This window comes from Protopterus annectens, chromosome 9.part0 (genome assembly GCF_019279795.1).
Source record: "Protopterus annectens isolate FY-2018-M chromosome 9.part0, PAN1.0, whole genome shotgun sequence".
Classification (NCBI taxonomy): domain Eukaryota; kingdom Metazoa; phylum Chordata; order Ceratodontiformes; family Protopteridae; genus Protopterus; species Protopterus annectens.
The window spans coordinates 692788606-692922505 of record NC_056743.1 but is presented as its reverse complement, the minus strand read 5'-3'; the positions used below and the strand labels follow the sequence as shown (position 1 = coordinate 692922505).

Genomic DNA, 133900 nt, shown 5'->3' with positions numbered 1-133900 from the left:
TAAGGCTGAGACTGAACAGTGATTTATGTGGGGTTGCTCTTTTGGGGGAAGGGGAGTGTTTGCTTTGGGAGAGGGCAGCTCTCACCTGTGCATCTGTGATGTCAGGAGGCTACACTCTGTTGGGATAGACATTTGCTCTTTTGGAGGGAAGGGGAAGTTTGCACTGAACCTGTCTGCCAGGATGTTGGCAATGTCTGTGGGTTCAGTGTATTTTTGTCATTTTGCACTAACTCTGAGCATATCTGGGAGTTGCCACCCAGGTTCCTGACATAACTAAAGAAGGCCTTGTGATTATCTTTGGCGCCTTGTGCAATTTTCTTTTAGAAGCTGGCCTTAGATAATTTTATGAGGGATCGTAGTTTCTTGCTAGTACTGATCATAGATGCCTTCCCTTTTTTTGGGATTTTTGCTCTATCATGTAGTAGATTCCTCCTTCTGTTGTATAAGCTTAGCACTTATGGCTGGGGTCCACCAGACAGGTCTCCTGCCTTTGGAGGTAGTGAGTCTTGGTTTTATTTGGGATGCTTCGCGATCCGTATGCATTCCTGTAGGTGTCCATAGGAGGAATCGTTTGTAAAAGATTCTGCAGTTTGGGCGTATTTTCCACACTGGCCCTTTGGGGGGGCTTTGAAGGATTCCACCTCGGTTTTGAGAAGTGTGAAGTTTGCTTTTGAGAAGTTCTTCACCCGTGGTTTCCTTGGCTGGGGGTGGGGATGGGATATGGATGTCCAGTGAGATTAATTTATGGTCAGATCTTACCAATGAGGGTATACCTCTGGTATGGAACAAGTCCTCATGTTGGTGATGATCAGGTCAATATGTTTCCCCTCTTGTGGGAGTGGTGACAAGCTGTTCCATAGCATTTGAGTTTATAAATTCTACAAGACCGATGAACCATTTTGAGGGTGTTGGGGCTTGAGTAGTGCTCCCAGTCTATGTTTGGGTAGTTGAAGTCACCCAATATAATGGTGTTTGGAGAGACCTTCATATTCTCCACTGTTCTCAGGAAAGCTGAGTGGGGCTCCTGAGTTTGAGAGGTGGTCTGTAGCAGGCTACAAACTGAGAAGGAAACCCCAGTTTGCCCACTTTTAGTTGCACATGGATGGTCTCTGGCTTTATTGCAGTGCCACTAACCTGGAGGTGTGGGTATCTTTGATGAATATGGATACTCACCCCTCCTTTTGTGGATTCGGTCGAGGAGTTTTGGGGCCAAAAGCATGGTATGAGGTATAACCTGGTAGTGCGGGGGTGCTCTGGGGGCCTTAGAACCAGAAGTTTCTGTTACTGCACAGATATATCGATATTCTCCATACTGAGGAGAACCTCGAGTGTGTGCATCTTGAGGTTTAGACTTCTGGCGTTGAGCAGCATTACCCTTAGTTTCTTTTTCCTTGTGTTGTCTATGGAGGTGGGTTTGTCTTTTGAGCCGGGCCTAAAAAGGCACACTATAGGGAGTGGCAAGAGCCTTAGCCAATATTAAAGCCCTAGGTGTGACAGGTGCAAGCCATCCCTAGCGAAGCAACATGGCTTGTCGAGCATGTCATCCCAGGCTGACAGACACTGGATCCCCTTTGAATGACACCAGTACTTTAGCCAGTACTTTAGCCAATTGTTAAAATTGATCATTTTGTCATACTGTGGCATCATTCTTGGTCATACCAGCCTGGGCTACATGATCAGAGTGCTCCTCTATGTCTCTTTTCATGTAGTCCAGGGAGGTACGTCTCAGGACATTCACACCAACATGGACAATGACAGAGTCATATTTGTACTTGCTTTGGAGTGACCTGAGTGCTTGTGTTGGGCGGATCCTGGCACCTGACAGGCAGCTTACAGTGACCTTCTCCTTGTTCAGCCTGGTGAGTGGGACATCAGTGTGTCTGAGAATAGAGTCACCTATTACAAGTGTATAAGGTGTGTTGTTTAGCCTTAAGGGCTGTGACTGTGTGGCACACTGACTTTGTGAACTATGTGATACGTGGGTATTGTTGTGGGGTAGCGGTTGCTTGGATGTCTGCTTTGGAGGTCTCTGCTGCTTGGGCATATTTTTATTTAGGGCCCCCGAGTATGTTTGTATGTTTATGTGTTTGGTTTGCTGTTGCGATAGGTCTATGTGAGACTGGATTTGTGGTGTGTGTGATTGCCTTCTCCTCTTGACTGTCTGCGCCAGTACTGGGTTGAGAGAGCTCAGCCTCCAGTTTGGTTATATAGTTGCATCTCTCACATATATTTGAGCTTGTTGGGTGGAGGAGAGGGTGGTATGTGTACATAAGGCAGTTGTAACATTGCCTCAAGATTCCCAGATTCACCAGCTGGAATGGAGAGAGAACCCAAAACTGACTTTTGGACATGCCAGAATAGTATAAGGAACTACTTTTGACTGATCAAAAAGGACCAATAGGGAGCCAAGTACTTAAAGGGAGTATAAGATGGTGTAGTGCTTTAGTTTATTAGTGCTTACTTATAAGATTACTTATACGAGCAACTGCAGGGCTTTAGAATGAAAATAGAGTGCTTACTTTGAGATTTAGAACAGTTCTAAGGGAAAAAGTGAAGAGCAGACTTTGTGGAGCCGGGAATACTTTAAACCCATTTAAGCAGCGCTGCCCAATGCTGCGCTATGCGCAAAATCGTGCAAAACCGCGCAAATGCGGGTTTTAAAGCAGGGAAACCGAAAGAGATAGGAATTGACCCAAAACGGCCAATAAGCTACTAGTTTCAGGGCTCACACCACTCCTGCAGGGACAGATAGGCTGCTCAAAGCTCCCCACTCTCACTGGTGAACAGAGAAGCTTCCTGCTATCCACGTAAGGATATGGGCAACACAGGAAACTATACCACAGTCTGGAATTCAGCAAAACCCGAAATCTGGACTAATCTGTTTCAGCAAAGGCAAAAGCAAAATCTTGTAGATTAAAGTGTTTTACTCTCCTGTAAAGTACCGTACAGATAATGCATATTCTGTGCAGTACATTAGAGGTGGATGTGCCATCTCTGTGCTGCCATCCACCAATTGAATGGATGGTGTTAGGGAAAAGAACTGTAGAGGTTACCCAATTTTATCTGTAGTACTCCAAAGTTAAGCTGTAAGGGACTGACTGACACCAAGGACAGATCACAGCTGTTACTAAGTTTAGAACCTACAAAAGAAAAAATTCCCAATGGTACAGAACACCACTACTGTTCTGCAGTAACTGTAATCTGGTGTAATCTGGGTCACTGAACAGAAATTTGCTGGGTGAGAGGATGTCATGGACTTCACAGTACCTAGAGGCCATTAAAGACAATTAGCTGGGTTTATATTCAGATGTTAAGTACCTTGCTTAACAGGTCACTTGCATCATGGGGGGCAGTATTTCTGAGTTTTTAGTAAGCATAACAGTTACAGGAAATTTGCAGCTTGCATTTATTTTTCACTTGTTAATCAGGTGAATGAATGCACCAAAGAGGCCCTTTCACCCAGTACCTGGGCCTGCGGGTATAAACAAATGTTGCATGCTTATATTAATCTAAATTGATCCATAGACATATAAAAACATTGATCCATAGACATATAAAAACAAACACTGCATACTTTTTGTAACCTGCATTGGGATTTAGAAGAATGAAGAATACTTTTCCTTCAGTGTTTGATTCCAAATTGTATATAAGAAAATCAGTAAGCAGTATACAAAATAAACAGATTATAATTGACTTTTTAATGCTAGATTCAGTGCAGTGGTCATGTGTATTGTGTGAGTAGTATATGTGTTTGTGTGTGTTTGTATAAATAATATGCATATATATACCTATATGCACACACACACACACACACACACACACACATATCTGTATAGTGTTATTAATAACTTTTGTATGTCGTACAGCTTAACTTTCTGACTTGTACACCATAGACAAGTTGTTAAGACAGTATATCCTAATGTTATACATGAGTTAAATGTTTCATCAGAAAGTAATATTTTCATGCCCTTATTTAATTGGTCAGTGATAAAAAAAAAATTACTAATAAACTCCTGTAAAACAAAAAAAAAACAATGCTTGCATTAGACAAAACCTCACTTCTGCCTCTAGGCTTCTAAAAATCCTTGATCAACTTAATAACGCTAGTGGAAATGTCACTTCATTCATATACGTAGGGAGTTGGTTGGGCCCCTTCCTAAATTTCCATCTCTACCTGAACTACACACACACACACACACACACACACACACACACACACACACACCTATCTATTCTGGGCTAGTAGGATCTCCCCTTTACTATCCAGACCTTGTAAAAATGTCATAGGTAAAGATATCTTGCTGGCTCATCTAAGATAGTTTCTCACTAATTGCTGCAGTTTCTAAAATATATACACTATTCAGTCCATTTCAAATACCATTTACAGATTCATCACTCTCTCCCAAAGAATGAGTATCACTGCAAAACCACAGAAGAAGCTAACTGGCTACCTGTGTAACATGCTGACTTTCTACTTGCCTCTCAACTATTTAAACTTATCAAGAATGACACCTTCCCTCCACTACCTTCCATACTATTAAGAGATGCACCAAATATACAACCTTGGACATCTTTGTCATTCGTATTCTCTCACCAAACGCTGCAAACTAGGCTTTGCTGCACAGACCATGCTTTCTCAGTCCTTGGTACCACACTGTGGTAATCTCTCCCATCTTTTCTTAATGATTGTTCCTCTTACTCCCCCATCACCTGCTGGTGTGAACCTTGGCTTTAGATGATTGCCACAGTTGAAGTGACACCCTGACCCCATGTGCAAAAATGGGAAAAAGAGGTGGTAGATGAATTGATTCCTGTTACCTCGTTTTCCATTCACAAATAAGTACATTTCAGGACTCTAAGAAATGCCATGCTTCAACATGTGGGGGAGCATATGTCGTTCCCCACATACACCAGAGGAGAGAAAGCAAACACCACGTGGGTATTCTGTGATATAGCCCTTTTCCTGAAGTACAGGAAGAAATAGACTGCACCCACAATGAAATAAAGGCCCCATCTGGTGAAATGAGAAGGAGGCACATTAACCACAAATTGTATCACATCATCAGCTGCCAGGTAGTCTGTAATGCACAGGGCATCATCTATAATGTGTGTGCAAGCCAGTCAGGTAGTTTTCACAACTCCTGCATATCGCCCAAATGTGACCTTTGTCAACAGTTTGCAAGAGGTAACTTCTCACAGGGGCAGCACAGGTGCTGATGCCGGATATACCGTACTATCATTGCTTATGGCACTCATCAGAAATCCATAGAATCAAACTGACCAGGGGTACACTGACCAGGGGTACTGCCATGCACTATCACGAATAAGAAACATCACAGAGTGTTTTTGGTTTGCTGAGGTCTTAATTTTTCTGGTGGTGTCCTGCAGTGTGATTCAATCAAGTGTGCAAAATATTGACAGTGTGTGCTATGTTACTTATTGTATAGTTAGGAAGCCGTTACAGCAGGGTGGCCTCTTGCAGGCCCAGCAGTTCCCAGCAGCAAAGGCAGTGGTATCTGACACAGATGAGGAGTCAGAGGCAGAGCTAGCAGCAGGGGATGACCATGCTAGATGGAGGGGAGGCACAGTATGCCATGGCATTAACAAAGATGCTGCTTGCTCCACATAGATTTACAATATAACTAAACAAGACTTAACCAGATACACTGCAGTAAAGTGATGTATGAACAATTACCAGATTGTGCTTATCCATGCATAGGCTGGCCATGATGTGCATTATACATAGGCATCCCAAGTAACAGGGTACAGTTATCGCTATTTTCACAGGAGGGCAAGTGAGTACAGGAGAGCATGTGTGTCATTGAGAAGTGTGTGAGTGCAAGTGCTAAGGTGTACTAAAAGAAAGAGTAGTTTTTTGTGTAGTGTGATAACTGGAGTGGGTAGTGGTTAAAAGGGTCTGGGTCGCAGGATGTGTTAGGGTGTGTGTGTGTGTATGAGAGTATATGTGTGTGTGTATGACTGTGTGTGTGTACGAGTGTATGAGTGTATAAGTGTGTGTGTGTGTTTGTGCATGCGTGTGCTTAAGTGCTTGTGTGTGTGTGTGTGTGTGTGTGTGTGTGTGTGTGTGTGTGTGTGTGTGTGTGTGTGTGTGGTATCTTGGCTGTTTGTGTTCAGATTAATTAACATTTATGGATGTAGCGGATGAGCAGTTGTAAGGATAATGATAACCCCTCACCCGGGACAGATGACCCTTAGAAGACCCTGCATGGTTCAGATTGTGGTTCAGTGTATCCTACGACTCACACTTATGAGTCATGCACTCTCATTGATCAGCATTCATAGGTTGGATCCCCTCATTACCTCTGCTGTAACTGTGGTGGAATTCACCTCTACCACCATGATGGCCCCACACATATGCTTGGGTGTCAGTTACTGACACACCATCCTCAGGGGAGAGGGGTAGCTATACCTTTGGCGAGCACCATTACCAACACCTGTGTGTGGACCCTCCTGCCCATTAGTGCTAGGGGGATATACAGGCATCTCTTTACTGGGGTCCACCACTGTTCTCTGATCTGTAGTGTCCCCATTTAGTCTCAGATGGTTGTTTCTTCTCAGTATCCACAGACACAGAGACTCTATCCATACTCTGAGTAGGGGTTGTAGGGAGTCACACTCCCTGTATCCAGCGTATACTGTGCACCCCCAACTGTGCCAGCTTTTCCCCACCATGATTATCAAAGGCTACAGATCATGCAGCATCAGATGGGGAAGTTCTACAATGCTGGTGCCAGGTAAAGAATCACCTGTGAATACACCAAAGCAAAAAAATATCCATTGTAAGTAGGACCCAGCACCACAGCTTCACATACAATTGCTATCCTTACAGTTATAAAAATATGATGGCAAGTAATGACCCTGGCCATACCTTGAGCAGATGGATGTGGTACTTGAATTCTGGGTGTATCTGTGTGCTGCAAATGAAGTGGCTGTTATAAACTGTAACATGACTAAGAGATAAGGATGAGTTTCAGGTATTGATATTATGTTATAAAACTGCATACCTGTAGTATCTTCAGTTGAAAGTCTTTGGGGCCTGATCATCTCTGCACCAACATGCAGCACAGCCCTGTGGGACTCTCTGTGGTGGTGGTGCCAGTTTTAAGCGAGGCCAGGAGCACCTCCATCTCCATAAGGAGTTGTTCAGTAGATGGGCCACAACCTATTGCCCTCCGTTCCCATGCCAGAGATTCTGCTCTGTGGATCATAGCACATATCATATCTGTCATCCTGCAGGGGACCATATCATAACTCCTGATCCTGACCACCCATAGCATTAACACTGGTGATAAATTCACATCGGACATGGTCACAGAAAGGATGAATGAACTGCAAAGAGCACGTTACCATAGAGACAGAGGGCCTCTAGTATCACCTCATTTTCAACCTTGTAAACCTGGCTTTGCAGATGAACATGGAAGTACAAACAGATGCCGTAACCTTTTTCCGTGCTTGTTTCTTACGCATTGCTCTCTTGGTATAGAAAACAGTTAAATTAATAGCCATGGTCCTACATGGGCCTTACTAATTCTAATAGTAATACTACCCTAACTGGCTATCTTGTATACTGTGCCTGACAGTTATATATCTGTATCTTCAAACACTGTTTACGTGAATGTCAGGCAAGTATATGCCCTGACAACACATCCTTAGCAAAACAAGCACATAAGTGCAACCTAAGAAGCACATTGCCATTACAGTAGAAGTGGTACAAAGGTTGTTTCTAATTACACATGTGCAAGGCCACAGCAGTACAACAGTGTTGGTCAGTACTGTATCTGTAACAATCCTGCAGGCTACTGCATTCATTCCTCTTCCAATGTACCCCCTTAAGACAGGTTTGGCCAAGGAATTAGGATGCAATGACAAATCTGTTCTTGGCCTTATATTAAACAGCAGACAAAACCTACCTTTGGACAAATAAATAGATGTATACACAGCAGCACTTGCCTTATGTAGGCAATTAACTTATTTAGCAACAAAAGTTTCAGCAACCACAGGATTCAGTCTGAGATTAGCAATAATTTCTTCTGTAGCAGGATGAGAAACAAGGCTTCTCATTGTACTTATTTAGTATAAAAAAATGCTCATTAGGTGCAGTGATTATACGGAGTAGGGCTTATCTCATTATTGTTTCTGATTCACTCAATCTGCTTGATAAGCAAACCTGATAAACATCATGATAATTTCCACACAATGCTTTACACATGGGGTTGCTACTTTTGCATCATTAAATTTCCTGACAAATGAGCCACACCTCCTGCATAATGAAAACACGCCTCTTGCCTGAGGGCCACCACACCCCCCTTGAGCAAACCTTAGCTAGAAGCACTAATTTTTAAACGCCATATATACTGACTATATGCAGCTTTATATGATATGGAGCAATAAACAAAGTATTCCATGGCACTCCCCACCTTGCTGTCTACTGTCACTGTAGCACATACCCCAGTGCTGTCCTGTTTTCCTCCCATCCTTGCCTTTTAATACTACCAGACTACTTTTGATTTCTAACGCTTTGTCTTATTTGCTTTTTGCTACATGATATCAACATACATTAACTGGCCGAAAATGTACTGTGACTACTGTATAGGAAATAATTTAATTAAGCTGATGGTCTTGAGGGCACCAGAACATCCCCCCAGAAGCTTTGGGGTTTTAAATTCACTGAGATGCATTTTAGAGCTTTTTCCCCCCAACCTTTGGTCCAGTGATGGCTTGAAAAAAGCTTATTTCTAAGAAAAGAAACTTACTGTTTTTTTTCTTTGATATGGGAAATAAAATTATGTCCAGGGTTTAATGTTCAAGACCTATGACACAGTAGTTACGAGTAAACTGAGTAGTAATTACCCACAAACTGAAAAGAAAATGCTTGAACATAGGTCATAAATGGGATGACTGCCTTCCTCCTTACCACGAAATAAATAGACTTTCTTTGCACCCCCTCTGTTGTTAAATTGGGATGAAAGGAAAGGACAAATGGCCATAATCCTATATTTTAAGTTACTGTTGTCACGGCATACCTCCTCAGCCTTAGCTGAAAAGGTAGGCATCGTCTGTGTACCCTGTTGAAGTCAAAGTATGATAAATGCTTAAAAGCAAATACAGCACAACATATTCAACCTTCTGCTATTAACTGTACATATACAGCATGCCTCCTTTCCCCTACCCCCAGGATATTACCATCTGTATATAGATTGAATTTTAGTTGTGAATAAAGTGAAAAAAGACACACATATTAATTAATTCCAGCTTGTTGCTCCTATACACTACACTGGATCTAGACAAGTTCTAGTGACTTTTTTGCATACCTCTGAGGTGTGGTTTTGAGGAAACTTAAATATTTGCCACACTGCCCCAGTCAACACACAAGACAGAATAACCTTCTGTGCACACCTTTGAAGTTTTACTGTGCAGAAAATTAAACCATGTCCACGATACTCCCAACCCATACACTAACTATAGCAATCTGTGGTTCATAGGTTCACAGGTGTGTACTAGGCCAACGGCCCCGGAGCCTTTACAAGCCTAGCCAATAGAAGTGCCCTGGCATCATACCTCCTTTAGTTCCCGGTGTCTCTATCAAGTAGAGCCACTGAAGTGATCCCCAGGGTGAACTTTCTGTTATAGGTTGGTAGGTCACCTTGACTCTTGAGTGGTCAGGGTCAGCTTCAGACTAAGTGGGGCCCCATGCAGAATACTCCAGCCACTTATGTGGCCAGGGCTGACAGTCCGTAGAAGCTCTGAGGGTCTAGATGATGAGTGATGCATTTTATGTCTGTTTTTTTGCTACTGTATACACATACCAATATTATTATTTTTTTTGACACGCACACACACGCACACGTGCGCACACACAGACATACATGTGCGTGCGCACACACGCCATGTTTTCTTGTAGCAGACTGGAAGAACATTAGTTTTCCTGTGACATGCATTTGGGGTATTGGAGGAAATAAGATCACCTGAATAAATTCCACACAGAGACATAGAAAACATGCAGACTCCACATAGATGGAGCCACAGCCAAGAACTCAGACAGACAAGCTTTATTAGATGGCAACACTACATCACTGTGCCCCTGTACCAACAATATGTTCCTTTTCCACACATCCTACACAGACCACCAAACACAGACACTTATTGTGTGCAGTGCTGATTATTTGACTGTGATGGAAAGTTTAAGTAATTATGTTCAACTTGTTGCAGTTATGCACACATATACACATCAAACTCCCTGCCCCCCCCCCCACACACACACACACAAGCATGAACCACAACAGCAAATATGTTTACACAGCATCTGAATGCGGATAAGAAATCCAAATGAATCAGTTATCATTTTAGGAAACATACCTCAGGAATTTGTAACATCTTGATTCAAAATAGGTTTAAATTACTCATCATAACTGAATTTCCTGACGAGATATCCTGATTTCTGGATTTCCAGACAGGGACCCTGATTTCCTGACAGTCAGGAAACTTTTCTGACAGGTAGCAACTCCATGAGCACTTGCCTGAGTAATTGTGATAAGCTTCACACACATGATCAGCATGTTAGCTCATTGTCATCCTAATGATATTGCCATCAGTTGTGCAAATGATCTGAATCCTGATGATCATAATACTTTTACATTAAAAATTTAATGGCTCAGTGTACTCACGAAGTGATGTGTACATTGTAATTGCACTAGGCAGAGGGCTCCATTCCCCCCTGAGGGTTGTATTCTGCTTTGCAATATTCAGTTTTCAGTCAGCAACTATGTTACATCCCCCTGAAATGTGTGTGTTTTAACATCTTCAAAACAGTGTAACAAACTTCTGTGTGAGGAAGATTTTCAGTTTATATATATATATATATATACATATATATATATATATATATATATGTGTATATATATATATGTATATATATATGTATATATATATATATAGCTAATCACTGTATATTAATAAGATCAGATAAAGTAGTCGTAGTGAACTTAAACTCGTCCTAAGTCAAAAAATAATTAAAATTATAAATTGAAATATTATACAAGGAAAGAAATGAATGTTCCTACTTTTGGGATAGACAATTCAAGTGTATTAGCACATTTAAAGTTACTAAAGAAATTGAGTGTAGTACTGTTTCAAGCATTGCAAAGTGAGGAAATTTGCTAGGAAGGTTTTCACTTAAAGGAATTAAAATCCTGATTCATTGTTAATATACAGTGGGCAGTGATACTTACCTACTTACAGGGTAATCTGAAGGGAAACAGCGAAGCAGTTAATAGCATTATAACACAGTTGTTGATTTATATGAGGTTTGGTTAAGAACTAAGTTTGTAAACATGTAACATAGTTAATGATAGGACAAGATTTTTATGCAGTGTTAAGGAAGCAACTTATATTTTTATCTGTGGGTAGGTATATATCATAAAGCCTTTATAAAGAAAACAGAGTCAGCTAAAATGTGGAATTCAGGAATACATTTATAAAGTATCAGAAATAAGAGATTAACCTTATAATGCATACATCTGATGTTGTTAATCTTCTTTCCATTCATCACTGATGGATTCGGTTCTGAGCCCTCTGAACCGAGTTGGCCTATTACCAAGCTCGCACCAGCCAAAAAACTCTCACGCGAAGCTTCTACCCAGAATGCCATTCCCCTGTTACCTCAGATTTCATTTGCCGTGTAGCCATAAAGCCACGTTTCAGCCGAGCTCTCAGCTAAGTGAAAATTTTTTTTGATATTTTGTGTGAAAAACTCATTGAGATTTCTTCCTTTTTTGAACATTAGTCTTTCTTGTGTTAAATTACAGTTAGATCTTGTTCTTTTTTCTTCCTTTTTCTACCCATTGGTAAACTTTCAAGCACCATTGTTGGTACGGCCCTCTCTTCTTACCCTTGTGGTATTCCTTCAGTACCATAGTTGGTATTCCTACTTTCCTTCCTATCCTGTTAGTGCTTTCAATAGTAAGTTTCTGTCATATGTATATCTGTAATACTGTGCAGTTTTCAACTCTGTCTGAATTGCTAAAACAGACTCATTTTGATTTTGTTTTTGAAGTGCTAGCCTGTTATGTCTCTCTTCCAAGATGTTTGATAAGAAGGGTACTTTGGGGTTTAAGCATTGTACTTCTTTTAATGTCACGTTACCTATTAGTGACTCTCACGATGATTGTGTGTATTGTTTGGGGGGGTGCCCCATCTTTTGGTGCAACCTCCCTGTGGCATTTGTCAAAGCTTCAGTCAATGCACTCTGAATGAGTGCAAGAATAAATTGATACTGAAAGGGTTACTTAAGGGTTACTTACTTTTCAGATGCCATTTCTGCGATGGAGGTCTCAACCCCCTCCTACTAAAGACAAAAAGAGGTCCCAGTCGGTTCCCTCTTCACCTTCGGGTGATCAGGGTAAACCTGTGAAACCAAAAGTTCCAAAGTTGTCCTCGGAACATAAATTGGCCTCATTGGCACTGTCCTTGTTGGCTTCGATCACTTCGAAACTTATGATATTAGTGCCAGCTTTGGCTCCGATTCTGCCTCCGGCACAGACGATAGACCTCACCATGCCTGCTACGACTTTGGCACCTGCAACCACTCCAGCTGAGTGCACGTCTTTGGTGCCTACCTCTGATATGACATTGAAACCGCCCGCTTCAGCTCCAAGTGCCCCTTCAGCACCGAGCATTGTTTCGGCTAAACTGGACTTGACCCCTTTGATCCCAGTCTCGAAACTTGAGACATCGGTGCTGGCAGACCTTGCACCACGGACCCGATACTCTCCATCTGTAGATCCGTTCCTGGGTCATATGTATAGCCCGTTCATTGATCGGCCTGACTCCCCATCTGGAGTATCCACTAGATTCACCAGTAGCCTGTCAGAACTTGATGTGGTGCATCTTTTGCACCAGCTGTTAGCAGCCAGGGGGATACCCACACCTTCTAAGACCCATCCGCCTCCAGGACTTGGGTTGGTTTCTCCTCAGACTCCATCTTACTCTCTTCCTTCGACCATTCCTATTCTGAAGCTTTCTGCTCCGACGTCCTTCTCTGAAACCCACCACTTTGGTGCCTATAGTGGACCTCACTCAGGCTCCGGGTTTGCCCCTTTAGTCCTCGGTTCCCACAAAACCAGTGCTTCCTCAATCTCAGGATTGGGGGGGTGGGCTCCTCGGCTCTGGGCAGGGTTCCGGGTGTGCCTTCGGTTCCGTCCTCGGTTCAGGTTGTCTCGTCTGCACCGATCCTACTTGAGGCTCCATTCATGGTGGCTGGTTCGTCAGTGCAGGGTGTGACCCCGGTCCCGAGGTTGTCTTTCTCAGTTCCGGGCTCCCACCCCTCTTTGGGTGGACCTGCTCTCCATGTGATGGGGAGGGCTCTTGCTTCTGGAAGCACTCCCTCGACATCAGAATCCCAGTTCCCGCCCCCTGAGCTACAGCTGCCACAGACCACCTCCCAGGGGCACCAGGCAGAGATGCTGCAGGACACCCCTGTTCAAGGTACCCACTCTTCTGAGTCCTCCTCAGAGGCCCCCACTGAGGAGCCTCCTTGGAAGAGATCGTGCAAGAGAATGCACGTAGACTCGCCCGAGGAGTCTCTAATGGAAGACATGGATTACGATGATGGTGAAGGGTCCCCGCAGTCACCTCCTGATGATGTCTCCTTTGGAGACATCCTTAAAATCCTGAAATAGAGTGGCGACTGGAAGCCCTCCAACCCTTCGTCTGAGGAGTCCGTGTTCCTGAAGGCTTTTCGGACCCAGCCATCTACCTCTTGGGTGACCCTGCCTGCTGATGAGCTTATCCAGCTCGTTGTGCAGCACGCTTGGAAGAACCCTGATTCCATTGAGGCGATCCCTTGGAGACCTGACAAAATTCTTTCCCTGCCCAAGGAGAACCCGCATTGGTCAAGAGGGTTACCAGTCGATGCAATGGTGGTGGCGGTCATGACACAGGACTTGGCTGAGGAGAGTCGTGCTGTCCACCCGCCCAACAGAGAGTCCTGGGCAGTGGACAGACTTGGGAAGTGAGTTTATGCATCACCGACCTTTGCCATACGGTCTCTGAACTACTTGGCACATTTTACAAGACTCCAGAGGGACTTGAACTCCGAACTCTATGGAACATTCACAGGACAGGTGTCTGACGAGGTAAGGGACAAAGTTGCCTCACAGCTCGCAACCCTGGAATCGATTTTCAACTCGTCCATGAGGTTGCTATCACATGCAACCGAAGGGGTGGCTAGAGCGGTGGGTTCAGGCATTGTCATGAGACATCATGCCTGGAAGCGCATTTGTGACCTAGCAGATCCCTTCAAGTCTTCCTTTCTGAAAGCTTCCATCGAAGCATCGTCCCTTTTTGGCTCCAAGGTGAAAGACATGCTAGCCAGGTGCGAGTAAGACAGCAGAACCCTGTCTGCCATAGGCCTAAGGTTTTCCAACCCTCAGCGGTCCTTTTCCAGGAATCAGAGGAGTGGGAAAATATGGCACAAAAAATCTCAGGGTCCTTTCCATGCCGCACGTTTTGATGATACCCCCAGGGGCAGAGGGGGTAACAATTTTGGAAGATGCCCCTACTGGGGCAGTAGGGGTCCTCGTAACCAGGGCTCCAGTGATTCCTTCTCTGGACAGCCTTACCAGCGCTTCTGAAGGGCAGCCTGATTGCTTACCTCTGGAAGCAGTGGGGGGTCGTTTTTCACTGCACCAGGGTGGCTGCCTGGCACTCTATTACCACCGATCGTTGAGTGCAGTGTATAATCACCAGAGGTTACACCGTTCCCCCTTCTTGTCAACCAGCACTTCCAAAAGAGCTTCCTCATGTTCCACCCAGTCAAAGGGAAGACACAGCTTCAGAAATAAAAAAGCTGTCTCAAAAAAAGAGTCATCCAGCCAGTCCTACCAGACCAATGTGGATCCGGGTTCTACTCAAGATTTTTTTTTGGTGCCAAAAAAGACAGGGGACTGGAGACCCATTCTTGATCTCAGAAGCTTGAACAAGTCTGTCACCCAAACCAAATTCCGGATGGTCACAGATTAGTCCATTCTTCCTTTTTTAAGGAAAGGCGATTGGATGTGCTTGATAGATCTCTCAGGATGCGTATTACCACATCAAAATGGACAAATGCTCCAGGAGTCTGCTTTGCTTCCGGCTGGGAGCCGGTCGCTATCAGTTTTGTGCCCTGTCATTAGGTCTCTCTACAGGCCCCAGAGTGTTCACGAAGTACATGGCAGTGGTCACAGCTTATTTGAGACTACAAGGATTCCGAGTGTTTCCATATTTGGATGACTGGCTCCTCACCGCCCCCACCAAGCATCTGCTGGTAACAGCCCTGCATTACACCTGCATTACACTCTCTCTGGCAAAAACTCTGGGAATAACAGTACACTGGGAGAAATCAAACCTTGCTCCTACGCAGCAAATAGAATTCATTGGAGCAGTGTTCAACACCCAGTCCTCACTAGTGTCACTCCCAGCCCACAGACTCCAGCAATTGAGGCTTCAGCTCCAGGTGATACTCTTGTCAAATGAAAGTTTCAGCAAGGTAGGTTCTTCAGGCCCTAGGTTCCATGGCAGCTTCAATCCCAATAGTGCCCCTTGCGAAGCTGCACGTGTACAACTACTCTTGTCTTCTCACTAAATCTCTAAATCTTAATGTCTGTATAATCTACCTGCATACTTGAATCCAGAAGCATAACTTGTCTCTTAACTAATCTTGACTATCTCGTATATCTTATTATCTCTCTTATGTCACTCTAGTATCTTATGTTAACACACTTCTTTCTAGCATGTTCCTGTACTGTACTTATTTACTTACCTGTTACCCAACTTTTTATTTCAATATGTTCTTTTTTGCATAATATAGCTAAATTGTATATAGTACTTCTATTTGTTAAACTGTGAATTTTATTTACTGTTTTTATTTGATTAACGTCATACTTTGTTTTGTACTCTCGAGGAGCTTTTCTCCCCGGGCCTCTGCTGAAAATGGATATGTATCCAGCTGGACTAGCCCGGTCAACAAATGTAAAATAAAATAAATAAATAAATAAATAAATTCTGCAGTGGCTACTTCTTTCGCAGTGGTTCCCAAATTTCCAGTCTCTCAGTTCCCAGATTTATATAACCAACTCCTACAAGCAGGACCTTCTTTGGTGGATGAGGCCAGATGCAGAACTTTGGAGTCGCCCATTCCAGTCTCCTCAGCCCAAGGCCATTGTGACCACTGATGCTTCCCTGATCAGGTGGGGGGCTATTTTCAGGGAAAGACAGTCCAAGGCACATGGTCCACCCTAGAGGCCAACCTGCATATCAGCGTTCTAGAACTGAGAGCGGTGCTGTTAGCATTGCAGGCATTTCACCCGGTTCTCCCTTCTGGGATGATTGCAGTTCAGTCAGACAATATGTCAGTAGTCTGGTATATCAACAAGCAAGGAGGAACCAAGTCCTACCCCATGTCGAGAGGCCATGAGAATATGGCAGTGGGTGATAGCTTCTGACCGCTTTCCGATAGCAACGCATATCCCGGGGAGCTCCAACATAATTGTGGACAATCAGAGCAGATGCGTCCTCCTGCCTCATGAGTGGTCCCTCAATCCCGAGGTGGTGACAAATCTTCAGCCATTGGGGCTAGCCTTGCTGCAGTCTTTCTGCTTACCCATCGAACAACAAGTGCAGCAGCTATTTCGCCCTGTTCCCCCCCCGGAGGGGGAGTCCCTAAGGGACGCTCTGATCCACGATTGGCCCACGGGACTTATGCTTACTCCCCCACCCCACTTATCCCACAATTCTTAAAGAAAGCTCTTCGGTTGAGATGCAAGGTAATCCTCATAGCCCCATTCTGGCCTCGACAAGTTTGGTTCTCCTTCCTTTGGCCTCACCTAGTATACCCACGTGGATTCTGGACCCTCTTCCAGATCTGATTACTCACCTCCAAGGGTTGAGCCACCCAAATCTGTCCAGTCTCAAGCTAACATCTTGGTTTCTCCACTTCTGCTAGTTGCCAGGCAAGCTAATCTCACCTCACCTGTTTGGGACATAATTTTGGCCTCTCATAAAACATCCACCAGAAGACTATATCAAGATAAATGGAAAAGGTTCTCCACCTGGTCTAAGGATAACATGCTAGACCCATAATCGGCTCCATTGACTGCAGTGCTGTAATACCTGGCTAAGTTTTTTGATAATGGAGCCTCTGCCTCTACTGTACGAGTACACCTGGTGGCGATTTTCTAATTTCCACAGTGGTCTAGATAGCACCCCTCTCCTCTCCTTACATCTATGCAAAGCCTTTCTCAAGGGAACCTCTCACATCAGGCCTCCTCTTTTCTCAGTTCCGGGCTCCCATCCCTCTTCGGGTGGACCTGCTCTCCATGCGATGGGGAGGGCTCTTGCTTCTGGAAGCACTCCCTCGATGTCAGAATCCCAGTTCCTGCCCCCTGAGCTACAGCTGCCACAGACCACCTCCCAGGGGCACCAGGCAGAGATGCCGCAGGACACCCATGTTCAGGGTACCCAGTCTTCTGAGTCCTCCTCAGAGGCCCCCACCGAGGAGCCTCCTTGGAAGAGATCATGCAAGAGAAAGCACGTAGACTCGCCCGAGGAGTCTCTAATGGAAGACATGGATTACGATGATGGTGAAGGGTCCCCGCAGTCACCTCCTGATGATGTCTCCTTTGGAGACATCCTTGAAATCCTGAAATAGAGTGGCGACTGGAAGCCCTCCAACCCTTCATCTGAGGAGTCCGTGTTCCTGAAGGCTTTTCGGACCCGGCCATCTACCTCTTGGGTGACCCTGCCTGCCGATGAGCTCATCCAGCTCGTTGTGCAGCACGCTTGAAAGAACCCTGATTCCATTGAGGCGATCCCTTGGAGACCTGACAAAATTCTTTCCCTGCCCAAGGAGAACCCCTCTCCTCTCCTTACATCTATGCAAAGCCTTTCCCAAGGGAACCTCTCACATCAGGCCTCCTGTCAGACAGCCCGTGGAACCATGGAACCTCACTTTGTCCTTCAGTCTTTGACTCAAACCCCCTTTGAACCCGCATTGAAGTGTGACCTAAAGTTCTTGTCCTGTAAATCTTTGTTTTTAGCAGCCATTGTGTCAGCCAGACGGGTCTCGGAGCTGCTGGCATTGTGTATGAAGAGGCTCTATCTGGTCTTCCATAAAGACAGAGTATCACTCCGGACGAACCCATCCTTCCCTCCCAAAGTTGTTTCTGATTTTTCCATTAACCAGACCATTGACCTACCAGTGTTCTTTCCAAATTATACCAATAAATGAGAGTACTGCCTACATTCCCAATAAATGAGAGTACTGCCTACATTCCTTGGATGTACATAGGCAACTAAGATTCTACCTAGACAGGACCAAGCCTATCCGTAAGTCTGAACAGCTTTTCATCTCCTTTTCTGGGCCTAGAATGGGAAATTCTGTTTCCAAGCTTACATTATCAAAATGGCTAAGGGGCTGCAAACGTTTTATCTATTCCCTCACAAAAGAACCTATGCAAGAGGTTAAAGCTCACTCCACTAGATCTATGACAACATCTGTAGCTTTCCATTCCAGGGTTTCCATGGATGACATTTGCACATCAGCCACTTGGGTTAAACCTCATACCTTTATCAATCATTAAAAATTGGACTTGGTCTCCAGGGGGAGAGCTGCCTTTGGCTCAATGGTACTCAGGAATGTTCTTCTATAAGGACTGCCCATGTACCTCAAGGTAGCTTGGGATTCTGTCCCATCAATGATGAATGGAAAGATGATGAACAACATCAGATAAAGAGGTTATTGTCTTACCATAATGTTCCATTTGTGTTGTTCATCTTCTTTCATTCATGTCATCCCATTCCCCTTCCCCCGCCAAAGGCTCCTGGGGGATGCTTTGGGTCCAAATGGTGTACTAGGATATTTATGCAGAAGTGACCTCAACTTTACTTCTTGATCTGAGGTAACAGGGAGAATGGCATTCTAGGTAGAAGCTTAGCTCGAGAGTTTTTTTGGCTGGCGCGAGCTTGGTAATAGGCAGACTCTGTTTGAGGGCTCAGAACCGAACCCATCAGTGATGAATGAAAGAAGTTATGGTAAGACATAACTTCTTTTTTCAGGCAGTAGATGGAGACAGCATATGTAGTTTAGGTTTTGCTGTTTTTTAGAAGGCTTTTTGTAACAAAAAGATGTGATAAGTATTGCATTGTAATACAATGTAGCCAGTATGACTTGCTAAACAAATCAAAAGGCAATGTTTTTATATTGTAGTAATAAGAAAGAAGTATACTGTTGAGCCATGGTACTTACTGAGTATATTTTCATTTACTACAGCTGATTATATTTTATCACAGCTTCTTTTATCCATAACCATTTTGGGACGTGCTGTTAAGCTGGTTTTAATCTGATGTATGTATATATATATATATATATATATATATATATATATATATATATATATATATATAAAATCATAAAATTTTAAGTATTTCGACAGTTATCTGATTGGTTAATTAATTGATTTGTGTAGCCAAGAAATAGCTCACTGTTTTATAAAGTCTGTAGTATCAAGAAGAGAAATACCAAGGCATTGCATTTTTTTCATTTTTTACAACAAAACAGTGTTTAAATTTCTTCTTTAGATTGTGGTATTACTTATCACAGTATCTGTGTCTGTGTGTGTCTGTGTGTGTGTGCGCTCATCCCCGCTTGTATGCGTGTGTGTGTGTGTGTGTGTGTGTGCTATTATTCACCAAATGTTAATATTGGATGGAGCTGCCAGAGAGGGGTAACTCACTGGACTATAAATTCTGTGACTTGTATCTGAAATGACTGTATTGGATGCACTAAGGTTCATTTGTGATTCAGCCTTGTAAACTACCATTGTATGTATATGTGATTCGAGTCATCCGAGACCTAACATATTTTTATATTTTCCTTTCTCACATTGTTCTCTCACTAGAATCTTGCTGTGAAAGTACAGGAGTCCTTGGCTAAGGCCAATGATGTGGCAGTGGAGACCTTCTCCTCCATAAAGACAGTGCGGAGCTTTGCTAATGAGGATGGTGAGGCAGAACGCTACAGCAAGAAGTTGCAAGAAACATACAAGCTGAACAAGAAGGAGGCAGTAGCCTACGCTGGATTCATGTGGACCAACAGTGTTAGTGTTCATTATTACTACATTTTGTGTTATGTACCACTGTGCGATAGACAACACTTATATTTTACAAAATGTTTCATCTGATTTTATCATGCCACCTGTCTTCAATGTAATGATTTAAAGAGGCAAGGCACAGTAGCTGGGGCATGCTGATAATGCTTCCTGCCTTTGACATACTTTTAAAAGTGACCAATATTTAACACTACATATTGAAACATTTATGCAAAATAATAATTTGTTTTTATATAAGGATTGTTGAACAGATTATTTGTTTATAGGTATATATTTAATTTTATTAAATATACTTAAGTCACTCCAGTCACAAATAATTTTGCTGCTTGTTTTAAGTTTGTCAGCATAATTTTTGCACTGTCATGGAGCAGTCTGATCACACAGTTACATTGTGCTGCTTATATTGTTTTTTGACAGTTTGGATTTTAACAAAGTATTGACTGTCTGTAACAGTTGTGGTGAATCAAGTGCAAACATTAGTTCATTGGTGATATCACAGTTATTAGTGTGGTGTGCTGTGCTGCTTGTAATTAACTGCAGAGGAGCTGTACTGAAGAGTGAGGTGCCTGAATTTGGAGCAGCACATAGTTCAAGCTGACCATCAGAAAATGCACTCTCTCTGAAGACAGGAACCCAGCAGTGTATTGTGGGTATTTATGTAATCATTTGGTAACCATGATGTGAGCACATTGATCCAAGGCTAGACAGTTTTCAGACATGACCTGAAGAATATAGAATAGCATCTTCCCCTTCTAGTATATGACACCAGTGCAGAGAGGGCTACTTTATGGATTTTTTAAGATGCTTCCAACAGTAGTAACTGTAGATGTGGTTAAATATAGCTGGTGCAATTTCTTGTGTCATTTGACCATAATTGTATCTGATAAGGAGCAGAGCAGAAAACTAATGAGGTATTTGGGTCTTTAAATAGTTGGAGAATGTATTGAAAGTCAAAATGATGATGTGTGGTGCTTTCCTGGCCATAGGATTTGTGGATAATTTGATGTACAATATAGACAGTGTTGTCTGTTGATCTGAAAACAAATGCTGTGTCTGCTGCCTACAAAAATACACTTATGGGTGTTTCAGATTAGTTGAAGGTTGTGTTGTTTAGACAGTTTATTGCTTTATATGAGGTTTTGTCTCTCATTAATCTGCTATAAATATCACTGCTCATAAAACTGCAATGCTTACCAAGTAACATCAGTTAGATTTTTGTAGTGCATTTATGGCCTTCAGAAGTGTTCTGTTTAGAGAACTATAACAGTCTGTCTTATTATTGTATTACTTAGATATGCTTATTTTCTCTGTGACAGTTGTCTGGTTTGGCATTGAAGGTCAGTATCTTGTACTATGGAGGCCGTCTGGTGACTCATGGAGATGTCAGCAGTGGAGACCTGGTGGCATTTGTTTTGTATGAAATGCAGTTTACTTATGCAGTGGAGGTAAGTCAGAGCTGAGCTGGATGCTCGTCAAAAGAATGCATTCATTCAGCAACATGATGAAGTGGTGTGCATTATAGAAGAATAAAGCTAAACCTCTGGGAGGTGGGATATAAAGTAAACCTGACTGCTGTGTTCATACAAGAAATATGTCACTGCCTCAGTTATATGCTTCTTGGGCTACTGTGTTATAGTCAGTCAATGCATTTAGTGAGTTTTACTTCTGCAGGTGTGTAATGAGATTCTTTAGTTGTACATTATTGTGTTATGGTATCATTCTTGAAGTCACAGTGCTCATCTTCAGCTCATTGTTTGACTTATCCCTGGAGAAATATTATTTTACACTGTATTATTGAGTACATATCCTGATTTTGGATCCACTTCCTGCCTGTTCCACTGGGAAGAAATTCTTAAATAACTCCCACCAAAGGTTTATAACCTCTTTCAGAATACCAACATCTTGAATAGAAAAAAAAATTCAGACATACAAATACACCTGTGTTATTCAGTTATTTTAAACTGTCACATTCCTTTATTGTACTTTATTTTTGCTGATTGACAAGTCAAGATCCTCTTCAGAAGTGATAAGAAATGGCATTACCTGACAAGAAGCTGCATTCTGCATCTAAAATACAGTTTCTTGGTACTGATTCACTAGAATTTGAGAATTTAGTGAGGGAGAGCATTTCAACTTTTTCATATTGTAAGAATACAATGGATGATGGTATTTGTCAGTCATTTGTGGGTGAACTTGCAGATGGAAGTTTATATTCCCCATTTCAAACCTAAAGCATCTAGCAATAGGTGATCACTTCTCACTGTTCAATCCTTTAATTTTCTTTATAAAGCACTTAGCCATTCCAGTCTTGATATTTGTAGTTTAAGAAATGTAAAATTGTTAGTTTTTTAGTACATTGTCTTTCCAAAGAGGTCTGTAGAAGAACAGAAATGGACCTTGTTTTTCTGTTCGTAAAAAAACATCAATTGTTGTGTAACATTTCTGAGTAATACATTTCACTTAATAATAATCGGGTTATACCCTTTACATTGTATGTGGTAGAATGTTTTTCGTTTTTGTATCTTCCCTGAAAAATGTCTCTGGCTCATTGGGAATCACCATCTTTAGAAGAGTGATAATATAAAGAAAGTTCACAGTGTAGGAATTTGAGTCTGTGGTGTTCTTTCCTTTCTACACTAATCTTCCGTAACTCTTGTATGCTGCCATTGTGATGAGGAAGTCCAGTAAAATTTTTTGTGGGATGGGTACTGTGTGAATCATTAATTTTCTCATTGTACTGCTGTTTTGTCCTTCCACAGCCAACTGTTTGCCTTTCTTCTGTTGACCCTGTCAACCTGGTAACCATGAGAGAGAGATCACCTGCAGAACAGTCAGTGAGGTGCCGCACTAGTGCAGTGTTGAATCTGTTATAAGCTGGTATTATCCTGCCAGCAGGGGAATATGTTGTGTTTTTTTTTTCTCTTGTTTAGTTGTGAGCACTCAATAATATTAATATGGAGTATACATTATTCATTTGATCCTCATGTTTCCGCCATAGTCAGAAAATCCTTCTATCTGGCTCAGTTGATTTCTAACAGAATATCTTCCTAGGTGCAGAGAAGTTATCCTACCACTGTAGTCTTCCCTCATCAGACCCATCTACAGTGCTCCACTTGATTTGCACACATCCAAGCATATTGCTCAATTGGAAAGGCCTCAAAGATTTCTAACCGAGAAAATTAAAGGTCTTAAATCTTTCAGCTACTCCAGTAGACTGGAATTACTGTCTTTGTACTCAGGAGCCTACAAATTGCTGCAGGGTGACTGGTGTTTTCCTTGTCAAGCCATGAAAGACCCTGTCTAATTTCTTTGCAAAACCAGTGGCTCTAAAAAAAATAATACCCCCACTAAGAACCTAAATCTACACCAACAAATAAACAGGTCTCACTGGAGTGATGTGTTTTTTTGCTCAAAATATTTCTAGCCTACAGAATAAGTTACCACTACAGGTAAAAAAAAAAAAAAGTGCTACTTTGGCTACCTTTAGGGCAGATCTTGATGACAGGATGGGTAGACACAAATTTACTCCACATCCTGCTCAGTTTCGGAGATGAGAACTGTTAAGTGCTTGAAAAGGTTAGCAAGGACTTTTAAGTTTGTCTTTTTAATGGTGTATATGGCTAGGCATTTTATGGTCCTGGTATTTGCTTGTATAATATGTTCCTATGAAAAATGAATTCAGGGAGTCAAACAGATTTTCTTATCTCCAGTTCTCAAATTTAAAAGGAGCTATCCATTTAATCCAGGAGCCTTTTTATTCACATAACTTTGAAATGTGATCATCAAAAATGCAGAAAAGAATGCATTAAAAAAGAATGTCAGGGAATCATAAAAAGAAAACCGGATGGATCATGGGCATCCAACTATCAAAGAAAAAATCTTCTATCGTTGTCACATGTTTCCTTCCTGTCTTCCTCACCCTGTTCTTCTACACAAAATTGTAGGAAACCTTTTTGTTTGCCTGCCTGCATGACAGTCTGTAACCCCAGACTCGGTCTTTATGTTGTAGAACATGATTGAAGCTCCCAGAGGCAACCTTTTACACTCCATCAGAAATTCCTCAGACTCCAAGATAATCAGCATCATTTCAATCCCTCAGTCATTTCAGATATACTTATTCAAGGGATCATAGAGGCAATGCCCACAGACCAGTGGAGAAAATGATTTTATTCAAGATTTTTTCTGGTGCCAGGAAAGAGGACACCAGGAGGCTCATTTTAGATCTATCCAGAAAAAAAATACTTTCACAGGTTCAAAAGTTCAGTATGTTGACACTTCACACTCGTTTTCCTCTTCTTTTACCTCAACCATTTTTGATCACTGTAAACCTAAAAGATGCTTATCCGTGTATTCACTTTCATAAGAATAACAGATCCTTTTTAAGATTCTTTGTTTTAGAATTGCATTATCAGTTTACTTCTTTGCCCTTTGAACTTTCTACTTCTCAAAGTGTTTGCTATGTTCCTTGCCGCATTGACTGCTTATTGCAAACTTAAGTGCATACACATTTTTCTTTACCTGGATGAGTACCTAATCTTGTCCTCAACAAAATAGCTTTAGACTTCACAATGAGTCTTTTTGGAAACTTGGGATTCACCTTGAATTTAAAAAAAAATCATCTCTTCTCCAGTCTGTCAGACTGTTGTTATTTTCTCGGGGTTTTCATTTAGATATCTACCATATGACTGCCTTTCTTACCCCAGAAAACATGCAGTCTTGTCATCATTACTTCCTCAAGCTTTCTCATCAGGAAATGACCACTGCAAGAGAGTTTCTAAGAGCTCTTGTTTTTCTGACCTCTTCCATCCTCCTGATTTCTCTTGCCAGACTTCATATGAGAAATATCCATGTGGTTTGTCAAGTCTGTTTGTTCTACATTTCACACTCTCTTTCCCATTTCCAGTACTCAGCTTTTGAGAGTAGAGAATTCATTTGGTGGTCCCTATCTTTCTTCCCAGCCCCTCACAGACAGCTGGCATGGATGTTTCAAGACTTTGCATGAAGGGAAGTCTAAGCATGTCAAGGTACAGGGAATTTGCAAACCACAACACAGGCACAAATACATCAACTTGAAAGAGATAATGACACCTGAAATTATGTAAAAGCCCTGAAACAATTATGGTCTCCAGATACTGTTTTAGTGATGACAGACACCACCATTGTAATGTTGCGTCTGAACAAACAGAGTAGAAAAAGGTCATACCCCATTTGAAGACTGACTGTGATTGCCATCATGTGTACATGTAAATCACAACTTATTCCTTCAGAGCGGAATATAGCGGCGGACTCCTTGAGCAGATCCAGAGTAGGCCCTCACAAGTGGCTGCTACACTGGGATGCCTTCCTTCAAGTAATCAACATGTAGTAAATTCTTCAAATAGATCTGTCTACCTCCAGTCTCAACAGACAACTAAAAAGACTCAACTGCAGTGTAGCTTGCCTAGAAGGCAGATGCCTTTCAGCCCCATTAACAAGGATGTTTCTTTATGCATTCCCACCTTTCCTCTCATTTTCATAATTGCTTGAAAGATCAGGAAGGACTTGCTAATGATGGTATTGGTTTCTGTCTTTTGGCTCAGGCAACATTGGTCCTCCCTTCTCATAAAACTGGCCAAAGGCAATCATTAGAAGCTTCCTGACAGAGTGGACTTGCTCACACAGGGCAAGGGATCTCTGATTCATTCAAGTATCCAAAATCTGAATGTGTTTCGATGATATATATTTTTTTATTCCTTTAATCACCTTTTTTCAAAGGACATGCAACATGTATTAAGGGAAACTTGCCACTAAGAAATTGTATTTATCCAAATGGAAACAATTTTATCTTTGGTGCCAGAACATAGGACAAGACTGATCTGAAGCAGGGGCACCCATGATTGGTCCAGTACACCTGTGAATTGTCCAGTTCTGACCTAGAATACACTTCAGTAAAGGTACATCTTTTGGCCATATCAACCTGTTTGCCCCAGGACTCCCACTTCTTTGTTTCTATTTAAGCAATTTTTATAGGGGGATCTTGTATAGAACACCACAAAGAAAGAAGGTTACTCCAACTTTGCTTTCAAAACTCAACCTGCTTTTGAACCTGCAGCTGCTTCTTCTTTAAAATGTATAATCAGAAGTCTGTCTTACTGGTAGCGAAGTCTTGTGGTCTTCTACATGGGAAACAGACTGAACAGGCTGCAGCACAACCATAAGGCTGACAGTTTACCCAAAGGTCATACCACATTTGCAGACCTGCTATGACTTTCTGAAAATTGGAGCAACCTGAGAGTGAGAATATAAAATTAAGGGTGATGATGGGAACAACTCGTGGGGGTGCTTGGTGGGGGGGGGGGTGACCCCCTGCAAAAATGCTTGTTTCTCTGCAGAAATGCATGTTTTTGATTTTTTGTGTGTGTGTTATTTACACAAAACCCCAAATTCTTTGAGTACATATTTCAATGCATTTACATAATGCAGTGCATTTTGCGTTACAGGGTTTAATGCTGAAATGTGTGACCAGTTGTGTTAAATCTTGTGCATGTCAGTCAGGCATAAGAGACCCTGTTACTGATGGAACATAATAAGTTTCTTACTAGTTATAAGTTACACTGTATAAATGAATGCCAAAGTACATAAAATTGTTGCAGATTTGTGAAAAACTTGATCTTCAAATCACTGAATATTTTAGTGTGCTCTTGCTTAGAGCTTGGTATGTTTACAAGTGCTGACTGCGTACTCATGCCCTCTTTTTATTTTGATTTTTCTCCTGACACGAGATATGTAAGCAAAGTTAGTATCTTCCCTTCCCCACTGCATTGATCCCTTCTTGTGACTTGCACTAGCTCCCTTATATTGTGCCCCTAAGGCAGGGTTCTTGGAGGTTTCCTAAGTATACGAAGGCTTGCATGATGGTAAGAATGGGAAAGGCCAGGGGCTAGGACACATCCTGTGGCAGAATACTTTCTTGTGTGATATAGTTGTTTCTACTGTGTTGTTTACATGGTGCTGCTTTTCTTCCTTTATCCTTCCGGGGGAGATGGTATTGGAGATCATAATGTCAGTTGAACATATAACTTTTACCCCGGTTATGAGTTCTTCTTCCATTAACTGAAACTCTTGATTGTACAAATGTGTGATACCACTAGGTTGTTGTTTGCATACTGGAGCACATGATCCTCACCTCTGGCCTTCCCACTACTAGGGTGAAATTGTTGTACCCCTGTAATGTTCTTGAATCCCCAAATACATATGTATTTGTGTTATGATTAAAAGACCTCACCAAATGGATATGCATTCACACACACAACATTCTGACACTTGTCAATAGCAGACATTTTGTACGATGCAAACATCTACTATTTCAGTATTAGCTAGACTATATCCTTTTCAGCGTGTGTGTTCACATTAGGTGAAAACGTGATATGTTTGAATTCTCTAGTCTTGATTTTGTTTGAGAAGCAAATGTATCACCAGTAATTGTAATTTGACATGCATTTCTCTTCTTCCAGGTTCTGTTATCAGTGTACCCCAATGTGAAGAAAGCCGTAGGAGCATCAGAGAAGATATTTGAGTACATGGACAGAACACCCAAAATAACTAGGACTGGAACACTAGCTCCTGAATCCCTTACAGGCCACATTGAGTTCAAGAATGTGTCCTTTTCTTATCCCAACAGATTGGATACTCCAGTTTTGAAGGTAAATATAATTATTAATTTTAATAAACTGTCCATAATTAATGAATTAAAGTTAATGTACTCCAGAGAAGCACTGAAATGTTGAATGAAAATACTAGCTATTTCAGACAATTTTGATGTCATTTGTAATTGTTAAGACAAAGTCTGCATATTTTCAAATGCAGTTTCAAGAATAACATGTATTTTGCTGATTCATGCATTCATCAAATGAGGTCACTGGTCAGGACATTGTCCTTGTCTTTAGACAGAGTAACCTGTGAGCTAGTTGCAATTACTAAGGAGGTGCAAAGAGCAGCAACTCCCTGAAAATTCCCAGAAAAAAATGTGTATTGGATGTTCATTAAAAGTTATTTTTTGTATCTTGACTTTGACTATCCAGGAGCCATAAAAGAAGAAAAGCAGCCATATGAAACCAAGAATATCTAACCCCAGGCAATAATCAACATGAAACATTAACTAAGATAACCTGATTTTTATTGACCTGGATAAAATAAAACATGAGGCTTCTCAGGCATTACATTAGTATGTTATAGTATTACGTTACTTAAGATAACCTTATTTTTATTGAACGGGATAAAGTAAAATGTGAAGGCCTCTCATGCACTACATCAGGATAAGACATTTGTGTAGCTGTAGGATTCGTATACTTTGCATATAATGACGTCATTCCGTTATTGAAATTATTAATTGAGTTCAGGTGGTTTATAAGACTTAAGAGCAGGCTATTAGTTGTACTCACTGTAGCTCCATAAGTTGATGAAGCCACCATTCATATTAAGTTTAACATTTTCAACTGTACAAAGTAAAAATTGATTGGATTTATCAGCAGTTGTAGTATGTCTGTATATAACATTAGCTGATTACTTATTTTTGATATAGTAATTCATAAATATGTGATGAAACCATACTAGCCATCCTTACTTAATTATCAGAGTACAAGAGGCACAGCTGATGCCTGTCCTGAACTCGCAAGCCCAGATATAAGCTATAACTTAGATCCATTCTTTTGGCTTCAGTAGGGCGTCTAGAAGCCAGTGGTTATACACCTTAAGAAACTGCCTCACTGAGGACTTCAAACTTTCAATGGTTTGCACCCTGGATTTCTAAAAGTTTCTTCCCCTGTTGTGTCCTCTCTTTACCCAGATTTTAAAAAGGCTCATTATATTTACCAACTACCCTAAATGCATGCACCCAACATACATCACCTTTATTGCCATGAAATGGGAGCCCATAACCTAAAAGACACTACAGAAATGTTTCATTACTTCCAGCATTTAATACTTGGAAGGCTGATAGTCACCCATGTAAGCCATTGCACGAAGGCTAAGTGTGTAGTCTCAAGTGACAGCATGGCTTTCAGGCAACAACATAGCATTATTACTGATTTCCTTTGTCTCACTGGACACATTCACTGTAGGAAGGCTGTAGTAATCCAGTGGCAAACCTCTGTAGCAGTCTTCAACTTCATTGGCACAATAAATCAGTTACTGTTATTCATGTAGCCAAGAGCAAGTAGTATGACTTTAGAGCTCACTTAAATGGTTTGTCAGGTAGCCTGTCCTAAAGTAGAAAGCATTTCAAATAAAAGAACCACTACCTGCATGTTTTCAGACTAGAGTGCCACAAGGTTTTGTATTAGGACGGTGTTATTCTTCTGTATGCTTTACCAGGAAGGTTCCAGTCTTGCCTGGAACATTTTGTGCAGATGACCTGATGCTATAGCAAGTTTGTAACTATTAAGAAGCAACTAAACAAATGTCTGCTCTAGTCCTCTTGTGGTTGAAGGTTGTAGCTCAAAAACATAACTTAGAAAATCCCAACAAAACAATTTGTCAAGGATCAGTCTCCAAAGTCAGTGTTCCCACAAGAGAAAATTGTGCCAGATGACAGAAAACAGAGACGTTCCAATATCTGTGGGCCTTTTACCTTTCAGTCCCAAACCAGCATTGTGAAAGGTGCTTTTATTAAAGCTTCAGCTGCCCCCTCCGTGCCCTACTCTTCTCTGTAAACAGGTGTAGAAGTTCAGACCTTACAAAACTTAATTTTTTAGACTCCGCTATCTTATCCTGGAGAGAACACCACCGTGGCCTGCTAAATAGATCCAGTGAGCTACATACTGCTTATAAGGCCCACTTCCTTTTTACTTCTCCAGTTTACAGACTCTTAAATCTTGATGCACTTTTTATTCCATCCTAGTGACACTGTGAATAAGTGCCACCTACCATAGAGTTTACTTGGCAAGAGGGGAAATGTAAGTAGATTACCAGGCATTTCTTCCATATTACACATGCATGCATTCACACCTATGGACAGTTTTAGATATTGCCAGTTTACCTGCATCGTGTTTTCAGAATATCAAATGAAACAGGAGCACCCAAAAAAAAACTGTTTGAATACAAGAGGAAGATGGCATGTAGACTCTGAACTGAAGGCATCCCAGGTGAGAACCAAAGTGGACAACCTCTTGCTGTGAGGAAACAATGCTATCCATTGTGCCACTAATAGACTGTCTACTTTGCCCAAAGTTGAATGCTTGACTCTGCTCAGAAGTGTATAATACCTATTCACAAACACAAGCTGGCATCAAAGCAGAACAATATTCCTTATCCAAGAATCTAGATGTTATAGCGCTACTCTTAGGTTTACATACCAGTGATGAAACCAACAAATTCTGTAGCTTATATTTTGCCTAGTTCTCTTTTACCACTCCCCACTGTTTCTAACATGGCACTTGTCCATCATGACCCTTGTTCCAAATCCAGTCCCTGACAACACATGCTATGATGTTCACTCTGCAGTTGATTGATATCCAAGTCAATGACAGTACTGTTTGGATGGAATGATGGTAACGTGTTTATGCATTTAATTACCTATTCACCTGTACCTTTGCTTTGACATCATTGTAATGCCATGTGTACTTAAGAACCTTGCATAGTATGTTTTCCTCACAATTTTGTCACAAAGAAAGGATCAAACCCTCCAAGTGGAGTTAAATTGCCACAGTCATGTGTTTATTTGGTAATCATTTGAGAAGGAAACCACACTCACTACAATTCCAGTCTCACATAGACCTACCACGACAGCAAACCAAACACATGAACACACAAAAACATACTCGGAGGCTCTAAATAAAAATCTGCCTAAGCAGCAGAGACCTCCAAAGCGGACACCCAAGCAACCGCTACCCCAAAACAAAACACGTGCAACACATAGCTCACAAAGCCAGTGTGCCGAACAGTCACAGCTCTTAAGGCTAAACAACACACCTGATACACTTGTTATAGGTGACTCTATTGTCAGGCACACTGATGTCCCGCTCACCAGGCTGAACAAGGAGAAGGTCACGGTGAGCTGCCTGTCGGGTGCTAGGATCCACCACATAACACAAGCACTCAGGTCCTTCCAAGGCAAGTACAAATATGACTCGGTCATTGTCCATGCTGGTGTGAATGACCTGAGACGTACCTCCCTGGACTACATGAAAAGAGACATAGTGGAGCTCTCTGAGCATGTAGCCCAGGCTGGTATGACCCTGACCTTGAGTAGCATCTTACCCTCACCAAGAATGACGCCACAATATGAAGACAAGATGATCAATTTCAACAATTGGCTTAAGTATTGGTGTCATTCAAAGGGGATCCAATGCCTGTCAGCTTGGGATGACATGCTCGACAAGCCACGATGCTCCGCTAGGGACGGCTTGCACCTGTCTCCCCTGGGCGTTTGGATATTGGCAAAGGCTCTTGCCACCCCCATAGTGCCCTTTTTAGGCAGGGCTCAAAAGACAAACCCACCTCCATAGGTATCACCAGGGATAAGAAACTAAGAGTTATGCTAATCAACGCCAGAAGTCTAAACCTCAAGATGCACGCCCTCGAAACTCTCCTTAGCATGGCGAACATCGATATCTGTGCAGTAACAGCAACCTGGTTCAAGGCTCCCGAGAGCACCCCAGCAATACCAGGTTATACCTCATACCATGCTTTTCGGCCCCAAAACTTGGACCGAACCACAAAAGGAGGGGGAGTATCAATATTCGTCAAAGATACCCACACCTCCAGGTTGGTGGCACAGCACGAAGCATCAAAGACTATCCATGTGCAACTAACAGTGGGTAAAACTGCCTTCCAGTTTATAGCCTGCTGCAGACCACCCTCCCAAACCCATGAACCCCACTCGGCCTTCCTGACAACACCGGAAAATATGAAGGTCTCTCCAAACACCATTATATTGGGCGACTTCAACTACCCAAACATAGACTGGGAGCATTACTCTAGCTCCAACACCCTAGCCCAAAGGTTCCTAGAATTTATAAACTCAAATGCTATGGAACAACTTGTTACCACTCCCACAAGAGGGGAAAAACTTGTTACCACTCCCAATAGAGGGGAAAACATACTGGACCTGATCATCACCGACATGGGGACTCTATGCCCCAGACCAGAAGTGTATCCCTCACTGTAAGATCAGACCATAAACTAATCCCACTGGATATTCACATCCCGACCCCACACCCTGCCCAGAAAACCACAGTGAAAAAATTCTCTAAAGCAAATTTCACACTCCTCAAAACCGAGGTAGAATCCTTCAAAGCCCCCGGGCTTGTGGAAAATACGGCCCAGACCGCAGAATCCTTTATAAACGCATTCTATGAACACCTTCAGGAATGCATGGATCATGCAATCCCAAATAAAACCAAGACCCAATCCTCCAAAGGCAGACATCCTGTCTGGTGGACCCCAGCCATAAACAAACTGTACAATAGAAGAAGGAAGCTACTACACGATAGAGCAAAATCCCAAAAAGGGAAGGCATCTCTGATCAGTATTAGCAAAAAACTATGGGAACTCACAAAATCATCTAAGGCCAGCATAGAGAGAAAAATTGCACAGGACACTAAGGAAGTTCACAAGGCTTTCTTTAGTTATGTCAGGAACCTGGGTGGGAATACCCAGATATGGTCAGAAATAGTCCAAAATGACAAAAAATACACCGAACCCACAGACATTGCCAACATCCTAGCTGACAGGTTCAACGCAACCCCCCCCCCCACCAAAAGGCCAAATATCTATCCCAGCAGTGTGCTGCCCCCCTGACATCTCAGATGCTCAGGTAAGAGCCGCCCTCTCCAAAGCAAAAAACACAGCATCAATGGGACCAGACGGTGTCCCGGGCTGCGTCCTACATGAACTCCAAGTAAAGCTAAACCCAAACCTAAAACTACTGTTCAATCTCAGCCTTACTACAGGATATGTACCCAAAGAGTGGCGTACATCAACAGTGGTCCCTCTCCACAAAGGTGGTGCCTCAACAGATCCTGGAAACTATCGCCCCATAAGCCTGACTAGCTTGGTCTGCAAAGTTATGGAAAGGATCATCATGGACCTCATAAATAAAGATATTGTGGACCTACAGACACTGGACCTACCCAGTTCGGCTTTAAGGGCAGATCCTGCCTCTTAAACCTGGTCGATTTCTTTGAAACAGTCACCAAGGCCATTGACGAGGGAAAGGTGGTCCACACAGCCTACCTGGACCTCACAAAAGCCTTCGATACAATACCCCACTCAGGCATTATAGATAAGCTCACCAGCTTAAATATAAACCCCTATGTCACTAGATGGGTTGCAAACTGGCTCAAGGACAGAACCCACATGGTTAGAATTGCTGGAGCCATGTCAGACTCCAAACCAGATGTCCTTCAAGGATGCATCTGCAGTCCTTACAAATGGGTTGTCCTGTCGTCAGGCAGCCCTTCGGTCGGCCGGATTCCAAAGTCTGGGTCTGGCCTCGGCTGGTGTCGCACTTCACCCGGCGTCATAGCTGCAGTTCTTCGGGTATAAAGGCATCAGCCGGCGCCATTTCCTCTGTCTTTCTTGCGGCGTGGCCCAAGCAGAAGCTGTTATAAGTGCCGGTCGGTCAGAACCAGAGATTACTACTACCGAATACTACTTTGAAGACTTCTAAAAAGCTAAGTACCCCGTTGGGGACTCTTTCTTGCCTCAGCCGATGTCAGAAAAAGTGAATAACTGTTTAACTTGTGGGAAACAAATACCTCATAAAGATTTCCACTCTTACTGCTTACCTTGTTTTGGCCCAGACCACATGGTTAGAATTGCTGGAGCCATGTCAGACTCCAAACCAGTTACAAGTGGTGTCCCAGAAGGCTCAGTCCTGGGACCTCTCTTGTTTGGTATATATTTCTCAGAGGTACAGGCCAACACGGAAGGACTGTGGCTGACCAAGTTCGCAGATGACTCCAAACTGGGCGCCATAATCGACTCTCCAGCCGACACAAGCATCCTCCAAAAGGGCCTCATAGAAACAGACAACTGGTGCCAGAGCCATGGCCTCAAGCTAAACGCCAAAAAGTGTATAGTCATCCCCTTTGGCAAAAACAAAGTGCCCACAAATTACCACATAGGTGGTAATCCATTAAATCTGAAGAAGTAATTAGGGACCTGGACCCAAGTTGATAGCAATCTCTCATTTGACAACCACGTGGCCAAAGTGGTTAGAAAAACATTTTATATAGCCCACCTAATCATGAAGGGATTCACATCTAGATCAGGGAGGTCATCGTGCCTCTTTACTCATCCCTCATCAGGCCCATAATTGAGTACAATGCCCCTTTTGGGATGTACCTTACCAGACACCTGCAGCAACTGGAAAGACCCCAAAAGTACCTCACCAAGAGGATCAAAGGGCTCAAACAGATGCCATATGCTGCCCGGTTAAAGAAACTCCAGCTCTACTCAGTGGCATACCGCCTGCTCAGAGGCGATCTGTGCCTGGCGTATAAAGCCATGTCCATCCGAATTAATGGACATGCTGCACCTCAGAAAATCCAAATCCCATCGAAGCTACTGGCGGCAGAGACTTGAACCTTAGCACTGAAATAAATAGGACATGCTGGAGGGACAGATTCATAACCCAGAGGCTCCCTTCACTCTGGAATAAAATCCCAGTCCAGGTTAGGCAGAGTCCCTCATTGACTCTCTTCAAGAGGAATCTTGATGAGTGGATGGGAGATCGTAGGTTTACCCCGGGTATCACTTCTGTGTCACTGTTAGACAGAGGCACAGTATACTAACCTCGAAAAAGGGGATAGCAAAATTAATTTAAAATGGGTGGCGAAAGCCAAACACACTCTGGCTAGGCTTATAAATGCCATAGGGCAGATAGCCTAGTATGAACCTATGAACCTATACATTTTCAACTATACAAAGTAAAATTGATTGGATTTATCAGCAGTTATAGTATGTGTCTATATAGCATTAGCTGATGACTTATTTTTGATAAATTAATTCATAAATATGTGATGAAACCATACTAGCATCCTTACTTAATTATCAGAGTGCAAGAGGCACAGCTGATGTCTTTACTGAACTTGCAAGCCCCGATATAAGCTGTATCTTAGATTTCCAGAGATCTAGTTTTTGCTGGATGATCCATCTTTTGGCTTCTCTAGGGCATCTAGATGCCAGTGGGTATACTTCTTAAGAAACTGCCTCACTGAGGACTTGAACGTTTTAATGGTTTGCATCCTGGATTTCTAAAAGTTTCTTCCCTTGTTGTCTCCTCTCTTTATCCACATTTTAAAAAGGTTCATTATATTTGCCAACTATCCTAAATGCATGCATGCAGCACACATTACCCTTGTTGCCATGAAGTGGGAGCCCATAACCCAAAAGACACTACAGAAATATTTCAGTACTTCCAGCACTGAATACTTTAAAGGCTAATAGTCACCCATGTAAGCCATTGCACGAAGGCTATGCTATTACTGATTTCCTTTGTCTCACTGGACACATTCATTGTATGAAGGCTGTAGTAATCCAATGGGAAACCTCTGTAGTAGTCTTCAACTTCATTGGCACAATAAATCAGTTACTGTTATTCATGTAGCCAAGAGCAAGTAGTATGACTTTAGATCTCACTTAAATGGTTTGTCAAGTAGACTGTCCTAAAGTAGAAAGCATTTCAAATAAAAGGACCACTACCTGCACGTTTTCAGACTAGAGTGCCACAAGGTTTTCTATTAGGACGGTGTTATTCTTCTGTATGCATTACCAGGAAGGTTCCAGTCTTGCCTGCGACATTTTGTACAGATGACCTGGTGCTAAAGTAAGTCTGTAACTATTAAGAAGCAACTAAACAAATTTCTGCTCTAGTCCACCGTGGTTGAAGGTTGTAGCTCAAAAACATAACTTAGAAAATCCCAGCAAAACAATTTGCCAAGGATCAGTCTCTAAAATCAGTGTTCCCACAAAAGAAAATTGTGCCAGATGACAAAAAACAGAGACGTTTCAATACATGTGGGCCTTTTACCTTTCAGTCCCAAACCAGCATTGCCAAAGGTGCTTTTATTAAAGCTTCAGCTGCCCACTCCCTACCCTACTCTTCTCTGTAAACAGGTGTAGAAGTTAAGACCTTACAAAACTTAATTTTTTAGACTCTGCTATCTTACCCTGGATGGAACACCACCGTGGCCTGCTAAGTAGATCCAGTGAGCTACATACTGCTTACAAGGCCCACTTCCTTTTTACTTCCCCAATGTACAGACTCTTAAATCTTGATCCACTTTGTATTCCATCCTAGTGACACTGTGAATAAATGTCACCATCCATAGAGTTTACTTGGCAAGAGGGGAAATGGAAGTAGATTACCAGGCATTTATTCCATGTTACACATGCATGCTTTCACACCTGTGGACAGTTTTAGATATTGCCTGTTTACCTACATCATGTTTTCAGAATGTCAGATGAAATAGGAGCACACAGAAAAAAACTGTTTGAATATAAGGGGAAGATGGCATGTAGACTCTGAACTAAAGGCATCCCAGGTAAGAATCAAAGTGGAGAACCTCTTGCTGTGAGGAAACAATGCTATACATTATGCCACTAATAGAAGGTCCACTTTGCCCAAAGTTGAATGCTTGACTTTGCTCAGAAGTGTATAATACCTGTTCACAAACACAAGCTGCATCAAAGCAGAACGACATTCCTTATCCAAGAATCCAGATGTTATAGTGCTACTCTTAGGTTTACATACCAGTGATGAAACAAACAAATTCTGTATCTTCATTTTGCCTAGTTCTCTTTTACCACTCCCCACTGTTTCTAACATGGCACTTGTCCATCATGACCCTTGTTCCAAATCCAGTCCCTGACAGCACATGCTGTGAGGTTCACTCTGCAGTTGATTGATATCCAAGTCAATGACAGTACTGTTTGGATGGAATGATGGTAACGTGTTTATGCATTTAATTACCTATTCACCTGTACCTTTGCTTTGACATCATTGTAATGCCATGTGTACTTAAGAACATTGCATAGTACATTTTCCTCACAAATTTTGTCACAAAGAAAGGATCAAACCTTCCGAGTGGAGTTAATTTGCCACAGTTATGTGTTTATTTGGTAACCGTTTGAAATGTTGGGACCTGCTATAGTGAGTTCCAAAATATGGAGACTGGCTGAAAGAGTGGACTTCCATATACTAAGTCTGAGATGCCATTTCTCAGAATATTTCCTTTCCTCCGAGGTATGGCGATCTCGGATTGAAGAAGGGAGATCTTTGAGATTCGCTCTTCTGCTCTGTTTTTGGTCTCTTTTTTTTGACATGTCAGCACTCTGCACTTCAAGTGCCAACATTTCAGTAAGGAGACATTTATTTGCCAGTCTTGCAGCTAGTTTGCATCAGATGTGCTCAAGACAAAATTTTCAAGGAGACCTTCTTCAAAATAATCACACCCTAACAATACAGATCAGGCAGCACTGTCAGTATTTGGCATTTAAATGTTACTACAAAAGTTCCCAGATCACAGCTCTGTAGTCAGTTCACATCCCATCCTAGGCTACCTTACAGACTGCAAAAGAGATTGGAATAAATCACCAGACCTCCATTGGAACCATTAGCTCTGCTTGAAACCCAACTGGTGAGCACTGTAACCCTCACACACACACACACACACACACACACACACACACACACACACACACACACTGTCACTTAGTATTGATCTCCATTATTAGTGTTTCTTTCTGCTTAAGTGAGTGTGACAGCATAATATTTAGAAAACCTTACCCAGTGGATTAGGTGATATCCTGAAAAAAAAAACAGTGTGGAAAAATGCAAAATTCCTTTATAGCCCCAAGTGTAATCTCCCTTGTGTGCCAAAAGGTAACCCTGTCTGTCATCTGCATTGTCCAATCACTGTCATTCTTCCCTCGCATTTATAAGGGGAAGGGGGCATAGGTGGGGAAAGTTGTCCATGAGTTCTTACAGTAAAAAGGCTCTCCCTCACTGCTAGACTGCCTCTCCCTGACCTGAACCTCTCCATCTGTCCAGTCCCTACATTACCCTAGATCTGTCTCTTGCTTTTTCTGTCCCTCTTTCCTACGCTCAGTTCAAGCTACACCTCCTGGGACAAATTAAGGCTGACTTTGGGGTGCTTGCTTATCTGTATTTGCAGAGGGAACCACAGTTGAAGCATCAAGGAGGACCAGACAAATAGTAGCCACATGCAGGAAGCTGGAGACAACAGTAGCCTTTTCAGTCAGCTTTACATGATGTAACGCCACAGTGACAGTGAGTTCCAGCATATTGTGCTGTAGCTGAATTGTAGAATGTCACAGTGTGGAGCAACACATTTAAGTCAACAACATGCATTGTAGACTTTAAATAAACAGACAAAAGTGTTTCACTCACACACGACATCTCTTATGTATACTGAGCAATCATGCAACCGAATGAGTCTGGAGAAGCTTCCTTACCTCTAATTCTGCCATCTATCAGATTTCATTGGCAAAAATTCAGTGATAAATGGGAGACAAACTGTTCCCTTCTGAGATTACTTGGATATTCTTCTTCTTGCACCAAAATCATTTGCCAAAGGTGATGCTACTCACAAGGACTGCTCAACCAAACTCCAGGCCTGCTGCAGCAATCACTGATGAGAAGAGGGTACCTCCAAAGGCTACCTCTCCTCACCTAAATCAGTCTGAAATCATCTCAGATGTGGGGTTGTCAAGATGGAGGAGAAGGAGCACCCATAATTACTTGTAGCCAGTTTGTTTGATTTGTTTCTGGTACCTGTTTCTGGTACCTTTTTGACTTTTGACTAACTAAAGTGTGCTTTTACATTAAGAAGACTGGAACTGCAGTTCTAGTGGTAGAAGAAAGGTAGCCTGGTCTTTCTAAGTTGAGAAACATACATAGAGGCTTAAAGTGAGATTGTTTTATTGTCCAGAGGGCTTTTTAGTTGGTTTAGTCATTTTCTTTGAGTTTATAAATTCCACTGCTTGCCACACAGTAACATTTAGCAATGCATTTTATAGACACAGGCACTTAGAAATAAAATTTTCCATATAAAATGACCCTTTAACTTTACCCAGTAATTATTTGCACAAGAAGTAACTTGTTTACGCCCCGAGGAGCATTGCTGCATGAATTCAGTCCTAGATAATCTAGCTGTAGTTTCGACCATCATGGCACCCATGTTAGCTTGCTGTAAATACCTTCTATAGCACCTCTTTGTAGTTCACCTAAAAAATGCATGGCAGCATGGATAGGCAGTTTCAAATTTGTCTTCTGCCAGCTTGATGGATATATGCATCCTGAGACAGTGTAGGAATTGCCTCATGTTCAGTGACAACCAACTAATCCTTAGAGAAACTGATACGGTATTTGAGAGATGTAGTTACACTGTCACTGGAGAAAAGAATGTCACACAAAAAGCAGTCAAATAACAATCAGGTTGTCAGTAACATAAGCACTGCATCCACCACACATAATACTGACCCAACACATAGACCAGCATATGTTGAGGCACTTAAAAAGAAATCTTCCTAAATCCCAAAGACCTCCTAGACATTTGTCCTACAAAAAGAATCCTCAGCAGCCCCAAAGCACCTAAGCAACACACAACACAACACATGCAGCTGCATGCTTTGGAGCCTCAACAACAAAGCTGATAAGGCAAGCCAACACGCTACCCAAAATTATTGTCATAGGAGACTCCATTGTGAGACATGGGGATTCCACACTCGCCAGGCTGAATAAGAAGAAAGTCACGGTCAGTTGTCTAATCAGGGTCCAGGATCTGACAAGTCACACATGCACTCAAGTAATTAGACTGAATGCCAGTATGACTCAGTCATAGTCCATGTGGGTATAAATGACCTCACACATACCTCTCTGGACTATAGGAAGAGAGACACTGTGGAGCTCTCATACTGTGTGTCCCAGGCTGGTTCGTGCCTAGCAGAGAGTAGCATTCTACCTTCACCAAAGATGATATCACAAAATAAAAAAAGATGATTAACTTCAGTAACTGACTTAGTTTCTGGTGTCATTCCAGGGGTGAACAGTATATATCACTGGGGGAATGTGGTCAACACACTGTATTGCTTTGCTAAGGGTGGTCTGTACCAGTCCCCTTTAAGCTTTCATATATCGACTTAAACATTGTCCTTCCCCAAAGGGTCTTTTTTAGGCAATGCCAAACTGACTAATCTTCCAACATGGCAAAACCAACCTAAGGGAATCTAAAGGTGTTACTAATCAGTGCCAGTAGCCTAAACAATAAAATCCACTTCCTCCCGGCTCTTATCACTCTAGAGAATGTAGACACCTGTGCAGTTACAAAGACATGGTTTAAAGCCGTGGAGAGCACCTTGGCATTTGCAGGGCTACGATGCCATCCACTTACTTAGGGTCAGCTACTGCACAGTAAGGGACCGAAGGTGAAGGTGTCTCAACCTATGTCAGTGATGGCAAACCTTGTGGGTTTGGCGTGTCAAAAGCTCCTGGCACAAAACAATTCAGTTCACTTCACATGAGCAATGAATGCAAAAGCACTGTCTTTGGTAACTCGGGTGTTGATCGCTGATGTGTCACCCAAAATGTTGTGGCATGTGTCACATTTGACATGTGTGTCATAGGTTCTCCATCAGTGACCTATATCAACAACAAACACATCTCAAGATTATTCAAACAGGACGATGCTCTTGAGCTTCTCTGTGTCCAGAGTTCCAAAGGTAAAGTCCCATATCATATCCTTGCAAGTATATGTCACCCTGTATTACCCAAGAAATTCATAACTCATATTTGGACTTACTGTAGGCTCTCATCATTCAAGCAAATACCACATTCATGGGAGACGTCAACTACCCCACTACAAACTGGGATACTTTCAGAATCCCAAACTTACAAGCCCTGAGATTTCAGGCCTTTGTAAACACAAACACCTTGGACTATGGGTGCAAACATACTCTAGCTGGTAGTTATAAACATGGGATAATGACCTGTCAAATTTTCAAGTCCCCCAAGCCATGAAAACACAGTTGCCTATGCAAAATTGTTCACAGAAACCCTTTACAATATATAGAGACAAGATATAGATACAGTTGTGCCTATTGGAAATAAGCCCATAACTAACTGAAAAAGCTAACCACTGTGGTGGAATCCAAATATAAACAGGTTCTACAACAAAAGAAAAAAGTTATAGCCAAGATTATGACGTGCTACACCCAGCATGATAAAATAAAGAGGGCAAGTAAAGTCCACTATAGCCAAATTTGAGATAAAGGTAGCCTCCCAGGTGAAAGACAATCACAAGGCTTTCTTTAGCTATGTCTGAAACCACAGAGGCAGCACACAGCAGTGTGCAGAATTGATTGTAAAATGGTACTATGTACATGGAGTTGGAAGATTTAACAGATCTGCTGGCTGACACATTCAACTCCACTTCACCCACCCCACAACCTGGCCACCACCCAGGAAATGCCATCAGAAAACCTTGCTAACTATCACTAAGGGAGCATATCCTAGATGTGCTGTCTAAGGCCAAAAACACTGCATCGATTGGCCCTGATAATATCACAGGATGCCTCCTAAAAAGCCTGAATATGACCTATTGGGACCACTGGAGTCACTATTTAACGAACAGGTTTTGTGCCACATGAATGGAGAACTGCAGCAGTCATCCCTCTGCACAGGGGGCGGGCCATCGACAAACCCACAAGTCTTACTAGTGTCATATGCAAAGCCATGGAAAAAATTATCATAGAAATAATTAATGAGGCACATCAAATACTGGATCCAACCCAGTTTGGTTTTATCAAGGGCAGATCATGCCTACTCAACCTGCTGAACTTCTGTGAAGGGTTACCAAGGCAGTGGATGAGGACAAAATGTGCATACTGCCTACCTTGACCTGGCCGAGGCATTTGGATAGAATATCCCACTCAGTCATAGTAAACAAACTCATGGATATAAGCATGAACCCTAATGTTACATACTGGATAGTGAGCTGGCTGTCACATAGGACCCAGAAAGTTTGGCTAGGGGAAACCACCTCCACAAAGATGCAAATCAGTAGAGGAGTCCCCCAGGGCTCTATGCTTGCTACGCTCATTTTTGACATCTACTTCTTGGGAGTAAAGTCCATTATTAAGGGCCTCTTGCTGACCAAGTTTTCAGATGATTGCAGACTGGGAGTAGTCATAGAATCCCCTTAAGATGCTGACATTCTACAGGAAGGACTAACAGTGACAAACAACTGGTGTCAAAGCCATGGCTTAAAACTCAAAGCCAAGAAATGCATAATAGTATCCTTTGGGATGTCAGCCACCCTTAGAATACCTCAATGATAGCACACCCCTAAGAGCAGAACCAGCAGTCAGTGATTTGGGTATGTATGTAGATAGCAACCTGGCTTTTGACCAACATTTGCCTGATGTAGTAAGGAAAGCATTCTATGTTGCTCAACCTATAAACAAGGGCATGGCATCTACATCCAAGAATGTCATTGTTCCACTATATTTGGCCCTCGTTAGACCCATCATTAAATACAGTGCCCCCTTTGGTATATACCTGGCCAGGAACATGTGACATCTGGAATGTTCATAGAAGTGTCTTGCAAAAAAAGTACCAGGCATAAACAGCATGTCCTATGCAGATCACCTCAAAGCCTTATTTCTATAGTCTGTTTCCTACACACTGTTGAGATGCAATCTATGCCTGGAATACAAGGTGTGACGCCTGTGCACCAGCCCAGTAATCAAGGAGCCTCAATCCACTAACACCAGTGAGGACGTGCACATTGGGAGGATGAACAGTACACACACAGTAAAGTAAGAGCAGTACACACACAGTAAAGTAAGAGCACACAGCGATCACAGTCAGTCTTGGGCTGGTTTCTCTCTCTCTCCAGATCCCCAATAAGACTACCCACTGGCACAGCTGTAGGGTTAAGATCTCAGCCAAGTGGTCAAGCCAAAACCTCCAGCACCCTCTCTGTCCAACCAGTGCTTCGTGTCCCTACCCAAGTAGCTGACATACACACACTTTGAGATTTGATTTATACACAAACACACACACTCCTGGAGAAAGCTGGCACAGGTTCTCCAACTATGCCTCCAACTATACCCCTTCTGTCCAGACTATACAGTAGTACCACCTGTCACCAACCACTCTTATCAGCTACAATAAAGTCCCTTAACAAAAGGTGTCCAATTCTCCTGTGCGATGTTACTATTATCCAAGTGGTAAGTGTGACTAAGCCTTAAAGGCTATTTAGGAGTGGCTTGTACAGTATCACCAAATACATGCAGCACTGTAAGAGCTTATATATCTCTACACAAACTAGCCACAACTTAAAGGTTTAAATATATTTAATAATAAATACAGAAGACAATACTCATTAACTCAACACAGTGATGACAGAGTTCAAAATCACAGGAAATACTTTAAAATAACGTAGTAGGACAGTCTCACATAAATATAGAAAACATCTCCACTAATCTTGCTATATTCCTATCTATCTCTAAGATGAACTATATTCTAAATAACTTACTTACAGAGCAAGGCAGGTGCTGGTGAGTTGTTAACAGGTCCAGAACAAGAGACAGAATGCCCTGACTGTCTCCCTGAGATAGTTCTTAAATTAATAATACACATTACTGCTGAATCATCTCAGATTATATCATTCTTGTCACCTCTGTGTAAGTTTCACAGGCTAGCAGAAACTTAAATTTTTAACATGTCTCTGTTAAAAATACTTATCTCTCAGAAGCTGACAATTCTGTCTTAGAAGCTTGCCTGAAACTGAAAAGTTGTAAAACAGTTACCTTGGAAACCTGTAATTACCTTTGTTTCCAGACAATAGAAAGAAGCCCCTAGCCTAGATATTCTGTTTCTTAGCTGGGATAAACTCAGTTTATAACACATTGTAAAACTCTTTACTTATCAGCTTATTTTATTAGAGTTTTGCAAGTTGTACTATGAAACCATACATTTGCATTGGCATATCGTTTATACACACGTCTGCTCTTTTCAAGCAGGGGCACTGTGGGTACAGTCTTGAAGCTCAGTACAGAACATGTAGTTTCCTTACATTTTTAAGGCAAGCATACAAATCATATTACTAGTCACAAATGACATAGAATTAATTTTACAAAATTCTGTCCAGCTGGGCTGGCATTGTCACATTTCTATATAAATCATATTAATATTTTAAAGTGACGTATAATTATTTACAAAATTCCAACTAGCTGTTCATCCTTCCAATGTGCACGTCCCTCACTGGTGTTAGTGATGACGATTGAGGCTACTTGATATCCGCATCAAATATTAATTGGTCGATAGTGGTGAGATAGCCACGTCACATATTAATTGGCTTGTAGTGGTGTGCACATGTTTTTCACCCTTTGCATAGGTTTCTCGGTTTATCACATTTCTCCCCCCAACGAGAACTCAAGCTAGTTTTTCAAGTGTCCCTTGAAAAACGTTGATTGAGAGGGTTGAGTCTAGTTGGGAATACCTTACCTCATTCCCTGTCTTAAGATTCCAGCTGTCTTGGCATTCCTGACCACAGTACCATGCTGCTCTGTCCCGTCATATGCCTGCAACCCTAAGCTCCACCACAGTAATTTGGGATTTTCATGGCTGGCTCCCTGTAGCCATAGATCCCCCTCAGACTCCTCCTGCGCTGTACTGCAAATACTCAGCACAAGGGCCTCCCTATCATGGTAAGGTTTCATCATGTTATCATGGTACAATTTATGACCCTGCCTCCTGCCTAGCAGTTCTGCCATGTAGTTAACATCACTGACCTTCCTTACCACCTTGTAGGGTTCCTCCCAAGCTGCCTGCAGCTTGTTATGTCTGACAGGAATGAGAACCATTACCTGCTGCCATACAGCATACCCTCTAGCTTGAGCATTCCTGTCATACCCGACCTTTATCTGCTGTTGGGCTTCTGCCAGGTTCTCCTGGGCCAAGCCCATGAGTTCCCTGAGCCTTGTCCTGATGTGTAGGACATATGCCACAAACAGACTCCTTGTGGGATTCACAATCATCCTCCCACTCATCTTGAATTAAATCTAGAGGTCCTCTCACCCTATGCCCATACAACAACTCAAAGGGTGAAAAACCTGTGGATTCCGGGGGAACCTCTCTGTAAGCAAACAACAGATGGGGCAAATATTTGTCCCACTCCCTCTTAAACTGGTCTGCGAATGCCCATAGCATGGACTTGAGTGTAGAGTTTAACCTCTCAACAAGACCATTAGCCTGGGAATGGTAGGAGGTGGTCTTTAGGTGCTTCACTCCACAGTACTTCCACAGGCAAGCCAGCAGGTCTGACACGAAATTGGCACCTCTGTCAGTCAGTATTTCATTTGTGAAACCTACCCTGCTTAAAATCTCTAACAAAGCATTTGCCACCTTTTCTGCCTCAATGGAGGACAAAGCCACTGCCTCAGGATATCTTGTAGAATAATCTACTGCCACTAGGATATACTTTCTCCCTGTGGAACTTTGGTTACTCAGAGACCGCACAATATACATAGCTACCCTCTGAATTGGCTCCTCAATCACAGGCAAAGGTATCAAATGAGCTTTCACCTTGTCTCCTGCCTTGCCTACCTTTTGGCATTGCTCACAGGTCCTGCAGTACCCTGTTACATCTCTGAAAATCCCAGGCCAATACAAGTTATGCATAATACGTCTCTTTATACTTTTTATTCCCATATGACCTACAAAGGGAATATCATGGGCTATGACTAACAGTGCCAGACGGTAGGCTCTGGGCACTACCATCTGCTGTATTCTCTTACCCTCTAGCCTTCCCTCAGAGGTCCACTCTCTATACAGTAACACTTTTTTTCCCAGTGTACAGATTCCCCCTTCCCTTGAGAATCAGTTGCCTCACTAGCTACATCTCTCAGGCCTTGTAATGTAGGGTCTGAGAGCTGAGCCTGTCTCAACTCTCTCTTTGTAACCCTTCCCAGCTACCCTTCTACAGGAAGTCTGATATCCTCTGACAGTGGTGCCTCGCTGTAATCCTGGGCATTACTACTCACTTCTGCCCTTGCAGTCATTTTGTCCAAGGGAACATCAGTACCCAGAAGCAGCTGTGGCTCACCTTCAGTTTCACTGCTTCAGGGTAGCTCCCTCCCTGAAGTAACCACCTCACCAGTCCTGGCTGCAAGTGTGTGGTTTCTCTGGGTCTCCACTAGCTACCAGACCCACATGCTTGTCTCCAAGCCTGATTGTGTGTAACTGCATCTCCACATGGTACTGCATTATCAAAATCCTTCCCTGTCAGGACATCTGCAGGATGGTAGTTTGGTACTCTTCTTGTCTCGAGACAACCTACTATTGGCATTTTGTCATTCCCACTTACTGGCTCTCCCACCTTTTGTTTCCCACCTTGCCTCCATGGATATCTGTATGCTACATGGCCCCGCTGGTTGCATTCCAAACATTTAACTCTAGATTCTGGATCTGTACCTGGACTAGTGGCTTCCCCTGTTACTGGCAGATTCTGTTGGGGCAGTCTGGGCTGCCCACTATGAGTTCCTTTAGACCTTTGAGCAGCACTGGGTGTCCCTTTCCTGTGCAGTGATGCCCTGCTTGCTAGGTATAGGTCTCCCTTTTTCCCCAACTCATCTGCAGTAGAGCATTGTCTATCAGCTAACCAGATCCTCATGTCCTCAAGCAAAGTGCTAAGGGCTTGTTCCCTCACCAAAAGGTCTGCCAGCCTTTCAAAAGTGGTGACCTGACATCCACTCACCCCCCTATGAAAATAAGTGCTTAGTTCAGCAACACATTCACACACACTTTCATCTGCCTTGCATCTATGCTCACAAAGCCTTTTCCTAAAAGCTTCAGGTTTTAGCTTAAAAAATTCTAGCAAACAATTCTTTACAACATTGTAATTTAAAAAGTCAGCACTGAATAGTTTGGAAAGCAAATTTACAGCTTTGCCATAGAGTAAGGAGGTCAAGAACCGTACCCAGAGCCCATAGTCAACATCATACTGTTTACATACCCTCTCAAACATATGAATGAAACTATCAAAATTATCCCCCTCTGTAAACAGTGGAAGAAATTTAATGACCTTTGTTGCGTCTGTGGTTCAGTCACTCCCTTCCCCGTTACCTCCATGACTGTGGCGAAGAGTCAGCATCTCCTTTTCATGTTGCCTATTACTCTCCTTCTCCTCAGCTTCCAGGCGTAGTAGTTTCTCATTTTCCTCAGCCTGGATGTTACAGTTACTCATTTTCCTCAGTCTCTAGATGCCTCAGTCTGTCTGCTGCTTCTATTTCCAAACGCTTGGCTTCTAACTCAAGTCTCTTTAGCTCCAGATGGATTTTTAAGTCCTCTGTAAAAAGATTGAGCTGTCCATTCTCAGAGTGTTGTACATCTCCACGGCCAGTCTGATCGTCCACCAAGTTGCTCTTTTCTGATGCAACTGTGACTAAAGCTGCAATTGCTTTAGTCCGGTTTCCATGCACCAGTCCTTTAGCCTGGCACATCTCAGTCAAATGGCTCTTTGTCAGCTTGCCATACTCCTCTGCTGACATGCTTGCCTGCTCTCCCTGACTAAGCTAACAAAAGAAAGAAATAAAGCAATTGTGATATGAAATCTGAATGTTCACTGTGTGGCTGTTTGAGAGTACCAAAACACCTTCGGTGATCACTGTACACAAGCTACAGGAATTCACTATCCACACCACTACAGGCCACTTAACATGTGATGTGACTATCTCACCACTATCAACCAATTAATATTTGATGTGGATATCCCACCACTGCCAAACAATTAATATGTGACGCCCGTGCACCGGCCCAGTAATCAAGGAGCCTCAATCCTCACCAGTGACACTAGTGAGGGACGTGCACATTGTACTTTACTGTATTTGCACTGTTCAGCCTCCCAATTTTCCTTAGGGCACACAGAGATCACAGTCAGTCTAGGGCTGGTTTCTCTCTCTCTCTCCAAATGAACTCCCGTAATGTTCATAAAAAGATTCAGAAACGCAGATTGAAGTCCACAGAGATGTATTAAAATGTAACTTTTAATTTTTCAGATAAAAAGAAACTGGCACTTTGGCACAACTGTCTTCCAGGTTTCTAAATATAAAAGGAACAACTACCTTGTGTAAGGAAGATGTGAAAAACACTGACCAAATAAGCAGTGACCTGTTCTAACAAGTCATGAAACCAAAAGCCTTAAAGAGACATACATGAAAAAAAATTCTGTAAGATATTTTTCAAAATCAAGTTTATTTTATATGGAAGTTAAACTGTGCTTCAGTATGCAACAATATATGCTGATTATCTAGATATAAATGTGCAACTGGAAGCCTATATAATAGGAAAAAATCCTTGGATTAGAATAATGACTGTTTCTAAAATATTGAACATCAGTGCTTATCACAGAATGGTTCCACATTTCTCTAAGTTGCTCCAAAATTCTGAGCCTAGGCTTGCCCAATTGAAAATTTAGCACAGGACTTATACAGCTACATGATATCAGTTCCTAATGCCCAGAAGGTAATGACCCCTCTAACCATTGACATCTTGTTGGGTGGTATCATTCCAGTGAGCACCCCTTATATTCTGCATTTTCAAGGTCAGTGGCCTGGCTGGGGACTGGGGAGCAAACTGAGATTAGTTAACCTCTCCTTTAGAGATAGGATATTTTAGGAGACCTCTTCAGATGATTTGAAATTTTGTCACTGAGTAAGATATGTCTGTGGTATTTTAATAGACTCCCCCTCAACAAATGGGACAGACTTGGTCACAAAATATGCATCTTCCTTAACCTCTTCCCTTACTCTGTTAACAGAAAAATGTCCCTTTAGCGTGTTATGCTCTTTACTGCTAACCATGCTCTTTACTGCTAACCCTTCTTGAAGTGTTTTGTAAGCATTCAGCATTATAACCTCTGGATAACAAATGACCAGTGATGTTCACTGCTTCTTGTTGAAAATAACCATCTTTGCAGATATAAGTACAGAATGCATTTCTGGAAGTCTTTGCTTCCAAATGCTTGTTGGCTGCAGGTAGCAAATGGTCCGTCTGTGAAAGGACTGATTTGACCTCACAGGGTGAGGGAAAGCCAGAACTGGAGTTGAGGTAGCTGCAGAAGAAGGTAAGAAATCAATATCTCCCAGTAACGGCAGTGGGCTATTATTAAGTGGAGTGTGGGTTATGTTTTTGTTGCATAATATTTTGTTTGTTAAATCATTTAATATCTAGGGAGTACTTCTGCAGTCTCTCAGACTTTTGCTTTTCTATGAGGACAACTTATGGAGGAAACAAGTTGCACATTCGTTCATCCCACTGTCTACTTTCACAGTGTGAGAAAGTTTTCTAACACCTTTTGTCAACGATGTTTGATTGTACTGTGAAACCTTACACAAATGTTTAATTTTATGGGAGTCTTCGTTCTCATGGCCACTGAGTGAAAACTGGTAATACCTCTCAGATGTAGCAGTGTTTGACCAGGTTGTCTGCATTCAGTTTTAGTTAGGGATGAAGGAATTGTGAGAGTACAGTTCCATTAAATGTGTTCTCCTAGTTATGTTCATTATGGTGACACAGATATTTTTTTAAGGAAGCTGCCATACTAAACTGTAGTTAAAAGGTTAACAGTTCACTGCTTGATGTTGGATTTCTCAGGAAAACAAGGTACTGCCAAAATATAAATTACTGTATGGGGCTTTCAGTAATGCCTGAATGCATTACAGGGAAAATTGATAACGATTATTTAAGCTGATGGTTGGTGAGAATGTTCAATGCTCAGTGTGATGAAAAGTATCTGCATGAAAAGAAGTTCCTAATGTGGAAAGAAGAACCAAACCCAAGTATCTGGGTTGTGTGTGTGAGTGTGTCTGTATGTGTGTGTGTGTGTCTGTGCATGTCTGTGTGTAGAGCGGAGGAGTGCATTTGATTAGTTTGAGCATTACTTTTACACTGCTTTTTTGCTTCACCAGTTCATGTTACACCACTGGGGCTGACAGCTGCAGCAGAGATCTTCCACATTGTATACTGTATTGATAAACAGGCCTTAGTATACAGAATGATAAAGCTAGTATTTTTGAAAGAGACCCACAACTGTTTGAAGAATGCCTCTTCCCATCACATAATATTGATGTTTATATGTAGTACTAGGGGGCCAACACATCTGGAGTTTTTATAACAGTGGATTTCGTTTGAGATGTAATAGACTTTCATCATGAAAATGGACAGACTTGCCTCTTTTACATAGTTGGTCACGTGACTTTGATTTTTCAGAACATAATATCTTATATTGAAAATGATGTAGGACTACTTTATGGTGTTGTCAGTGCAGCAGGATACTGTAAAAGGCTGCTTATAATTCCACATAAGCTTTTTTATTAAATATTTTGCTTTTTTGAACAGAATATTTCCTTTGAATTGAAGCCTGGCGAGATTACAGCATTGGTGGGGCCATCTGGAAGTGGAAAATCAACATGTGTTTGTCTGCTGGAGCGATTCTATGAACCTGTGTCTGGGGAAGTTCTCCTGGATGGGAGGCCAGTGCTCGAGTATGAACACAAGTATTTCCACAGTAAGGTAGGCTAAGAGCTAAAATCAGCTAATGAAATGGACTGCTTTATTCCTTAGAGACATAGTATATGGTTCTAGTTAGGAAGAGGGCTGATAGACTGTTGTAGTCTGCTGCTGAATTGTTAACTGTTCAGTTCTAATTGTAATACTGTGTCAAGTGTTGCTAGCCTGTTTCTTCAGAGGATGAATACTATTTCTTTCCATTGTAGATTAGTAGAGCATTCCATTCTTGCTAAGGACTGGTAACCTGTTCTGCTGAAAGTTGGTATACTTTTCAGTTTTGTTGGAGGCTTGTAAGCAGCATTCTTCTGCTAGGAAAGTGATAAGCTATTGTGTTGGCAGATTACTGATCTCTTAATTTTACTTGATGGCTACCAGACTTTCCAGTTTATAAAGGTACATCAAGATAACCCAGTAATTGTGAGTCCTGAAACTGTTTAGAAATGTTTTTGTGAACTGGTAAGCATTTCCATTCCTATAGAGATTGATAAACTACTTGTTTTTATTGGTGCCTTGTTGGGTTGTTCCATTTTGGGTGGCCCATTTTACATTTTTGGGAGGTTAATAAACTGATTTGTTTTGCTGTAGGCTGACAGAATATTTTTCATTTTGCATGATGTTGTGTAGGTATGCAAGTTTTCCTTTTCATTTGGAGAACGGAAAAAATTGTCATTTTTATTGCTTTGTTCTTTACAGAATCTAGGAGTCTGTATGGACCATAAATGAGTAAAATTTAATGATTTTCCATTTTACTTTTAGGTTGCCCTTGTGAGCCAAGAACCAGTGCTGTTTGCTCGCTCAGTGGAGGAAAATATTGCTTATGGATTAGAAGATTCTTCTTCTGATGGTGTTGTACTTGCAGCAAAACATGCAAATGCACATGCTTTTATCTCAGCTTTGAAGTCTGGATATCAGACAGGTGGGAGAAAACAGTATAATCTGTAAATATAAAATCTATCCCCTCTACATGGGGGTACCATGAACATGAATAGTTATGCATACTCCCTTACCTATTGTACTTTACCTTTGATGTACTCAGGTAAGAGATGATGAAATGATGAAAGCATTGGATGCTTTAATATTTTTATTGTAAGGGAAGCTGTATGTCAGTACACAGTTGCCCTTAAAGAAAATAAGATTGCTTTTCATAGTGATCCCTGCAAAGGCAACAGTGTGTTGTATCATTTGCATATCATTAGTTTCAGATTTCTTCACGCAGGTTTCTTAAGAATGGTATATTATTATGAAATCCTCATATAAAGTATTCAGTGTCATTTTAATGCCTTATTGCATACTTGGCTACATCTGTTAGTCACACTGTTAAACTCAGTTTTGTTTGTGATGAAGACAGCAGTACTTTAAGTCACATAAACTGGATCACCTACTTTTTTCTGATACTCAGAAGCCTAAGCCAGACCATGTATTTTGCTTATTATGAAACTGTGAATTTGGACAACAAAGCTGCTGGTACTGGCAACCCCTCAAGAGTGTTAGAAAAAAATAGATGTAAATACTATAATTTAAAATGTCTGATTTATGTTAACGGACAAAATATTTGGCTTCCTCAGTTAATGAAGGGCCACATTTGTGAGAGAGTAAATTTAGAACTTGCAGATGCTCAAGTGGGTTATTCCAGTTTTCTGTGCAACTGAAGGTGATTGCAGCAAATTTGGATGTCTATTGGCATAGCTTTTTAATTTTTTTTTCTTGAACCTCTGTTTTTAAATTGTTTTATTGCTGGGCTTTGCATAAAAAGTGGTGGGATGTGCAATATTGGGCTTTCCACCTTCGCAGCATGGGATAAGACAGAAGGTGTATATCATTCATTATTCACCATTTTTTGATCTTCCCGAAGTCTCCAGCTTTATAGTTCTCAGTCAAACCTGATTCACAGTTTTGTTCACAAACCACTGCTGTTTTTGAATGAAATTTCAGTAACTTTTATATTTTACTTATTATGGACTTGGTTTACTAATTTTGTACTTCACTTATTGCACATTTGTTTCACACTTAGATGCCGGTGAGAAAGGGGGGCAGCTTTCTGGAGGACAGAAGCAACGAATAGCTATCGCTAGAGCTTTGCTTAGAGACCCAGAGGTCCTGATCTTGGATGATGCCACTAGCTCCCTGGACACAGAAAGTGAACATATGGTATGTGGGTTAAGTCACAGTTATACATTGCTGTAGGCAAATTTCTTACTTAAAATTAAAGCCACATTTGTATAGTTACAGATGCACTCACTTATGTTGCTTTTTTGATATACCATGTATGTTTTGTTTGTGTATAAAAATTGTATCAGGTATATTAGATGGTGATACAATTCTGTGCTGTAGGTGAGGTAGTAATGTCACCATTATCACCAAACTACAACAGAGTGCAGCAGACTGTTAAAGAAGATGGAAGCATGCCAGTTCACCATATAGTACAAAACAACTGTAACCTGCTTCAAGCAATACAGTTAAGCACCAATAAAATGTACCCAAACAAAATAAATATAAGACCAATACCAAAAAAATAAAACACTTCTTAAGTAAATGGTAATAAAGTATTACCATTGCACAAACACAAACCCTCATCTGCTGAAATTAAGACTTCTCAGCATCATAAGGAAGAAAATTAGTTATATTACAAATGGCAGTAAAAGCACAAAACATATATATATATATATATATATATATATATATATATATATATATATAATGTGATAAAAAAACTCTTTTACTTCCTAAATTGGCTGACGCAAGTAAAGAAAGAACTAAATAAATGAAGCATGCCAAAATACACCAGCAAGCATCTGGAAACAAATCCATTGCTAGATAAAAACAAAGAAATGCCTATGTAGTGAAGTCATTATAAGTAATTACACTATATATGTAAGGACCCCAAAACATCACTAAGATCAGATGACAGTTAAATCAACAAGTCAACTTCACAGCTGAGCAAAACTAGAAGAAAATGTACACAACATACTTAAATGTACAAACTGAGACATAATATCAAAAGAAAAATATCTAAATTTCATTATACATACTTGAAGTGCTTGACATAGTAATTATCCAAACATCATGGACAAAAATCCTCTAAAAACAGAATAAGACTAATAAGCTCTTGAATCATTTACTCGAAAAAAACCTCACAAAAAACGTACCTTTTACAACTAGCTTACAAGTAAAATCCAGACACATTAACATATACAGATAATTTATTTATTTTACATTTGTTAAATGGGAAAGTCTGACTAGGCAGATACCCAGTTTTAACAGAGACTCGGGGAGAAAAGCTCCACATACAACACATAATAACATTAATATAATAGAACAACTAGTACAAGGGTAATTACATAATGAGTTATATCATATATAAAATGAGTTTACATCTAAATCTAGTAGATGAAACAGTACAATAGGGAAACATAACTCCAGACTGCCAGTAAATGAGTTGAAAGAAGAAACTAGAACTATGCAGAAACAGAGTTTCTCACATCTGCAAAATAAACCACATGTAAATACGCATACAACAAACCAAAATTAGAAAATCGGCTGCAATGACAGTACAAGTGAACCAAAAACAACAAATAAACTTATGTAAAAACAAAAAGGAATAAAGCACACCGAGAAACTGATCTAATGGGCTAATCTTACTCAGTTTCTCGGTGTGCTTTATTCCTTTTTGTTTTTACAATGACAGTACAAGTGTTTTGTGTTTGTTTATATGTGGGGAAGACCTCCTGAAACTTCTGCATACTAATATCATGGTCACACCTAACTGAACAAAAGATGTTATGTAGTCCAATCTCGCCTACATTCTTACCCATGGGTTCAGAGCCAAATATCGGCTCCGACTCGGCCAAACTTTTCTAGCTCGAAGTCTTCTATTGGCTGGGCTAAGCAGGTATCCCATGCTGCACTGCTACATATTCCCAGATCTCATTTGCCGCTCGTGTAGCTCGGACATGGTCTCGCTCTTGGCTGTGGCTAAGTACACTTTTTTCTTGTTATTCTAAGAAAACTTGTTACAAACAAAAAGCTATTTTAATAGCTATTTCTAATTGGTGTTGTGTTGGTATTTCTGTAGTGTGATTGTGGTCTGTGGTATCCCACTAGCTGTTCTATCGGGCTAGGCCCATTTTATTTAGAGGACCTAGTCCTCCCCTCTTGTCCTGTGTTGTTTCTCTTCTAAAACCGTTTGAGTTAGAGGTTTTAGTGTCCGTTTCCCTTCTGTGTACGTGGTTAAAAAAAAAAAACGTTTTAGTTAGAGGTTTTTAGCCCTAGTCGTCAGTGTGTGCCCTTTCTGAGGATTGCGTGTGTGTGTTGTGTAAAAACTTGTTCCCGCGCTTAGTGGTGTTTTGCGTGTCTGTGTCGTTTTTCCTGTCAGATAGTGGCTTATTCATTGTTGTGGTATTTGTGATTACTTGTTTAAAATATGTCCAAAGATTCCAAGGAGCACAAACCTTCGGGTTTTAAAAAGTGCTCTAAGTGTGGTTACAAGATGTCCATCACCGATAGACATTCTGTTTGCGTTTATTGCCTGGGAGCAATCCATCTGCAGGAGTCCTGCAGCTTCTGCCATGCTTTTAGTCCCAGGGTGCTTCAAGAAAGAAAGAATAAGCTAATTCTAAAGGGACTCTTGAAACCCTCGTTTGAAGAGGCCATGGATTCTGCTTCCAGTTCTAAATCGAAATCCTCAAAGTCAAAAAAGAGATCTCCAGCTCCTTCAGTTTCCTTGGAGCCACCGGAGAAAGTCACAAAACTTGCTTCGACCTCCTCGGCTCCACTGTCCTCTGGGCCACAGGAAGCATCGGTGTTGATGGAACTGGCGTCGGCTCCAATCATACTGGAACCTCCTCGGAGCCGATCGCCCAGTATTAGACCAGTGTCACCTGAGAGGAGATCTCGATCTCCCTCCCTGTCCTCCAAATCCTCCAGGACTCTTTCAGATGTGGATGTCGATAGGGTGGTGCAGAGGCTCCTCCAGTCACTGGTTTTGGCAAAATTGTTTTTGGCTCCGTCCCAGTCAGCTCCGGAGCCTGTCCCGATACCTTCTTCGGTCATTCCTCTTCCGAGCGCATCTCTGTCTTCGGAGCCAGAATGTTCCGCTCCATGTGATGTTCCTAGGTCGGTTCCGATGGGCCCTCAAGGCCTATCGGTACCGACGCCGGCTCCGACCCCATCGGTGCCGTTCACGGGGTTTGGGACTTGGGATTCTTCAGTCGGGCCCGAGGAAGACACCTCGGGACACATTTTGGTTACTAGTCTCCCACTCGGTGCCTCTGCTCGAGAGACCCAGACTCCTGTCATGGTCTCGGAGGCTGGCCGGTCCTCGGACTCGGAGGGGGCCTGCCTTTGAGGCCATGCGGACTGCGCAGGCCAGATCGCCAGCTACATCATGCGGGTCGGTCATTCTGTCCCCTACCACTCCGGTGAGAGCCTCTGATCACCACCTATCTATAGACAGCAGAGCCCCAAGGCCTAGGGATACCCCCACGAGTGGTCCCCAAGTTTGAGGGCCCTTCAGAGTTCTTGCCTGAGGAGCCCCCTAGACATAAAACGTGCAAGAGGAAGCACATAGACTCCCAGGATGAGTCTCTCACCTCAGATACTGACCTCGAGGAATCGGAGGGGTCCCCCAAGTCATCCTCTGATGTTTCTTTCTCCGACATCCTGGAGATATTGAAAAAAAGAGGTGACTGGCCATCCAAAGCCTCCTCCGAGGAGGAGTCTGTCTTCCTAAAGGCATTTGGTGCTCAGTCCTCCGCCTCCTGGGTGTCCCAACCCTTCGACGAGCTCCTGGATTTAATTTGTCGGAGGGTGTGGGAGAACCCTGATTCTGTGGAACCCGTACCCAGGAGACCCAATAAATTTCTTTCTGCTCCCCTGGGTAAGTTTTTGTCCAAAGGAATCTCTGTGGATGCCATGGTGGTGGCGGCGGCCACTCAGAAGGAAGTAGCAGAGACTTCTTCCTCCGTCCATCCTCCTAACCAGGAGTCTAGGACCATGGACCAATACGGGAAGCCGTACCCTCTCGTCAGCAACCTTTACCTTCCGGTCACTGAACTACCTGTCTCATTTTACTCTGCTCCAGAGAGATCTCCTCAAGGAGTTAGGAGATACTCTTGCGGGTAACGTGCCTGAGGCGGTGGCCCAGATGGTTAACGCCCAGGTGTCTACCCTCAATTCCATCGTTGGCTCATTTCATATGCGGCCGAGGGAGCGAGTAGGGCAGCAAGCTCAGGAGTTGCCCTTAGAAGGCAAGCCTGGCTGCGCCTTTGTCATTTCGTGGAGGCCTTCAAGTCTTCTTTCACTGACACCCCCTTTGATGGTTCTTCTTTGTTTGGAACCAAGGTGAAAGACACTCTCACCAGGTGCGAGCAAGAGGGAAAGACCCTGTCTGCTGTAGAGGTCCATTTTTCCCTTCCCTCTAGGCCTTACTCCAAGGCTCAGTGGGGTGGGAAGATGTGGTTCAAAAAATCACAGAGGTTTTTTCCTGGTGCACAAGGAGAGTCACCCTCCAGAGACAGAGGAGGGGGAGGTTATTCAGGGAGATGCCGCCCTAGAGGCAGAGGGGGCCCCTGCAATTCAGGAGACTGCGATTCCTTTTGCGGCTCTCCCTACCGTCGTTCCTGATGGGATGCCTGACTGCGCGTTTCCGGAGCCAGTTGGGGGTCAAATATCGCTATACCCTGAAGCCTGGCAAAGCATCACCCAGGACCAATGGATATTATGAATAATTTCTGGAGGTTATGTCATCCCCTTTTCATCAGGCCCCCCTCAGGTCAGGAAAATCCCGGACGTTCCACCCAGTCAAAGGGACCACGCAGCTTCAGAGGTTTCAAAGCTGCTAGGAAAGGGAGCCATCCAGCATGTCCCCTCAGACCAGATCGGATTAGGGACTTACTCAAGATTCTTTTTTGGTGCCGAAAAGAACAGGGAACCCGAGACCCATATTAGATCTCAGCCAACTGAACAACTATGTATAAAAGTCCAAGTTCCATATGGTCACACTACAATCGATTCTCCCATTGTTGGGAGAAGTATGGATGTGCTCCATCGACCTCAAGGATGCTTACTACCATGTCAAAATGGACAGGGCATCCAGGAGTCACCTACGCTTCCGTCTGGGAGCCAGTCATTTCCAGTTTCAAGCCTTGCCCTTTGGTCTCACTACAGCCCCCAGGGTGTTAGCCCCCAGGGTGTTCACCAATTGTATGGCGGTGGTGACAGCTCACTTGAGACGTCTAGGATTCCAAGTGTTTCTGTATCTGGATGACTGGCTCCTTACCGCCCCCACCAGGCATCTACTAATCCAAACCAGGGACGCTACCATCACTCTGTCAACAGTTGGGCATAACACTGAACTGGGAAAAATCTGCCTTGTTGCCCTCACAGTGTATCATTTTTATAGGTGCAGAGTTAGACACCGTTCAAATGCGAGCCTTTCTACTGCAGGAAAGAATCAGAGTCTTACAGCAACAGGTGCACGCCCTGCTTCCCCTGAGGAAAGTAAAGGCAAGATTGGTTCTTCACCTTCTTGGGACTATGGCAGCAACAATTATGTTGGTCCCTCTAGCGAGATTGCACATGAGACTCCCTCAATGGCTCCTCTTTGCTCAATGGTCTCTCCAAAAACTTCCACTTTCCCACCCTATTTTGCTCACGGACAGATGCAAACGGGGGGGCATTATCCCGGCAGGACAGTCCAAGGCACGTGGCAAGATCACGAGATACATCTGCATATCAACGTTCTAGAGATGAGGGCGATGCTACTTGCGTTGCAGGCACTTCAGAGCTTTCTACCTCTAGGGACTATTGCAATACACTCGGATAACATGTCAGTGGGGTGGTATCTGAACAAGCAGGGGGGAACCAGATCATACCCCCTGTGCAGAGAGGCCATGCGAGTGTGGCAGTCGGCGGAATCTTCCCAATGGTTTCTGGTGGCAACGCACATTCCGGGGAAGTCCAACGTGATAGGGGACAGGCTAAGCAGAGCTGTTCTGATACCTTACGAGTGGTCCCTGAATCGTCTAGTTGCAGAACGAATCTTCAGCAGATAGGATCAGCCTTGCTGCAACCTTTTTGCCAGCCCCCTCAATGCCAAGTGCAGCAGCAACTTCACGCTGATCCCTCCACAGGGGGAGTCACCCAGGGACGCTCTAGTTCACGATTGACCCTTCGGTCTACTTTATGCTTTCCCTCCGTTTCCCTTGCTATCAAAAGTGATTCAGAAAGCGCAGTCCTTGGGAAGCAGAATGATTCTGATTGCTCCACACTGGCCTCATCAAGTCTGGTTCCCCTTTCTCCACCCCTACATTGTGGATACACCTTGGATTCTGGACCCACAACCAGATTTACTGACACACATGTCGGGACAGTTCCACCCTCGCTGGACCCTCCGGGTTGACAGCCTGGCTACTCCACTTCCGTTAGTTAGGCTTCATCACTTTTCACCTGAGGTAGTTCATATTTTATCTTCCTCTCATAAGCCCTCTACTAGGAAGATTTATTCTAGCAAATGGAAGAGGTTTTCTATTTGGGCTCATACCCAAGGAATTGACCCTTACACAGCCCCAATTGCTTCAGTCTTGGAGTTTTTGTCTATGCTTTTCCATCAGGGCTCAGCATCAGCTACCATTAAAGTTCAATTGGCAGCGATTTCTAACTTTCATGTTGCTAATGAGCCTAGTCTGATGGCTCACAGACTCTGTAAGGCTTTCCTGAAGGGCACTCTATTACTCCTTCCTCCGGTCTCAGAACCTATCATGCCCTGGGATCTAAATTTTGTCCTGCAAGCCCTTACTTCATCACCCTTCGAGCCTGCAGCTACCTGCGACTTAAAATTCTTGACCTGGAAAACTGCTTTTTTAATAGCCATCACTTCAGCCAGGTGAGTTTCAAAAATTCAAGCTCTTTCTATCAAACCTCCATACTTGATCTTTCATAAGGACAGGGTTTCTCTTAGACCAAACCCTTCCTTTCTTCCTAAAGTGGCGTCCATATCTAATCTTAATCAATCTATTGAGTTGCCAGTATTTTTCCCCATTTTTCAAACAAGGCAGAATTTAAATTTCATCAATTTGATGTACACAGACAGTTACGTTTCTATCTGCACCGAACTAAAGATCTCCGAAAATCTGATCAACTATTTGTCTCCTTTTCGGAAAACAAAATTGGGTCCCCTGTCTCCAATTGGTTCCACAGTACACAGAAGTATCTTCCTATGAGCCTCCCAGGATGTAGGTGCTAGGGACGCTGTCCCACGGGTAAGAATGTAGGCGAGATTGGACTACATAACATCAAGAAGTTATGTACTCACCATAACGTTCGATGTATGTAGTCCATCTCGCCTCACATTCTTACTTACCCTCCCACCTTCCCCCTTCCTGGAGGATCTGGAGGTTAGGTCTGATTTACAGAGTTCCCTTCACCTATAGCTTATTCTTCTTTACCTGGATGTTGTTATGCATGGGGTATGAATGAGTGTTCGCAGCAAACTAGATTTGGGGATATGGGGCAGTGCAGCATGGGATACCTGCTTTGCCCAGCCAATAGAAGACTTCGAGCTAGAAAAGTTTGGCCGAGTCGGAGCCGATATTCGGCTCCGAACCCACGGGTAAGAATGTGAGGCGAGATGGACTACATACATCGAACGTTATGGTGAGTACATAACTTCTTGTTACACCATTGTAACTACCAAATTTGACCCTCCACATTACAAAAACCATGCCTTTTACTTGTCAGCAGTTTATGTCATTCGGGCTTGACTCTGCCTGATTTGATCAAATGCTGTGCTGTTAATTACCATGCTCCTTAATCTATGCAGTGAGTACAGTTCGTAGACTTGGTACTCACTGGAAAGGACTAGTGCACTGGAAAATGCACGACCAATGCAATGTGTACTATACAGAGATAACAACCAGTAGGACTTCAGAAGCAGTTTGTTAGTTCACACAAGGCAGTTATTTGGGGCACACAGTACATATGTAAATGAAGTACAAAGCATAAGTTAAGTGTCATCTGTAACTTTGTTGTAACTTGGTTACAAAGGTGCATTAACTAGACAGATGCTGCTGTGCTGCCATTTCCTTCCATCACATGTTGCCTCACAAATATGTACACGTGCGTGTGGTATAGAAATATCTACGTGTACAAATAAAGCACAACTAGTTGTTTCATGTCAGCTATAGACTGCTGCTGCATCCATAGCACAGCGGCTATAAAAGTGTGGTTGTACTTCATGCAAAGCAGCCCCATAGGGAGCTTTTGTGATGAGGCAGTGTGCTGTTAGTCATGGAGTACAAGGTGAAAATGAGATGCACATGAAGATTTAGGGTTGGGTAAAAAAATAAAGACAGTTAAACACCTTTCTGAATTACTCTTCACATTCCTGCATCTTAATCAGTGCAGCTCTTGTGATCACCCTGCTGTACACCTTACCTTACCTCAGCATCCCTATCTGCTTCATATGCAGTTTGCATTATGTGTTACTTAGTAAGCCATTAAATAAATGGCACTCAGAACTGGTAGATGGTACACAATTCCTTTCACTGTATGGCACATGGTGTATGTGCTGTCTTGTCAGTACTGCAGCTTAGATGCTCGGTCTTGTTCATGTGGTACACAGTTCAGAAACATCCTTGGACTGAGCCTAATAAAAATAAACTTAATGAATTAGAACTGAATAACTGTATGTTTGGGCTTAAAACCCATCAGAACGTTCTTGCCTTTGAAGTGCACTCCCCTTTTGGTCTTAAGAGGATTGATGCACAGCTAGCATTTCTTCACTGCTGGATAGATAAGTACATTTCTGCAGAAAACCTTCCACAGATCTTTATTTTTTAAGAAAAACAGTAATATTACTTGACAAAACTGTTTATTTTTGCTACATCTTATTTTTTAACTCTTGTCACAAAACTTTTTTGTGATAAGACTGTTTTCTTCATTAAATTTGTTTTTAACTGTTTCATTGGGAACTGCAAAAGTATTATGATTTATTACAACTGTACTTTCCTTGGCATGCAGCATTTACATCTGTTTTACCAGTATTAGAAAATGTTTCCTTAACAGCCTACAGTATGCAGTATTTCCCTAGAAATGTCTGACTTGTGGCAAATGCCTGTGAAGGGTTGATTTTTTGCAGCTTTCCTCAAGACTCTGAATGGTTACACTACATAGAAGGTGCCCTAAAGCTTTGACTGCTGGCTGACTGTTGTATCCCTGGCAGGATATAACTAGGGTTGCCACCCCTCCATTTTTTTTCTGGACTATCTGGAAATCAAACTGATTCTCCGATAGTCCAGAAAACACTGTACAAATTCTGGTATTCTGTTTCAGAAAAGGAAACAGACTATCGGAGTTTGTAAATTGGCTGATTTACTATGTTTTTTACAGAAAAGCATAGTAAATCAGCCGAAAATAGGCAGCAGAAATGGAAAATGAGGGCGTTCCCCGCCAGGTTATGTAATCATGACATCACAAAATGGGCAGAATAGGGGTTGGGGTTGCTGGTGATGCGAGGGTGTGGCTTTACTCTGGTTTTAGCCACAACGAAAGGTGGCAACCCTAGATATAAACCCTAAAGCTTAGGCGACTGCAACAGTGACCTGTTCATACAGAGTACTGTTATGGTAAGTTTACTTACACAGCTGTACTTCCTCCTCTTGGAGGAAATAACTGACTGACTGACCCATTTTCACAAAAAGCAAAGCACTAATTAGCAAACTTGGAAAAGGTAAATATACATCCTACCACTATCCCAAAAATAAAGCAAACCAACTCTAGAACTGAACAAAAAATAATAAATCAACTCCCCCAGATAATAAATGGCTGCATACCTCACTGCATTCAGGAAGTGCATTTGCCCTCTTCAACATGTGAAATATCCCACAGTATTCTCTATGATGATTCACATACCCAGTCTTTCAGCTAATGATGTATACAGCCCCCAAACCCTAGTACCTTAAGAAATGATTCTCACTATCTGCCACTTCCACAAATCAAACACCTTTTGCCACTTCATAAACTTCCAGTTCTGATCAGACTGCACTGCTCCTCCAAAGCAGTTACCACTAGGCAACAAAGCATAATTCCAGACAACAAAATGAAAGGGAAAAAAACTCCACAAGTAATAATCAGTATTCCCATGCAAAATTTAAAAAGTGTACATTGTATACCTTATCCTGACTACACTCCATCCAGTCAAAAAAAACACGCTTGTGTGCTTAAACACACACTCACATGTGCACACACACACACACACACACACACACACACACACACACACACACACACACACACATGCCTTCACCGCCCAGTCACAGCATACATACTCTTAAAGCCCATACACACACAAAGGCAAACATTTTTCAGTATCAGATGTTGACTGCTAGCAGTGAGCTCCAGAGATACGGAAGGAGAGAGCTGAAGAGACAGAAAAATAATTATGTTGTAGTGTGCATGATGTCTTAAATTAAAGCCAAAACTAAATGTTCATTTGATAGCTTGTTGCATACCATTCTTTAATATGCACATACCGGGAAAGCCCTTCTAACCACAAAAAGCATGTCTCTGTCACATTATAATACTGTGTTCTGTTTTTAAAGGTGATTAAAACTGTGACCATTTGAAATTTTGGAACTTGCTAGAGCAAGTCCAAAAATATGTAGACTGTCAGAAAAATGGACTTACGTATATTAAGTCTGAGATGGCCATTTCTCAGAATAGTCCCTTTTTTCCAAGATATGGTGATTTCAGAGTTGATGTATACAAATTTAGAGGGTGTGATGTGGGGAGAATGATCTTGCCTTCCTGCAAAAAAAAAAAAAAGTTTATGAAGTTAAAGGAGAAGAGTGATCTTTGAGATTCGCTGGGTTTTCAGTCTTTTTTTTTTTTTTTCCAGCTTATCTGCACTCGGCATTTTGGGTGCTGACATTTCAATAGGGAGCCATTTAAAGCATGTCTCTGTCATATTACAACACTGTTTTCTATTTTTACAGGTGTTTAAAAACAAAGTTGTATGTTAAATTATCTTATGTAGACAAATAGGCTACATTGCTATCTTTTACATCCCTGCACCTTTTGAGACAAATTACATACTAAAGATCAGGAGTATTTTCTGGAAGTAAAACTGTTAAGAGAAAGTTATGTGTCAGGGAAGGGACATGCCAATAAACTAGATGAGGTAGATTCCAGGGAGCCATTTGTAAGAAATTCTAACCACAAAGTATGGGGCAGTCTTAAAAAGGCCCTTCATCTAGAAAGAGAAGAGGTGAAAAAATGGACTGAAGAGTGACACATGAAGGGTTTATTTTTCTGGAAAGGTCTTTGTGCATGTGTACATGTTTATGTGTTTAGACAAGGTGAAAGAAATGAAATGGTAGTCATGTAAGTCATCACACATGAGCTCAATAATAGATATCCATCATCAGTCTATGCAGAGAAATATGAGACTTTGTATGGAGTATTGCTTTATTGTTTTAATGTGTGCAATACTGATGAGACATTTTATTAGCGCTACAGTCATACATTTATATAAACAGACTCTAGTGTGTGACATAAGAGGAATAGAACTGCTTATCTGAAGTAGTTACCTTCATTTGTGCAGCAACCTTTGGGAATCGGATCCGACCTCGGATCCGAGCCGGCAGTTTTCAACAGCTTTAGATCTGAGTCCCAAGCTCCTCCCCCTACCCATAATCCCCTGCCAACCCTGACTGACCTCAGAACTAGTTTGCCGTGGTTTACTTCAGCAGCTTGATCCAGAGTTCCAGGCGTTGCCGTTCTCTTTGTGAGGAAAAATTTTACTTTTCTACCCCTTTTCTTAACTTTTGGTGTGAGTGTGTGTACAGGATGTTCTTCGTGTTTCACTGTCGCAGTCATAACTGTAGGGTGCTCCTGCCGGCAGGCAGCCCGAGGTCGGCCAGAATTCCAAAGTCTGGGTCGGCTGTACCAGCAAGTACCCTGACGTCAGAACGTAGAGGTATAAAGCTGACAGCCGACGCCATCTTCTCCAGTCTTTCTTGCCATGCGGTGGAAAGCAGCTCGCAAGTTGTTGGTTGGCGGATTCCGGACAACGTGCTTTGATTGTCGTCGGTCCAAGTCTTCTTCTCTTCTCAAGCTAAGTACCCGCTAGAAACTTTTTCTTGCTCCTCCGATGTCAGAAAAAGTTAATAATTGTATATCGTGTGGAAAACAAATACCTCATAAAGATTTCCACTCTTACTGTCTTCCTTGCTTGGGCCCTGATCACGACGTTTCTTGCTGTCGGTTTTGTGCCAGGTTTAATTCTCGCACGATTAAGCGTAGGTGCGATTGGGCCTTGAATTATTTCGGTAGACAGTTCAATTATAGGATGTCGTTGGATACTTTACCGACAACCGGAATTCACAAGAAACGCAAGGACAAGGATAAGCCTCTGAGGTCCAAACAGGATACTTTGCAGCCAGAGCCAGCTTCGGGTTCAGCTGTCGTCAGTGAGGCGCTTTTGCAGCCCCTGTCGTCAGCCACTTCGGAACCGATGGCCGACACGGACTCCCATGGGGAGCCAACTAGGCCTAGTACTTTAGCTGCTGCAGGACCTTCAGATGTCGCTCCTTCAGATGGGTCCGGAACCGCTGTGCAGGTACCGGCTTCTGAGGGGGTTTTCAGGCCTTCTCATATCACCGTTACTACAAAGACAAAGGCAAAGTCAGACCCCTGTTAAGCCAAGGGTTTCTTCTCAAGCTTCTTCGGATTCAGCTTCCAAGACCCAGAAGCAATTATTAAGAATGGCTGAAGATTTGCTTACTATGATTAGAGGCTCTCACCCTCCTCCTGAAAAAAGGCCTAGGCAGGATATTCCTTTGGATTCCTCTGATCAGGCTTCTGTGTCTTCGGTCTCTTCCTCTGACCAGGATTACTCTTTTCCTCCCTATGAGGATTCTGATGCAGAGGATTCTATTCCCTCTGCTTCTCCCCCTGAAGATTTTTCTTTTGGGGAGACTTTGCATGAGATGAGAGAGCATTTTCATTGGGAAGGTCAGGATTATTCTGCTACTAAGAAGAGACTTAGGAGTTTCTCCTTCTCCCTCAACACAGGCCTTTGGCTATTCCTCCTGTTCTTGATATTGTGGATGATGCTTTCTGAAGCTAACCTGAATCCTGATTCCTTTCACCTGCTCCTTCTAAGCCGGATAGATTTTACAGGGTCCCTGATTCCCATCAATTTTTGTATAAGAACCCTTCTGCAGATCCTGAAACTATTTCTCATGGTTCCAAGGCTGCTAAGGTCTTCATCTAAAAATCCTATTCCCTCTGAAAAGGATTCTCGTGCCTTGGACAGATGGGGCAAAAATGTGTATACTTCTGCTACTCTTTCTATTAGGGCTTTAAATTGCCAGTTTCATATGTTCAAGTATCAGCAATTTCTTTTGTCTGTTTTAAAGCAAAAACTTTCTACCTTTCCTGCATGTGCAGAGGATAAGGACTTACAGGATGTATTGCATGCAACTGAACAAGTTAGCAAACATAGTTTACATTGTGGTTTTGATGCCTTGGTGGCTTCTTGCAGGGCCGCAGCCTCTGGTACTGTTATCAGGAGACATGCTTGGCTTCGAGAGCAGAATTTACCTGAGCAGGTTAAGGCTAAATTGTTAGATGCCCCTGTTCAGCATGATGTTTTGTTTGGGTCTAAGGCTGAGGAGGTTATTAAAAAGATGGAAGATAAAGCGAAATCTATGCAGACTGTTAAAGATTTCTTACAAGTTCAGCCTCCTAGATTTTCCAGAAATTGGCCCTCCAAAAATTGGTCTTTTCCCACATCTGACAGGCCTCAAAGGGGAAGATATAGATGCTCCAGAGGTCGGGCTCAGGCTCAGGCCTCTTACAGGTCCAGACAATGGTCTGCTTCATCCCCTAGAAGGGGAGAAGACAGATCTCAATCACAAAGGAAGCAGACCCAATGACTCCCTCTGTTGGGCTACAGGTCCTCCTTGCCTGGAAGCCCCTCTCGGAGGACTTTTCTACCAAAATTGGACACATATTACCCAAGACAAATGGGTTTTAGACGTGATTTTAAGAGGTTACAAGTTCCACTTTCATACTCTACCAAGGTCTTTCGGTTGGCCAGATCTGCCAAAACATCAATGGTCAGAGGCCTTAAATCAAGTGGACGCTTTATTGGCCATGAGAGCTATAGAACCTGTTCCACTTTCAGAAATGGGAAAAGGTTTTTACTCAAGACTATTTCTGGTCCCAAGAAAACAAAACTCATGGAGACCTATTCTGGACCTTTCAGTATTGAACACCTATCTGGAAATTCCAAAATTCAAGATGCTTACTCTACAACAACTTCTTCCAATGCTCTCCCAGGATGCTTGGATGGTGACATTGGACTTAAAGGAAGCCTACTTACACATCCCCATCAGGCAGGAATGCAGAAAATACCTCAGATTCAAGGCAGGTTCGAGGCATTTTCAATTCTCTGTACTGCCCTTTGGCTTATCTACTGCACCCAGAGTCTTTACCAAGTGCCTGGCTCCAGTAGTAGCTTATTGCAGACTCCAAGGGATTCAAATTTACCCCTATCTGGACGACTGCCTTATTCAGGCGGACAGCAAGGACCTTCTACTTCAACACCTGCAGTTTGTTCAACATCTACTCCTCCTTCTGGGATTTTCAGTGAACACAAAAAAGTCACATCTGATCCCCTCTCAGCAAATGATTTTTTTAGGAGCTCTTCTAAACACAAGCTTGCAAAGGGCCTTCCTCACTCCAGAAAAACAATTACAACTGGCCTCAATTTTCAAGACCTTGGCTACTTTAACTCAGCTCACTGCAAGGAAATTCCTGCAGGCATTGGGCTACATGGCTTCTTGCATCCTGTTGATTCCAAATGCAAGGCTTAATATGAGAAAACTTCAATGGTACCTAAAGAGTGTACGGTCACAGCATTACCACAGTCTGGACACAACAATTCCACTGATTCCCTGCCTCCAAAAAGAATTCCTTTGGTGGTCCAGGGCTTGTGCTTTAAACAAAGGGAATCCTTTTCGTCTGCCTCAGCCTTCTCAGATCATAACCACGGATGCTTCGGATTATGCTTGGGGAGCTCATTTTCTAGACATTTGCCAGCAAGGCTCTTGGTCAAAGAAGCATCTTCCCTGGCACATCAACTTGAAGGAAATGTTGGCAGTCCAAAATGCTCTTCTAGCCTTCCAGAATCTTTTACATCCAGGGCCTCTTCTGATTCGTACAGACAACACCACAGTCATGTGGTACATAAGCAAGGGGGCTCTCACTCTTACCCCCTCTGCAGACTAGCCATGAGTTTATGGGACACAGCTCTAAATCTGAATCTGCATTTTCAAGCTCAATTCATTCCAGGAAAACAGAACCTCTTGGCAGACCGCCTAAGCAGAAACCTGTCGGACCCCAACTTGTTCAGCAGGATTACTGCAGTTTGGGGTTGTCCTCAGATAGATCTGTTTGCATCCCATTTCAATCATCAGTTACCTCTTTTTTGCACCAGGTCCTTCCACAAAACAGCGTGGAAAGTGGATGCCCTGTCATTCAGCTGGAGGAATCTTTCGGGATATGCCTTCCCTCCTCTTCCTCTTCTCCCTCGGGTGTTACTGAAAATAAAACAGGGCAAACCAAAGATTATCATTCTGATAGCTCCAAACTGGCCAAGGCAGTTTTGGTATCCAACTTTGAAACACCTATTCTTGGAACCTCCATGGATTCTACCTTTGATACCTTCTCTTCTGTCCCAGCATCAGGGTCAGATGCTGCACTCTCAAATCAAGACTCTGCCTGGCAGCTTGGCTCTACAAGGGCCTTTGATTCCTTCTTCTCTTCCCAAACACGTTTTGGATGTTCTTTTAGAAGCTAGGCGGCCTAGCACTAGAAAATCTTATGCTTCTAAATGGAAAAGATTTTGTATTTGGATGCAGGATCGAGGTTCAGATCCTCTTTTGCCTGATATTTCTTCCATTTTACTTTACCTCTCAGACCTTTTGCTTAAAGGCCTCTCCTTTTCCTCCATAAAAATCCATGCTTCTGTTATCTCGGCTCATTTCAACACTGACCCTCCCATTTTTTCTCACCAGCTGGTGAGACAATTTTTGAGAGGAGCTAAGAATTTAAGACCTCCCAGAACTCCTCCTGTTCCTGCTTGGGATCTTAATTATGTCTTGGAGAAACTTACTTTGCCTCCTTTTGAGCCTGCTGCTGCTTCGGATATCAAGTTCTTATCCTGGAAGACAGCTATCTTATTAGCATTGGCTTCTGCTAGAAGGGTTTCAGAGTTGCAAGCTCTCATGGCTGTGGAACCATATCTTATCTTCCACCAAGACAGAGATGTTCTTCATCTCACATTGCTGCAGTCCTAACACTTGGGTAGTCCGCTGTCCCTCGGTCGGCCCGAATATCAGAGTATAAGGCTGACGTCGGTCAAGGCGCATTTGACTGACATCAGAACATCAGGGTACAAATGCGCATGACCGACGTCATATCCTCAGTCTTTTTTGCCGCATGGTCCGATGCAGAAGCAGTGTTGCAAGTGCCGTTGCGTTCTGAAATTTTTCAATGGAGTTTCAGACCGAAGTCAGAGTTGGTTAAGTACCCGTGGGGAATATTTTGGTTTTTCTTGCCTCAGTGGTTTACCGGATGTCAGAAAAAGTGAATAACTGTATTTCTTGTGGGAAACAGATACCGCATAGGGATTACCATAATTTGTGTATACCTTGTCTGGGACCTGAGCACGACGTTGTTGGGTGTCGCTTTTGTGCTAGGTTCAATAAACGCACTATAAAGCGTAGGTTGGATTGTGCCAGGTTGGTCTTTGGAAGCGGTGCAATTACAATATGCCGTCGGATGCTCGGATCCCGTGTTCCTCAAACAAGCGGAAGGACAAGGGAGTTAAAACTAGGTTAGAGGAGTCGTCCAACCGGACGCCGGTTCTTTAGAGGCCAGTGGAACCGGTGGTTCCGACGGAGGCCTCTCTGGAGTCCCAGGGAGAAACTGTGTTTTACAGGATGTGGCCTCCCAGGAGGCAGGTCAGGCTGTAGGGGCTTCTCAGGTTACTGTACTCCCTCCCTTCCTAAGGTGTCTAGGCCTTCTTTCTGCTTCCAAGGCTTCTCCTAGAGGCAGGTCTAGTTTTGCTTCTGTGGGTGTCACTCCTAGTTCTTCAGGTTCAGTGCCCAAGAAGCACATGCTTAAAATGGCAGAAGATTTAATTACTTTGATTAGAGGCTCTATGCCCCTCCTGATAAGAGGCCTAGGATGGAACCTGGGTTGGGGATTATGAGCAGGCTTCGGATGTGTCTGAGTCTTCGGCTGAAGACTTGCAGGAGTATTCTCATTATTCTGATTCTGATGTGGATGATTCTACTCCTTCTGCTTCTCCTCCTGAGGATTTTTCTTTTTCAGAGACCCTTCACTCCATGAGAGAGCATTTTAAATGGGAAGGTCAGGATTTCTCTGATTCCAGGAAAAGGCTTAGGGAATTTTTGTTTTTACCCCAGCATAGGCCTTTAGCTATACCTCCTGTTCTGAATGTGGTGGAAGATGTGTTTGCAGAGGCTTCTCTTAATCCTGATTCTTTGCCTCCTGCTCCTGTTAAACCAGATAGGTATTACAGGGTGCCTGAAGCTCATAAGTATCTTTTTAAGAGTCCTAGGGCAGACCCTGAAACTGTTAGCCAGGGGCCTAAGGGTGTTAAGGCTTCTGTTGTCAAGAATCCAGTTCCGGCTGATAAAGAGGCCAGGGCCTTGGATAGGTGGGGAAAGAAAGTTTATACTTCTTCCACTCTAGCCATGAGAGCTTTGAATTGCCAGTTTCACATGTTGAAATATCAAAATTATCTCCTTTCACAGTTGAAATCTAAGGTTGATGCTCTGGCGGAAGGTATTGATTGTAAAGAGTTACAAGATTTAGTGCATGTTTCTGAACAGGTGGGTAAGCATTCTTTGCAATGTGGTTTTGATGTTGTTCAGGCCTCGTCTAGGGTGGCTGCCACTGGGTCAGTTCTTCGCAGGCATGCCTGGCTGAGGGATCAAAATTTATCTGACCATGTTAAAACTAGGATTTTGGATGCCCCTTTGCAATATGATGTCTTGTTTGGTTCTCCTGTTGAGGCAGTTTTAAAGAAAATGGAAGACAAGGCTAAGTCTATGCAGACTGTTAAAGATTTTTTGCAGGTTCAGCCTCCAAAGTTTAGTAGAAATTGGCCTACTAAAGGGTGGACGTATCCTTCTTATGATTCCCAGTCTAGGGGTAGATCTAGACGTGGCAGGGGCAGAGGTCAGGGCTCTTTCAGGCCTAGAACAGGGAGTTCTCCTGCACAGTCTTCGCGTGAGGGCAGGGGTCAGTCCTTTCGTAAACAGACCCAATGACCTACCTTTTCAGCTGCCAGAACCTTCTCACCTGGCAGCACCTTTGGGAGGAAGGTTGGCACTTTTCAAAGAAAATTGGAGTTTGATTACCCAAGACAGATGGGTACTGGATATCATACATCACGGTTACAGGTTTTATTTCCATACCTTGCCTCCTTTCAAAGGCATGCCAGACATTCCTCCTCAACAAAGAATAGAGGCTCACAAGCAAATTTCTCTGTTACTCCAAATAGGGGCCATACAGCCGGTTCCTATGCCAGAAAGGGGCCTAGGATTTTATTCTCGCCTGTTCCTTGTGCCAGAAAGGGGAACACGTGGAGACCAATTTTGGATTTATCTATCCTCAACACTTATCTGGACATTCCCAAGTTCAAAATGTTGACGTTACAACAGCTTTTACCTCTACTGGGCAAGGATCACTGGATGGTAACTTTGGATCTCAAGGAGGCTTACCTTCATGTTCCTATCAGGCTAAGTTGCAGGAAATATCTGCGTTTTGGACTGGGACTTCTCACTATCAGTTCTCTGCATTGCCCTTTGGCTTCTCTACTGCCCAGAGTATTTACAAAGTTCTGGCTCCAGTGATAGCTTTCTTCAGGCTAAAAGGAATACAAATCTATCCTTATTTGGACGATTGCCTGATTCTGGCTCAAGGAAGGACGAGCTTCTTCGTCATTTGGAATATGTGATAGCAGTGCTAAGATGCCTGGGGTATTCTGTGAACGAAATAAAGTCCAGTCTAGTACCCTCTCAAGACATGTGCTTTCTGGGTGTAAGACTGAATACAGCATCCCAGATGGCCTTTCTAACCCCGGACAAACAAAAGAATCTTTCCCTTTACTTCCATCATCTATCTCTTCAGTCCGGGCTGACTGCAAGGACAGTCCTTCAAGCCTTAGGGTTCATGGCATCTTGTATTCTGGTGCTTCCCAATGCCAAACTGCATATGAGGAAGTTGCAATGGTATCTCAAAATGTATGGACACAGCACTGCCAGGATCTGGACACTGTCATTCAAATAATACCTTGCATTCAAAAGGAATTTTTGTGGTGGGCTCAGGAATGTCACCTAAACAAGGGACTCTCTGTGATCCGGCCAGAGGCGAGTCAAATTCTAACGACAGATGCCTCAGACAAAGCTTGGGGAGCTCATCTAAACGGAAAGTGGATACAAGACAAGTGGCCTGTCAGACTACAGCATCTACATATCAACTTGAAGGAGATGTTAGCAGTCCAGTTTGCATTAATAGCTTTCAAGGATTTACTTCTTCCAGGGCAGGTGTTGATTCTAACAGACAACACAACTGTCATGTGGTACATCGACAAGCAAGGGGAACACATTCTTATCCTCTATGCAGGCAAGCAATGATTTTGTGGGAGACTGCTCTCAGTTTACAACTAAGTCTTCAGGCAAGGTTTCTGCCAGGAGCACAGAACTCCTTAGCAGATGTGTTAAGCAGACAAATCATGGATCCCCACGAGTGGAAACTGGATCTTCATGTATTTCAGAAATTGACAGTGTCCTGGGAACTCCAGACATAGATCTGTTCGCTTCTCCACTAAACCACCAGCTGCCAAAGTTTTGCACAAAGCGGTTTCATCCCACAGCTTGGAAAGTGGATGCTCTTTCTTTCAGTTGGAAAAATCTTCATGTGTGTGCCTTTCCACCTCTGCCTCTCCTCCCAAAGGTACTTCTAAAGGTCAGACAGGACAAGCCAAGGATGATTTTGATAGCTCCAGATTGGCCTCGGCAGCACTGGTACCCATTACTGAGAAGTCTAGTACAGAAGCCTCCATGGCCTTTGCCTTTGATTCCACATCTGTTGTCCCAGGAGGACAGTCATTTGCTCAATGTCATACTTCACTCTCTTCACCTAACAGCATGGCATATTCTGTTTTAAACCATAGAGGGTCTCAGCTTCCACAACAAGTTTTGAATGTGATTTTGGAAGCTAGAAGGCCTAGTACAAGGAAAGTGTACGCAGATAAATGGAAGAGATTTTTATTTTGGAGTGCAGCTAAGGATTTGGATGTTTCTGAGCCTGATTTAAGTGTGGCTCTTCAATATCTTACTGAGTTATTGGACAAAGGTTTGTCCTTCTCTTCTATTAAGATTCATGCTGCAGCAATTTCAGCTCACTATGACTGTGACCCACCATTGTTTTCTCATCCTTTGTTCAAGCAATTTCTTAGAGGGGCAAAGAATATAAGACCCCCACGAAGGGCTCCTACTCCTGCTTGGGATCTCAATTTTGTGTTGGAGAAACTCACTCTACAACCTTTTGAGCCTGCAGCTACTGCTGAGTTGAAATATTTGTCATGGAAGACTGCTTTTTTGTTGGCCATTACCTCTGCAAGAAGGGTTTCTGAATTACAGGCCCTTATGGCAGTTGAGCCTTTCTTAATTTTCCATAAGGATAGGGTATCTTTACGTACTAATCCTATCTTTATGCCTAAAGTGGTTTCTAGTGTGGCTTTAAACCAAACTATTCATTTGCCTACCTTTTATGCAAATCCCCAAACTAAAGGGGAAAAGATTTTGCACACTAGATGTACACAGGCAGTTGCGATATTATTTGGACAGAACTAAAGGGTTCAGACAATCTCAGCAGTTATTAGTTTCTTTTGCTTTGTGCTCTCAGGGCAAGCCCGTGTCAAAACAAACTATTTCTAAGTGGATTGGATTTTGCATTGCTTTCTGTTATTCCCATCATGGCAAAGAGATTCCAGCTGGGATTAGGCCTCATTCCACTAGGGCTACTGCCACTTCAACAGCTTTTTTGAGGGGGGGGGGGTGGCTACTAAGGATATTTTGGAGGCAGCCACTTGGAGTTCAGTGCATACCTTCTCTAGGCATTACCACCTTCCACTGTACTCTAAATCCAGGGCTGGTTTTGCCACTGCTGTGTTGCAGGGCATTTTGGCAGCTCCTGCTTCATTATAGTTTAGCCATCCTCCCTTACCTCTGCTTTGGGATTCTACCCAAGTGTTAGGACTGCAGCAATGTGAGATGAAGAACATAGTACAGTTTTGTACCTACCATAAATGTAGATGTTCGAAGATCCACATTGCTGCAGTCCAATTTACCCTCCCTCCTTCCCCTCTGTAGTTTGAGGTGGTTGTGTGGGTTGGGTTATCCATCTGAGGTATAATTGTATGATTGTATATGTTGTACATATTTTTGGTGTTAGGCTGGTTGGTTGTTTAGTTGTTGTCTATGGGTTTTGACCTTTCTTTTTAGGGTCTTCTGACATCTGGGGCAAGAAAAGACTGAGGATATGACATCAGTCATGCGCATTTGTACCCTGACGTTCTGATGTCAGTCAAATGCGCCTTGACCGACGTCAGCCTTATACTCTGATATTCGGGCCGACCGAGGGACAGCGGACTACCCAAGTGTTAGGACTGCAGCAATGTGGATCTTCGAACATCTACATTTATGGTAGGTACAAAACTGTACTTTTCCTTGAGGACCAATCCTACATTTATGCCTAAGGTGATTTCAAAAGTGGCTCTAAATCAGACTATTCACCTTCCTACCTTCTTTCCAAATCCTCAAAATAAAGGGGAAAGGATCTTACATTCATTGGACGTACACAGACAACTACGATTTTACCTGGACAAAACTAAAGATTTCAGGAAATCTGATCAATTGCTTATCTCTTATGCCTCCAGTTCTCTAGGTAAGGCTATTTCGAAACAAACTATTTCCAAATGGATTGCTCTTGGAATAAGGTTTAGTTACTCTCACCATGGGAAACAGATTCCAGGTATTGTTAGAAGTCATTCTACTAGAGCAGCTGTCACTTCAACAGCTTTTCTCAGAGGAGTTCCTACCAAGTACATTCTGGAAGCTGCCACTTGGAGTTCAGTGCATACTTTTTCTAAGCACTATAATCTCCCTTTGTATTCTAAGTCTAGGGCAGGCTTTGTCTCTGCTGTTTTGCAGGGCCCTCTAGCTGCCCCTTCTGCATAACCTCCTCCCTCATTCACAGCTTTGGGATTCTACCCTACAGTTATGACTGCAACAGTGAAACACGAAGAACATAGTACAGTTGTGTACACCTACCATAAATGTAGATGTTCGAATGTCTTCACTGTTGCAGTCGGTGTTTCCCTCCCACCAATCCCCTCTATTTTTCACTTGGTATCTCTTCCATTTCCTTTGTGGTGTATTTGTGTTTCTATTTGGACACCTTTTGGTTTCTTTGTTGGGGGTTTCTGACATCTGGGGCAAGAAAGGCTGGAGAAGATGGCGTCTGCTATCAGCTTTATACCTCTACGTTCTGACGTCAGGGTACTTGCTGGTACAGCCGACGCCGGACCCAGACTTTGGAATTCTGGCCGACTGGCTGCCTGCCGGCAGGAGCACCCTACAGTTATGACTGCAACAGTGAAGACACTCGAACATCTACATTTATGGTAGGTGTACACAACTGTACTTTCCCTCTTCTAGTTTAAACACTCTTAGTTTAAGTTACTTTGTTTTATTTTTTAACCTCCCCCTTCCTTCTTGGTTCCTTCAAAGGGTTGTGTGTGTGTGTTTGGGGCCTATTGTGTGTGGTTTTACCTTTAGTATGTCTGAGGCCCCAAAGTTAATGTTTTCTAAGTGCACCGAGTGTGGCCATAAGCTGTCCCTAGCGGATGGCCACACTCTGTGTGTGTGTTGTGCCTTGGGGTTGAGCACCTGTCCTCTGGTTGTACCATTTGTGCAGCGTTCAACCCCAGGACACTCAAGGACCAGAGGTCTAAGCTGATTTTGGCGGGTCTTCTGCCCCCGGACTCTGCTTCTACATCCGGTCCTCCTGTGGCTCCCGCTGCGGCGGCTGCCACTCCTGCTTCCCTCCCCCCCGCCGGGACTCAACCTCCCGCCTTAGGCCTGGAGGAGAGGCAGGCCAGGAAAGAAAGGAGGAGGGAGATGCACCACAAGTGGCGGGCTGAGACTTCCGCTTCGGCCCCCCCCCCCGGCTAAGCGGTCTTCTCCCTCCAGATCTTCTGGGTCTCCTCCTTCTCGGATCCGGTCCCCGTGCTTTTCACCGGTTCCTGAGGAGGAGGAGACCCGATCTCCTTCGAGGTCATCGAGGTGACATTCCCGCCCCGTCTCGGTGGCCTCGTCGAGATCTACCCGAAGTCTCACGAATGCAGATTTGGACCGGATGATGAGAAGATTCCTCCACGCCCAACTGCAGATGGGAGTGCTCCTGCCCCCCCCCCCCTCCGGGGGGAGCTCGACCCCCTTCTTTGCCCCGATAGCTCCTTCTCCATCCCATTTCCCGGGTTCGGAGTCTTTGTAGCCGGGCAGCCTTGGAGCCGGGGGTGTGTTGGCGCCGATAGTCTCAGGTACTTTGGCGCCAACACTTCCCTCGAGTCTGTCTGGTCTATTTTCTTCGGATCCGAGCACTCGGAGCCGAGGGCCGAGCTTCGGATCCGGGGGTATCGGTATGTCTTCGGCTCCGTCCAGGTCGGAGCATGCTGGTCTGTTGGATCCGATCGCTTCGGCACCGGCTCCGATCCGTCCGTCGGACCCGAGCGAGGGTCTGCTCTCGGATCCCAGAGAGAGCAGCTCTCCCTCGGCATTCGACGTGGTGGAGAGGGCTCTGTCGAGAGATTCCCGGCCCCCGGCCCTTGTCACGGCTCCACCTTGTACTCCTACTCTGTTGGGCCCGACTTCCATCACCCGGCCCCAGGGACAGCCTGTTTTGACATCCCAGGTAGTTCCATTAGAACAAGACGTTGCTGGTGAGACCTCCTCGGACAGCCCCCCCGAGGAGGTTCCTCATAAGCGAAGGTGCAAGAGGAGGCACCTGGACTCCCCCGAGTCCTTGACTGAGGACACGTATTTGGAGGAAGGGGAAGGCTCCCCAAGATCACCCCCCGAAGATGTCTCATTTGGCGACATCATGGAGATGCTCAGAATAAGGGGGGAGGTGGTCTGCCCCAAAGCCTACCTTGGACGAATCCGTGTTCCTGGAGGCGTTTGAAGCAGGCCCATCTACCTTTTGGGTGTCCCTTCCGGCTGACCCCCTGGTAGACTTGATTACTACCAGGGCGTGGAAGGAGCCGGACACTGTGGAGCCAGTCCCCAAGCGCCCGGACAAGATCCTTAGCCCACCCTCTGACAAGTCCCACTGGAGTAAGGGTTCCCCTGTAGATGCCATGTTGGTGGTGGCGGCCACCAAGAGGGAGCTTGCTCAGGAGAGTCCCTCGGTTCATCCCCCGAGCAAGGAGTCTCGGTCGATGAACCGCCTAGGGAAGCGGGTGTTTAGTTCGGCTACCTTCTCTGTCATGTCGCTGAACTACATGGCACATGTGCTCCGACTGCAGCGGGACCTTATCAAAGAGTACGCTGCGTCGCCCCCCGGGTCCATGGTGGTGGAGGACAAACAATTGCACTCCACCCGGATGGCCACTCTACCATCCATATCTAACACCTCTATGTGCCTACTGTCTCATGCCACGGAAGGAGCCGCTAGAGCCAGTGGAGCGGGCCTCGTTTTGAGACGTCAGGCCTGGCTCCGGCATTGTGATTTCGCGGAACCCTTTAAGGCGTCTTTTGCTAATGCCCCTTTTGATGGTTCTGCCCTCTTCGGCAAAACTGTGCGAGATACCTGGTCCAGAGTGAAAAGGACGGGAAGACGTTGTCTGCTGTCTGAGTCCGCTTCTCTACTCCCCAGAGGTCCTTCTCTAAGGACCAAAAGGGACAGAAGAAGATGCAGTTCCGTAAGTCGCAACAGTCCCGTCCCACTCCGGACTCCCAGCCCTTCCGCGACAGAGGAGGGCAGGGTGGATGCCACCCTAGAGGCAGAGGGGGCCTGCGGAACTTTGGATCCAGGGAACCCTTCTCGGACCAACCCACGCAACACCCCTGAGGGGTTGCCCGACTGCTCCACTCTGGAGGCAGTCGGGGGACGTTTCTCGAAGCACCCAGCAGCTTGGGAGTCCATCACAACAGACCGCTGGGTGCTTCGCATCATATCCAGAGGATATCAGATCCCCTTTTCTTGTTACCCACGCAGCCCCAGATACCTCCCCGGTGTCCCACCCGATCAGAGGGAGGCTGCAGCAATGGAAATCCAACATTTGCTGGAAAAAAGAGCCATCCACCACATCCCCCCAGACCAGTGCGGGTCCGGGTTTTACTCCAGGTTCTTCTTGGTGCCAAAAAAGACGGGGGACTTAAGATCAATCCTCGACCTCTCTTCCCTGAATCTGTCAGTAACCATTGAGAAGTTCCGCATGGTCACTCTTCAGTCCATTCTCCCCCTCTTGCGGGAGAACGATTGGATGTGCTCTATAGACCTCAAGGATGCGCACTACCACATTCTCATGGACAGGCGATCCAGGAGGTTCCTCCGCTTCCGGCTGGGAGCCAGTCATTTCCAGCTCAGGGTCCTCCCCTTTGGTCTCACCACAGCCCCCAGGGTGTTCACCAAAGTGTTAGCAGTGATAGCGGCCCACCTGAGGCTCCAGGAAATTCAGGTCTTCCCGTACCTGGACGACTGGCTCCTGACCGCCCCAACAAGGCATCTACTCTGTGCAGCCAGAAACTACTTTCTTCATCTAGCTCCCCGGCTGGGGATCACTATCAACATAGAGAAGTCATCTCTTACTCCGACTCGAACCATAGACTTCATAGGGGCCAGATTAGACACAAACAAACTCCTAGCTTTCTTGACCACAGACCGGCTACTAACCCTGAGGCTACACGTGCAGGCCATTCTGCAATCTCCAGCTCCCCCGGTGGAATTGGTCCTGAGGGCTCTTGGCTCGATGGCTGCAGCAATCAACCTATTGCCAGTGGCACGTTTGAACATGAGGGTCTTACAATGGACCCTTCAGGTCCAGTGGTCCTTTCTTCACTATCCTCTCAGCCATTCCGTTCCCCTCAGCAGGGCTTGCAAGAGGGCCCTCCTATGGTGGCTCCAATCTCCGGACCTCCAGCAAGGACGCCCCTTTTCTATCACCCCTCCACTAGCCATGGTGACCACGGACACCTCCCGCCTCAGGTGGGGGGGCATTGTTTGGGCAGGACAGTCCAAGACACGTGGGACCTCACGGAGACCTCACTGCATATCAACGTCCTAGAGATGAGGGCAGTGCTGTTAGCGTTGCAAGCACTTCAGGACCTTCTTCCTGTAGGAACTATTGTGATTCAGATGGACAATGTCTGTTATCTGGTACATCAACAAGCAGGGGGGAACCAGGTCTTACCCACTCTGTCGAGAGGCCATGAGGGTGTGGGAATGGGTGATCTCCACCAACCGCTTTCTCATAGCAACGCATATTCCGGGACGGTCCAACATCCTAGCGGGCAAACTAAGTCGCACCATCCTTTTACCATATGAGTGGTCTCTGGATCCTGAGATAGCAAATCGGATTTTTGCCAAATGGGGGCAACTCTGTTTCGATCTCTTTGCCTCTCCCTCGAACACAAAATGGTACGACTACTTCACTCTCATTTCCCCCTCCGGGGAACCCCCGAGAGACGCTCTGGTGCATGCTTGGCTTCCAGCTCTTCTTTGTGCTTACCTTCCTCTTCCTCTGATGCTGAAGTTTCTTCAGAAAGCCAGTCGGTTGGGGAGCAGGATTATCCTCATTGCCCCATTTTGGCCTCGTCAAACCTGGTTCCCTTACCTTTGGTCTCATCTGGTGAATCCTCCTTGGATTCTGGATCCCCGTCCGGATCTAATATCCCACCCCCTAGATCTCCCGGTCCCGAACCTGGACAACTTCAAGCTCACAGCTTGGCTGCTCCAGTTCCACTCGTAGCTAGGACTCCCGGTATCTCTTCCCCAGTTAAAACTATTCTGGTAGCAGCGCACAAGCCTTCTACTAGAAAGATCTATAGCAGTAAATGGAAATGTTTCTCCATTTGAGCGGAAGGCAAAAATTTGGATCCTTTTACAGCTCCTTTGCCCGCTGTATTAGACTTTTTGTCAGGACTGTTTCATCAGGGGGCTAGCTCCTCCACAGTCAAGGTTCAACTAGCAGCTATCTCTCATTATCACGTGGGAAATGAACTGGGCTCTTTGATCACCACGAAATTGTGTAAGACCTTTTTGAAGGGCACCTTTCTGCTCAGACCTCCAGTGAAGGATGTAGTTCCTCCGTGGGATTTAACGCTGGTGCTTCAGGCCTTGACATCTCCCCCATTTGAGCCTGCAGCTTCAGTAGATCTTAAATTCTTGTCATGGAAAACGGCCTTTCTTGTCACTATCACCTCGGCTCGAAGGGTCTCTGAACTACATGCCCTCTGCGTAAAACCTCCATACTTGACCTTTCACAAGGATAGAGTTTACCTCAGGACCAATCCCTCTTTTCTTCCCAAGGTTGCCTCTGAGTCAAATATTAACCAGTCCATCAACCTGCCGGTCTTTTTTTACTAATTACCATAACAAAGGGGAATACAAATTACACTCATTGGATGTGCATAGACAACTTCGCTTCTACATCCACAGGACATCTGGTCATAGGAAATCCGACAAGTTGTTTGTCTCCTTTGCCAAATTTAACTTGGGTAAATCTGTGTCTAAAGTCGCACTGTCTAGATGGATTTCACAGTGTATCCTTTTAGCATATGAAAGCTCGGGCAGGCCCGCACCTCAGGGAGTCCATGCCCACTACTCGATCTATGTCTACCTCTGCAGCTTTTAGAGATAGTCTCTTTGGATGATGTTTGCTCGGCAGCCACTTAGGCCTCATCTCATACCTTCATCAATCACTATAAATTGGACATTATCTCCAGAGGGAGAGCATCCTTTGGCTCTGCAGTGCTCCGGAACATCTGTCCCTGAAGGCCGCCCAAGATTCAGGTAGCTGGGGACTCTGTCTCATAGGTTGCTGCACAAATGAAGTTAACTACTTCAGATTAAGAAGTTATGTACTCACCATAACGTTCCATCTGAGTAGGTAAACTTCATTTGTCAGCAGCTGTCCCTCCCTCCTGCCCCCTCACTTGCGAATGTTTTCATACTCGGGTCCATGGGTTTTACCCGCTTTATCTTGAGAATAATAATTTTATAGCAGTCTCTGCTGTTGAGCAAACTTGATCTGAGGTCAGTCAGGGTTGGCAGGGGATTATGGGTAGGGGAGGAGCTTGGGGCTCGGATCTAAAGCTGTTGAAAACTGCCGGCTCGGATCCGAGGTCGGATCCGATTCCCATAGGTTGCTGACAAATGAAGTTTACCTACTCAGATGGAACGTTGTGGTGAGTACATAACTTCTTATTTGTTACCTAGTACATAAGTAGCAGTGTAACAGGATACATGAAAATTGTATTGTTAAGTATAACATACATTTTAAAGTATGTGACAGAGTTGGAAATGCAGTCAGTGGCAACTGTAAACTATGTACACTTTTCTAATAAAACATAAACACCTGATTTCTGACAAATATATATTAGTATGTGATGAGACTTGAGCTAACATGACTTGTAAAACGCAAATGTTTGTCACTTATTTAGTGACTTCAATCTTCGGTGATTTGTCCAAAAAACACAGATTTTATGAAGAACACCAAACATACCCCTCTTTCTTAATTAAACAATATTCCTAATTTATATTTATATATTTCACAATTTTCACATGAAATATAGACTTTCAGTAGTGTTCATAGCTGGTGTTCTTACAGTATTTCTTCAGTACTGGTATGTTCATTACTGTTGGATGTTTATTTAGCAGCAGACTGCTGTCAGTATATATTTTTTGGAAATTCTACTCTATTTTATTGTGCTGCTCCTACGGAGAAACCATAATATTGTTATTATTACTGTTATAATTATTATTACTATGTTCTTCATAGTTCTAGAACAAATTATTTTGCTTCACTTTGCTCTAAAGGTGAATTTCTTGACCTGAATTTCTCAAACCGATAATCACCTTGTTATGTTTGGAGGCCTCTTCATAATCCTCTGTGTGACACGTGGGGCGTGCATGTTGATTACTGTCTGAAGTCAAGAAGACACACATATTATGCATCTCTCTGATGCCAGAGAGGTGCATAACAGAGGATTATAATTGGATTATTGATAATAACCAACTTATTATGTGCTGAAGACATGGATGCCAAGAAATTCACCTCGAGAGTGAAGCTCAAGACGTGAATCTTGGCACCCATGTTGAGAACACGTAATGGTAGGTTAGGATCAGAGACCCAATCATAATTCTTTTAGTGCATGGAGCTTTATGTGCTCCATGTAGTGTAATTACAATAAAAAAAGAAAAAAATGCTAAGCCATAAAGCACTTAGCAAGTGCAGCCAGCAAGGCACCATAACACAGTCTTTTGTATTAACACTATCCTTCCTTGCCTCTCAACTATCCAGATTTTTGCAGAACGTCCATATTTTTTCCTCATATGTTTGGTGTTCTTCATAAAATCTGTGTTTTTTGGACAAATCACCGAAGATTGAAGTCACTAAATAAGTGACAAACATTTGAGTTTCAGAGTTCATATCCTTCAGAAAATGGAGGTGAGCTCATCTTGTTATTGTAGCCACTTTCTAAGTTTATAAGAGGAAGAGACACCTTATTTGTACATACAGCAGGCAAAAATAAATCTTTCATTCTGATGGTGCCATTTACTGGTCAGTACAGCCAGATTTTACTGCTTAGTGCTCGACCCAATTTTAACAACTTTAGCAGGGAGTGCTTAACGGTTGTTAAGGTCATATCTCATGCCAATCTGGTGCTTAACTGATATGGCTTTCTCTGAATATTGGCATGTAATCACAGCGCTCCATGCACTACAAGTTTTTTATGCAGCTTTCAGAGCTATTACATGCTAACCTAATGCTAGAGCATACATAGCATCTGTCATTTACGTTTCTGATGTCAAAGAGGTGCATATTTTTTTAAGTACCTTAGAAAGCTCTTAACAATATTGGGAAATGGTAACAACTCTAAAAGCCATAAAACACTTCTAGCTATCTGTGTCTGTCTCATATATATACACAAACACACATACACAACATACACACACCATACACTCATAAAATGTTGGCTGAAGTGTTTAACAACTTTTAAAGTTGCTATTCCACCCGAGTTATACTTAACTTCTTACAAGTGTCATTGTGACAGCACTGTTTCATTGCTTTCAGAGCCACAAAATGCTTTGTGTTCCTGCACTAGTAGTACACTGGTGTTGTTGAAGCTTTATGCAGAACAACAAAATACATTTGGAATTCTCCTCTCATAACTAGTTGATACTGATGCTAGGATTCACCTCTTAAGCTTCGCTATTCCCTGCTCTTCAAGTGAATTTCTTGCCACCCGTGTCTTAAACAAATAAATTGGCTATGATGGGAAGTTCAAGCATAATGCATTTCACTTCAATTTAATTTATTATTTGAATCAAGTGATTATTTCACAACATAGCACAACAAATCCTTAATATGGTAATATACAGTATGTATGCATGTTGTCAGCACATGAACAATGTAATTATATTTCTTATCTTTACATCACATACGTAGACTAAAATTAAGCATTATTAAAAAATACAGAACATTACCTCTTAATCATAATATTCTGTCGCGTTCTTGTTCTGTCTTTTTTGTGCATTTTACATATTATATTTTCCACGTCCCTAGTTGTACTTTTGTGTGATGTGGTATACACAATTTTACATACATTTTTATCATCTTGTAGAAAATTATGACACCCAGAACTAAAATTTTTAAAAGTGAGTTCACTTGAAACTTTTAATAAAAGTCTGACATTTTAGTATCACGTGCTAGGTCATCTTTTCACTTCTCTCTTGCATCTGCATATCTTTATTTCAGTAGATTTTTATACCTTTTTGTTCAAACATTGAAATCCAAAATTTAAACTTGTATTTTGGATATACTGTTACTATTTCTCTGTGCTTTATTACAAATGTACATGAGATTATTTGGAAAGACAAGTTTTCTGGGAAAGAAATCAGAATGTCTACTTTCCCTGATTTTATCTTTAACCACTTAGTATATTCGTGATTGTTTTTCATGATCCTTCATATATATCCTGTATATAAAGTATTAATTTTAATATTTTTCTTTCCATATTTTCCAAGTAGCTATCCTAGTGCGGTATTCTTTAACAGTATTATTGGTTCTAAATTAAACATTCTGAAATTTCTGTGTCTCTTTTTTTTCCACACATGATTGCTTTATTGGATCAGTTGCTGACAGTTTGATGACCTGTATCCATTTTGATAGTATGGGCACATTTACTCTTTTACAATAGACTAGACCTCTGTAATGAAGACTTCAGAGAAATAACTTAAGATATTGAACAGCCATCTAATAAGCCTATATAATTTCATAGGTTCATAGTTAAGTACCAGGGTAGCTGCCCTTGCAGGCCATTTTAATCCTAGCCATTTTAATCCTAGCCATTTTGCCTTTTTGAACTAATCTTTCTCATTTGGTATTAGATTGATCTTACCCATCCCATGGTCGATGATTATATATTACTCTAGATAGAAGATAGAATAACTGGGATCATATGTATAATTTGAGGAGACCCATACATGGGATAAAGCATTTAGGAGCTGCTTGTATTAGTAGTACAGGGGGCAGCACTGGGATACATTTTCTGTTGCCCATTCATAGAGCCAAGTTGTGTTTGAATATGGACAGGGATGGGCTTGGTTTTATGTGGGTGAGGCGTCTGTTCCAGAAAAGTGACATCCATTGAGAGATATACCTGTCCTTTCAAACTGTTCTGTTGATGCTGTACAAGATGCCCTAGACTGCATATTTCTGATGCCATTGATATGCAGTAAATCCATGACCGCTTATTTCTGATGCCATTGATGTGCAGTAAATCTGTCTGTATTGGTGCTTTTGTATAACAGACACAGGTCCTCTCTTAGCAGTCTATAAGTCTCTTAGCCTTGTATCTTTTTAGTAAGGTATCTTAGTGGGTATTCCAGTTATTGCATACGTCTGGACAGATACATGTCAAAGAAGGTATTATACCTAGTGACTGGCCTAATGAGGGTTGAGTAAAGGTAGAATAATGGCATCCCTAGATCTGGACATAATCCCTTTGTTTATAATATATGCAGTATAAGAGGATACTTGTTGGTTGAAAGTTTAGTCACTGTCTACATAAATTCCCAATTCCCAAACAGCAGGGTCAGTTCTTAGAGGTGTATTGTCACTGTGGTAGTTCCCTGGGATAGATGCTTTTCCAAGGGATGGGATAATGCATTTTTTTAGCATTTAGTTTCAGTCCATGATTTTAGCATCAGTTATTTATTTCAGACAAACCTTCCTGCAGCATAGCTAAGTCATTTGGGGATTTAATGGCTGCTACTAACTTGCAGTAATCTTGGAGAGTTAGTCAGCCGGAGCCCTTTGGTATTCTACTTTTAATTCAGAAAAGTAGATGCCAAACAGGAGAGGGCCCAACACAGAACCCAGGGGGTCTCCACTGGTGACTGGTCTCTTTGTGGCAGTAACATTTCTTATTTTGGTTTCCTATGGCCTAGCTTTGAGCCTGTTGACAATCCACTGAGTAACATAGAGGTTTATTCCCAGTTTATTCAGCTTTTCTTCTGTGCCTGAGTAGGGGAATTGGATTAAAAGCTTTGGCCAGGTCAAGGTATGCAGTGTGTATACCTTCATCCACTGCCTTGGTGACCTGTTTAATAAAGACAAGTATAACCTGCCCTTGACTGATCCAAACTGAGATCCAGTGTTTGAATATTCCCTATGTCATTATTAATTAGTTCCATGATAAGCCTTCCCATGCTGTGCATGTGAGGCTGGTCAAACTTATAGGTCTGTAATTGCCTGGGTCTGTGGAAAGTTCTTCCTTAAAAAGTAGAATGACTCTGTATCACTTGGTATAGTACTTGTTTGGAGGCTTAGATTGGACAGTGTCGTTAGGTAGATGGCTAAATCATGCTTTATGGTATACCTCTAGTTTGGTCAAACAAGATGAGTAACAAACATACCTCTAGGTTGGTCAAGCAGGAAGACATGCTGGAGTTCCTCATTGTGCAGATCACCACAAACAAATTCCAGTACTATATCCTAACCAGCTATTTGTCACCCTCCATGTCCCAAGAAGCCCAGACTGTATACTTGGACCTGCTGAAAACTCTTACAATCCAACCTAACACCATACTCATGGAAGACTTTAATTACTCCTCTATAGACTGGGAATCTTCTATGGCCTCAAATCTATGGGCGTAGAGGTTCCTGAACTTTGTAAATGTAAACACCTTTGACCAAATAGTGAATACGTTCGCTAGAGGCTCTTTCAGGACTTCATACTCACAAGTATGAGAGAATGCTGCACACCCCCCCCCCCCCAATGTCTTGTCCTTCCAGGTAAGGTCCGACCATAAAGTTCCCTCCTTCAAAATCAGCTCTGTAACCTCAGTAAAAGCAGTAACAGTTAGGAACTATTCCAGGGTAGACTACCGTTAAGGGATGGTTTGTTAAAATTCAGTGCCCCTCTAAACCCTGAAAACACATCAGACTATGCTGATTTACTCTCAAACTCTGTACAACCATTTCAATTGCTGCATAGAGACCACTGTACCTACCAGAAGTATGCCTGTAATTAGCTCCAAAAACAGACTGCCTTGGTGGCATCCCAAACTAAACACAATATACAACAAAAGGGAAAATAAATTATGGCAAATATCAGAAAGGTAATTCCCATGAAGATGAAAACTCTCTCATCAAATCAAGTAGGCAGCTAAGAGGGCCAGGTAGGTCAAAGCCAATTTGAGGGTAAGATAGTCTCAGGTGAACGATAACCATAAGGCCTTCCTCAGCTATGTCAGAAACCCCAAGGGCAGCACATAGAAATGCGCATAACTGCTGGTTAATGGTGCCACATTCACCAAGCCTAGCAATATATTGAACCTGTTGGCAGACAAATTCAGTTCCAACTTTATCTCCATCACCCCAGCTATCCCCCAAGAAATACACTCAAACATAACCCTTCCAAGCCATCCAGCATTTGTGAACCTTGGAGCTAGGTGATTGTCATTGTTGAAGTGACACCTCAATCCCATGTGCAAAAAATGGGAAAATAAGGTTGTGGATGGATGGATGGATTATTGGATGGATGTCTGGCCTGCAATTGGTAAAGCCAAGAATACAGCTTCAATGGGCCCTGATAACATCCCGGGATGCTTACTGAACAGTCTAAAATATGACTTATCAGGACCCCTGGAGTCACTATTTAACTGTAGTCTTAAATCAGGCTGTGTTACATGAGAATGGAGGACTGAGATGGCAATCCCATTTATAAGGGAGGACTTTCATCAGATCCTGGAAAATGTACACTTAGTCTGGCAAGTCTCATTTGCAAAGCCTTGGAAAGAATTATCATGGAAATCAGCAACAAGGATATAGGAGAACTGCAGTCACTTGATCCATCTGATTTTGGCTTGGTCAAAGTAAGGTTATGTATGCTTACTGAACCTGGAAGACTTCTTTGAAAAGATCACCTGGTCAGTGGATGAGGGAAAACTGATGCATACTGCCTATCTAGATCAGACTAAAACATTTGATACATTACCCCACTCAGGCGTTGTTAACAAACTTATGGAACTAGGCATAAACTCCTTTAATACACTGGATAACAAGCTGGCTCATGGATAGGACCCAAGAGGTTAGAATCAGTGAGACCACCTCCACAAAGAGGCCGGTCACCAGTGGAGCCCCACAGGGCTCTGTGCTAGGCCCCCTCCTCTTTGGCATCTACTTTTCAGGGGTCAAAATCAATAAAGGCCTGTGGCTGACCAAGTTCACAGATGATTGCACAATGGGATCAGTCATTGAATACCCCAAGATAAGAACACCCTTCAGGAAGGTCTAACACAGACAAACGCGTGGTGCCAAAGCCATAGCTTAAACCTCAATGCCAAAAAATACAGTATAGTACCTTTTGGGAAGTCGGCCACTCCTGGTAAGTATGTAATCAGTAAAACGCCCCTAAAAGTTGAGTCACTAGTCAAGGAACTCATGTAGATAGTAACCTAGCCTTTGACCAGCTTGTGTCCACGATAGTAAGATAATAATTCTTTGTTACTTAACTTATAAGTAAGAGCATGGCATGAAGGTCCAGAGAGGTCATCAGACCACTGTACACAGCCCTCATCAGGCCCATCGTAGAGTACAGTGCTGTCTTTGCTATGAACCTGACTAGACACATTCAGCAACTGGAGCGTCCACAAAGATTCCTTATAAAAAGAATACAGGGCATAAACTCAGTGTCCTGTGCTGATCGCCTCAATGCCTGTTTGTTTACTTGGTATCATACAGACTTCTGAGAGATGATTTTGCCTGGCATACAAAGCATCTCTGGACCCTGTTTTGATGAACAATTTACATATCCACAAAACAAACAGCATCAGAACTACTAGATCAAAAGACCTAAATTTTGTTTGCAATATAAATATTGGAGAGACTGATATGTTTCTCAGATTATTCCCATTCTGTGGAGAAGGCTGGCAATCCATCTGATGCATAGTTCCTCCCTAACAGTATTTAAGTATAACTTGGACCAGTGGATGGGTAATCATAAATTAAGCCCTGATCTAGTGCCTGTGTCTCTGATGGACAAAGGCAGTTGGTAAACCACCACTATATAAATCACATTTGTGGGAGACATTTTGGTTGCATGGCTAGGCTTATATGAGGCCTGGTGGACATTAGCCTAGTATACAGCTATGAACCTATTAAAGATGCATCCAGCAGTATTGTCAGGACCCATCAGTGCAGTATTTTTAGCTTTAGATAGTGCTTTTAGGACTTGGTCTTGTGTGATGGCTGGACACGCGCCAGTTTCAGGTATATGTTGAAGGACAGACAGAGGGGAGAGAAGGGTAAAGTTGGCACTGAATTTATCAGTTAGTACGTTCACTGTATCTGTAGCCTTAGTGTAGGCAACATTGTTCTCAGCTCAGCACATTGCTGTGATGTGCTTTTGAGATTAAGAACATAACTAACAAAGGCTTTGTGATTTTCTCTGGCTTGGGTAGATATTTTAGCCTCAAACTTGGCTTTGGTGGATTTTGTTAAGCTCCTGAGTTTTATTTCAGTGACCATGGCAGTATCATTTTGGGAATTACTCATCTTACTTTTGGTCAAAATTCTCTTCCTTTTATTGTAAGGCTTCTTATTATGGTTCCATCATGTGGGTTAGTTTCTGTTGGTTGCCTTGTATTTGTTCCTACAGGGTACAGCTGCATATATACGTTTTGTGAACAAAGACCACTGAGAGGCAAACGACTGAACTCTACACTTTTAATATGAAAAAAATAAAAATATATAAAACAAAATACACGTGAAGCGCTTTTCATCTGGCTTAGTAGCCAGACTTCATCACACAAACTACAGATAAAATTCATGCCTTGTATAGTGAATGACACACCCTCCCTTCTTTTTAATTGCAAGTTAATTACTTAATTGATCAACTCAAAGGTCACACCAAACCAACTTTTTTTTTTCTTCTTTCTTTTCCTTCATACAGAAACATCCTACCAATTCTTGCGTAAGCAACTACATATAGTTAAAACCTTTATATCCAACAATAAACATAATATCTGCAGTATGTAATACATTCTAAAACTTATGTTTGTTAAAAATGATTATATGAAAAGTTATCTACACAAGTGTATGTAAACATCCTTCGTAATATACATAAAATCTGCTCATGTCAATTTCTTTTATTACTAAATGTAGCTCAAAGGGGCTGTCTCATCTAGACAAACTTCTTAGTTTTTAAATACAAGTTATAGATGTTACTTCATTTAGACCTGGTGGTCTACTTGCATCGAAACAGAGCTGCCATAACAGTTCATGTTTTTCCAATACTAACTGGTAGGGGCTCCCTCTAGTATCAGGTACAACTTGTCCGATAATTCTAAAGACAAAGGTATGATCCGGGTACGTAGCACAATGCCTAGCTAAGGCGTTCTCCACTTTCCTTTTATTAATGTTGTATATATGCTCATACACCCTTTCTCTGAGCTTTCTGTCAGTTTTACTGATGTAGAATGCTGTAGGTCCTATCCTTCACTGAACAAGTGGTCCCAAGGGCCATAAATTTACAAAGATTGCATGAGTCACATTTAAACATACCTTGCATTTTGTATGCTTTGTGCATGTGCCTCTCCAATATAGCTTTCATATTCCTACCCCTCTTGAATGTCAAGGTTGGTTTGACACCAGTTTTTCCTTCAAGTGCCTTGTCAGTGAGTAGAAGGCTCCAGTTCCTACACAAAATGTTCTTAATTCCATAAGCATCTATACCAAAAGGGGTAATAAAACTCACTGAGTAATCTCTTTGTTGTATATTCTGTGTAATAGCATCATACCCCATTCCCATGGTGTCTGAAGTGTTGTCATAGGTGGATTCTAAACGTGTCACTCCCATGTCTCCCACCTCATGTGTACACGAAATGGGTTTATATAACCCTTTTTGTCTTTTATACTGAACTTCATGTAAACGTTCCAAAATTAAAGTTCAGAATATCCTCTGTGGAGAAACATGTTTTTCACAAATGAAAAACATGTTTCTCCACAGAGGATAGCCTGAACTTTAATATCAATATAATATTATATATATAATTAATACTCGTCTACAGATTCTTTACTAATGTATTAATATGCATTTCTAATTATGTTAAAGCCACTAGTACTAAATCATTGGTATAACATATTGTCAGGCAATGTTTAGAATTGACTTTTTGAATGTCATATGCTTCTTTAAGACAACATTTGAGACACTCATCATTAAACATAAAAAAATTTCCAGGGTGCCAATAAGTAACCCACACTTACTCCCTTTTTGACTGAGAACCAATATTGACTTTGAATTTCTTATACATGCTTGATTCTTGTAATGTAACCCTCTTCTAATCAGTATTAATTCCATTAAATAACATTTCTTGGTCATGGTCATCTTCCATTTTATTTCTATTGATACTGTCAAGGGTAGAGTCTAAATCAAGAAAGGCAGTGAACGATGCTTGTTTCCTTCAAACTGTAGTTTTTTCCATCAGATATTGCAACAAATGTCTTTCTCATGATGCTGACCTTCTACTGATACTGATACTGAGAAAATCCAGTTCTGTTGATTTCTTCTTTTGGGTGCTGCAGTACTGTTGTGGAAAATCTTTTCAGACAAATCTACCAAATTTATAGGGTGGCAGTAACTTTAGACAGTTTTATTACTCTGTGTATAAATTGGTGTACTGATAAGCTTTCTCCATGACATTGCAGAATTCCAGGTTTCAGTAATATCTTTGAATGTTTTTCTTAATATTTATGGCCAAATGTTCCCATCCAATTTCTACCATTCTCTTTCTGGGCCTGAGTACTTGTTTTTTTTTTCACTTCAGTTATTTTTCAAATTTGTGTTTCATTAATTGTATTTATCAGCAAATTTCTGATGTAGAATGATGTGTTTCATTCTGTTGTAGCTTCATCTATATGTATGTCTTATTTGCTGGAGAAGTAATCTTCCTGTGTCTTTCTGCTGATGAACCGATCTTCCACATATAACTTTTTTCTTAATCCAGTGGTCATCAGTTTCCAATGCAGTCTGGTGTCTTTGGAATTTATCGTTAGCTGCATTTGCGCTCAGTTTTTTTCTGCGTGATCTTCCATGTTGTAAATCAGTGTTAATGCTTGTTTCTGATTTGTCAATTATTTCTGAGTGTGATCCCTTTATTATTTTCACCAATATTATCAACCCCCCTCTTGTACTATTGAAACATTTTCATCTGAGAGCTAAGGTTTATTGTGACTCGTATCCTTGCATATTAATCTTACCTGTCAGTCAGCTATCTTGAAGTTACTAGTTCATATTGCTTAATGTAATTCCTAAATATCTTTTTCTGCAATTTCCTTTTCCATTCGTGCCTGTTTCCATGTCAGCATTTCAATCACAGTTTTCTCAGCTTCACGTTAATTTTAACTTGAATCGACTTGCCAAAACATACAATTTATACCTCGTCACTGAACATTCTGTTTTCCCACAAGTCATTTTCAGTTTCCTGCTGTGCCATATGTCTATGTGTCATATGTGTAGCTCACTTACCCAGATGATGTCCATTCGATTGTTTTGATTTTGTGTCATGGCCTCAAAAAACAGTTTCAGAAAATTCTATAAATGCCAGAGAGTCTCATTGTTCAGCCTCAGTACATTATATGCGAATTTGAGAACTGTCTCCAACTTTTCACTGTATGTATTATCATAATTCCTTCTCTATGCTTTCTCTGGTCCACGCTGTTTTATTCTTACAGTCTAATGAGATCCTACTTTCATACTTTGATGATCATTTTTTCATCTTCATCTTTTCTTATATGCTGTTTGGAAATTTTCTTTCATTGTATTCCCTGTTCAGCTTAGTTATTTTAAATTCCTTGAAACTTTCAACATACATCTTCCAGCTGTATAAATGAAACTACTTTCCATAATTGATTTTATATTTTGCAATATTTTCTGAGTATAAGATTATATTACCATAATATACATACATTTCTTTTCCTTTGAACTTTAAAATTATCTGTTGAAATAATTGTTTCCTTAACTCTAACTTAATAAAATTCTTGAAAAAGCAAATCTCTGAGATGTTTAATTTACAAACAATATCTTTGTCGGTTTTCATAAAAAAAAGCAGCTTAAAGGAATGTTGGTACATCCTCATCTACATTTTCATGTCTATGTTAACTCTTTCCTTTTGATTGTAATCTTTCCTGGATTTATTTTCTGTGTTTTTACCGATATGATTGATGAACATGGATTATTACATTATCTCCCTGAAGTCTCCAAATCGATTCATTAATTTTCCTTTTCTCCTCTTCATCTTCATCCGTAATAACTTGTATATTCTCTGTTCATCATGTCTGTCCATTTTATATTGTTTGAATTGTGTTTACTGACTTCCCTGCCTATCCTTGCTATTACTGGGTTTTGCCTTTTCTTTGTATTAACTTGACCCTTACTACTCCTTTTTTTTTTATCATCCTTGCCAGTGTTTTCCTCAGTTCTTCTTGCCACTCATCTTTATTATCACTTGCATCTTTATCTTTTGTTCATGGATCACCCATCTTATTAATTTCTGAACTCAAAACATCGACTTCTAATACTCTAGAGATCTCAAATCTTAAATCCTGTATTAATCTGTAATTGATTATTACCTGTTCCTGGATTAATGTTTCGGCTAGTAAGTCATCTTTTTACTTGATATTAGTCCTTTGGTTTGCAATTCCCTTTGTCATATTTCCCATTTCCATCATCAGTTGTTTGTCTGCCTGACCCGATGTAATCTTTAGCTATTACTTTCTCCATTAGCTCTCTCCTTCAACTTGCATTATTACTCTCATCACCCACTAAGTAACTTAGTTTTATTTTATTCTCCCAGTCTAGTGATTTTAGGGATGCAAAATGTCTCCTCTGTGTCCCAAATCCCAGTTTCTGTTTTCACTCTTGCTTATTGCTGATCTTGTTATAACCCTATTGTTTTTCAGCAATACATATTAATCATACAATTTGTTTCACCTTAGTTAGTCGAAAGTCATTTGCTTAAATACTTTCCAGTATAACACACATTATGTTGTAAATAGTACATACCAAGTTAAATTTCCATTCAGAGCATAATTTAACTAGCAACAACTGTTGAAATGGCTATTGAACTGGAAATTTAGAAGAAAAGATAGAATGCAAGACTCCTAAAACATAAAGTATTTCCTTTCAAATAATGTATTATAGTGATGTCAGCACCTGAAATGACAAGAGAAGATAATATTGTCAATGTAGTAGCCAGACATTTTAAGTAACTGTAGTTAAACTTAGTGTGTGACTAAAATAACAGCGACAAAAAAAACAATATTGTAGCATAAAAGTGTATGCAGATGACAGTTCCATTCAGTTCATATATACTTAGCTGTTTTTTTGTTATTTTAAGACAGAAAATTGAATTAAAATTCTAAAAGAGATGGAAAAAGTGCTGTCTAGGATCAAAGCACACAAAGATTTCAAAGTGTCAGTTGATCTTGTGTATCCTTCTTAGAATTTCGTAGTTCTCGGTTTAAAGGGAAAAGGAATAAAAAAATAAATAAATAAGAGGGCCTGACATCATCCATATAACACAAAAGTCAGAACCACCACATTGCTTCTCTTGATATATATGGTAATTACAGAGACTCTAAATACTGTCTCTACTTTAGGCTGATTCATTTCCTTATCTCTGTGAATCCTTTAATTCTCACATTGTGAGTATTAGTTCTAATTCTTTTGATGATCATAATGCTGTATGTTATGCAGAATTCTGACATCAGAGATATGCACGCCTGCCTTTTTGATAATTTCAGATTGTCCCATGTACTACATTGATGACACCTATGCATGCACCATCTCTGTCACTCAGTCTCACACACACACACACACACACACACACACACGCACAGTTTCCCCCCACCAGTGTGATTGACAGAGAAGGAAAAAGTAGAGTGCATTAGCAAATTCCTTCTACATATAAAAATGACCCTTATACCCATGTCCCTATTGCTTGGAGCATTTCTGAAGACAGTATAGGCAATGTTATGTTTACTACAGTCACATGTGACCTGCCTCATTAATACTAGCTTCTTCCATGGCTTGAAGCATAGGTAACTATTTCCTTTCCTTGTTGAAGTGAGCTTTGAAGTCTGGTATCATTTTACATAAGCAAGAATAGACAGGTACAAAATGCTATGGAATATGGGGGGTATTCCTGGTTTAAAGGTATAGACACATTGAGTATGAGTGTGTATTTGTCTAGATCAGGGAAAATAAATTTTGCAGCAGATATTTTGCAATATTTGACAAACACTAGCCAGGATTTTTGCCAGGTCAAAAATATAACAGTTCACAGACGGCAATATTCGATGCATCTCTGATGGTTGTTAATGCTAGGAGCATTAATAATAAAAAGTTTTTTTATTAGAAAATTTGCTACATTCCCATAAGATTGATGTTGTTATTGTCTGTGAAACATGGTTAAAGAACAATGACTGGAAACCAGTTCTGACAGGGTATAAATGTTTTTACTGTAACAGACATTCTAACCAAAATCAGGTGGAGATGTTATGATAGGGATTAAAGATAGCTATGAGACCAGTGATTATTACATGTTCACCGATAACACTAATACTATAGATTGTGTAACTGCGACAACCCTGGAACATATAACAATTGTTGGATTGTATAGACCACCAAAGTCAAGTGCAGATGACCTAGAGGAATTCATACATTTCTTACATGAAACACAGGAGGGAAGCATAATATTAGCTGAGGACTTAAATTTACTAGAAACAGACTGGAATAATATTGATTCAACAACATTAGTAAAGAAATTATTCACAGAGTATATTCAGGAACAACAGATGCTTCAGATTGTAAAATAGTACTACAAAGGGACGCAATATACTAGATATTGTTTGTGTTCCCAAAGAAATTACTATAACTTCAAGTCAAGTTCTAACACCATTGATGTGCAGTGATTATGGGGTTATTAAGGTTAATTTGTTGCTAGATAATTCTGCCAAACTGAAATCTAAGCCAATGCGCAGAAGGTTAATTACAGATTATAGGGAAGCAAAACAGTTACTATATAAAACAAACTGGAGTGAGGTGTTCAGTGGAAAAACTGCAGATGAAATGTGGAAAGTTTTGAAAGAGAAATTGTGAGTGCAAAAAGTCAAAAAAATGTTTAACATCAGGATCTAGGCAAGCAACATCAGGGGGTATATTTCCATAAGAACAACATACCTGATTAAGGTGAGAGACAAAAAAGATAAGAAATGGAAGAGAGATCGAACTACAACTTTGAAAACTGAAATAAACAAGCTGGACAGACCGATTAAGCGTAGTGTTAGACAAGATCAAGAAAAATTTGAAGAAAATTTATATAAAGATATTGAGCATAATAGGAAACCTTTTTATAGATACATAAGATGTAGAAGGAGTAAAGATACACAAATTGATAAACTGTGTGCAGATTCTAAAATTTATTCTCAGACACAACAGATTATAGGTATATTTACAAAATCTTAGGCAAAACAGTTTGGCTCCACAAAAAGGGTGTTAAGTTATCCTAGTGACATCCAGGTAACCCCAGATACTGGAATCAAATTAGATTATATTGAAAAAGAACTGTGCAAACTGGATCCAAACAAAGTGCAGGGAGGAGACAGAATAAGTAACAGTGACCTTAGAACACTTCAGCAAGAACTTACACTACCATTATATCTGTTGTTCACTAGGTCATATAAATATGGGGAGATTCCTCAAGAGTGTAAACATGCACTTATTAAACCTGTCTTTAAGGAAAAGGGAAGTAGGACAAACCCAGAATCATATAGACCCTTAAGTCTACTTTCATGTTGTGGAAAAATAATGGAGAAGGTAATACTGGATAAGTTATTGTCAGAACTGGATAGGTTGGGACTTGAAACCATATATCAGCATACATATGTTGAAAATAGATCTATTACTACTTGTAACATGATGTTCTATAACAATATAATAACAGCTATGAATGAAAAATTGTGATGTGATTTATATAGATTTAACTTCAGCATTTCACAGGGTCATACACCAAACACTGATTAATAGATTAGTACAACTAGGTATTGATGTACTGTTGATAAGATGGATAGCTGCATGGCTTACAAATAGGACATGGCAAGTATCACACACCAACTGGAGTGGTGAAATCCTTGGTTACAGTCAAGGTGTCCCATAGGGCTCTGTCCTAGGCCCTTACTTGTTTAGATTGTATCTTTCAGAGCTTACTTTTTCATCTAAGGTGTTCTACAGTCTATATGCTGATGATCTGAAATTGGGTAAACTGATTAAAAATAATTTGACTAAATAGACAATTTGAGCACAGGAGAATAATATGTTGATAAATACATCAAAAACTAAGCATATGAGATTTGGGGACATAAACTGAAAGGTGAATATTTAATACAGCACACAGTGATTGAAACTGTAGACTCATTTAAGGACCTGGGTATATGGGTAGATTCAGCTATGAGTTTTTCTAATCGTATCACCCAATTGGCTAATGATAGTTATAGAACTGTAGGTTGTTTAAAAAGATTTATAAAGTTTAGGAAATCAGACATAATGAAGTCATTGTTTGTTAGTTACATTAGACTCAAACTTGAGTATGGAATAAAAATATGGAAACCCTATAGGAAAACAAGCATGAATAAACTGTAAAGAGTACAGCGGAAATATGCCAAGGGCATCCATGGATGTGAAAATTTAACTTATTATGAAAGACTAAAATATCTGAACTTGTACAGTGTATCTTACAGATATTTAAAAGGAAATGAGATCTTATTCAGGTGTATAGGGCATTTGAGGACAACTACCTCTGGGAATGTTTGGGGTTATCTAAAGTACTAGAGAATCATCAGATAATCTATGAAGAAGATTCTATAGGAATGAGAAGTGTACTTATTGGTTCCCTGACACAGTAGTTGATGCTTGGAACAGACTACCAAATTACATTAAAGTAAGTACTAGTTTAGATATTTTTAAGAACAGCCTGGACATTTATTATGGGAACAAGTGTTTTGGTATATTGGCACACTAGAAGGGCATTAATGCCCGTGCTTGAAACGTTTGTTTTTATGTATGTATGTATGTATGTATGTATGTAGAGCACTGCTTGCCCTGCAATGTAATAAACAAAAATTAGAATGACAGTGGATGATAACATTCCATCTAAATCCATATAGTATTTGCATTTCCTTGTAAATGCCAGTAACTCATTAACTGTCTGGATGAGCAATGAAATGCAAGAGGACTGACACGAGAGAGGGGTACTCCTTCCAGTCGCTCCACTATGAGAGACTAAGACTGGAAGAGCAAGTGGTTCTCACATGTAAGGCCAAACAAAGGTTAGCAAGTGTTAACAGTTGAAGAAGGTGTGGAGACAGAACAGGTGTTTGGCTGGAATAAGAATTAAAAACAACTTTTCCATGGTGCATCTTACAAAAATTATAAGATTTATTCAGATTTTAAAATCATTTAATGCTGTTCCATTTCACCTTGTTATCTGTTGCAGGTCCAGAAGGCTCTCTATAATGGTGAACAGAAAAGGACCATCTTAGTTATAGCCCACCGCCTGAGTACTGTAGAAATAGCAGACAAGATTATTGTTGTGGACAAGGGGGAGATTGTAGAACAAGGAACACATGAAAAGCTGCTAGAGAAGAAGGGACAGTACTTTCAGCTTGTGCAGAAGCAGTTCACAGGATTTGATAAGAATTCTAGAAGCACAGAACCATGTGAACTGGATGAAGAGTTTTAACTGGTCAGTCAAGGTGCAGCAGCTTCAAGGAAGAAAATAACACGTTTGGTGAAAGACATTTTGAGTCTGTAATACTGCACTTAAAAAAACATTTATATAAGATCTAAATAGATCTACTACCCTTAAAATACTCTATAGTCCGTGCAAAAAGATGTAAATAGTATTATGGCGCAATACCAGAATGCAGGAATGTCACTCTGGGCATGTTTTGTCATTTTACCAATATTTTCTTTTTGTGCTTAATTATTTTGTGTTTTGCAAATGTCTGAATGTTGTACAGTAGACTTCAATCTGTGGGCAGTGTTTCTTACACACACACACACGCGCACACACACACACACACACAAATGTATGCAGATGAGCACACAGAGACACACACAGACACAACAATTAATACTTGTGAAATATTTGAGGATAGAGTCATGTGTTTCACACAGCTACAATCAAAATATTTAAACCACTTTTTCTTTGTGCTTTTCACACTAGGAAACTGCAAACTGCTAATCTGACATCATTTTCATTCATTACTCAACTGATGGGTTTTGGATCTGTCTCGGCCCCTTCTTCAAGCTCCTTGGATCCAACTCTCCAGCACCTGCCTGTACCCATAATGTCTCACCAACCTGACATACGTCAGATCTCGTTTGCTGCCATATTGCTTCAGACGCGGCTCCATCCTCTGTCGACCTATCTTGTGATTTCCACTATAAGTAGTGAGTTTTTCTTAATTTAATTCTTAATGCACACTATCCTTTGAGCATTTTCACCTGCCACCCTTACTTTCTGGAGTTTTTCTTGGCTTGTAACCATTGGGCTTTACTTTCCTCTCCACTGAACCTCTAGTATTATCTCAAGCACCATTGTTGGTACCTTGGCCTTTCCTTCTTTTTCTCTTTCTACCTGTTAGAGGGTATTTCTTTATACCATCATAAGTACTTTGCTAAAAACTAAATATGCATGCAAATAAATAAATAAATACTAATACCCCTTTCTGTCTTTCTTTTCTGGATAAAGACTAGTATTTCTGTCTATTATGGCAGACAAACCAACCAGATTCAAAAAAAGCATGCCCGCAGGAAATGTGTTTGTTGCTTGGGCACTGCCTACTTGGATAATGACTGTTCTGTTTATGCTGGTTTCAACACCAGAGCACTTAGTGATAGAAGAAATAAATTAATTTTGTAGGGCCTTCTTCCTTCTGATTCCTACTCTTGTCTTTCAAATGAGGCTCAAACCCCTTGCAAGAGTTTCAACAAAGCAAAGCCTGATTCGGCTTCTAAAGACAAAGATACCAGAAAAAGGTCTCTGGACCCATTTCTGACTTTGGCTTCAACCTCCGAGCCACCATTGAAAATTTCAAAAAGTTGGATCTGACTCCCTCAGTTCAAAAAGTGAAATCTCCTTGGATCTTGTTGCCCTGATACCCACTGGAGCCAATACCTACTCGGCTTCCTTCTCCATTTCTACAGGAGGCTCCATGGAAACACTTTAGGCCACCATATACCAGCTCGTTGCTTAGGTCCTCCAGGAGCTTGTCTGAGGCTGAGGTGGATAGGAAAAGATAGGAAAAGGAAATTCCTCAGAGCTCGGATCCAGATGTGGTAATTCCTGCTCCATCTCCCATCAGACCAGTGAGCCTGCCCGTCACTGATTCTCACTTAAGATTTCCTTATCCAATCCATCTTGTGGTTTTGGAACCCTTGGATCCAAGATCCCTGGGAGTATCCTCATCGAATCTGAAGATAGATTGCTCTTCAGCTCTGACTGCTTCCCTGATCCATCCAGCTCCCAATTCTTACAGAACAGGAGGAATCTCGGAGCCGAAGCATTAGCACCAGCTTTGGGGGCCGGGATCAACTACAGAGTTATCGGAGCCATCTTTGCCTGTTAGCACTTCAGCGATGGACAGCTTTGGTCCGAATCCATCCTCAGGAGGAGGGTCTGGGTGGATTCAGGGGTCGTTGGCACAGGGGACATTGGCCGCAGTGCAGCCAGCTTTGGTCTCCCCTAGGCCATCTGCCTTTGAGATTGTGGAGCGGGCCTTCTCTCTGCCTAGAGAGAGAGCGGACATCCTTGCCCCTCTAAGATCCCATTACTTTGCCAACTTCAGGTCTTAGTTCTGAGCATTGTACTTCTATTCCACTGGGACAGCCAACCCATTCAATTCTCCATTCAGTCCCTCAGAAATCCTGCCACTTCCAATACCTCACCAGACCATCCCATTAATGAGGTCCCTTGGAAGAGAACATGTAAAAGGAGACATTTAGATTCCCATCAGGAATCTCTTACTGAGGACACTGACTGTGATGAAGGGTCCCCCAGATGTCCTAGAGGTAGTAGCATTGGAAACATATTTGAACTTATAAAACAAAAAGGTGGATGGTCATCTGACACCTCATTGCAGTTGAAGTTGATGTTCCTACAAGCTTTTGGGACTGGTCTGGTTATGTCTTGGGTTACTTCTCTGTCTAGTGAGCTAATAGACCTTGTCTCATGCTGTGCATGGAGAGAACTGAATACTATGGATCCCTATCTCCATGTGCCCAGATAAAATTTTAGTCACCCCTCCCCCAAAGGATAGCGCATATTGGAGCAAGGAGGTCCCAGCAGATATCATGGTTGTGGCAGCAGCCACTAAGAAAAATCTCATGGCACAGAGTTCAATTGTCACTCCCCCTAACAGGGAGTCTAGGGCCTTGGACAGATTTGATAAGCGGGTTTATATTTCACTGACCTTTGTTCTGTTGTCATTGAATTATCTGTCACTCTTCAGAAAGTTGCAAAGAGATTTGACTAAAGAGCTCTCCAAATCTGTTTCTGGGTGCATCTGTGTGGAGGACCAAAACAAGATATCTTCATAACTGGGCACCCTTCAATCCATATTAAACGCATCCAGGAGGTTGATATTCCATGCTGTAGAGTGTACCTCATGGGTGGCAGGTTCAGGCATACCCATCAGAAACATTGCCTGGATGTGACTATGTGATTTGGCAGAGCCCTTCACTTCAAGTCTTTATTCATCAGTTCTGCCTTTGATGGCCATTCTTTGTTTGGCCCAATGGAAAAAGAAATGCTCTTGTCGGCCATTGGGATCCATTTTTCTACTCCTCAGAGACATTTTGCCCAGAATCATCAATGAGGCAGAAAGATGTGTTTTCACAAGTCCCAGGGTCCCAAGACTCATAAGTAGATGCGGGGGGGGGGGGGGACTCTAATGGAAGATGCAATCCCTATGGTAGAGATGGCCCACAGAACCAGGGTTTCTGGGGCTCTTTTTCAGACAAACCCTCCCAGCGCTTCTGAAAGTATGCCCAGCTGCTGCTTTCTAGAGGCATTGGGGGGGGACATTTGTCTCTGCACCCTGAGGCCTCAGTATCCATCACAAAAGATTCCTGGGTGCAGAGAATTACATCCAGAGGTTATTTCATACTATTTTCTCAAGCTTTTCCTTCAAAAATGAAAAGGATCCCTGATATTTCACCTAATCAGAAGGAGCCTGCAGCCTTCAAAATAGAAAAGCTGCTCCAAAAAGAGTCATCCAAAAAATCCCCCCAGACCAGATAGGATTCAGAACCTATTCAAGATTCTTTTTAGTGCCAAAGAAAACAGGGGACTTGAGACCCATTCTGGATCTCTGCACGCTAAACCAGTGCGTGAAGTATTCACAGTTCCAAGTAGTCACTGTTCAGTCTGTATTGCTCCTGCTGCAAAAGGATGATTGGATGTGCTCGATAAATCTTCAAGTCACATACTATCATATCAAAATGAACAGATGCTGTAGCAGATACTTGTGCTTCCAGCTTGGAGCCAGTCATTACCAGTTCAAAGCACTGTCCTTGCGACTCACCACAGCCCCCAAGGTGTTAACTCAATGCATGGTGTTGGTAGCAGCTCACCAGAGACTGCTAGGATTCAGAGTGTTTTTGTACGTAGACGACCATCTACTTCTACAAACAAGGGGCTGCTTGCTTCAGTTGTGTCTTCACCTAAGCATCACAGTCAGCTACAGCAAATCATAGCTCACAATCACACTGAGTTTTGAAGTTCATAGGTGCTCGTCTAGACACTGTCAATCATATAGCTTCCCTTCCTCCAACAAGAATTCAGACACTCAGGTCCCAGGTTAAGGAAGTGATCTCGCATCATTCTCTGCATGGCTAATCTTGCAAGCCATTTCCACTGATTGCTGGACAACCCAGGCTTTCCTCCCCATTCCATCATGTTTTATTATCTTCTCAAAAAGCTTCTGCTAGGAAAATTTAGAGAAGTAAATGGAAGAGATTTGCTTTCTGGGCCCGTAAGAGAGATTTGGACCCCTTTTCTGCCCCTGTGCCTGCTGTACTTGTCGCTTTAATGTTAAGTGAAGGGTCTTGTTTTTCTACTATTAAGGTGCAGTTGGCTGCCATTTCAAGTTTCCATCTTGATGAAAGTAATTCTTCCTTAGCTTCTTGTAGATTATGTAAAGCATTTCTCAAAGCACCTTCTTACCTTTGTCTCCAGTAAAGGATCCTTCTCCTTCTTGGGATTTAACTGTCCTGCCTCAAGGTCTGTCCCAAGGCCCTTTTGAACCTTTAGCCAAGACAGACCATAAGTTTTTATCCTGAAAGACTGTTTTTCTAGTTTCTGTTACATCAGCTAGATGAGTATCCAAACTCCAGGCTCTTTCCTCCAAACCTGCTTACATGGTTTTCCACAAAGACATGGTTTCCTTACCAACCAGCTCATCCTTTCTGCCTAAGGTAGCTTTTGGGTCTAATATTAACCAAGTCATTAACCTCCCAGTTTTCTTTCCAAATTTCTTGAGTAAGGGAGAATACTTGCTCCGTCTTTCGGGTGTGCATAAACAACTTTGGTTCTACCTCCATCAAACCAAAGATTTCAGGAAGACTGACCAATTGTTTGTATCCTTCTCACCTAACATATTGGGCATGGAAGTTTCTAGAGTTACTCTGGCCAGATAGTTAACTGATTGCATATGTTTTATGTATAGCAAAAGAGGGTTGTCATTGCCTAAGCCCCCTAGAGCTCTTTCCACAAGGTCTATGGCTGTCTCCTCAGCTTTTTGGTCAAGATTATCTATAAATGACATTTGTGCAGCTGCCAGCTTGAACTTGGTCCAAAGCTCGTATGTTTTTTGATAATTACAAATTGAATTTAGTTTCTAGGAACATAGCTATCTTTGGCTGTGCAATACTGTGAAATATCCTTGCATGAGGACCACCCAAGATTCATCTAGCTGGGGACTGTTTCCCATCAGTTGTGGAGTAAATGAAAATGACAACATCAGATAAAAAGGTATGCAGTTAGCATGATACATCTGTGTTGTCTATTTTCATTCTTCCTCAACTTCCTGCCCTCCTAATCCCCTTTCCTTTACTCCTAGAGAGACCTAAGGGATTATACTTGGGAACCTATGTTCTTTGTTTGACATCCAGTTCTATCCTTTTAATGTATATATTTTTTAATTTCCTTAGGGTATTATCCATGGTTTGGGCACCATAAAGAAGGATAAATCCAGTGAAACTCTAATTACACCAATGCCATTTATTTAACACAAACCATGCAAACATAAATCAAGACACATAAATGCTAACTGTATTCACCGCTTTTCATGTTATACAAAAAGACTTCATCAGATGCTTTACAAAACCAAATCTCATACCTTAAATACAATATCTGTTGACCTATGTTGTGGTTTGTGTTAAATAATGGTTGGTGTAATTGAGTTTCGCTGGATTTATCCTCCTTTATGGTGATCGAGAGGTTATTTATTTGGTTCGAGTTTGAACATTGGGCATTTTCCTCCATTTACTTTGTGTATTATCCATGGTTTACTGGGTACAGCAAACTTGATCTGAGGTAGGTTCGTTGGAGGGGCATTATGGGTAAAGGAGAAGCTCAAGGATCTGGAAGAAGTGGCAAAGTCAGATTTGAAACTCATCAGTTGAGGAAGAATGAAAATGGACAGCACATATGTATCATGGTGAGTACGTAATCTTTTTTTTACAAGTTACTGTAGCCAGCTGATTGACTTTTTACTTATCTGTGTGTACGTTTATGTTTTAGAGTTCAAACCTGAAAATTGCCAGCAGACAATTTCAGTAGGGAAACAGTAATTATTATACACATGCATTCTGAGATGCATAATTTTTTAATAAGTAAACTTCGTATCCTGAATGGAAACACTCAGTGGCAGCTATACTGGAAGGAGAAGTAGTTTATTTTTTAAGTAATGCATATTGAGTTGATTCATTTGTTTAGTTCCTGATGGGTCAGTAGAGAAAACTGCAGATTGGTGTGAATAACATAGCTTATCCTTCCCTGAAATAGTGCGAGTGTGTTATAATTTGAGTATGAGAAGAGAGCAATATATCGACACACATTTACCAGGCAAGAGTTATCTGTCCTTTTTGTAGAGAGCTGATTCATGAGACATATAAACGAGAGTAATATACTGAAAAAGAGAAACATTATTGTGCCTTTCCATTTCATTTTGCCTTAGCACTTTTCTTTCCTTTGATCTGATGTGCCCGCTGTTGGAAATTTAAGGACATTTGTCTCTTTGGTGAAATTGTTTATTTTTAAGATAGTTATATTAATAGTTTTTAAGATATTTGTTGTGCACTTTTCCAGCTTAATGGTTACTGTGTTTCGCTGCACACAGTTCAGTTAATAAACAAGCTTGTTCCTGAAGAACTAGAAAAGATGCATTAAAAATAATGTAGTGAAAACATTTCTAGATTATGTCACTATAACAAGATGGAAAACATTGTGTTACAATAAGTATAAATTTGACCACAACAGGATGTGTCTCGAGAAAATAAATGTGATGTCGCTTGATGTTTGCAAAGTTGGAGCAATCCTTTAGTCCCCAGTGATGTTAATATACTGCAAAAAGATTAATGGAGAAAAATTATTGAAGCTAAATGCAAAAAAAGCATTATTATTCCCTGTGGGAAAACTAATTACATTATAGATAACACCCCCACCAAGTGTAGCCCCAGTGGTACATGATCTGTGTACTTAGGTTGATAGCAGTCTGAACTTCAGCCACCATGTATCCACAGTGGTAAGGAAATCCTTCTATATGACACATCTCATAAGTAAAGGCATTAGATCTAAGGATGTTATAATTCCATTATACTCGGCCCCTCATCAGACCATAATTGACTACAGTGTTCCTTTTGCATGTATCTCACTAGACACCTGCAACAGCTGGAGAGGCCACAGAAGTTTCTTTACCAAGAAAGTACAGGGTACACAAAACAAGTCCTACATGGAAAGACTGAAAGCCTTGTCACTGTATTCTGTTTCCTGCAGGCTGCTAAGGGGTTGCCTGTTTGGCTTACAGGGCAGTCGCTGACCTAGCCCTGATGGAAATGCTACAGTTGTAAATTACACAGCAAGGGATCACCTACTCCAGGATCTTAGCCTAGCCTGTGACATGAGAAATCATGCTGGAGAGATAGATACATCTCCAAGAGACTACCCCCTACTCTGGAAAAAGATTCACGTGAAGCAGAGCCCCTCCCTGACCCTCTTCAAACACAGCCTATATCAATGGATGGGTGACCGTAAATTCATTCCTGGGGTGGCACCCATCTCCCTCATGGATAGAGGCAGTCAGTATTAATTACCATAGACTCATACCTCTGCAAACTTCACTCAGCTAACTACTGACAGTTGGAGCAACTTGGGATAAATATGGCTAGGCTTGTAAGGGCTCTTAGGCCATTAGCCTAGTAACTTCCTATGAACCTCTGTCCATAATGGGTCTATATTATGTCAGAGAGTAAACACCAAACGCTGTTTCAGAGACACATAAATAGAAAAGTACAACTTCCGCAAATGGCCAGATCACTGATTGTTCTAGGGAAAAAAATTGGTAGGCCAACCACACATGAGACAGCATCTAAAACATTACAAAGTGGGGGCTTCACCCCCCCCCAAACCCCCCTAACTAAATATACCAACTCCAAGATCGCACTACAGTGGGGAAAGAGGCAATTTCATGATGACGGCCAAGGGATTTTTTTCCCTAGAAAAAAATCGGTGATCTGGCCATTTGCAGAAGTTGTACTTCTCTGTTTCTGTCACTGAAATGGCGTTCGGTGTTTTGCCATTTTGGCGACATAATAGAGACCCGTCCACACCTAGGGTAAAGCATCTCAAAATGAGTCACTAAAAATCATGAAGCTTAAACGTGCAGTCAAATTCAAAACAGTTCCTTTCCTGTATATTTGGTATTTGGTGGGGCAAAAGGAAATATACAATATTGGTAGAGGGAAAACTGAATTTAACCTTTGGCAATGGTTCAGCTACTTACTGCTCAGTTACAAAATAAAATAAAAAATTGTATGAATTTATCATGTTCAGAATTGGATGTAATAATAATGATAATGTATGGTGTCTAATGTAGATTAAATGTATTTTGTGGTTTTGAAAAAAAATTAAAAGTAGCAATTCACAGCACCAAGACAGTATACTGGGGAGATTTTGGAAAAGTACGTCTAATAGAATTACTAAAATATTCGCTTTAAAAGATGTTGAGCAAGTGCTTTTTTTCACCATAATAGAACAGGCTATAATTATACTAGCTCATGTGAATGGTAATGAAACCAATATCGAAAGCTGTAGCTTGCTCAGTTTGACCTCAATATTTAGATGGCGCTTTGAAAGAATGTTGACAAAATATCTGCCTCTAAATTAAGCTATATTACAGGGATATTATTAAACAAGGCTTTACTCAAGGAAGGCCCACTCATACAAATTTAGTTTTTTTGCATGCCATTGTAATCATGTGTTATGGATCCAGCTGATGCAGTCATGTTTTATTTATTCAAATTGTGTGACTCAGTACTCTGTAAGGATTTATTGAGTGTATTTTATTGAGTGTATTATAGACAGAAAGGGCCCAATTCCAAAATATGTACTGTCAGTTTAAGCAACTTATCAGTGTAAGCCTGCTTTATAGATTGGCCTTACACCGAGATAAGTCAGTTACACTGAGAGCAAGTCTTATGGAATCTGTCCCAAAGTTAATTGCTACATTGCAATGTAAAATAAGAACTGGTTAATGGAAAGAGTATTTCAATTGAACCATGTGTAATAAATGTGGACTTCCATAATGGTCAGTCCTGGGTCATATTTTTTCCTTTTTGACTTCTAAAGTTGCAGTGGTAATATGTGTGTCTCAGAATTCAAGCAAGACTGTAAAAACAGCAAATGTTGAAACCTCATTAAATGATGCTATGCACTTCCAAAATTAAATGAATAAGTTAAATTTATATAGATGACTAAATGAATGAAATTTAGTGTTGACAGACGTGAAGTCCTGCATTTTGATAAAGTCAGTAAATAGTCATATACTCTTCACAGAGATGTATTAAGAAATGTTACGTATAGGATTTGGGCACCTGTGCTGAATTTGAATTTTCATTTCACTGAAATCTTAGTGTTATCTGAAATAAAAATGTTAGGAATCATAAAAAGAAAAGACATTTTGTAAGTTGATAGTATGAGACAGTCTGACCCTGGAATCTGTCATTCTGTGTGTTACTTCCATTTCTTAGTAATGTTATTCAGACCAGTCACTGACTACAGTGTTCGGTTTTGTATCTGTACTAGTCAAGTGATATTTATATTCTAGAATCCACTCAGAGTATTATATGAAGAAAGTCCATGAAATGTTGGACTGACCATACATGGAAAGACTTAGAAAATTGCCATTGTATCCTGTTAGATACAGACTATTATGAATCTAATATTGATATACAAGATCAAAATGCAAATGTAAGGCCATTATTTGATATAAATTACCTTCAAAAGACCTTTAGTGGTAGAAATAAGGTTGATACAAGTAAGAGGGCAGGTAATTTATAGTCTCATTTTTTAACAAAGTTTATGAGGTTATATAAAGACTACCTCTGTATTTGAGAAAAAAAAAACATTTGTGTAACACATAAAAATAGATGGCTTTATAGATGCTTGAAAATGTCATTTGTCAAGTTCAGGATACAAGCTTTTAATGTCTGTCATGCAGACATTGCATCATTAACCATTGGACCATTGAAACTGAAACTGAGATTAAAGGTAGGTTAGGATCATGTGGAGAGGTTGCAATGCCTGAGAGTATTCTCCCTTACCGTGAGGTACACTTATCTCTTGGATTAGTATGGGGGTGTAGGTGGGATGCATGTGGGGAGTACAGAACCCACACACAAACTGGAGACAGGGAACACCTTAATGCCATTGCACCATTGCAGTGAGTTCAGAATTTACTCTTGTTTCTGTGGTGGTCATGCTTTTTATTTTTGTGGGATTACGGATTTCACTGTTGATATATTACAGTAGTTCGTCAGAAGTCAAATAAACTGCCATATAAGAACTCATAGCATTGCTTGTAAATATGGCTTCTTGCCTCACTTAGTTTGTAATGGATCACAACAACTGTAGTAACTTGAGTACTTTAATACAATTATTTAAATATATAACATTAACTGGAGATTTAGATTTGGATGTCACAAGCATTATGTGCTTATTTTGTGTGGTTCTACATGCAGACTTGTCTTCCCTCAGGCATATCACTGTTTTGTAAATATGTCTGTTCTGCTTCAAATGTTGATACTTCCCTGTTTATAGGTTCATTTTAAGTACCAGGCTAGCTGCCCTTTTCAGGCCATTTTAAGCCCAGCCAATTTCCTTCAAAGGTGAAAATTAAACCTTGGTACCTTGTATCTGGCGACTCTCAAACATCGCTAACTATTATGCCAGCTCCCGCATCCCCTTTGTTGCTGCAGCGCCCATATTCTAACTAAATAGTAACGCTGTAAGAGAATGCATTAAATCACTTTATTGCATTAATCAGTGGTGCCAAGTGAATGTCATATAAGGATGTTCGTATTATATTCCAGAGAAGTGATTAAAATCTCTTTTCATACAAACAGTGCTGCAGACGTTGTGATGTTTAGAACTGCAAAAATGAGGTAACAAAATAAAATTTTTGTCATAAATATAATTTTGGTTGGGTAAATTATAATATTAATTATTTATGATTTATGCTGGCCTTAAGAAGTCTTGGAGGAGGCCAGCATAAATCAGAGCTCCAGTGGGAGATAATTAATAATTTGTCTCATTTGTTTTGCCATTTTTATAATGATTGTGTGTTGAGTTTAGGAAAGGGAAAAAGAAAATGACTTAAGCTCTCAAGTAGTGACTCTCACTGCACATTGTCCATTTCCCAGCCTTTTTTAGGGCTTTGATGAACAAAAGTTTCTAGCGTCTCTCTTTGAAAACTTGTAAGCATATTATAAGAAGCCTAGATATGTTAAGCAGCATTTTATTTTGCTGTGTTATTACTGGGTTTAAGTCCCAGTTTGGATTGTTATAACATTGTAACATTTAAATGTGCTCTTCTGGGGCTTAAGGATACAACACTGCTTGACTGTTCATTCTCAGCCAGCCAAAGTACTAAAATCCTACAATGTACATCCTCCACTGTCATGGTTTCGAGAGCATTTTGACAGCCTTAATTGACTTTCATGTTCAGTTCTTCTTTAAATGTTGAACTTGCAAATTTCGGGGCTTACTATATAAAATATTTTGGTGTACAAATTTTATTCTCCAGGTTCTACAACAGCAGTACACTCATATATAATTTGTCTTTGTTTATAAAAAATGTTATCTAAATTCATATGATCTCATTCTTTTAGAATATGTTTGTTAGCATTATCTAACTTACTGCTCTAAAATATTTGGAAATGTGTAACAGCTAGACTTGCATTGATTCAGATACTCTTCTATGTGAGTGTATACCTACTTGTAACCCCAGTACTTTAAAACATTCAGGGATACTGAAGATTCCATATATCAGGTGACTTTAAGGAGCCAGCACAATTTTTGTACAGCATTCCAAAGTGTGTTGTGAAATTCAGAAAATTTTAATTATTTCAAGCTGTTTCTCCTTTTGCTGCATATCGTAGTAAATGTAGAATAAACACTTTTATGGACTCTTTGTTTTATTTAATCAAGGTATTATTAAAACCTGAGTATTCAAAGTTGAAAAGCAGGAGTTCCAGTGCTAAAAGAGTTTTAAGGAAAAGTCATAATCATCTAGAGAAATGTGTGACAGATGCATCTATTTCATATTCCCTGTCAGAAAGAAATGTTATTTCTATTGCATTTTAAGTTCATAAGAAAAGGCAGGAGCCTTTTGTTAGCACTTCAGCGATGGACAGCTTTGGTCCGAATCCATCCTCAGGAGGAGGGTCTGGGTGGTTTCAGGGGTCGTTGGCACAGGGGACATTGGCCGCAGTGCAGCCAGCTTTGGTCTCCCCTAGGCCATCTGCCTTTGAGATTGTGGAGCGGGCCTTCTCTCTGCCTAGAGAGAGAGCTGGACATCCTTGCCCCTGCCCTCTAAGATCCCATTACTTTGCCAACTTCAGGTCTTAGTTCTGAGCATTGTACTTCTATTCCACTGGGACAGCCAACCCATTCAATTCTCCATTCAGTCCCTCAGAAATCCTGCCACTTCCAATACCTCACCAGACCATCCCATTAATGAGGTCCTTGGAAGAGAACATGTAAAAGGAGACATTTAGATTCCCATCAGGAATCTCTTACTGAGGACACTGACTGTGATGAAGGGTCCCCAGATGTCCAGAGGTAGCATTGGAAACATATTTGAACTTATAAAACAAAAAGGTGGATGGTCATCTGACACCTCATTGCAGTTGAAGTTGATGTTCCTACAAGCTTTTGGGACTGGTCTGGTTATGTCTTGGGTTACTTCTCTGTCTAGTGAGCTAATAGACCTTGTCTCATGCTGTGCATGGAGAGAACTGAATACTATGGATCCCTATCTCCATGTGCCCAGATAAAATTTTAGTCACCCCTCCCAAAGGATAGCGATATTGGAGCAAGGAGGTCCCAGCAGATATCATGGTTGTGGCAGCAGCCACTAAGAAAAATCTCATGGCACAGAGTTCAATTGTCACCTCCCTAACAGGGAGTCTAGGGCCTTGGACAGATTTGATAAGCGGGTTTATATTTCACTGACCTTTGTTCTGTTGTCATTGAATTATCTGTCACTCTTCAGAAAGTTGCAAAGAGATTTGACTAAAGAGCTCTCCAAATCTGTTTCTGGGTGCATCTGTGTGGAGGACCAAAACAAGATATCTTCATAACTGGGCACCCTTCAATCCATATTAAACGCATCCAGGAGGTTGATATTCCATGCTGTAGAGTGTACCTCATGGGTGGCAGGTTCAGGCATACCCATCAGAAACATTGCCTGGATGTGACTATGTGATTTGGCAGAGCCCTTCACTTCAAGTCTTTATTCATCAGTTCTGCCTTTGATGGCCATTCTTTGTTTGGCCCAATGGAAAAAGAAATGCTCTTGTCGGCCATTGGGATCCATTTTTCTACTCCTCAGAGACATTTTGCCCAGAATCATCAATGAGGCAGAAAGATGTGTTTTCACAAGTCCCAGGGTCCCAAGACTCATAGAAGTAGATGCTTGAGGGGGACTCTAATGGAAGATGCAATCCCTATGGTAGAGATGGCCCACAGAACCAGGGTTTCTGGGGCTCTTTTTCAGACAAACCCTCCCAGCGCTTCTGAAAGTATGCCCAGCTGCTGCTTTCTAGAGGCATTGGGGGGGGACATTTGTCTCTGCACCCTGAGGCCTCAGTATCCATCACAAAAGATTCCTGGGTGCAGAGAATTACATCCAGAGGTTATTTCATACTATTTTCTCAAGCTTTTCCTTCAAAAATGAAAAGGATCCCTGATATTTCACCTAATCAGAAGGAGCCTGCAGCCTTCAAAATAGAAAAGCTGCTCCAAAAAGAGTCATCCAAAAAATCCCCCCAGACCAGATAGGATTCAGAACCTATTCAAGATTCTTTTTAGTGCCAAAGAAAATAGGGACTTGAGACCCATTCTGGATCTCTGCACGCTAAACCAGTGCGTGAAGTATTCACAGTTCCAAGTAGTCACTGTTCAGTCTGTATTGCTCCTGCTGCAAAAGGATGATTGGATGTGCTCGATAAATCTTCAAGTCACATACTATCATATCAAAATGAACAGATGCTGTAGCAGATACTTGTGCTTCCAGCTTGGAGCCAGTCATTACCAGTTCAAAAGCACTGTCCTTGCGACTCACCACAGCCCCAAGGTGTTAACTCAATGCATGGTGTTGGTAGCAGCTCACCAGAGACTGCTAGGATTCAGAGTGTTTTTGCACGTGAGACTCGACCATCTACTTCTACAAACAAGGGGCTGCTTGCTTCAGTTGTGTCTTCACCTAAGCATCACAGTCAGCTACAGCAAATCATAGCTCACAATCACACTGAGTTTTGAAGTTCATAGGTGCTGCGTCTAGACACTGTCAATCATATAGCTTCCTTCCTCCAACAAGAATTCAGACACACAGGTCCCAGGTTAAGGAAGTGATCTCGCATCATTCTCTGCATGGCTAATCTTGCAAGCCATTTCCACTGATTGCTGGACAACCCAGGCTTTCCTCCCCATTCCATCATGTTTTATTATCTTCTCAAAAAGCTTCTGCTAGGAAAATTTAGAGAAGTAAATGGAAGAGATTTGCTTTCTGGGCCCGTAAGAGAGATTTGGACCCCTTTTCTGCCCCTGTGCCTGCTGTACTTGTCGCTTTAATGTTAAGTGAAGGGTCTTGTTTTTCTACTATTAAGGTGCAGTTGGCTGCCATTTCAAGTTTCCATCTTGATGAAAGTAATTCTTCCTTAGCTTCTTGTAGATTATGTAAAGCATTTCTCAAAGCACCTTCTTACCTTTGTCTCCAGTAAAGGATCCTTCTCCTTCTTGGGATTTAACTGTCCTGCCTCAAGGTCTGTCCCAAGGCCCTTTTGAACCTTTAGCCAAGACAGACCATAAGTTTTTATCCTGAAAGACTGTTTTCTAGTTTTCTGTTACATCAGCTAGATGAGTATCCAAACTCCAGGCTCTTTCCTCCAAACCTGCTTACATGGTTTTCCACAAAGACATGGTTTCCTTACCAACCAGCTCATCCTTTCTGCCTAAGGTAGCTTTTGGGTCTAATATTAACCAAGTCATTAACCTCCCAGTTTTCTTTCCAAATTTCTTGAGTAAGGGAGAATACTTGCTCCGTCTTTCGGGTGTGCATAAACAACTTTGGTTCTACCTCCATCAAACCAAAGATTTCAGGAAGACTGACCAATTGTTTGTATCCTTCTCACCTAACATATTGGGCATGGAAGTTTCTAGAGTTACTCTGGCCAGATAGTTAACTGATTGCATATGTTTTATGTATAGCCAAAGAGGGTTGTCTTTGCCTAAGCCCCCTAGAGCTCAATCCCCAAGGTCTATGGCTGTCTCTTCAGCTTTTTGGTCAAGATTATCTATAAATGACATTTGTGCAGCTGCCAGCTTGAACTTGGTCCAAAGCTCGTATGTTTTTTGATAATTACAAATTGAATTTAGTTTCTAGGAACATAGCTATCTTTGGCTGTGCAATACTGTGAAATATCCTTGCATGAGGACCACCCAAGATTCATCTAGCTGGGGACTGTTTCCCATCAGTTGTGGAGTAAATGAAAATGACAACATCAGATAAAAAGGTATGCAGTTAGCATGATACATCTGTGTTGTCTATTTTCATTCTTCCTCAACTTCCTGCCCTCCTAATCCCCTTTCCTTTACTCCTAGAGAGACCTAAGGGATTATACTTGGGAACCTATGTTCTTTGTTTGACATCCAGTTCTATCCTTTTAATGTATATATTTTTTAATTTCCTTAGGGTATTATCCATGGTTTGGGCACCATAAAGAAGGATAAATCCAGTGAAACTCTAATTACACCAATGCCATTTATTTAACACAAACCATGCAACATAAATCAAGACACATAAATGCGTTAACTGTATTCACCGCGTTTTCATGTTATACAAAAAAGACTTCATCAGATGCTTTACAAAACCAAATCTCATACCTTAAATACAATATCTGTTGACCTATGTTGCGTGGTTTGTGTTAAATAATGGCGTTGGTGTAATTGAGTTTCGCTGGATTTATCCTCCTTTATGGTGATCGAGAGGTTATTTATTTGGTTCGAGTTTGAACATTGGGCATTTTCCTCCATTTACTTTGTGTATTATCCATGGTTTACTGGGTACAGCAAACTTGATCTGAGGTAGGTTCGGTTGGAGGGGCATTATGGGTAAAGGAGAAGCTCAAGGATCTGGAAGAAGTGGCAAAGTCAGATTTGAAACTCATCAGTTGAGGAAGAATGAAAATGGACAGCACATATGTATCATGGTGAGTACGTAATCTTTTTTTTACAAGTTACTGTAGCCAGCTGATTGACTTTTTACTTATCTGTGTGTACGTTTATGTTTTAGAGTTCAAACCTGAAAATTGCCAGCAGACAATTTCAGTAGGGAAACAGTAATTATTATACACATGCATTCTGAGATGCATAATTTTTTAATAAGTAAACTTCGTAATCCTGAATGGAAACACTCAGTGGCAGCTATACTGGAAGGAGAAGTAGTTTATTTTTTAAGTAATGCATATTGAGTTGATTCATTTGTTTAGTTCCTGATGGGTCAGTAGAGAAAACTGCAGATTGGTGTGAATAACATAGCTTATCCTTCCCCTGAAATAGTGCGAGTGTGTTATAATTTGAGTATGAGAAGAGAGCAATATATCGACACACATTTACCAGGCAAGAGTTATCTGTCCTTTTTGTAGAGAGCTGATTCATGAGGACATAATAAACGTAGAGTAATATACTGAAAAAGAGAAACATTATTGTGCCTTTCCATTTCATTTTGCCTTAGCACTTTTCTTTCCCTTTGATCTGATGTGCCCGCTGTTGGAAATTTAAGTGACATTTGTCTCTTTGGTGAAATTGTTTATTTTTAAGATAGTTATATTAATAGTTTTTAAGATATTTGTTGTGCACTTTTCCAGCTTAATGGTTACTGTGTTTCGTTGCACACAGTTCAGTTAATAAACAAGCTTGTTCCTGAAGAACTAGAAAAGATGCATTAAAAATAATGTAGTGAAAACATTTCTAGATTATGTCACTATAACAAGATGGAAAACATTGTGTTACAATAAGTATAAATTTGACCACAACAGGATGTGTCTCGAGAAAATAAATGTGATGTCGCTGATGTTTGCAAAGTTGGAGCAATCCCTTAGTCCCCCAGTGATGTTAATATACTGCAAAAAAGATTAATGGAGAAAAATTATTGAAGCTAAATGCAAAAAAAAAAAAAAAGCATTATTATTCCCTGTGGGAAAACTAATTACATTATAGATAACACCCCCCACCAAGTGTAGCCCCAGTGGTACATGATCTGTGTACTTAGGTTGATAGCAGTCTGAACTTCAGCCACCATGTATCCACAGTGGTAAGGAAATCCTTCTATATGACACATCTCATAAGTAAAGGCATTAGATCTAAGGATGTTATAATTCCATTATACTCGGCCCTCATCAGACCATAATTGACTACAGTGTTCCTTTTTGCATGTATCTCACTAGACACCTGCAACAGCTGGAGAGGCCACAGAAGTTTCTTACCAAGAAAGTACAGGGTACACAAAACAAGTCCTACATGGAAAGACTGAAAGCCTTGTCACTGTATTCTGTTTCCTGCAGGCTGCTAAGGGGTTGCCTGTGCCTGGCTTACAGGGCAGTCGCTGACCTAGCCCTGATGGAAATGCTACACAGTTGTAAATTACACAGCAAGGGGATCACTCACTCCAGGGATCTTAGCCTAGCCTGTGACATGAGAAATCATGCTGGAGAGATAGATACATCTCCAAGAGACTACCCCCTACTCTGGAAAAAGATTCACGTGAAGCAGAGCCCCTCCCTGACCCTCTTCAAACACAGCCTATATCAATGGATGGGTGACCGTAAATTCATTCCTGGGGTGGCACCCATCTCCCTCATGGATAGAGGCAGTCAGTATTAATTACCATAGACTCATACCTCTGCAAACTTCACTCAGCTAACTACTGACAGTTGGAGCAACTTGGGATAAATATGGCTAGGCTTGTAAGGGCTCTTAGGCCATTAGCCTAGTAACTTCCTATGAACCTCTGTCCATAATGGGTCTATATTATGTCACAGAAAGGGCAAAACACCAAACGCTGTTTCAGAGACACATAAATAGAAAAGTACAACTTCCGCAAATGGCCAGATCACTGATTGTTCTAGGGAAAAAAATTGGTAGGCCAACCACACATGAGACAGCATCTAAAACATTACAAAGTGGGGGCTTCACCCCCCCCCAAACCCCCCTAACTAAATATACCAACTCCAAGATCGCACTACAGTGGGGAAAGAGGCAATTTCATGATGACGGCCAAGGGATTTTTTTCCCTAGAAAAAAATCGGTGATCTGGCCATTTGCAGAAGTTGTACTTCTCTGTTTCTGTCACTGAAATGGCGTTCGGTGTTTTGCCATTTTGGCGACATAATAGAGACCCGTCCACACCTAGGGTAAAGCATCTCAAAATGAGTCACTAAAAATCATGAAGCTTAAACGTGCAGTCAAATTCAAAACAGTTCCTTTCCTGTATATTTGGTATTTGGTGGGGCAAAAGGAAATATACAATATTGGTAGAGGGAAAACTGAAATTTAACCTTTGGCAATGGTTCAGCTACTTACTGCTCAGTTACAAAATAAAATAAAAAAATTGTATGAATTTATCATGTTCAGAATTGGATGTAATAATAATGATAATGTATGGTGTCTAATGTAGATTAAATGTATTTTGTGGTTTTGAAAAAAAAAAATTAAAAAGTAGCAATTCACAGCACCAAGACAGTATACTGGGGAGATTTTGGAAAAGTACGTCTAATAGAATTACTAAAATATTCGCTTTAAAAGATGTTGAGCAAGTGCTTTTTTTCACCATAATAGAACAGGCTATAATTATACTAGCTCATGTGAATGGTAATGAAACCAATATCGAAAGCTGTAGCTTGCTCAGTTTGACCTCAATATTTAGATGGCGCTTTGAAAGAATGTTGACAAAATATCTGCCTCTAAATTAAGCTATATTACAGGGATATTATTAAACAAGGCTTTACTCAAGGAAGGCCCACTCATACAAATTTAGTTTTTTTGCATGCCATTGTAACTGCGGTTATGGATCCAGCTGATGCAGTCATGTTTTATTTATTCAAATTGTGTGACTCAGTACTCTGTAAGGATTTATTGAGTGTATTTTATTGAGTGTATTAAGTAGACAGAAAGGGCCCAATTCCAAAATATGTACTGTCAGTTTAAGCAACTTATCAGTGTAAGCCTGCTTTATAGATTGGCCTTACACCGAGATAAGTCAGTTACACTGAGAGCAAGTCTTATGGAATCTGTCCCAAAGTTAATTGCTACATTGCAATGTAAAATAAGAACTGGTTAATGGAAAGAGTATTTCAATTGAACCATGTGTAATAAATGTGGACTTCCATAATGGTCAGTCCTGGGTCATATTTTTTCCTTTGACTTCTAAAGTTGCAGTGGTAATATGTGTGTCTCAGAATTCAAGCAAGACTGTAAAAACAGCAAATGTTGAAACCTCATTAAATGATGCTATGCACTTCCAAAATTAAATGAATAAGTTAAATTTATATAGATGACTAAATGAATGAAATTTAGTGTTGACAGACGTGAAGTCCTGCATTTTGATAAAGTCAGTAAATAGTCATATACTCTTCACAGAGATGTATTAAGAAATGTTACGTATAGGATTTGGGCACCTGTGCTGAATTTGAATTTTCATTTCACTGAAATCTTAGTGTTATCTGAAATAAAATGTTAGGAATCATAAAAAGAAAAGACATTTTGTAAGTTGATAGTATGAGACAGTCTGACCCTGGAATCTGTCATTCTGTGTGTTACTTCCATTTCTTAGTAATGTTATCAGACCAGTCACTGACTACAGTGTTCGGTTTTGTATCTGTACTAGTCATGATATTTATATTCTAGAATCCACTCAGAGTATTATATGAAGAAAGTCCATGAAATGTTGGACTGACCATACATGGAAAGACTTAGAAAATTGCCATTGTATCCTGTTAGATACAGACTATTAAGTGAATCTAATATTGATATACAAGATCAAAATGCAAATGTAAGGCCATTATTTGATATAAATTACCTTCAAAAGACCTTTAGTGGTAGAAATAAGGTTGATACAAGTAAGAGGGCAGGTAATTTATAGTCTCATTTTTTAACAAAGTTTATGAGGTTATATAAAAGACTACCTCTGTATTTGAGAAAAAAAAAACATTTGTGTAACACATAAAAATAGATGGCTTTATAGATGCTTGAAAATGTCATTTGTCAAGTTCAGGATACAAGCTTTTAATGTCTGTCATGCAGACATTGCATCATTAACCATTGACCATTGAAACTGAAACTGAGATTAAAGGTAGGTTAGATCATGTGAGAGGTTGCAATGCCTGAGAGTATTCTCCCTTACCGTGAGGTACACTTATCTTTGGATTAGTATGGGGGTGTAGGTGGGATGCATGGGAGTACAGAACCCACACACAAACTGGAGACAGGGAACACCTTAATGCCATTGCACCATTGCAGTGAGTTCAGAATTTACTCTTGTTTCTGTGGTGGTCATGCTTTATTTTTTGTGGGATTACGGATTTCACTGTTGATATACACAGTAGTCTGTCAGAAGTCAAACTGCCATATAAGAACTCAGCATTGCTTGTAAATATGGCTTCTTGCCTCACTTAGTTTGTATGGATCACACAACTGTAGTAACTTGAGTACTTTAATACAATTATTTAAATATATAACATTAACTGAGATTTAGATTTGGATGTCACAAGCATTATGTGCTTATTTTGTGTGGTTCTACATGCAGACTTGTCTTCCCTGTATATCACTGTTTTGTAACATGTCTGTTCTGCTTCAAATGTTGATACTCCTGTTTATAGGTTCATTTTAAGTACCAGGCTAGCTGCCCTTCAGGGCCATTTTAAGCCTTTCCAATTTCCTTCAAAGGTGAAAATTAAACCTTGTACCTTGTATCTGCGACTTAAACACGTTAACTATTATGCCAGCTCCCCCCATCCCCTTTGCTGCAGCGCCCATATTCTAACTAAATAGTAACTACAAGAGAATGCATTAAATCACTTTATTGCATTAATCAGTGGTGTGCTAAGGAATCAACAGTGTGATTAAATTGCATTATATTCCAGAGAAGTGGATTAAAATCCTTTTCATACAAACAGTGCTGCAGATTCTAAGCAGATGTTTGGAACTGAAAAATGAGAATAAAAAATGTACTTGTCATTTAAATATAATTTTGGTCAGGCAATTATAACACACCAGTTTATGATTTATGCTGGCCTTAAGAAGTCTTGAGAGGCCAGCATAAATCAGAGCTCCAGTGGGAGATAATTAATAATTTGTCTCATTTGCTTTTGCCATTTTTATACGTATTGTGTGTTGGAGTTTAGGGAAAGGGAAAAGAAAATGACTTAAGTTTTCATAGTGACTCACATTGCACATTGTCCATTTCAGCCCTTTTTTAGGGCTTTGATGAACAAAGCTTCTAGTTCTCTTGAAAACTTGTAAGCATATTATACAGCTTCCAGATATGTTAAGCAGCATTTTATTTTGCTGTGTTATTACTGGGTTTAAGTCCTGCTTGATTGTTAACATTGTAACATTTAAATGTGCCTTTCTGGGGCTTAAGGACACAACACTGTTGACTGTTCATTATTTGGCCATTGTGGCATTAAAATCCTACAATGTACATCCTCCACTGTCATGGTTTCATAGAGCATTTTGACAGTCTTTAATTGACTTTTCATGTTCAGTTCTTTTCAACAGTTGAATTGCACTTTGTATTGGCCATATATAAAATATTTTTGTGTACAAATTTTATTCTCCAGGTTCTACAACAGCAGTACACTATATAAAGCACTTGTCTTTGTTTATAAAAAATGTTATCTAAATTCATATGATCTCATTTTAGAATATGTTTGTTAGCATTATCTAACTTACTGCTCTAAAATATTTGGAAATGTGTAACAGCTGACTTGCATTGATTCAGATACTCTTCTATGTGAGTGCATACTCCACGTGTGTAAGTCCTAGTATTTTTAAAACATTCAGGGATACTGAAGATTCCACATATCAGGTGACTTTAAGAGTTTGTGCACAATTTTTTGTACAGTATTCCAAAGTGTGTGTGAAACTAGAAAATTTTAATTATTTCCGAAGCTGTTTTCCTTTGCTGTATTAATGTGTAGTAATGTAGAATAAACACTTTTTTATGGGACTCTTGTTTTATTTAACTTGCAGTATTAAAAACCTGAGTAGTATTCAAAGTTGAAAAGCAGGAGTTCTGAAAAGGTTGTGAGTTTTAAGGAAAAGTCACAATCATTCAGAGAAATGTGGGGGACAGATGCATCTATTTCATATTCCTGTCGTAAAGAAATGTTATTTCTATTGCATTTTAAGTTCATAAGAAAAGCCTATTCCAGGTTGTTGAAGCCTTGATTTTATATTTTGTGCACCCTTAACACTTGTCATGCTGAATTATGCACACTGCAGAAGCCAGTGATGTGACTTTGTTAGCATAAATTTCACATTTCAGGCTACAGAGAGAGCTTCTTTGGGTTGTAAATATATTACATGTTTATTTTGATTTGATAGGAAGTTAGGTTCAAGGTTGAACTAGAATGGAGATCATATAGTTCTTTTACAGCAGGTACCAAGTTTCTGTACTTCTTTCTGTTGGGATATGCACTGAAGTTCTTTAAATAAGTAAGTTGATAAATGTCTGAAGTTGCAGCCTCATATCAGATCCTTCCATCAAAAACATTGATTACACATATATCATGGAATTCTGAAACCATTACTGTACCAGAGACGCCTTCATTCTTAAGGTGTCTTCAGTTTACTTTCTCCAAGTCTTCTGGGTTTCTAATACCATGATGAAAATGGATCCTATTCCAATGTCAGGGTATGATTAAGTTCATGAAATTAGCATTGTTTCAGTCATTAATGTAAGTCAAAAGTGCAATTCGCAACACCCACAATGCACCCAGAATTGCTTCCTGCAGTTCTTAAGGAGTTACATGTATCGGTGGCATATCTAAATATGAGTGTAAGTTCTTTTATCTGATGTTCTTTTCATTCTTCCTCAACAAATGGGTTATGGATCAAACTCGGCGGCATACTTTAGACTTTGGATACAACTCTCAATCTCCTCCCTCTATCCATAATGCTCTAATTCATCCTCAGTACCTCGTATCTCATTTGCCACCATTGTGCTCAGACATGGGATCCTTCTCTCGAGTGTTTGTTATTTTTTTGTAAGTAAACCTAACTTTATTCTCTTAAATTTCATCTTCTTATTACAACCTCCCTCTTAGCTTTCGGGTTCTGTTTTCTGTGTTAGAGTGCTTACTATATTTTATTATACTAGATTCTATTTTTTTTACAGTAGTTGGTAATTCTCTTCCTATGTCCTTCTCTTTCCTGCCTTCAGTTACAGAGTAATTCTTTATTACCATTGTTTTTAATTTTTCTTCTTTCTTCTTTATTTCCAAAAAAAAGTCTTACTCGTTCCCTTTTTATTATCTTACCTGTCTTTGTCTGTCATGGCTTACAAGCCAACAGGCTTCAAAAAAGGCACTTCCTGTGGGCACAAAATCTCTAACTCAGATGCCGACAAGGAGTGCATATATTGTCTTGGAACAGCTCATCTTAACACCAACTGCTCTATATGCGCTACTTTTGAGAGCGTTAGCTGACAGATGTATCAGACTCATAGTAAAGGGTCTTCTTCTTCCTTCAACTGCTTCTTCAGTGGCTCAAACCCTCAATAAATCCTTTAAAACTCCTTTGGAGCAGAGGAAGCGTTCTCCGTTGAATCCCCCAGGATTTCTTCAGAACTGCCTCCAAAAGTGGCAAAAATATTAGATCCGACATCCTCAGACATGAAGATTCATACTTCAGATCCAAAACCTTTGGATCCTAAGGTTTTGGGGGCTACGTTTAAAGCTCAAAGTTTCAAAACTTAGAATTTTTTATGGTCAAGACCAAAAGATTGAAGTTTTGAAACTTCAAATTGTTTAAATGGAGATCGCAGTACAGTGCGGAATGGAAAATTTACCATTTTCCTCACTGTAGTGCGATCTTGTTGTTGGTAGGGGGTGTGGGGTGCTTGCCCCCCCTGCAAAAATGTAAAAAAAAAAAAAAAAAGCCTTTTTTTTTTTTTTCAGTTTCAAAACTGCGATGAAATTGAAGTTTTGAAACTTTGAGCTTTAAAAGTAGAACCAAGGTTTCGGATCCAATCATTATTTCACATTTCAGCTCTCCCATAGGTCATCCAAGTCAGCAGATCTGAAACCTAGTATGTCTCATATTCCAACAACTAATTCCCCTGAGTTCATTTTGGATCAAGTTTCCCCTAGGCTCCATTCCCCATTTCTGCAAACTCCCAAATGCATTCTAGGCTCCAATCTACCACATTCTCTAGGTCTTCCAGAAGTCTATCGAAAATGGATGTGGATAGGATGATGATAAAATTCCTTAGAGCTCAGATCCAGATGGAGGTCATTTCTGCTTTTTCCCCTATTAGATCTGTGAGTCTTCAGGCCACTTCTCATTCAGTATTATCTCCTTCTCTGATCCGCCCTTCAGTTTTGGAGCTCCAGAATCCGATAGCTCAGAGAGGTCCAGAGTTGGATCTGAAGAGAATCACTTCCTCGACTCTGACAGAATCCCTGACTAGCTCTGCTGCTATTCCTTTGGAGTGGAACGGGCCTTGCAGCTGAAGCATTGGCATCAAATCCATGGGGCCGTGATCCATTCCATTATCTGATCCATCCCTAACACTTGCAGACTTGGCACTGGACAGCTTGGGTCTGGTTCCCTCCTCCAGGCAAGGATCCGGTCAGAGTCACTATCTACCTGTACTGCAAGTCTTGTCTCCATTGTCGGTGACCAATGCTTCTTTGGGCCTGTCTGCCTTCAAGGTTGTGGAAAGGGTTTTTTACTCATTCTAGAGATCTAGGCTCATTCTTCAGATCTACTTTTTATTCCCTCTTCGGTTCCAAGTTCTGAGTCTATCAGGCCTATTTCACAGGGACAGCCAGTTCCAGCTAGCTTCCAGTCAGTTCCCATAGAAGAACTCCCCCTCTCTTCTGATACCTCCTCTGAACATCCCCCCAGAGGAGATTCATCAGAAGAGGACATGCAAGAGGAAGCACATAGATTTCCCATTGGAATCTCTCGGTGAAGATACTGATTTAGAGGATGGGGAAAGGTCCCCCAGATCACCACCTGATGATGTCTACTTTGGAGACATATTAGAGATCCCTGGACAGAAAGGTGGTTGGTCTTCCAATAACCTTCTCCAGAGGAATCAGTATCTTTCCAGGCTTTTGGTTCTGGCCATCTATGTCTTGGTGACCCCCCCCAAGCTGATGACCTTATTGATTTAGTCTCTTGCTAGACATGGAAGGAGCTCGATTCTATTGAGCCTATACCGCACCAACCTGAAAAATTCCTGGTCACCCCTTAGGATAAACCTTACTGCAGCAAAGGAGTTCCAGTAAATACTATGGGTGGTGGCAACAGCCACTACAAAAGAGCTAGCAGAACAGAGCTTGTCTGTCCATTTGCCAAACAGAGAGTCTAGGGTGCTGGACAGATTTGGAAAGCCAGTCTTTGCCTCAGTGACATTTGCCATAAGGTCTCTTTAACTTCTTAGCACATTTTACAAGGCTGCAGAGAGAGCTGACCAAAGAACTGTCAAATTCTCTCTCCAAGTCCATGTCTGTAGAGGATTTTAAAAGATAATTTTCTCAGCTAGCCAGACTTTTATCAGTTTCTTACTTATCCATGAGGTTGCTCTCTCACACAGCTGAAGGTGCCTTGTGGGCTGCCAGTTCAGGCTTTGCCATAAGGAGACATGCCTGGATGCAAATATGTGACTTTGAATAAGGCATCTTTTATGAATGCCTCTTTTGATGGAGCATTTTTGTTTGGTCCATTTGTGAAAGAAACACCCACAGTGAACAAGAAGCAGAGACCCTATATGCTGTGGGAATCATGTTTTCTACCCCCCAAAGAACACTATAGAAATCAGAGAGGCAGTAAGAAAATGTAGTTTCTCAAATCTCAGGGACCTTTCCAGGATCAGCGCAAGAGATAACACCTTCAGAGGCAGAGAAACTAGTTCTAATGGTAGGCACCACCCTAGAGGCAGAGGAGGACTGAAAATTCAGGATTCTTGTGTTTCTTTTCTGGGTAGAACCTATCAGTGCTCCTGAAGTGCTGCTTGACTGTGGAAGCAGTCAGGGGAAGCTTGTCTTGCACCCAGACACCTGGGCTACTATAACAGAAGATACATGGGTGCTAAAAATAATATCCACAGGTTACTTTATACCATTTTCCCAAACACCAATCTACAAAATAAAGAAACTTTCTGATGTTCCACCCAATCAGAGGAAGGCAGCAGCCCAATAAATTCAAAGTCTGCTAGACAAGAGTCATCCAGGAGGCCCCATAAGACCAAATAGGATTCAGAACTTGTAAAAGAAAGTATTGTCAGCCAAACACAGCAAAAATACATGAAAATAGACAGGTGCTCCAAAAGACACTTTAACTTTCGTCTTGGATCCAGTCACTACTAATTCAGAGCCCTGCCCTTTGGACTCACCACAGTACCCAGGGTGTTCACTAAATGTATGGCTGTGGTGGCAGCTCACTTGAGACTAAAAGGATTCTGGGTGTTTCAATATCTAGATGACTGACTCCTCACCACCACTTGCACGCATCTCCTAAAATAGATGTGTCATTCACTGGGAATTACTATCAATTATGCCAAGCCAAATCTGACACCAGTACGTTCAGAGCCTGAAGTTTACTGGCACACACCTGAACATGACAACACAAATTAAATCTTGACCAGCTCATCGCATAACCACACTCAAATTTCATATTCATCAGATTCTATTTTATCCATCTTCTGCAGAATTTATTCATCAAGAGTTGGGGTCTGTGGCAGCAGCAGTAGTCCTTCCTTTAGCACATTAATTTATATGTGATCTTGTATGGACTCTATCTGTTCACCGGTCTATACTTCAACAACCCCTATCCTTTCCAGTCAAGCTTGCACCAATTTGTAAACATCACATCCGGTGGTGGATCCAGTCAGATGACATTTATCTAGGATGACCCTTAGGTTTACCTCCCCCAGTGGCCACAGTGACTATGGATGCCTCCCAGTTGGGGTGGGGGGCATTACTTGGGAAGGACAGTCCAAGGTGTGCGGCATCCCCTAGAGACCAATTTGCATCTCAATGACCTGGAGATGTGGGCAATCCTGTTAGCATTGCAGGCATTTCATGATGCTCTCCCTCTAGGGACTATTGCAATTCAGACCGACAACTTGTCTGTTGTCTGGTACATCAACAAACAAGAGGGAACACAGTTTTATCCTCTCTGCTGAGAGGCTGTGAGAGTGTGGCAATGGGAGATCTCCACCAACTGCTTTCTAGTGGCAATGCAAAACCAACGTACTAGCAGACAAACTCAGCAGGTTCATTCTGATGCCTCATAAGTGGTCTCTCAAATAGTCAGTGGCAGAGGAAATTTTCCTTCATTGGTGCCAACCTTGCTGCAATCTCTTTGCATAACCCCGCAACAAGTGCAGCAGGTATTTTGCCCTGATACCCCCTCAGAGAGAGTCACAGAAGGATGCTGTAGTCCATGTTTGGCCGTCCAGTCTCCTAGCCTCCGCTGCCTTTAATTTCCAAATTCCTACAAAAAGCAATACAGATAAAGAGCTCAGTCATCCTTATGTCCCCTTCTAGCCTCAACAGGTGTGGTATACCTTCCTTTGGTCTCATCTTCTCTGTCCTCCCTGGATACTGGGCCCAACCCCAGATCTATCACCCCCCCCCCCCAAGGGATGAGTCATCCCAACATCTCAGCCCTCAAACTAACTGCGTGGTTTCTCCAGTTCCAATAATAGCCAGGTAGCCCAGACTTTTTCCCCAGTAAGTACTATTCTTTTATCCTCACAAAACAACTCCACGAACAAGGTTTAAAGATTAAGTGGAAAAGGTTTTCCTGTTGGGCATTGAGAAACAATGTTGACCATTTTACTGCCTCGTCTCTGCTGTTCTTGATTTTCTGGCTACTGTTTTCAAAGAAGGAGCTAGGTTTTCTACAATTAAACTGCAATTGGCAGCCATTTCAAATTTTCAGATAGGAGAAATTATTCTTTGGCTTCTTCCAAGTTATTTAAAGTTTTTCTGAAAGGCACCTTTCTCCTTAGACCTCCAATAAAGGATCCTTCACCTCTTTGTGATTTGACTGTGGTGCTACAAGGTAAGACAGAGAAACCCTTTGAATCTTCAGCAAAAGATGTTTTAAAATTCCTGTCATGGAATACAGCCCTTTAGTAGCTATCAGTTCTGCAAAGAGAATATCTGAACTCCAGGCTCTTTCATCAAAGACTCCCTACATTATTTTCCATGAAGACAGGATATCATTAAGAACAAACCCTTCCTTTTTACCTAAAGTGGCTTCTGAACCTAACATTAACCAGTACATTAATTTCGTGTTTTTCTTTCTAATTTTTTCAAATAAAGGAGAACTTGTGCTACATCTCCAAAATGTGTACAGGCAATTACAATTTTATCTATACAGAACAAAACAAATTAGAAAGTTTGATCAGCTATCTGTATCCTTTTCACCAAATTGAATGGGTTATTCAGTTTCTAAATCACATTGGTGAAAGGGATAACTGATTGCATTTCTTGGATTTACTCTCAACAAAACATTCCTCTGCCAAGACTGCCTAAAGCCCACTCAACTAGATCTATGCCCACCTCATCTGTTTTTTGGTCAAGAACTTCCATTGATAATATTTGTGCAGCAGCCACATGGTCCAATGCTGATTTCTTTGTTAATCATTACAAATTGGATGTAATATCCAGAAACAGAGCTGCCTTTGACCAAGCATCTCTTTGCAATATCCTTCCATGAGGGTCACCCAAGATTTATGTAGCTGGGGACTCGGTCCCATTTGTTGAGAAGAATGAAAAGGATAACATCAGATTTAAAAGTTATGTACTCACCATAACTAGGCATCTGTGTTGTCTAGCTTAATTCTTCCTAAACTTTCTGTCATCCACCCCCTTCCTAATGTATTCTGTTGCTCTTACTTTTGTTTTTTTTCCCTGGACTACTGTATCTATTTTTTGAATTGTTGGTAATGGGTTATCCCATGTGATATAAACATCATCATTATGCACAATACTTTCTGGTTCATGTTTCCAGTAATTTTCAGCTACTTCAATATTGTAGTGTTTGCACAATCCACAATACAACAGTCTTGTCATATTACTATGCCTTTCAGTTTAAAGGTCGTCTACTATGAGTATACCACATCCACCAAGATGTGTGACTGTTTCCAGTTCTTTTTTTTTTTTTTTTTTTCAGAACCTGCATTTGTCTGTTTCTTCCAAATGTTCAGTGGACTTTGTAAACCAGTGTGTATGTAGTCCAATATCCTGGGCCACCATTATTAACCTTTCATCTTTTGGTTTCAGTTCACCTATCCATAACCGTTCCTGTTTTTTTCAGAACCTGCATTTGTCTGTTTCTTCCAAATGTTCAGTGGACTTTGTAAACCAGTGTGTATGTAGTCCAATATCCTGGGCCACCATTATTAACCTTTCATCTTTTGGTTTCAGTTCACCTATCCATAACCGTTCCTGTGTCAAATCCTGGTCAACATGAGGTTATTCCAGGACATCTCTGTACTTGCCACAATCCTTATGCCTTTTCCATATTTCTTTCCTTCTTATGTGATCATTCTTCTAATATTCTTTATTTTGTTTTTTGATACATTCAGTTGCTGTCTGACTTTTGACTACTTCTGGTTTGATTTTTCTTCCAACTTGATACCGAAATGCTTCTGCTAAGCAAAGCAGAGAAATCATTTTAGACATCTTCTCCTCATGTTATAAAATTTTCACTATGTTTGGATCTGGTGAGGTCAGCAGATATATATGCAGTCCAAAGTGTTGTAAGCCAAAGTGATTCATATACTGCTGTCCTTCTGCATTGTAAGCCAGCATTGTCTGTAACAGAGACCAGTTTCACTTGCAAAGCTGCATGCAATGCAGTTGTATGGGGGAGCATGTAATGCAGATCATAAATATGATTTCCAGTAGAAATGGCACTGAGGATAAAAATGTCTACCAAACCCAGATTTGAGGTAAAGTTGGCCTCCATTCTTTAGTTATGTCTGCAATCTCAAAGGCAATATACAATTGTGTGAAGAGCTCATTGTTAATGGAGCCACCTTTACTGAGACAGAAGGTATAGCAAACCTAATGGCAGACAAATTCAGCTTTATCTTTATCCATCTCTCCCCCTGCCTCCCCTCAGGAAATACCATCAAATATAACTCTCTCAACTACCAATAGAGAACAGGTTCTCAATGCTGTCTCTTAAGTCCAAGAGCACTGCATCAATAGACCCAGACAATATCCAAAGCTACATTCTAAATAGCATGAAACATGCCCTATAAAGACCTCTGGGATTACTATTTAACTGTAGCCTCCAAATCCTATAAACTAAGACACATAAGTCACCCTAGTTTCATATGCAAAGTCAAGGAAAGAATTGTGATAGAAATGGTCAATAATGACATAAGAACCCTCCAAATACTAGACGCAACCCAGCCGAGTTTCTTGAAGGGCAGGTCATGCCTCTTTAGCCTGGTGAACTTTTTTCAGCAGGTCATGAAAGCAATGGAAAAGGGCAAAACAGTTCACACTGCCTACCTTGACCTGACTGAGACATTGTACACAATATCCCAGTCAGGCATTTCTGACAAACTCAAGAAGTTAGGTGTAAACCCTTATATCACCCTATGGATAGCAAAGTGGCACGCAGAAGGACCCAAGAAGTTAGAATTGGGGAGTCCACCTCTACAAAGAGACAAGTCACCAACAAAGTCCCCCAATCAGTCCTTGGACCACAGCTTTTTTGCATCTACTTCTTTGAAGTCAAGGCCAACATCAAGGGCTTCTGGCTGACGAAATGTGCAGGAGATTGCTAATTAAAAGCAGCCATAGAATCCACCCAGCTACACTAATGTTATGCATGAAGGGCTGATACAGGCAAATAATTGGTATCAGAGCCATGGGCTAAAACTAAATGCCACAAAATACATAATAATATCCTTTGGGAAGTCAGCCACCACTGGTAACTGTCATATTGACAATACATACCTAAGCATTAACCCAGAAGTGAGGGATTTGGGAACACACATAGATAGTAGTCTAGTCTTTGACCATTATGTATATAGTAGTGAGGAAATCATTCTATGTTGTGCAACTAATAAACAATGGTATTGCATCTAGGTCCAAGGAAGTCATTGCTCCACTGTATCTAACATTAATCAGACTGTCTACCTAACCAGACACCTCTAACAACTGGAACACCCACAGACATTCCTCACTAAAAAAAAAAACAGGGTTTAAATAACATGCCCCATGCAAATCACCCAAAAATCCTTGTATTCTGACTCCTACAGGCTGTTGATGGGAGATCTGTTGCTGGCATACAAGGCATTCTCAGACCCCACTTGATGGGTCTCCTGCATATCTGCAAAACAAACAGCATGATAACTACCTGTTGTAAAGACTTAAACCTTGCTTGTGACATAAGTAGGACCTGGCTTGCTGGAGAGGCAAGTATGTATCCCACAGACTAACCCTTTCCCTGAAACAGGTTCCCCATTCAGGTGAAGCAGAGCTCCTCCTTTACCCAATTCAAGTGTAATTTGGGCAAATGGATGGGCTATGTTTCTAATGGACACAGGCAGCCTGTAAATATTTTATCTTTCCAGCTGCTGCTTACACTTATCAAGGGTACCAGAACTTGTCAGAGATTTGGGAAAGATAGGATTAAAAAGGCCCAAGTGTGGTTGTTAACCAAATACATACCTCTGAACTTATGAATTATTTTTTGTCAAGGATGAAAAAGTGTACACACATATACTCATTTACCCCTAAACAGGTATCACAGAGACATGTTTGTGTCTGTACAGGCATGATTGCAGCTAAATAGATGTGTGTGTGTGTGTGTGGGTGGGTGGGTAAGGATGTCTGCGTGTGCATTGGCTGGTAGGGAGAGCACTAGTGCAACCATGTCTGACTGTGCAGTGCTTGATTCAGAGGCATAGTAATTAGCTGCTAATGCGATGTTCCTTGCAGCAGCTTTTCCTTGATAGTATATATATATATATATATATATATATATATATATATATATATAGGTTTACTTTTAAAATGTTGAATGCCATAATGTCTAATGTTTATTTGGTCGAAAAATAACATCTAAACCCAAAACATTAAATGATCAAAATGTCTAAACTCCTTTAATTGAAAAAGCAATGAGATCACCTCCACTATTTTACAGGTGGGTTGTGCCCCCTGCACCCCCCATGTGTGGGGCTGTGCCCCCTGCACCCCCTACTTAAATATACAAACTCCGATATTGCACTACAGTGCAGAAATGGACAAATTTGATAATTTCGACATTGTGAGTTTAGACTAATTTTATTTCAACATTCAATACAGTGCATTCAACCAGTTCATTTTCAGCCATTCAGCATTCAACATTTTAAAGGTAAACCATATATATGTGTGTGTATATATATATATATATATATATATAATTTTCAAGGACACAATCCATCTCTGTATAGATTTATTTTTTGAGCATTTTCCAAAAATGTAACTCTTACTGCCTAGATTGTCTACAGCTGTTTAAAGTATCTGTAATATAGGTATTTAGAAAACATACATATATTAGTTCTCAAAATGTATTTTGTATGGCTGTGGGAGCCAACAGATAGGTTCATAGGTAGGTACTAGGCTATTGGCCATAGGGCCTATATAAGCCTAGCCAAAAGGTACCCTGGCTTTCGCCACCCAAGAAAATTATTTTCCTGTGCCCCTGTCGAGCAGAGCCACAGAAGTGGTGAATTTCCTATCTCCCATCCAATCAAGATTTTTCTTAGAGTGCTAATGAAGAGCTTTGTTTGATATAGATAGGTAGATGTTCTTCATCTCACATTGCTGCAGTCCTTACACTTGGGTAGTCCGCTGTCCTCGGTCGGCCCGAATATCAAAGTATAAGGCTGACGTCGGTCAAGGCGCATTTGACTGACATCAGGACGTCAGGGTACAAATGCGCATGACCGACGTCATATCCTCAGTCTTTTTTGCCGCATGGTCCGATGCAGAAGCAGCATTGCAAGTGCCGGTTGGCGTTCTGAAATTTTTCGATTTCGGAGTTTCAGACAGAGTCAAAGTTGGCTAAGTACCCCGTTGGGGAATATTTTAGTTTTTTCTTGCCTCAGTGGTTTACCGGATGTCAGAAAAAGTGAATAATTGTATTTCTTGTGGGAAACAGATACCGCATAGAGACTATCATACTTTGTGTATTCCTTGTTTAGGGCCTGAGCACGACGTTGTTGGGTGTCGCTCTTGTGCTAGATTCAATAAGCGCACTATAAAGAGAAGGTTAGATTGTGCCAGGTTAGTCTTCGGGAAGCAGTGCAATTATAAAATGCCGCGGGATGCTCCGACCCCCGCTTCTTCGAAGAAGCGCAAGGACAAAGCAGTTAAGCCTAGGCTAGAAGAACCGCCCGTACCGGACGCCGGTTCTTTAGAGGTGTCGGTGGAGCCGGTGGTTCCACCGGAGGTTTCTTTGGGATCCCAGGGAGAGACTTTGTTATTGCAGGATGTGGCCTCTCAGGAGGCAGGTCAGGCTGATGGGGCTTCTCAGGTTACTATACTCCCCTCCCTTCCTAGGGTGGTTAGGCCCTCTCCTTCTGTTTCCAAGGCTTCTCCCAGAGGCAGGCCAGGTTTAGCTTCAGTTGGTGTCACCCCTAGTTCTTCAGGAACTGTGCCCAAGAAGCATATGCTTAAAATGGCAGAAGATTTGATTACTTTGATTAGGGGTTCTTTGCCCCCTCCTGATAAGAGACCTAGGGTGGAGCCTGAGCTAGGGAGTTATGAGCAGGCTTGGATGTTTCAGAGTCTTCGGCTGAAGACTTGCAGGAGTATTCTCCTTATTCTGACTCTGATGTGGATGATTCTACTCCTTCTGCTTCTCCTCCTGAGGATTTTTCTTTTTCAGAAACTCTTCATTCCATGAGGGAGCATTTTAAGTGGGAAGGTCAGGACTTCTCTGATTCCAGGAAAAGGCTTAGGGAATTTTGTTTTTACCCCAGCATAGGCCTTTGGCTATACCTCCTGTTTTGGATGTGGTGGAAGATGTTTTTACAGAGGCTTCTCTTAATCCTGATTCTTTGCCTCCTGCTCCTGTTAAACCGGATAGGTATTACAGGGTGCCTGAAGCTCATAAGTATCTTTTTAAGAGTCCTAGGGCAGACCCAGAAACTGTTAGTCAGGGGCCTAAAGGTGTTAAGGCTTCTGTTGTCAAGAATCCGGTTCCTACAGATAGAGGCCAGGGCCTTGGATAGATGGGGAAAGAAAGTTTATACTTCTTCCACTCTAGCTATGAGGGCTTTGAATTGCCAGTTTCACATGTTGAAATACCAAAACTATCTCCTTTCACAATTGAAGTCTAAGGTTGATGCTCTGGCGGAAGGTATTGATTGTAAAGAGTTACAAGATTTAGTACATGTTTCTGAACAGGTGGGTAAGCATTCTTTGCAATGTGATTTTGATGCTGTACAGGCCTCGTCTAGGGTGGCTGCCACTGGGTCAGTTCTTCGCAGGCACGCCTGGCTGAGGGAGCAGAATTTATCTGACCATGTTAAAACAAGGATTTTAGATGCTCCTTTACAATCTGATGTGTTGTTTGGTTCTCCTGTTGAGGCAGTTTTAAAGAAAATGGAAGACAAGGCTAAGTCTATGCAGACTGTTAAAGATTTTTTGCAGGTTCAGCCTCCAAAGTTTAGTAGAAATTGGCCTACTAAGGGGTGGACGTATCCTTCTTATGATTCCCAGTCTAGGGGTAGATCTAGATGTGGTAGGGGCAGAGCTCAGGGCTCTTTCAGGCCTAGAACAGGGAGTTCTCCTGCACAGTCTTCTGGTGAGGGCCGGGGTCAGTCCTTTCGTAAATAGACCCAATGACCTACCTTTTCAGCTGCCAGAGCCTTCTCGTCTGGCAGCACCTTTGGGAGGAAGGTTGGCACTTTTCAAAGAAAATTGGAGTTTAATTACCCAAGACAGATGGGTATTGGATATCATACACTACGGTTACAGGTTTTATTTCCATACCTTGCCTCCTTTCAAAGGCATGCCAGACGTTCCTCCTCAACAAAGAATAGAGGCTCACAAGCAAATTTCTCTGTTACTCCAAATAGGGGCCATACAGCCGGTCCCTATGCCAGAAGTGGGCC

The 133900-nt window shown here is 41.6% G+C and overlaps 1 protein-coding gene across 1 annotated transcript; it reads left to right on the top strand.

The window, feature by feature from the left end:
• The first annotated feature begins 19945 nt into the window (after positions 1–19945).
• LOC122811457 (ABC-type oligopeptide transporter ABCB9-like) lies at positions 19946–101995 on the top strand. The gene is made up of 7 exons (XM_044083310.1): positions 19946–20150; positions 21479–21607; positions 27656–27844; positions 50569–50742; positions 51496–51655; positions 52751–52887; positions 98185–101995. The coding sequence occupies exons 1-7, from the start codon at positions 20136–20138 to the stop codon at positions 98428–98430; spliced, it is 1050 nt and encodes a 349-aa protein (XP_043939245.1). The 5' UTR covers positions 19946–20135; the 3' UTR covers positions 98431–101995.
• Positions 101996–133900: the final 31905 nt, after the last annotated feature.

Coding starts and splice junctions, on each gene's coding strand:
- LOC122811457 (XM_044083310.1), top strand. Junction 27,845..50,568: donor TGGATACTCCAGTTTTGAAG/GTAAATATAATT, acceptor TTTTTTGAACAG/AATATTTCCTTTGAATTGAA. Junction 52,888..98,184: donor ACACAGAAAGTGAACATATG/GTATGTGGGTTA, acceptor TATCTGTTGCAG/GTCCAGAAGGCTCTCTATAA.